Below are 144,179 nucleotides of genomic sequence, written 5' to 3'. Positions count from 1 at the left end.
GGGATATCTATATGGCCTCACATTGGCCGGTTTAGAATCTGGTAAGAGGGGTATCTGATGGTCATGGGCCCGGGGTGGAGGTAATTGGCTTGGTTCCTTGAACACATCACCAAACTGATCGAGTATCAATCGTAGTGCCTCGTGTTGGGCTTCCGTGAGTTGGTCACAGCCTTGATTGTTTAAAGTTGGAACTGTGGGCTGCATGCCTAAGTGCATAAATAAGGGCTATCCAGTATCCTTGGAGGCCCGTAACATGAAAGCTACAGTATCACCTTGGGGACTCGGAGGCTGCACCCCTTGTAGATGGCAAGTCTGACCATCCTGATAAAAGTCCATTGTCATTTTGGCCCAATCACAAAGTGCAGGCCCTAAGCCACGTAACCAATGAATTCCCAGAATAATATCAGCCCCTGAGAAATCCAATGGGTGGAGATCTACCACAAAATAGTGGCCTTGTATAAGGATCTTTTCCTTCTTGCACACACCATCACATAACAGCTGACTTCCATTAGCCACATAGATTGAAAAGAGTGGAGTGGGTTGTATAGTCATACCTAGTTGCCTTGCTAATCGGCAAGTGATGAAATTCGGGGTAGAGCCACTGTCAATCAAGATCATCACAGATCGGCCCACCAACCTTCCTTCTACTTGCATGGGACTGAAGAGGGTTGAGGCCCATGAGGGCGTGTAAGGAGATCTCGGCTCCAACAGGTTCAGGTTCATCCGAGATCAGTTCACAGTCTTCTACGTGTTCTGGAACGGTCCCTTCCGGTTCTTCCTTTGTCTGAAGGAGAAACACTCGTTGGACTCTGCACTTATGGCCCGGTCCAAACTTGTCATCACAATTGTAACAGAGGCCCTTCTCGCGTCGGGCCTGCATCTCAGCCCACGAGAGGCGTTTGAAGGGCACAGTGGGCCTGGGCAAAATGGGCTTCTGAGAATCCCCAACTTGTTTCATGGGTTGTTGTTCGGCCCGTTGGGGAACCCTCACATTCGGGTAGGATAGCTTCCTGGTTCTGCGCATACTAGCGATCTTCTCTTCTTGCAGACGAGCCATACCCACTACCGCCATGACTGTCGCTGATCGAAGAGCTCTCACTTCCAGGTGGATGTCTTCTTTGAGACCTCCCACAAAACACCCTACCAAGGCCTTCTCCGACCATCCATGTACCCTGGTCGCCATTCTTTCGAACTCGAGCTGGTAGTCTGCTACCGTCCCAGTCTGTTTTAGTCGAGTGAGGAGTTCATCATAATCCACGAATGTCGTCAGCCCAAAACGGATGCACAGAGCTTCCGTGAACTCCGCCCAAGTTACCTGAGGATGGGTTTGTCGATACCATTGGAGCCAGAGAATAGCGTCTCCTTCTAGGTGAATGGAGGCGATGGCGACGCGCTGGTGTGCAGGGGTTTCATGGTACTCGAAGAATCTCTCTGCTCTGAAAATCCAAGGAATGGGATCTCCACCGGAATAGTTGGGAAAATTGATTTTAGTGACCTTTCCGGCGGGGTAATTCCTAGTTCCTTGGCTACCGGAAGCAGAGGCGTCAGCCCCTGTTGGATGACTGATCTCATCGGACTGTTGTTGAGAGGCGAGGTTAGAGATGACCACCTTGAGATCCCTGAGTTCGTTCAGTACCTAGTGGAACCCAATCTCAAGTTGGTCGACTCTATCTTCCATGGTAGAGGATCTTGTCTGCAGCATAGCTGGTCTGTGACTTGGCTCTGATACCAACTTGGTGAGTTTCCGCTCACCTCGGAAGCCTCTTCGAGGGGGGCTTGACTTCCTGAAACAGAAGATGGAGAGAAAAGAGAGGGGAAGGAAGGAATAAAATGGACTCAGGGAGAAGAAAAATTAAGGAGAATCATTCATTGCTTTCATTATATGATGATGACCTTATATAACTGGCCTATAGGTGTAATATCAGACTTCTGGGTAATTAACTCTGGCAGATAACATGGATAGAATATCCTCTGGCGGCAGAGTAACCAACTCTGAGTATAACTAATTCTGGGGCTCTATCGCCTGTCTTCTTTGTCTCCTTGTGAATGGCTGATAGGTGGTGGCCTGCTCCACTCCCCTAGTGGGTTCTGGAAGGAGTGTTTGGGTCTCAACACTTTTGCTAACGGATACTTGCAGAATGTCAGGCTGCAAGTATATGGTTAAAAGCTTTGGGAAAATTCAAACACGAAGTTTCTATTATCAGGATACGAAGGTCGGTTACCAATTACCATTAAAATTACCTTCCCATGATATATTTGTAATATTATCATAATGTTCAGACGAGTCAATTTAGCACATAAGTAGGTTTATTGTCAAATTACAGGCGTGGCCCTCAATTATGATCAGATCTTATCAGGCCAGACCCAATGGTGCTGATTATAGACCCATTAGGATCTTGTTTGGAACTGGTTCTGCACATTTGCCTATTGGGTCGGGTCCGGGTTTAGCCAGACCAGACCTGGCCCATTGACAGCTCTAACTTATTCGGGTTGGCTGGCAGACTCACGGTAGGTAAGCCTTAAGTTGAAAAGCTCGTGTGAACTTGTTAAGATTTATCAGACTCAGGCTGCTAGCCAAGCCCATTAGCAATCAGCTAGTTTAAACCGCGATTGAGACCGAAGTCTGTCGTCTTTGGTTCATTCCCTATTCCCTAAGCCACTTGGTAAATTAATCACGGCAATTTTCTCTGATGCCGAAGGGTATGATACCGGAAGAATTTTGACCAATCAGAAATATTTAGGGAAAAAGTGGCACCCTCATAACAAGAAGTTGAGTACGGTTAAATCATCTTTCTACGGCAAAGGCCCACCGATTGCATAAGCCCCGGCAATTGCATTAAGGTCCAGGAACCCCTCAGTAGCTTGTTCGGATCTGCCACAACTAACACCAGAAGATGCATTAGTTGCAGCAAATGGGCACAGAAAAGACCATCTTGAGTGGATGGTTTTCAGATCCATGTAATGTGCATACAAGAGACCACCTGAAACTGAAAGTACTGATCCAAGCATGCAAGAGACCAAATAATTTTTCAATGCACGAAAATAGGACCATCTTTCGAACCAGAAGTAACAGAAAGCAACACAACTAGTAATGTAAATAACTAGTGTCTCCATTATACATCTGTAAAAAGGCTTATAGTGACAATTAATATATCCCATCAGAAATTGTTCTTTTTATAGAAGAAATCTGTAGTATAAGATGCCTCACTCTCACTTGATCTCTCCCTCTTTTTTTTTTTTTCTTTCATCGTCCCAAAGTTTACTTTTTTTTCACTCACCCCAAAGTCGTGAACAATCAAATTTAAGAAATGCTCACACAATTAAAATGCTGCCCACCCTGCTGCAGTGCTGCTCTTTGTTGGGCCAGATGATGTTGTGGATGGTAGGCTTTTCTGTGAACCCAAGAAATCAAATATATAAAAAGCATAAGACAAGCTCCTTAAACATTATCCCAACATGGTATTAAAGAGGATATAAGAACATTTTCCTCTGAAAAATACATCCAAGGCAAAAAAATGCTCAGGAAAAGAAGCACCAATTTTATTGATCAAATTAAAGTGCACTACCTGTCTCTCAATCTTCAAAGTACAATACTTTTGTCATTTTCTTACTTCAAAATAATGGCCACACATCATCTATTCAAACTGACAATTAAACATCACTATCTGAAACAAATTACAACCAATGACCAGAAAGAATATCCTACAAACCAAAGAATCAAAATCATCCATCCTCAGTGTAATCATGACTGATGCATTAAGGGGCATACTAGGCCACATGTAAAACTGGAAAGACTGAAGCACATTGATGTCTCTCAAAAGTGAATCCATTAGCAAATGACAAGTAATGTGTACTTTGAAATGAAGAGTTCTAGCACTTCCTCCAATATTAATTAATCTCAATACTAGAAATCACTGACAAGGCTGAAATGGATTTCAAAAATGACCAAAAAACAAGTTCAGCAACCATGCCCTTGGTGCAAACCAGGCGAAACCTAATGTGATCCTATAGCCATTTATGTCTTTAGTGCTGCCTGTGTGTGGGGTGGACCTTGAGACTGTGTTGTACTATGCTTTTTACAGCTTATTAGAATTACCTTAACTTTTTTCAAAAAAAAAAAAACTCTAATCAAGAAGTCCACAAAAAATATTGATAAAAAAAAAAGAAGTCCACAATTCTCCAAAATCACAATCTAGATCTGAGACTTTCATCGTTTGGTGAAACAAAATTGTGACTGCTTGCTGCCAGCAATATTAAGACTCTGTAACATGTCGAATTATATATGTATGTATGGTAATCTCCAAGTTCTCAAGCACAAGACATGAACTTTGTTATGAATGTAGATAAAATTAAATATAGCAGAAAAGTTAAAAAAAAATGTGTAACCTTTGAAGCTTTCATACATTAGTTTTAGCATCCAAGATGAGGACAAAAAGCTTAATTCCTAATTTGAATGTATTGGTAACATATTATGCTAGATCAGCAAGTGGCAAGAGAAACACAATCAAAACCCCCCAAAAAAGCCACATACTTTCTTACCACCACAGCAAGACTTTGGATGTATTTTTGTTCATAAATTCCATTCTCCCCTCTATTGGTAGATTGTAACACTTTTTGATGAACAACAAACTTTATTAATATAATGAAAGAATGGTTATTTACAAACTGCTAAAGCATCCCATAAACACCTAGACTGGCAACAGCCACCCAGACCCAAAGAAACAAAATTTTACATTATTCTAAATCAAGGGGGACCCAAAATAATTGTTCCCTGCTTATTCCTTGCTTTGCTAAAGTATCAACCAGGCCATTGTCTTATCTACACACCCAAGAAAAATTGATATTTATCTGCTTTGCCAGTCTATTTCCCTTGGGCTATGTTTGGGTTGGTAGAAAATAAGATAGAAATAAAAAGTTATGAGAAAGTTCTCACTGAACTTCACAAAATATCCTTAAAAACTTTCCCTCAACTTTCTATTTCTCTCTTATTTTCTATCAGACCAAACACAGCCTTGAGACTTGTCAGTATTGCCAGTGATGCGACACTTCAGTTATCAAACCAAGGAAATCATGTGATGATGCATGTAAATGTTCAGTACACATAAAATGCACAACCCAAACAAGAACAAAGATGGATAAGTAGAGGCATACCTCAACTTGAGAAAGATTTGACAAAGGATCAGTAGTGTGCCTTGCACTTTCCTTGGAACCCTGGAGACCAATACCCTGACCTCCAGAGGTCATCCGAGCTGTAGCAGGGTCATTCGGCGGGGGTGGAAGAGGGGATCTGATTTTTCCATACCCACTAGGAGGTGGAGCAAGGCCCAAAGTTTTAGCCTTCCCAGCACCTGAAGCAGCACCAGACAAACCAGCAGCTGAAAGCATGCCAGTTCCACTAGTTGGTTTGTTCTTCACATTTATTCGGATGGTCTCACCTTCCTAGGATCCAAACACAAAATCAGTTCTTCAAAAAGAAGCATATTAAGTCTAAAAAAATAAATGAACCATATTGAACAAAATCTTCCTTAACTGATAAGTAGCAAACACAAAAAATAAGTGGAAATTGAACTGTAGCTAACATTGAAATCTTAATTGTACAAGGAAAACATACCCCTTTTGACAATCCAAGTAGCACATAAAGGTTACATGTAAATAATTAACATCAACAGACATTTTACGCTTCAAAAGACAAAGAGCAATTTATTTCAGCACTAAGTAGTGGCAACAGACCACACCAACTAGTGGGATCAGCAGCATAACTTCATGATCATTCAGCCCTCCTCTTGTCCTTCAAGACTCTCTACTTGCAACAATTTATTCCTCACTTAGGCACCCATTTATCTTCATTTAAGATTGACAGACCATCTCGATCAAGCTTCCCTGGTCTTATCATAGTTGATGCAACTTCTAAGCAATGGAATCAGTTATGGAGTTTGCAGACCTTTGGATTCATCTAAAAAGGTTTAAGCTTGAAGCCACAGGCCATGTCTCCCTTAAAGGGTGAGAGACATCTCTTCCTTCATCCAACTTATGACCACATGCAAGTATTCAACCTCTAAGTTGCTACGGCCCATAGTTTTCAAGGCACCAAGGCAGAAGATTGGTGCCCAGGAAGCACCTAGATGCCTAGGCACCCACATAGGCTTTGAGTTTTGCAAGGGGAAAACCCTGAATCCTAAGTTGATTTCTTATTTTGCAATAGTAACCAACAATCATTTGTGCTGACAACTAGCAATAACACATCAAATAACTATAAATTTCATGTCAAAACATAGAAAATTATCATAGTCATTGAGAAGATAGGCATTAAATATATTAATTTCAATATAAAATTCACATAATTATTCAATTTATCGTGTTTATGTTGAGCATGTTGTAAAGTGCTAATGTTATCGCCTATGTGTGAACCTGATAGCAGAGCTATACCTTTTCTGAAATACTTGAGGCTATGCTTTTTTTTGTGAGAGAGAGAGAGAGAAAGAGAAGGTAAAGTATATAATGTTTTTTGATAATAAAATAAATTTTACTAAAATAAAAAGGAAGAAATACAAGGAAGGTGACCGGAAGTCACCTGAGAGAGAAAAAGAAGACAAAAGATCTCCGAACCCACCTACTTATCATCAAAGCCCAACCCAACAAAACAATAGATAGATACCAGGTACCATAACTCCCCAACCAACAAACAATGACACCAAAACAATAGCAACCCCACAATCCAACCTGACAACTACAAGACTCAAGGAAAACCAAACTACCCAAATAGAAACGAAGACAAAGCTAGAACAGGTATCTCCCATCTAGCATCATGCATCCCTCTAATTCTTCCTTTGGATTTTCCTGTACTTCATCACCTTCTTCTTTGGACCAATCCCAAATAACCCTCCTTTTAATCTAGCAAAGACATTTGACACCAAAACAGGTTGATGCCTTTTTTGACTTTCCAATCTTCTGATTGTGAGATTATCCCTCCTTATCTCCAACATATCCTTGGTCTCCCTGTTAATCCTTTCTAATTCCAACACTGAATTCTTCTCAAAAAGCTAATCTGCCTCCAGAGCTTCACCATCATCATTGTTTAACCTTGAAATATTTTCTTCAGGGACAATATCATTCTCCCTCCGAGGCATTGGGTATCTCTCTTCCAATTCTTCAAATTTCTTCCCAGCATAATCCTCTCCACCTAAGGTAAGTAATCCCAAAGCTTTGCTAACTTTAACTTCTACATGAGAAATACAAAAAAGCTCCCCAAAACATCACTATAGGTGACCCAGGCTTTTTTTTTTTTTTTGATCAATAACACTTTCATTAAATCATCAGTAGAAAATTTACAGGAGGAAGACAAACACACTTATCTTCCAAGAGCCACAAAGAGCCTCATGAAAGGAAAAAGAGAAGAAAAGAGAAAAGAAGACACTAAAGTTACAGCTTAGCCCAAAATAGTGAATCCCTTTCTGCCCCTTGTTTAGCTAAACTGTCAGCTAGGGAATTAGCCGATCTTTTAACCCAACATGTCTTAACTTCCATCTCCCGCACCAGCCACATGAATTTCCTCCTCTCATTGTTGTACTTCCATAAACCATTTTGATCTTTAGTCAGCCACCCTATCACCACCTCTGAATCCCCTTCAATTATGAGTTTCTTGATGTTCAACTCCTTAGCTTTCCGGACTCCTTCCATAACTACAAAGATCTCAGCTCTAAGGGAGTCACTCACTCCAATTGGGCCTAAGAACATGGCAGAGATGACCCCATTTTCGTCCCTAAAAACACCTCCAATCCCCGATTGCCCCGGATTTCCCCTACTGCATCCATCAAAGTTTAATTTCAAGAATCCACTAGGTGGGGGAGTCCACATTCATTACTGACTTGGTTTGTGTGCAATTTGCAATTTCACCCCACTTCCTCAACATGTCATCCACAGTGTAATCTGTGAATAGTTCCAAATATTTCAGCCACTGTACCACCCTAATATGTATGATAGCCCTCAGATCTGCTGCTCCTCTTTGGGTTTCTGAGAATATCCTGGAGTCTCTTTCTTCCCACAATGTCCAACATACTGCAGCCCTTAGTCCTCTCCACATTATCCTTCCCCTTTTTATCCGCCACCTGAAAAAGGTAGGGGAGAAAAGGCCCTGCAAGTCTGATGGGGGATTCCAACTGCATCCAAATAAGAAGGAAGCCCAATCCCAAATTAACCTCGCAAAGTGGCAAGACACCAGTAGGTGAAAACCAGTCTCCCCATCCGCTTTACATAGAACACACCACTGAGGTGACAAGCAACTATTGGGTATCTTCTTTTGGAGTAGATCACTAGTGTTGATTCTTTCCAGATAGGCTTCCCAACAAAAATTACCAACCCTAGGAGGTATTGCTCTGCACCAAACCTCACCAACAGGGAAAGGGGGAAAGGTAGGACTGGTGGACTGACTTAAGACTTTGAAGAACGAAGCACAAGAGAAGATGCCATTGGGGGTAGGTGTCCAAATTCTAGAATCCGCCCTAGTGGGGTCTAAGACAACGTTATCAAGAAGTGCAATAAGGCTCGAAATAATGTCGAGGTCTGAGTCCCTCAAATCCCTTCTTAGACCCAAGTTCCACCCAATCCCAAGAGTGGAAGAGGACGGGGTGATGAAAGACGAGATCGGCTCATTTTTCAAATCAGAAAGAGCATACAAAGAAGGAAATTGATCCTTTAAAGGGGTGCTCCCCACCTAGGTTTGTTCCCAAAATTTTATGGAGTTACCGGAATTCAAGTCATACCTGATATTAGGGGAGAAAATTGGTAGCAGGTCATGAATGGCTTTCCAAGGAGAATTGCTTGTGGTCCTAGCTCTGATTCCAGCGTCCCATCCATTGTGCTCCAGCCCATGTATACTTGCCACTATTCTAGCCCATAGCTTCTCCTTCTCCATAGGGAACCTCCACAACCACTTCCCCAATAGAGTCATATTCCTTCTCCTGATACTCCCAAGCCCCACGCCACCACAAGACTTACTCCCACATACTATCTCCCAGCTAACTCTGTGATCCCTCTTCTCCTCTCCTGGCTCCCACAGGAAATCTCTCATAAGCTTCTCTAATCTGTTAGCAACCTTCACTGAGATTTTAAACACCGATAGAAAAAAGATGGATAAGTTAGCAAGCGTGGCCTTAATTAGTGTAATTCTCCCACCGAGAGAGAGGTAGTTTTTTTTCCAAGATACCAGTCTTTTTTCAAATCTTTCCACCACCGGGTTCCAAAAGCTCTCTCTCATGAGATTATCACCTAATGGCAACCCTAAGTAGTTCAAAGGCCACCCCGAAACTTCACACCCCAACACTTCAGCACTCTCCCTGAGCTCTCCCTCCTCCAAGTTCACCCCCACTATACAACTTTTCCTAAGGTTAACCTTCAAGTTAGACATTTGCTCAAACAGTTGTATCACTAACTTCAAGTTCCTGATAAAGCTCACATTACCGCCTTCACAAAATAGAATCGTGTCATCAGCAAACTGTAAGTGAGTGAGGGGGGTTTCCACCCTCCCAACTCTCCAGCCTCTAATGAACCCCCTAGAATCTGCTCTGTGAATCAGTTTCCCCAAAACCTCCGCAATTAGAATGAACAAGAAAGGAGACAGGGGGTCTCCTTGTCTTATACCCCTACTGGCTGGAAAGAAATCTACCACTGCCCCATTCACTAGCACTGAATAATGTCAACTCCTGACACAACCCATGATCCACTTGCACCATCTAGCCCCAAACCCAAATTTAGTCAAAACTCTCCTCAAGAAATCCCAGTCCACCAAGTCATAAGCCGTTTCCAAGTCCAACTTACAAACCACTCCCTTCTTCTTATCCCTCTTAAAGTTCTCCACACTCTCATTAGCAATTAAAATCTGATCAGTAATTTGTCTTCCACTCACAAAGGCTCCTTGATAGTGTGCAATGATATCGGACAATACCTTCTTCATCCTCAAAGACAACACTTTTGCAATGATCTTATACAAGCTATTAACCAAGCTAATTGGCCTAAAATCCTTCGGATGGGATGCATCTTTCTTTTTTGGAATTAAGGCTATAAATGTAGAGTTCACACCCGGATTGACAATTCCTCTCCTGAAAAACTCCTCAAGCACCCGCAAGAGATCATCTTTCAAGATATCCCAATAGTCCTGACAAAAAGCCATTGTGAACTATTTTGGAATGCTAGAATACTGATGTATTTCATTCTATTGCCAATCGGCATATTTATACAGTAAGTTGCTGCAATAAATAGAAAGAAGAAAAAAATAGAAAGAAAAGAAAATAGAAAGTAGAAAAATAGAAAGAAAAGAAAATAGAAAGTACAAGAATAGAAAGAAAGAAATAGAAAGAAAAACTTTCTAAATCAATCCTTCCACAATCCTAGGAATATATACAATTCTATTTTTACACAACTACCAAATATAGATCTGCACTAGTAACCCCACGTTTTCCAACACTCCCCCTCAAGCTGGTGAATAGAGATCCTCCATTCCTAGCTTGGTTATAATTCTTCGAAAGTTTGTACTATTGAGCCCTTTAGTAAGTACATCGGCCAGTTGTCCTTTTGTAGACACATAGGGAGTGCAAATCAACTTGCTGTCCAGTTTCTCTTTTATAAAGTGTCGGTCAATTTCGATGTACTTCGTCCTATCATGTTGAACAGGATTGTGAGCAATATTGATGGTTGACTTGTTATCACAATATAGTTTCATAGGCTCTTCTCATGGAATCTTCAGGTCTTCTAAAATTATCTTCAACCAAAGTAATTCACACACTCCTTGTGCCATAGCCCTGAATTCTGCCTCTGCACTTGACCGAGCCACTACATTTTGCTTCTTACTCCTCCAAGTGACTAAGTTTCCTCCCAAGAAGGTACAGTAACCGGAAGTGGACCGTCTATCTACTGGAGATCCTGCATAATCGGCATCTGTATATGCTTCAAGAGCCAGTCCCCCATTTCTTCTGAATAAAATTCCTTTTCTTGGATTGGCTTTCAAATAGTGCAGAATTCGATGAGCAGCCTGCAGATGAACTTCTTTAGGATTATGCATAAACTGACTTATTACACTTACAGCGTATGCAATATCTGGTCGTGTATGTGCAAGATAAATGAGTTTTCCAACCAGTCTTTGGAACATCTCCTTGTCTACACTTGCATTCCCGTTGGCTTCTCCAAGTTTATGATTGGGATCTATAGGCGTGGAAGTTGGTTTACATGCCATATTTCCCGTTTCTCTCAAAAGATCAACAACATACTTTTGTTGAGAGATAAAGATGCCTTGTTTAGAATGTGCAACTTCAATTCCGAGAAAATACTTTAGTCTCCCCAAGTCTTTTATCTCAAATTCTCTGGAAAGGCAGTTTTTCAATGCTTCCTTCTCCTTTTTATCATTCTCAGTAACGATTATATCGTCCACATAGACTAATAATCTCAAAAGATCAACAACATACTTTTGTTGAGAGATAAAGATGCCTTGTTTAGAATGTGCAACTTCAATTCCGAGAAAATACTTTAGTCTCCCCAAGTCTTTTATCTCAAATTCTCTGGAAAGGCAGTTTTTCAATGCTTCCTTCTCCTTTTTATCATTCTCAGTAACGATTATATCGTCCACATAGACTAATAGTGCAATAACTCCCCCTGAGGCTATGTGTTTGATAAACAATGTGTGGTCACCTTGACTTTGCTTGTAACCTGTACTAAGCATCACCTTTGTAAACCTTCCAAACCATGCTCTCGGAGATTGTTTGAGGCCGTATAGTGCTTTCTTCAACCTACAAACTTTGTTCCCCTTAATGCCTTCTCCAAAACCCAGTGGAATGTCTATGTATATCTCCTCTTCTAGATCACCATGGAGAAATGCATTCTTTACATCAAACTGTTGCAAATCCCAATTATAGTTAGCAACCAAAGACAGCAACACCCTTACTGTATTCATTTTAGCTACTGGGGCAAAAGTTTCCTGATAATCTACCCCATAAGTCTGTGTATATCCCTTGGCTACTAGTTGTGCTTTGTACCTTTCTAACGACCCATCAGATTTGTACTTAATTGTGAACACCCATTTACAACCTGTAGTCTTCTTGTTTCTTGGTAGATCCACAACTTCCCATGTGTTGTTCTTTTCTAGTGCCTCCATTTCCACTCTCATGGCTTTTCTCCACTCCTTATTAGAAAGTGCCTTGGCTAGAGTATTAGGAATTGGAATGGTGTTAAGGCTGGCTAGAAAACTTTTATGGGATTTAGAGAATCTTCTCCTAGAGTAAACCTGCATATATCTCACATCATCATGCACATCATTGGTGGGGTTAACAGTGTCTGAATTTGGTTCAATGGTCGGGTTGTTTGACTCTTGTTGAGACTCGGGAATGTGGGGCTCAAAGGATTGTGACTCAGAGGGATGTGATTCTTGACGGTTGGATGACTGTGAGGAGGGTAATACATCTAAGGAGAGTAGATTCGAGGCCTTATCTTCCACTAATGAGGGCTCCCCCTGAAGATAAGGTTGAGTGAAAAAGGATTGTTCCTCCTCAAATGTGACATCGATGGAGGTGTAGAATTTTCTGGTGGCTGGATAATAACATTTACAACCTTTCTGAGTTGGGGAATATCCCAAGAAGACACACCTGATTGCACGTGGATCCAATTTTCCCTTATTATGGACATGAACAAAGGCAGTGCAGCCAAAAATTCTTGGTGTGAGATTATTTGAGGTTCAAATATCAGGGTAGAATTGAGAAAGGATTTGTATTGGGCTTCGGTTGTCAAGAACTTTAGATGGTAGTCTATTTATGGTGTATGCAGCAGTAAGGACAGCTTCCCCCCAATATTGTTTTGGCACCCGGTTTTGAAAGAGAAAGGCTCGGGTGGTTTGCAAAAGATGGCCATTTTTCCTCTCAGCAATCCCATTCTATTGGGGAGTGTTAACACGGGAGGATTCATGCACAATGCCTTCTTTCTGAAAAAATGGGGACAAATTTTGATTAAAATAATCTGTAGCATTATCAGATCGAAACCTTTTAATTCTCACACCAAACTGAGTTTGGACCATGTTATGAAAGTTGGGAAGAATGGTACCCACATCAGATTTAGACTTGAGAAGAAAGATCCATGTGACCCTAGTGCAATCGTCAATAAAGGTGACAAACCATCTAGAACTAGTAATGTTGGGAATTTGAGAAGGGCCCCATATATCCGAATGAATCAAATAAAAAGGAATTGAAGATCTTTTATTGCTGATTGGGAAAGAAATCCTTTTGTGTTTAGCAAGTTCACAAACATCACAATGAAAGGTTTCAACATCAATTCCTTTAAACAAGGAAGGAAGCATTGTTTTTAAAACAGGAAATGAAGGATGACCGAAACGGAAGTGATGACGCCAAATTAAATCTTTATTGGAGGTAGATAAGAATGACTCGTGTGTGACATGCATAATAGTGTGAGATGGTTTGCTGGTTGCTTCAAGGTAGTAGATTCCATCCCTTTCCTTAGCAAGTACAATCTTCTTCCCCGAAACCTAGTCCTGAAATACACAATAAGAAGGAAAGAACACAACATTGCAGTTCACCTCCTGGGTGAGTTTATGTATAGAGATAAGGCTAGTAGATAACTTAGGAACATGAAGCACATTTTTAAGCAATAGGGATGGAGTAATTTGAATATTCCCAATCCCTGCCACTGTGGTGAAAGAACCATCAGCAACAGAAATTTTTCTATTACTAGGATAAGGTGTATAGGTGAAAAAATGTAGTGAAGAGGGTGTCATGTGGTCAGTAGCTCCAGAATCAAGAATCCATGGAAAAACACTAGCCGAGGCATGTAATCCTAGAGATAAAGACTCACCTGAGAGAGCAAAAGAGGTAGAACCACTTCCTGGTTTCAAGGATTTCAGGAAGCTCCTTAGCCTTTCAATTTCTTCATCATTAAATGGTCCCCGACTTGAGTGTTCTTGCTGCGGGGTTGTGGAGACATTATGGGCCTGTTGAACTCCTTTTGAAACTCCTCGATTTCCCCATTCCTTGCTGGATGTGGGAGGTTTCCCATGAAGTTTCCAGCACCGATCTTTTGTGTGTCTGGGCTTCTTGCAATAGGTGCACCAGAGGTTATCGTTAGAGTCACGGGTAGTTGTGTCACGAGCCAAGTTGTGATTGTTCTCACCCTTTGAACCACTGTAACTTCCTCCCCTTGCCACCATGGCTGAGCCTTCGGGATCTTTAGGCTCAAGCATGATTCCACGGCGGCTTTCCTCAGCTCTGACAAGGGCTATGACTTCATTCAATGGAGGCACTTCTTCTTTGCCAAGAATTTGTATTCGGACCTGATCAAATAAAGCATTCAGTCCGACCAAAAAACCATACACCCTATCTCTTTCAATAAAATTCTTCAAGATCACAGCATCATCAGGGCACTTTGTCTCAAGAACCCGATAATGATCAAGCTCATGCCATAAATTTTGTAGCAGATTTGCATACTCTGTAACACTTCTGCTCCCTTGTTTGGCCGCCACTGTCTTCACTTTGACCTCATAGACACGAGCAGCGTCATGGGCTTTGGAATAGGTTTGTCGGACAGCATCCCAAATAGCCTTTGCAGAGGGAAGAAACATACAAGTATCACTGATCTCGGGTGTCATTGAACACCACAACCATGACATAATCATGGAGTCCTCTTCGTCCCAAGCATCAAAATTTGGCTCGCCCAACTTTGGCCCTGTTCCAAGAAGGTGACTAATTTTTCCTTTTCCCTTCAAATAGGTACGCACTAGTTGTGACCACTTCAAGTAGTTCTGGCCATTCAGTCTATATGTTGTCTGAATATTCTGCAAATCACCAGTGTGAGGATGAGAATTTGTTGCTCCTTCATCGGTTTGGACGGGAGCACTTGTTGCAGTCATGTCGGACATTGTTAATGGAGGAAAAATAAGGCCAGCAGGAAAGGAGAATAAAGGAGGGAAGAACTGGCCGGAATAAAGGAGAATAAAGGAACACTTCTGGTTACAGATCAACACTGAAGGCCAAAAGAGAAAAACACGAAAAACTGGCAATGAAGGCCGAAAAAAATCTCAAGGTTGACAAACCTAGAGCTCTGATACCATGTTTTGGAATGGTAGAATACTGATGTATTTCATTCTATTGCCAATCGGCATATTTATACAGTAAGTTGCTGCAATAAATAGAAAGAAGAAAAAAATAGAAAGAAAAGAAAATAGAAAGTACAAGAATAGAAAGAAAAACTTTCTAAATCAATCCTTCCACAATCCTAGGAATATATACAATTCTATTTTTACACAACTACCAAATATAGATCTACACTAGTAACCCCACGTTTTCCAACATGAACCCATCCGGCCCTGGAGCTTTTGTTCTATCCATAGAAAACACAGCCTCCTTGATCTCTTCTAGAGTAAAGCTTCTTTCCAACCTTCTCCTGTTCTCCACCCCTACATCTGGCCAGTCCAAACCTTCTACCCACACCCTTCTACTCACAGGCCTTCTTAGAATAGATTTGAAGTGCTCCACACGGGCCCTGGCAATCTCCTCTTGTTGTACTAACTCGACTCCATCTACTACCAATTTGGAGATAAAGTTCTTCCTTCTCCTGCCATCTGCTAGAGAATGGAAATACCTAGTGTTTCTGTCTCCCTCTTGCAGCCACTTACACCGAGATTTTTGCCTCCAACTAATTTCCTCCTTGTGCAGACAATCCTCTAGCTGTCTTCTCAAATCTCTCCTGAGATCATTGTCTTCATCTCCAAATTCTCCCCTTTCTTCTTTAGAGTCAAGGCTTTCAATCTTATCCATCAAATCTCCCTTTCTTTCTTCTATCTTCCCAAACTCCATCAAGTTCCACTCCTTGATTCTTGCTTTCAAGAATTGTAGTTTCTTATGAAATCTCATCCCCTCCCATTCCACCAGTGGGTTACAGTCATGCCACCACTCCCTCACTTTGTTAGTAAACCCTGGATGAAGTAACCACATATTTTCAAATCTAAAGAGGGTAGGACCTCCACACATTCTTTCCTCCTTACATAATACTATGGGCCAGTGATCTGAGGTCACCCTTGGGAGAGCTCCAGAAGCCAAGGTTCCCCAATGTTCTTCCCAATCCAAAGAGAACAGGAATCTATCCAGTTTAGAGCAAATGGGTCTAGATTGGAGATTTGACCATGTAAATGTCTTATGGGCTAGGGGAATCTCTTTAAGCTCAAAGGCATCCACAAAACTGTTAAACTTCCTCATGCTTCTTGTCACCCTCTGGTTAACCTTATTGGACTCCTCCAAGAATCTGATCACATTGAAATCCCCACCCATGCACCAAGGCCCATCCCACAACCCTCTAACATCAGCCAATTCCTCCCACAACTCCTCTCTCTCTCTATAGTCATTTGGTCCGTAAACATTTGTGAGCACCCATGTATAGTCATCCTCTTGCTGCTTAAACTTCAGAGACACCGAGTACTTTCCGATCAACTCCTCCAGACCTTCCACCACATCCTTCTTCCACATTGTTACAATCCCCCCGGAAGCACCCCACGAGGGAGCAGCCACCCAGCTAATTCCCCTAGCTTTCTATACACTCCTTGCCCATTTATCATTAAACTCCATTCTCTTAGACTCTTGTAGCAACACAATGTCTGGGTCACACCGTCTTATTACCTCTTTTATTGTCGCCCTCTTCCTTGCACTCCCAATTCCCCTCACATTCCAACTAAGAATCTTCATTCTGCTTCTTTTTAAACCCCTTGCCACCTACCACTACTTTCCCCTTTCCTTCTGTCTCCCTTTACCCCGAGCCTCTTGTCTCCTTCTATATCCCTCTTCAATCTCTCTACTTCACTCAATCTCCTCTTCTTTATTCTAATCTTCTCCTTCCTCTTCTGTAAGTTTTCTTTCAGCACATTCAAATCTTTCAACCTGCAACCTAGCATCCCTACAAATTCTGCTATCATGTCTTCTCTCACCGGGTCCACCAGCCCTGCCCTTCCTACAGAATCCCCTCCATCTCTATCCACCTGCCCTTTCTTCCTCTCCTTTGGTCCCACCTCTATACTTTCTTCTCCAACCACCCTCCCTTTCCTATTACCTCCCTCCAACCCTGCTCTCTCCCCGTAGTCCTCTCCACCTCTACCCTCATTCCTTTCCCTCCTCTCCACTAACCCCTCCCCTCTTCCTACCTCCCCTTCCCTTCTCCAGATCAGCTCTCCTTCCACTTCCTTAAGCACTCTTTCAATAATTTCCCATACTTTTTCACTCCTAAACCTTCCTTCCGGCACCTTCCCCCCTTCCTTCCTTCCGGTCTCTCCCTCCTCGGAGAGCCCGTCTGCTGGCTCGGCTACATATTCATGGGCTACAAGACATGGAACAAGAACGAAATCTGGAACCAAAGACACTGGAGACACATTAGTAGCACAAACCAAAATCACTTGGTTACTTGGGACTGATGGACAAGCTGGAAAAGGACTGCTCCCTGCCTCCCTCTCTTGTTCCAGAGGTTGTTAATATTTATCTCCCTGAGTTGGTCGGGAAGTACTTCTGTCCTTTGGTCACCCTGGTGATCTTTCCACTCTACCCCTGGTTCACCCCTTGATGGTGTGTTCCTGCTCTGCTTCCGGTTCTCCCGATCTGCCCCTTCTGATATTCCTTGCACACTCTGTGGTCTTGGGAATGAGTTGAACCGCTTACCATCGTCACCCTGAAATAAACTTGCAATATTCCACCCATCCATGTCACCTCCAGCGCAACTGCCTTCGTCGTTTCCACTGCCCACGCTAGTACCATCAACCGAACAGTCCTCTGAATCTTCCTCACCTTCACTGCACTGCGCCCAGCCTTCATCCTTCTCTTCAGATCTTCCCCTAATGTAACTTGGCTTCGGCTTCTCTGAGGTGCGTCGTAGGGGGTTAAACTCCTTCAGCCTTCGTCGGGAAACCCACTGCAGGTCGAGCTTCTTCTCTGTTTTCCGGCACTGCGCGCGTTCCCCCTATCTCGCGACTGGGGACGATGATAGACCATTAACATCGTCTATCTTAGTCGTGTCCCCAGTCACGTGAGTTATTAAAGGCTCACGCGCCTTCTTAAAACACTGGATCAGGCCCGCTGACCCAAATGGACCTTTAATCGCACCCAAAACGTTTCGAATGTGCTTTGGCTTTGGCCCATTCTTAAGCCACCGCGACCTCACGTGACTTTTAAAAGGGTCACACGCATCCGACCCCAGGCTCGGTTTGGTTTTATCCGGTCTCGATCTAGTTCTTCCTTGGACCGGCTCCTTTTCCTTGTTCAAACAGGTCAGGTTGGTGCCGGTTACAACCTGTGCAAAAGACCTGCCACCCTCCAGACTGTTCACTGCTCCCACACGCATAAAACCCACCCCCTGAATGCTACCCTTTTGTTTCTCCAGCCTTTGTTTTTCCATTTTTGTGAAAGTTCTTCTCTTGTTTGAATCAACCAATCCCTTCTTGCCACGCAGTATTTCTTCTTCAACCTTCTCATCTCCCTCCCTACGAGCCTCCTTCCAGAGCACCGATTCAAAGGATGAGGCCAACCACACTGAATAGCAAAGGCCTTCAACTAGCACCTCAATCTTTCGAGGAATCTCCTCAGGTTTTACACCATTCAATAAAATGGAGGCTGAACAAAGGTCTCCCCAAAAGGCACCTCCTAAAGATCCTCCACACATCAAAGCAATGGCTTCAGCAACTTCTTGCTTCCACAAGTTAAAGGGAAGGCCTAAGAGACGCACCAGCACTCCATCTTCAACAAAGAAATCTTTGGAGTTTGATCCCGGACACAATCTTGATACTGTGATGTTTCCAAGATCAGCTTGGATATTTAATGCCTCAACTTCTACTCTATTCTCAAGCAGATCCAGCACAGCCTTATCCTTCTCAAAGGGTGTTAAAATAAACGTACTCTTCAGCTTTAAACTTGCTGTTAACAGATCTGCAACTTTCCTCCAGTCTAGTATATGAGCTGAAGCTTTAACTATCAGCTTACTTTCCCAATCTCCTCTCTGTATGTTTACTCCCATTCTGTATTTGCCTGCCCCAGCTGTCACTACTAGAGTCTCTTGCTTATTATTTCTCACCAGACTAGTAGAAGTGCTTATCTTCCTTTTTACTGTTACTTCTCTTTTAGCACCCAAGCGTTGCAGCAGTTCACATAAGACCCCATGAACTGCCTTCCAGCCCTGACTCTTCCTTCCTTCTGGTAGGCAGACCATCTGCTTTCTTCCCTTGCCAAAAAATTCTGTCAAAGAGATAAAATAACCTTTAAGGTTTCTCTTACATTCTACAACAAACCTTCTTCCAGTTTCTGAGAGAAACTCTTTCCAACAATTTTGTTTGCCTTTGTTACTTGCACCTTCTACAAACTCCTTGAACCCTTCTATTACCCTCAACCCTTCTAACAGCACCATCCCTCTCTTTGTTCCCTGATCTTCAAGCTCAGCTGACCATTTAATCTCAGCTCCTCAAATAGCAGCTCCTTAGTTTCAATCTTCAAGGCTTTTCTCCAACGGCCTACCTCCACAAACTCTCCCATCTCCAACGGCCTACCTACCGCATTCCTGAGAATAGGTGACCCAGGCTTCCCCTTGACAACTATGCTATAACCCATGGAAAGAACCAGTCTCAGAGTCAGCCCTTAGAGTAAGGAATGCAATTTAGCCTGAACTGCTGTCCCATGCCAGTAGGGCCAGAGTATATTATCAAAAAAGCTCCTCCATGATTTCTGAAACAACTCCAATTCCCGATCTTCCCAAGCTATCTAAGTTTTTCCTTTTTTTCCCTTTTTTGATCAGCAACACTGAAATGATTTCATTAAAAATAGAGAGGCCCAAGTTATCTAAGCTGCTCCCATCAAAGTTTAGCTTTATGAACGTTAGAAGAAGGGAGACCAAGAGGAAAGAGAAATAACTCTTGAGAAGGAAGACAGGGCCACCATATTCCATCCTTAATTATGTTATCAATGGAGGAGACAAGAAGTTCTGTAACTCTTCCATAGTTTTGAGCCAATGTGCAATTCTCACATTCCAACGCTTCATATCCACCACTCATTGATGGATGTGTTAAATGTGCCCCCTGCAGCTCTGTGTGTGTAAGTAAAAATGTCCTTTTAAGCATCACTACCTGTGATAAGGTGTTTTGATCTTTTAGAAGGGATGATTTATTTACCATAAATATAATACCAATACATAATGCACACCTATATACATGACCATCCACCACACAATTTTGTCTTGCATTTGTCTGGAACATATTGACCAGCTTACTTAGAGAACATTTGGGTTGTGTTTGGATTATTGATGAAATGAAAAAGAGGGGCAGCAGAACAATGCCCCATATCTATCTGCTTTGTGCTCAGCTCTAAAAAATGGGCCTCAAGGAATATAGAAAGCAATAGATTTTATGCCACAAGTTCCATTATTCGGTGGATGATAGATTGACTAGGAGGTAGATATTCCATTCTCCACCAAATTGTGGAATTCATGCTCTTTTCCACTTCTGCCCCACAATCCAGAGTCACGGTCATAGTTTTGGGTATTATTTTCATAAATACCTTACATACAGTTACACCCAAAATTAAGTTCAAAAAATAAATTTTTTATTCAAAGAACACAGTTATTTCCTTGTTTTATTTCTGAAAAAGGAATCTTTGTCTATGCATTATGCCTGATTTAAGTCCTGGGTTTTGGTCTTCTTGTTTTTGAGGACATTGTATGATGCTTCTACTTCTTACCTCATTCTAATAAAATTGATTCTGTTTCCAACAAAAGAAATTCCTTTTTCAGAAATAAAACAAGGAAATAACTGTGTTCTTTGAAGTATAAAAAATTTCTTTTTTGAACTTAATTTTGGGTGTAACTGTATGTAAGGTATTTATGAAAATAATACCCAAAACTATGACCGTGACTCTGGATTGTGGGGCAGAAGTGGAAAAGAGCATGAATTCCACAATTTGGTGGAGAATGGAATATCTACCTCCTAGTCAATCTATCATCCATCGAATAATGGAACTTGTGGCATAAAATATATAGTAGAGAGAGAGAGAGAGGGGGGACCACTATACATCCTTTTTGACAAATCCACCTTAAAAACAGTCTGCAAGAGTATTTATCAAAAAAAAAAAAAAAAACAGTCTGCAAGAGCCCAGAATGTGCCAGATCATTCAGCTTGTCTCAAAGCCGCCAATATCTCCTTCCTAAACCTTTCCCTATCAGATGGCATTTGAAAAATCACCTTTCAAAGGAATGGTTGAAGGCCCAGGCAAGCAAGCACCCCTCAGACCTACAAGGAGAGCTTTAGCTTCAGCTTCACTGATGGAACCACCATATGCCCATACCACCTGCTCTTCCTAGTACATTATGCATCCACCAATCCATGGAATCCATTTGAACAAGATGCTCACTGCAGAAACCACAGATCTAACTTCATGGATATGGTGGTGCAGAAACCATGGTTCCAATTACCAGCTATGATTCTGTTAGTACTCCTGCACCTCAGCTGAATGAAGCATCTAGAGAATGCAAAATCCTTTTTCTGTGGAACACCAAATTTTCGGCTCTCTCCACTTCTCCCCCTCTTCAAAAATATGTATGTATGTATTAAAAGGAGGGAGAGGATCCCTCAAAAAGAGCTATACAAAAAGGTCTAATGCCACCTGGCGAGCATAACTACAAATCAAGAGCTAACTGTGTTATCAGAGCTTAAGTCCAGTGGCCAACAGATCCTGAATAAGCAAGGATAATCTTTTTATAACAGATAACCTAAGATAAGCTCTCCTGAATTTTTGAATGCACCACAAACTTGGTGCCTTCCTGGATTCCAAAATGAGCAGCCATCAAAATTTAATTTGATCACATGTCTAAGATGTAGAACCCACTGCTGTTGTATTTCAATTATGATATACTAGTATATATATTTCCATACTTCCAAAACATAAGCAAAGATAATCCATACACCAATTAGCATTTCCATTCTTCCAGAAAATATACTTTTTTTTTGCTGATGAAAGTATACACTTCAATTATGATGTAAAGTTTAGTTGATATACTAATATAATGGGCCTCCAACAGCATGAGGTTTAACAACTAAGGCTCAAGTCCTAAGTTTGATGCCTGCTTAAAAATCAAATGAATGTCGAATTAATTAAAAGTATAAAAATTAATTTTAAATACACTGATAGTCTGATCCAATCACTTTGAAACAAAAGCATGGCTAAGCAATGACGGGACACTGACTCCTAATGGTTGGATCCACTGATATTAAGCAAATTTACAAAGATCCTTGAGGGTCAAAATGTAAAGGAGATAAAAGGAAAACCAGTCATAGACTTGAAAAGCTTCCAGGAAATCTCAGAAAGGAGCTGCTTCTGATCCATATCACCAGGTCAGTTCACAAATTCCGGTGCAAATTCCAAATGTGGCCTCAATCTAAATCAGGAACTGCCAAAAAAAAACAGAGGAAATAAACATATCTGAAAGGAGAGAGGATTGGTTTTTGGAGTGAGGAAATCCCCAACCAGAACATGGAAGAATCAAGCAGATTCACAGTTTAGAATTGCTGGCCTTCATTTTAATACATATCTCAAGATTAAACTAAACCATTTTGCAACAAGGTTCATGGATCACCTATTGAAGGTGGGCCTTGGTGCATTGGTTGAGTTGCTCCTTGTGACCAGGATGACCAGGGTTCAAATCTTGAAAACAATCCCTCTGTGTATCTGCAGGGGTAAGGCAGAGTACAATGTCCCTCCCCAGACGCCAGACCCCACATTGGCGGGAGCCTCATGTACTGGGTTGCCCTTTTGTTCATGGATCAGCTATTTCATCCAATTCTCCGGCATAGGCCTTAGGCCTGTCAGTGATGCCCGAAACTCCACGGCCCAATCCAACATTCAATATGATTATCCCAGATTCAGATGATGTGTTTGCATATTTGGATCAGATTCAGATTTTGCAAATTGCATCCAATTAATAATCGGAATGGATTCGGATTTGACTCTATCCAATCCGATTAAAAGCTGGATCCAATTATGTTACAATATTTATTGATTTTAATATATAAAATTTATATAATTATATTTCAAATTATAAAAAATAAATTTTTATATATTATATTATATATGATTTATATATAATACATTCAGTATGTTATATTTACATTAATTTATTATATATAAAAGTTTAAAAGTAATTAACTTTTAATTTTTTGTATTTGAAAAAATTAAAGCAAAGTCAGATTAAATCCGAATCTGATCCAAGTCCGTTAGGATTCAAATTCGAATCCAAGGTCTTCAAATCTGACTGGATTCGGATGTAAGTTTTCAATAATTGGATCTGATTCAGATTTTGCTGAATCCGATCTGTTTACAGCCCTAATAGGCCTTGTATTATAATGAGAGAAATTTCAAGGACAAAATTTTATGGACTTTTTTTTTGCCAAGTTGAGGGCTTTTATATATTCTGTAAAAGGAACGCAGTTCAGAGATGAGAGAATTAGTAATGTACAAGTTGCATTTTTAATATTGAGTTTTGCAACTGTTTATTTACTTCATTTCACATTAATATTTTCCTTTTTCTGATAAAAGAAATGAACCAACCTCCCAAATATTAGAATAATTCAATATGTTATTGTTCCTTTGTGCCCCACATCATCTTACTTGGAGATTTAAAAAATGGATAAACCAAATTGTCCATGGTAGAGCAGTTTAAAAGATAAAGAACAAATCAAGATGTTGATTTAAGGGTGAATAGGCAAGTGAAGTTTCCAAGGGCCTATCATGGAGCACTAGAAAAACATTTGAGTTGCTTTAATGGGAAGATTGGGCCATAACTGGGTCTCAAACACATATCAACAGAATTCAACCAACTATAAAGGTATAAAACTCATTACCAGATGGTAATGGCAGAAATAGTTACTTTTATATCAACCATGGAAGGAAATAATATTGAAATCCATGATGACACAATACAAATCTGATCAAGGCATTGGTTAGATACCACACTACAGCCTCTGCACATCAAACTGATCATAACAATTTTAACAGCAAAATTTTTACAAGCTAGTTGGGACAAATTGATCTAAGATATACCTGGAATGAATTAACAATCAAAGAAAAAAATTAATTGCTTGGATGGCTGCACAAGAGAAACTTACTGCTCAGAATTTTTTTTCCTGATGAAAATATAGATAGCTGAATTCCTCTAAGCCATTCATGTGCAACTGCCCTGAAGAGCTCATCCATTCTTTAATTTCAGAGCTTCAGTTTATCTAAGTTCATTCAATAGCACATTGAGCTCTGGCTCCTAGAGCTAGGATGGTTTTTTTATCATTGGGTATAACTGAATTTTTCAGTAATCCTTTGTGAGGTTCCATTATGAATAGGAATATGTTTTTGGGATATCAAAGTTCCAAACAAAGTGGAAGCATCTTGATATGGAGATGTTGATTGCTAACTGAATATCAATCTCCTAGAACATAGGCACCTTTTTTGGGTGGTTATCTTTTTTCTTTTGTACTGTTGTTTTAAGCATCAATTAGACCCTCTACACCTATGGATCAAGTTGTATTACAGAGGCCTCTGCATTATTAGTAATCAAAAGACCATTTGATCACAAATCTTTAAAGGATACTACAAGCTACCCAATAGGAATTGTACTTCATGGTGCTCCCTGCAGCTCGTCTATCTCAGGGATTACCAATAGCATGTTCCACTGGGGCCTAATAGATCCGTCCATACTGCAATTCAGCAAGCAACGCCTGGGTGATATCTTTGGCAGTCTGACTTATAGGAGCTCAGGCAGAAAGATAATGCGGCACATGGCAACTTTATACCACTAGGCTTTCTACCAAGGGTAATGACGAATTTTGTGAATAAACGGTTCCCTTACTATGATGACTTAGTTCACATTCTAACAAGCTACTCTAAATATCCTTCTGCTACTTCACCCTTAGACAAATCGGCCAAATCAAATTCAAAAAAAAAAAAAATAGATAACTGACATGGCCCTTCACTAAAAAAACTACACATTAAAGAGAAAAGATTAAGACATATACAAGAGCCACCTTCCACTGACATACTTAATGGAGTTTAGCCTTAAGAAAAAATGAAACACCAATCTCTTGAGCCCCTCTACTGATACTTGGTAATTGGTTGTTTGTTCTAATTATAGAATCTAACTTTTACATGTAAAACAGAATATTCAGCTGAAAATGGATGATCAGCTGTTTATCATACCTTCAACCTGTGATTCACAGCAGGATGAATATCGATCTGACAGTCTTCGCTGGCCTCTCCTGACTCCTTCTCATTCTCCCTCTTTACATACTTCTCGTGATCCGATAGTGCAACATTGAAATCAAATGCTTCATTCCTCTCTGCAAATCCCAACCCAATGAAGGCATGCTTGCCCCTCCCATCCTCTATCTTCAGCACGAAGTAGCGTGACGAGTCGAGAACAGTTTCAACGGAATTCTCCCTCTGCCCGGGGAGGACAAAGCAAGCGGCGAAGAGCTCACCGGAGTTGGAATCCTCCAGCCGGATCTCACAACGTTCTTTACACGAAACAACACGAAGACGCCCCGACCAGATCTTATCAGATTGGAGCCACTCTCCACATTTGTAACCACCACTCGTGCTCCGAGGGGGGATTTTGTAGACGGACACTTCGCGAACAACTAAAAGAGTGTGCTCGAACGATTCCTCTTCCTCGAACGACATGGTTCCTAAGTAATTTAAGTGCAATGTGCAGCGAATTTGAACAGATATTCACGAAATAACGTCTCTTTCAAAAAAACATTTAGAGAATTGGGTATTGACGAAAATGAAGAAACAAGAAGATGGTTTAGATCAGACGGAGCTGCAGAGCAATTACTGATGATTCAGGGATACACAAAAGCCACCCTTGTGGAATTAGAAGAAAACTGGAAGAGATAAAAAGAGAGATTTTTAGGGTTTTCAATGGGAAATTGGGAAAGGGAGATCAGGTGGTTGAAGACTGAAGGGATTGGAAAATGTAAACTGCGGATTCTAATTGAATTTTACAGTGGCTTTCACATTATCTTGATGTAGAATTAGAATGTTTCGGTGGAAAGCTATTATTATTTATTGTTTTCATTGAGTTGCAGAGACGTAGGAATGAAGCGTGTTTTTGGAAGGTCAAATTTTTGGTTTTCGCTTTTGGCATTTGGGAGAGAGAGGGAAGCGGCAGAAGCTTGTTTACCATATTACCCTTCATCGCTACTGTAATTTTCATTTTCAAGTCCAGGTTTCCCTTTGTTTTTTCAGTTGCGAATTGCGACTAGGGATGATGCCAGCGGACCGGATTTTGAACGGATTGTCTCGACCCGATAAATTCCTATCCGGATAGATAAAGGAAAATGCCCCGACCCATATATGGTACGCCGTACGCCTATGCTCAGCTAAGACTGCAATAAATATTTTAATACTGCCATATCAATAGATTAGATAGTCGTCGGCTTTAACACAGCTACCTCAAACTGAAATTCGACCCAGGAGCCGGTTATGGATGACCCGACTGTAACCTCATATCATCGAGCCAGTGCGGGTTATTTCACAGAAGAATCTCTGGCTGTCCACATTTGACAGCACAGCAGTTCAGAGTTCAGATCCGGTTTCCAACGACCATTGCAACTGTACATCGATAATAGGCAGGGATCAACTATCAACAAAACGCTCCCAACAGGCCACTGCAGCCACACATGGGAACATCTCTCTTGTCATTCATAGAAGATGTTTCCGGTGTACATCTGCAATGGCTTGTTAGGACGTTATTGGCACTGTATGTTGATAGCTGGAGAACGTCTCACCATGGACAAAGGAGATATTTGAAGATCAGATGTGCTCTCACTGAAAAACACTTCCAACACCTTCTAGTGTCATATAATACTATACATCTCACTATAAGATTGGAATCCATTATAAAGACTTGTGATAAGTAGATTGGACTCCATCTCAGAATTCTGAAATCAACTGCAGACCTACAACAATTCAAAATTTTAAACAACTCTGCCTATAACACCAATGCCCAGTTGTGTATTGGCATTAATTCCGAGCTGACACTTATCCAACTGTACGGTGAAACTAAGATTTGTTGGGGTGGACTGTATAGTAAAAATAAAAACCCCTAAAGACTTTGACCCACCATGTTTGGAGTTTGGATTCCCTCACTAAATTGGTCTTTACACCCATCTCACATCACTTGTAGCAGTGCATCCCATGAATAAAAACATTCAAGTACCAAAATATTCCCAATGTGCTGCAAGGGCTATGAATGGTGGGTGTGATGACCAATTTTGCAAGGAAATCTAATTTTCTATTGGGAACATATGAAGTCCAGATCTGCTACCAATACTGTCCCAACAAATTATCACAGTGAGATGTTCTCATTATGTGGCTGCAGTGTTCTATTGGAACAGTGTTAGGAGTGTTTTATTAATAATAGATTTCCACTCATCTAAGATGTGGTGTTAGATGAATTAGGAACTTCTTCCAACCAAACACGCTCCTACCCTTACCAACTTGATCTAATAGATTGGGACCCACCATGTATGAAATGTGCAGTGTGAGATCATGTTAGTAGATTGTTAAAATATATTTTATTGGCAGGTGTTCCAGACTTGTGTTAGATTATATTGGAAGGTGTTGGAATCATTCTTTTGTTGGGAACCATCCCAAGTCCCAACTAGTTTTCATTGTACAACTACAATGGCCGTTGGAATCCTACATTGGAATCAAATCTGAATTCTAGCTCATAAGTCATGAGTCTTGAACATTGACGTGGTGGTGACTCATCATAGCTCATAACATAAGCCATAGCTCAGAGTTTACATGATGGGATATGTTTATAACAAAAAACCGTCCCAACTCATTTCCAACATGATCTGTATCCATATATCTCACCACGACACTAAAGACGTGTGATGTCTGTAATGTGTGGAAATGGATCACATTGAAATGTGTTTGAAACAACTTTTTTTTTTTTTGTTATTAAAAAATCTGGACTCATTAATTAACGTGTTGTCTGACCAAGCTGAGACAGTGGGAAGTGAAAACAAGAGAGTCCTGTGAACAGCATGGGCTATGGAATGTAAACAGCCAAATATTTTCGGTCGGCACATGGTGCGGTTTGCACCGGAAGCTACGTTGGCGGCCCCACGATAAAGGACATTGACCATTGGCTCTCCAAACTTTTTCTTGAATCCTTAGACATTAGCCGTCCAAAGGGAATATAGTAACAATATTGAATATCAAGCCAAGATTTATCCAAATCTAATATATACATATTAAAGGATTTCATGATTTAGACGTGTTTTTTTTTTTAATTTAAACACAGCATTTTTTGAGAAATTGTTTTAAAGTCCACAGTCTACTATTATCATTCAGACAAGTGGTTTTTCATTTTCTAAAAAAATAGATATATCACATGTGGCATTTTCTCAGAAGTTGTAGTTAAAATCCACAACCCACTATCACTATTTTCAATTTATTCCTAAAAAATGAAGAAAATGCAAAAGTGATTATCCATAATCACTTCTGCCTACATTTTATCAATCTCAGTTAATCATTAACCCTCTACTTATCATAACAAAAGAAAACTATCCATATTCTAATAATGATTGAAAACCTATTTATTGAAATAAATATTTCTTAAAATTTTAATAATTATTTAAAGTATTAATAAATATAAATTTAACATTATTGATTCCATAATGTAAATTTAACATTACTGATTCCCCGTACTTAGTACGGGGTCATTCACTAGTTGTAATGATTCTTAGAGACTTGTTGGACTTGGACACTTTAGGCGAGGACTTTGGAGAGATAACAAACTAGTTGCCATTTTTTTACTTGAACTAGTAGAAGAGCCTGTGTATATAGAGTTTATGAGCATTATGTATTATTTATATATACACGTTAATTTATGTATCTCATTTTCAATGAAGAGTATGTAGTAAACCTAAACAGAGTGGTGAGATGGCAATCAAAGTTCAAACTCCTAATTCAGTCTAGTCACATAATTTTATTTTTTAAGCCTTGTAATAGAACCACTGGCTTCTAACTCTAGATGAACTATTTACTCAAATAAGTCCAGAGAAGCTATGAAGAGTATTTTCCCATTATCCCTAATAATTTCAAAAATCCTGGAAGTTTTAAGATTAAGGGTTTTTTTTCAAAATAAATGACCAAGTTTGATCAATAGACAAATTGAGTTTTTATTAGGGGTGCAAGTCGGGTTTACTTGAGTTAACAGTTTACAATATTTCGAGTTTGGATTGCGTCCATTCAAATTTTGACAAAATCCCAACCCTAACCCGGAAAAGTTGCACCCCTAGTTTTTATTATGAAATTATCCTTTTTTAGACTCCCATGTACTCTACTTGATTTTCCTCTTTTCCAAGTAGAGGTGTAAATTGGGTCGTGTTGGGTCATGCTTTCCTCCCCTAGGATACTTTGGGGGTCAGCCCGGCACAGTCCATGGCCCAAGCTTGCACAGGCCCATGTCGTGCCACGGGCCAGGCTGGTCCGCAGGCCAAGTCTTGGGCTAGGTCGAGCAACGAATCGGGCCAAGCCAAGTTGTTTAAAAATTTTGAAAAAAAGTAATGAAAATTTTGACATAAATTAAAAAATAGAAAAAAATTAAAAAAAAAATCTTAAAACTTTATTTTATATGAATTTTGATGTATACAATTATTTATATATGCAATGATAAAATAATATAATATAATAAAATTGGAAACAAAATTTTATATATATTAATATATTATATAATTATTATATATAATATGATATGCATATTATATTATATAATATAATATATATAAATACATATTGGCCATGTTGGGTTGGGCCATGCTGACCCATGGACCTAAAACTTCAATCCCCATGGCCTGCATTTTGTTGTGTCGGGCTGTAGGCGGCACGACCCATTTTACAGCTCCCGCATTCAATTTTTTCCCTTGCGAGGAAGATTTTGAGGTGTTTAAAACTACAAGGATGAATTTGAAGAGGAAGAAGACAATATCCACACTACAGGGTAAATTGTGTTTCTCATTTATTCCTCTTCACACCCTCTCTGTATCCTTATCTCCTTTCTGAATTGTCTTTTTCTTAGACTCTCGCATACACTACTTGCTTTTTCTCTGTTCCAAGTCTTTCTTCTTTCATTCTTTGGTTGGTTGTCTTTCCACGAGCTTCATTACTGCCAGTTACAGTGATAGGTTTCTTCTCCTTGCCTTTAACAAAGTTGAAGCCGATGAACAACATGTAAGCCCCACTTTCCTCTTCTTCTTCTTTGTCGTCATCAATATCTTCTTATGCTCTATCTAGTGGTTCAATCTACTATAGTTCCATGCTCTGCTTTGATTTTTAAACAATTAATAAAATCTCTTATTCAAATCTTAATCTTAATGGCTTCTTCTTCATAGCTTGTTCATGCTTTGTTTAGTCTCTATTAAAACTAATTGTAATACGAATTCTAAATGGGCCTTATGGTTTGTAAGAATAAAATGGTTCTAGGGCTTATCCATCCTTAATTCTCTGATAATTCCATTGGTAAATTAAAATCCATCCCTCGCTGAAAGGATAGGCAACTGAAACTTTAAGAATGCTTGCTTTCTTATTCCATAAATTGGTTGAAACACCCATGATGACCCACTCAAGTAAAGCCATGCTCAAGTTGATAATGAAGATGGAGCTTTAATGCCTTGCCCAACACATCCAACTACCCCTTTCAAGTTTCATTAACAAATCAACTTGTCAAGAATTATAACCTTGAGACTCTAAGTGCCTCTTGTTCATTCTCTAGCATTTACTAAATTGTGTATCTATATCGTTCTTATATTTTTGCTTCATTTGTTACTTTGTGTATAGTTGGCATGTATATATGTAAGGGGGGTCTGGATGTAGTAGGCACGTTAGGTAAGCACAATGAGTGAGCACGTAATAGTTGTGTGACACATGTTGCAGTTAATGTGTCTTTCATCCAAATGTTTTTGTTCGGTTAGACAGAAATTAACCATTATTTTATTATCTTTATCAAGATAATTAAAAATAAAAACAATGAAAGGCACATTAATTGCGACATGTGTCACACAACTATTACGTGCTCACTCATTGTGTTTACCTAATGTGCCTACTACATCCGGACCCCCCTTACAAATATACATGCCAACTACTTCCAGACCCTTGTAAGGGAGCCTGATAGATTTCAAAAGCAATTAACTTGTCTCTTATGACTTCCTCACTGTGGTAGAATATTTGTAGAGTCTATTTATATGTGGCCTTTCTCATTATTTCATAGGTTGCTACTTGCTATAGAAATTTGAATTCTAATTCAATTCAGTTAATGGTTTTTTTGAATTTGATCACTCATATTAATTCTATATGACAATGTTTAAAATATGTATACTTATGTCTATCACTAAAGTTGGGTTGAATGGTGCCTATTATTAGAGTTACAAGTTAAACTCTCATTAATTTTTTACATATATAAAATCAAAAGCTAAAGAGGGTGGAGATTTCTAACTTCTATATCTCACATGATAGATGGGTATTCTAGCAATCAACCTAAAAAGAAAAATGTTAAGAAAATAACAAGCACCCAACTAAAACTCACATGATTGGATGGGATTAAAAGAAAAATAAGAGAATAATCTAATTTATTTTTTTCCCACATATGAACTCAAACTCTGCACATTGTAAGAAAAAATGTGAATTAATGTTGAAGAGCAAATTCAATTCAAACAAAATAAACCCATTTAGACATAAAGTATAACAAAATTTACAAGAAAACAATGAGACCTTTATATGTTTTTGCACATAATTAGTTTGGACAGGAAAAAAGGGTAAAAGATTTAAACCTCCCCTAATTTTTCACCTAAATACTAAAATATCTCATCATTTTTGGAATTAGACTTGGACATCCCCTCAATGATGACGTTAGAAGACAAAAGCCTCCAATATGTTAATTTTACATCCATGTTTGTTACCATGTGATATCATGTGAGGGTTAATTTTTTTTTAAAAAATTCAAATTATGCCCTTTTTTACAACATGTGGAGACAAACCTCCCCTCACCAAGAAAAGGTAACTATGAACAAATTTTGATCGTTGACGTCCAACCCACCACTACAACTGGTGTTTAAAGTTTTAACCAAGCAAAAAAACATATTGCTCATTGCATTGGGATGTCAAACCAAGTACTAACATGTATTATTTTTTGAAATTTTTAATATATTTATGTGGATTTATGTGAAAAATGATTTTTTATTTGTTTATTATTTTTGGAAAATGTCTTAGTCACGACCATGGATGAAATGTATTAAAAAAATTGGAGTGTTGGTAATTTAACACCACATGTTCAATGAAATGTGAATAAGAACCCAGTCAAACACATGCACAAGAGCACGATACATCCAGCCTGCACTCGTTGCCGAATGCCCACCCACGCTTGTGCACACCCAACCAAAGCCTTGACCATAGGCACACACACCCATCTATATGCCCGTGCACGCTCGCGCACACCCAGCCCGCACACAAATACACGCCAATCCACCCACCTAGCACACTAGTCGGGCACCCCTGCCCAGATGATGCATTCCCCCACCCTACACCTTAACACGCTAAACCTAAACTTAAATCCTAAAGCCTAGACCCTACACCAACAAGTGTTTGATGTGGTTATTGATTGGATTCAAGTTGTAATAAAAGCTTATGATGCATGCATTAAATGAATTTGAGTTGTAACAAGAATGTTTGATGTATGTCTTCAATGAATTTTATTTATAACATATGTGTTTCATGTTTGTCTTCAATCACATTTGATTGATGCTTGCCTCTAACGAATTTGGTTTTTAACTTTCACCAACCCATATTAATTAATGAAGTATTTTTAATCCAAAAACCATTGTTAGCTTAATTTAACATTAAAATATTGAAACCTGAATTGTGGCATAGTATTACATATAACTTTAATGATGAAGGGTGCTAGCCGGATGTCCAAATTAAAAAAATATATATATATACATGAATTTTTTAATGTACTACTGTAAGTCTGTAACGTGCTTATATGTTGTCATTCACAGGATTTGTTCCTAATGTGTTGTTGTAGCATCTTATGGGTGTGATGGGATCTCCATAAAGCAAAGACCCTACACATACTCTGCAAGCATGGGCATCCAACTACACAATGGGAATATCTCTCCATGAATTTAGTATACATGCGTGGCTATTCCCTATGTGCGGCTAAACTCTATGTTCTCGAAGTTTAACACGCATGAATTTAATATGTACACATGACTATTTAGTTTCCGTTATGCTAATTTTTGTCACTGGTGTGGGGCAACAACTTCAAGCTCAATTTGTTAAGTGCTTGAAGAATATACTATTGAAAATGAAAAAAAAAATTATTACTTTAAAGAATGTGTTTCTTTACAAGTTTCCTTTGACAAAATGGTGAAGGTTTTTTATGTTTGTCCTACCCTTTTTTTACTCAAAATTTCAAAAATGTCAACCATTTTACTCCAAATGTCCTTCACCATCTGCATACAAGTTTGCAATAGATGTGGAAGACTTTTGATGACTATTTCACCTTCTTCCATAGTTTGATATGTGTTCTAGAAGTTCCACTAATTGAACAATTAAATTAAGGTTCCAAAAATTCTCTAATAGTTTGTTTGTTGAAGTCTCTCCATCAATCAAAGACAGAATGAATGGGAAAAGGGCAGCAACAGTTATTATTTTAACAAGAAAATCAATAAATTGGCTTCAAAGCTAATTTCCATAAGGGAGTACCTAAATTAAAGATAACATATTAGGGTTGTAACATTGATTTTAATGTGCAAATAAACCAATACCATTAGAACATAAGGCACTAAAATTGGTTCTTTCCTCTTCCTAATGCAAGTATTGAACCAAGCACTGAAATTAGTCAATAATTTAGAATATGGAAAAGAATGATAGTTAGCACTAAATATATAAACTTGGTTAAAATCAAGAATGATAATTAACACTTTCAAAAGGAACCACTATAGCAAAAATATGTTATGGTTAAAACCTCATCCCTAAATATAAAGCTTATCCAATTGTCCACAAATATAAAGAAAAAAAAAAAACATCACATCCCCCAAATTGTCCCTTCTGAAATGCATACTAGGAAACAAAAGATCCTATTTTCTTTCATTGCTTAGTGAGCATACTCATTTGAACCATTTTCTGGCCACCAGCACCTTAACTAGGTTTATCTAGCAATGGTAAAATGTTTGGAGAATGTTTCCTATGGATGTGTTTTGGACTATCTAAATGCAAAGGGACAACAAGATTCTTAACTTGTGAAGAGCTATATAAATATATCAAATGTTGTATGGTGTAGGGTTTTAAGGTGTATGGAGGGGGTATGGGGTTGTGTGGTAGGGGTGTGGGCAAGGTTCAAAATTTCGCAATGCATTGGATCGTATTAGCCGATATGTATCGTTCTCGTACAAGTCCGATACACAAAATGTATAAAAATCATTTATAGCATTCATTTTCGTATGTATCAAACATATATGGGCTTGTATAGGATTGTTTCACATCTGTATTGGTCGATACGGGCCCAAAACAAGTCCAATACAATTAAGTCCCCTTCTCTCTCATTAATTTCATTAAACTATATTTAAGGTTGAATTGTCTCTCATTAATTCCGTATTTACTCCTATGTTTAAGTATAATTTCTCTCTCACACATTAATTAGTTAATTACTCATATAATTAATGCATAATTTTAAATTTCAATTTCAATTTTAGTGCCTAATCGGAATTCTCTCTCATTAATTTTGTTAATTAATATCCTCTCTTTCATTAAATTTGTTTTGCTACTATAAAACTACAAAGCTTAGCAATAATAAGATTCAAACCTAGCCATTAGTTTTTAATGACCAAAGGTTCACCACTAAGCCACACTCATTTGCTTGCTATAGGGTTATGCATTTTTATTTTCAAGTAAATTTTCTCTTTTTCTTAATGTATGCTTTTCAATAAATGTTAGAATTAATTATTAAAATTTATATATTAATAAATATTAAGATAAGTTATAATTAATTATTTTAAAATTAATGTATATTCATATACATTTTAGTTTTTTTTTTGTTTTTTCACATTTTAGTTATACCATCATTTGTCAATAGTTTCTAAGTGTGTCTCGGTATTTTGAAATTTATATAAACCATTAAATTATAGTTTTTTACTTTTAAATAACTTATTTACAATCATATAAAACTTTTAACTATTGTTATTAATATATTTGGCTGCGAGCAAGCACTGGTTGGGCGGGTAGGCTAGGCAGGGAACATGGGGAATGGCCAATGCATGCAGGGAAGCTTGCAGGTGGGCATGGGCTGGGAAGGGGAGCTTGCAGGGGAGTGGGGCTGGGTGTGTGAGCACAGGGGTGTAGAATGGCCCATTTGCACATTTAAGTGAACATGTAGGGGTCAACTTTGCAACGCCAACAATCTCAGCAAATTGGTCTACCTATCACCCCTTCATCTCAATAAAATATTAACTTTTCATTAATATGAATAAAATATAACAAAAAGGAAACAACGATATTTTTAATTTCAAGTATATTCAATAAAAAATGGTAAAACCTTGTTTATTGTTTTCAACTTAAGATTTTGGTAGCATCATCCGAAAACTGAATGGTCCCTCATTAACAAGCACAAAATCATGGAAACAATAAACAAAAGATAAAATACAAAAAAAAAGAAAGAAACTATCTATAACAATACAATACAGTAAACCATCTTTTAAGAGAAAAGCAAACCTATAATTTCAATGTCTAACTTGTAAATTCAACCATAAGAGATTGACTACAAGATGGTAATGCTTTTAAGAGAGAAGAAAATACACCCCTATAGGTGTGACCGAAACTTCATCAATGACAACAGGATGTAGTAGAGTGGTGATGAAGTTTTCACTATTCGATGTTGAAAATGATGATAATTATTCAAGTTAATTTCAAATTTAATATGGGGTATATTAGTCATTTTCTTTGTCATTGTTAGATATCACGATTTATCAATATGAGAGGGGAGGTCCAAGTCTAATTCAAAATATGAGGGGATGTATCAGTATTAGAAAACAAAACTCAAAACTAGAACCTAGACAATTATAAATTTATAACCAAGACATAAAACTTAAAACCAAAACCAGTATAGTCCACTTGGGTTAGTTTTATCAAGTATTTAAGTGAACCTGTCCCATTGACAGCTCTATGTTGGTTACCCATGAGTGATATCCTTTACTCAATCTCAACTAAGAATGCACCTTCAAATATGTCAATACAGACTAAAGGGTTAATACAAATATTGGATATATATTTACATGCTTCCCCAATAAGGATGCACCTTAGAGCGTAGAAACACAAAATACCTTTTGTATTTTAAAATCCTTCTAATTTGAACCATACAGGATCCTTAAATTGTTTCTTATTAGACTATCTATCCATATTTTTAAATATAATACCTTGTATTAGTTCTTTATACCTTTGCTTTGATGGGTAGAGCTTATCTTGTTACTACTTAGTACAAGTGGTGTGGAATATTTATTTTTATTATAGGGTCAATTCGAGAAACATTCCAAAAACCCTTGTTTTTCTTTGTTTTGAATTTAGGGATGACATTCCAAAAACCTCTATTTTCTTAGCATGGAGATAGAACTGGATGGAAGTGATGAGGGGTGATTTGGCCCGACCTGATAAACAGAGGACACGTGGATGTAGCCCACCAACTGAATGATGACTCAGCACCACGATCACCTCAACAAGTTTAGTTACTTTGGAATCCCAGCCACCTCGGAGGGCACCGAGCTCAGGACACCTCGGATGACTGAGGCTAATCAAGCGACATGTAGAAGATCCCTAGGAGCTTGCCAGCTATCTCCGAACCTTTCGGGATCATGCCGCGTAACCGTTAGGTTTAACTTCATCCCATCTGAATCGGAGGGAAACGGTAACCCCTATCAATTAGCGCGGTTCCCGCCTTCCCGAACAAAATGGACCCCTATGGCTCGTGTCGAAGACCCCGAGAACATTTCATGAGACTCATTGCAGCCCAAACTATATAAAGGCATCAATCCCCAAGACTCAGGTACGCACGATTATTTGCTCACTAGCATTCTAGCGCTCAAGCATTTAGCTCGCAACCATAATACAATACTAACTTAAGCATCGGAGCGACCTCGCCGGGTTAGTCACCCCGGGTTCTCTGATCCTCTGCCTTGAAGCTTGGTCCAGCTCACCGCGCGACTAAGATACAGGTCATCTTCCAGCTAGGAGCTTCCAGATCGCGCATAATCAGGAAGTATCATACATACTTACTAACCATGATACCTAGCCTCTTTAACTTGCCCTTTCAAAGTCAAAAGAAGGTAACAAGGGTACAAATATAGGAATCAGGTTAAAATCATGAAATAATTAATGTTCAATAAGAATATCCATTGGAGTAGTATTTGAGGTTCATATAGTGTGGTGGTGAATCTTACAAGAATGCCCATTAAGTCATCTAGGTGTGAATCTGCAAACTTACTTGTCATTATTCCATTCCTGGATTCCATTGATAGTGTTTAGGATTTTATGAATTATGCTCTTATGAAGGAGAGTTAGATTAAGCATTAGGTTTTGATGGAGAAATCTTTAGTAGGAAGTTGGCTGAAATTACATCCTTGATTAGGTATGAATTGTTTTAGTTGGGTTCTTAATTAGGTTTTTTAGTTGATCATTGAAAAGACTGTTCTAACTATCCAATTATATAATCAAGTAACAATACTATGACTGAAATAGAAGATAATTAATAGAACAAAATGCCTGAGTTCTCCTCTAAGAGTGAGAACTAAGACTCTGAGAATGAAAATTAAAACTTTATTCGAACAGAACTAAAACTAATAGACCAAAAACTAGAGATAACGAGAGAGAGAGAGGAAGATAATGAGAGAGAGAGAGAGAGAGAACCTGATCACTGGGGAGATATAAAGGAATCGTTGGTGGCGTTGGTGCCTAAATGAGTTCGTCGGTGCCTGAGTTAGTGAGTTCACCTCTAAGAGTGGGAACTGAGGCTCTGAGAGTGAGAACTAAAACAGACCAAAAACTAAAGATAATGAGAGAGAGAGAGAGAGAGAGAGAATTGTTGGTGGTGTCAGTGCCTGAGTTTGCTGATGCCTGAGTTAGTGAGTTTGCCTCTGAGAGTGGTAACTGAGGCTCTAAGAGTGAGAATGAGAAGTTAGATCGATGGGGAAACTGGGAAATGGTTAGTTGGATTAGGGATTTAGGGTTTAGAAAATTAGAAATTATAAAAGTTGGGTCGGATCGGGATTTTTTAACAAATCTCAAGCCCAACCCAAAAAATAATCAAGTAGAGCTTTTAGGCCCGAGGCCAAGCACTCAAGCCTATGGGCTATAAAAATCTTGGTCAAGCCCATCCGGGGGCCAAGCTAGGCCAGGTCGGGCCGGGCTGTCAGGCTACCTAGCCCAAGAACGGGTCTATATATATATATAGTCATCCTTAGTATAGATCCTATATTGTCTTTGTACTTTTTAAATCAATTTAATGTTTATATTCTAAGATTAAATCATTTTATTCTTTTTACTTATGTACAAAAATATCGGAAAAAAAAGGGTGACATGTTCAAGATAATACATCATCTACACCTTTAATATGTTATTATGTTGGAGAGTTGAAGGATAATAATAATAATTCTAAGTATGTATCAAGACGTAGTAAGGTGTATCAAGTTGTTAAGGGTATCAACTTTGTTGAATTTATTCAAAAATTACATTCAACATGTGATTTACTAATGAGGGGTCACTGAAAAAAAAAATCAAGTGGCAATATCCTCTTAACCAACATTCTCAATATCCATAAATGTAGATGATGGTCGAACATAAGAATCTATAATAAATATATATCCCCGATATTATAATGCGGTTATGGTATACATTTTGAATAAGTCATTTACAATGCCAACAACCACAACCCATAGTTATTCTAGTAATTCTTTTCATACTACTAAGCATTTTATTTATCACTTTATTGAACCATGTTATTTATTTGATTTGAATTAATATATATATGTTTTATTATTTTAATCATAATTGAAACAAAAATTCAATTAGGAGTTGGGAGCATGAATAGAAATACAAAGTAGGGCAGTATATATCTAATGTTGACAGATGGTCCAATATAAAATATATTCCTTCATAATTTCATAGGTTACAATTTAAAAAATAATTATTTATTCTATAATTTATTTTACTTTATTATTTTCTAGGTTACAATAACCAATAATAGAAGAACACTTCCATCATATCTTGAAATGTCAATCAGCAAGAGAAATGAAAGAACAATTTAACCCCATTTTAAGCCAAAATGAACTAAAATTTCAAAAAGACTTTAGTTTAAAACTAAGTAAACAAGAAGTATGTAAACATGATTTTAATTATAAAGAGGCAAAAAATGGACAACAAATAATGAAATTTTTAAGAAAAAAAAAACACATCATAAAGATAAACTCAAACAAGATTATTTATGAATATTATTTTTACCCTAACATACAATGCGTAAGAGCTAGTGAATTACATTGTGTATGATGGCAATATAACCATAAATGTTGATGATTCATTTGATTTCTCAATTGGAAAATCTTTTATTAGTCTATTAATATTGAATATTCTATTCAAAATTATGCAATCAAGACAAAGCATGAATTTAGTCCAATTTATACAAGCCCAGATATGATAACAGTGAAGTGTCCTATTACGAAGTATAATTGGCATTTACATGTTAGAAAATTGCATAATGTATTAACTTTAAAAGTGGAAAGATAAAGTAAAGTCCATACATATTATGTACATATACACAAAGGTGGTTATAATCACTATCAATCAATTTTAGATTGAACAACATCTAAATTAAAGCAAAAGATAAACATCGAAACATTCGACCAACTAAAATAATCATAGATATAGAAACAATGTTTGGTTTTATAATATCATATTCAAAAGCAATAAGGACTAAAACAAATGCAATGTATTTAATACATACAATGTTGTTAGGATTAATGCGAGAGTTGTATCGAAGGGTTAAAATATGTGTGATACATATTATACAAATGATGATTCAACATTATCATATTTCTTTTAGGATTTGAAACATTTATTCACACTTTTCTAAAAAATTTAAGGCCGATTCTATCAATTGATGGGACATATCTTCAGGATTCTATACCTAATGTTTTGTTAATAACTTTTGGAATTGATGGAAACAATGGTATTGTTTTACTTGCATTTCAAATAATTGAGATTGTGAACAAATATTGTTGAGTGATTTTATCTTACATTCGACATTTTATCCTACATTCGACATTTTATCCTACCTCACAATAATTACTGATCAACATCTTTGACATTTTAAAAGAGTCGCAAGGTATTTATTAATTCACATCAGAGTCGCAACACCTTTGAGTATCATCTAAATTTGTTTATCAACCATCCAAACATTGACAAAAATTAACAGTCCCAAATCCTTGCCACTTCCATTCAAGAAAGTTGGGGTCACATTTGAGTGGGTATTCAAGAAAGTTGGTGACCCCAACTTTCTTGAATGGAAGAGGCAAGGATTTGGGGCTATTAAGTTTTTTGTCAATGTTTGGATGGTTGATAAAGAAAATTAGATGACACTTAAAGTGCATTTGTGTCTTTTTCAAAGGCCACTTAATGGCTGATTAACAAATAGTTAACGACAGGTACTAGATTGTCACGTTTTGAAAGTTCTATTATTGAATTCTCGCATTTTAAAGTCTAGGGACCAAAATGGCAGTAGGCTCAAAGTACAAGGTGCTAATTAGGAATTTTTCCTATATTTAAAGATAAGTTATTAGGAAATTTATTTTGGGTGGCAACATGTGCATTTATTATGCAAAATGTGATAAAATTTTGAAAAAATTAAATAAATGCAAATGTTTTTGAATCTATAATGAAGCTTGAAAAGAACATTAATCTAAAGTTTATTTTGATTAAAACAATTACAATATAGACATGACAAATGTGTTTAAAAGTCTATTAAAGCGAAAGGGTTGCTTTCCCCTTTCGCGAAACAAAATCTTACTATAAATGTATTATTGTATGTGTGTGTGAATGATTCATTGTTCTTCCTCAAAAATCACATGTGGCACCATTCAATGATCATCCTCTTCGAAATTTTCTTCTTCCCCAACACTCCAAACTAGTGAATGCAAAATGAAGGGATCTTTATATTAGTGTTAATTAATTATTGTTAATTATCGTTAAAAATCATTTAGTTAAAGTTATATATATATGTATTAGTGTTAATTAATTACTGTGAAAAATCATTTAGTTACAATTTTATAAATATATATTTTTCAAAAATAATGTATTTATTAAAAAAATAATTACAGTTAATTGTCATATGATGCACTATAAATTATTGTAATTTAATTAATAAATACATAATTTTAATGTATTCAGAGTAATTTATTAAAATATGGTAATTAAAAAAAATAATTACTGTAATTATCAAAATACTGTTAATTACATTTTAAAATACTATAATTATTATTACTACTAATTACAATTTAAAAATAATTATTGTTAATTTCTATTAATTAATACTATTTTTTAATAAATATTGTTAATTATTGAAAAATATAGTTAATTAAAATATTATATTTATTGAGAATATTGTTAATTAATAAGATACTATATTTATTAAAAATACTGTAATTTTTAAAATACTATTTATTATTATTATTATTGTTGTTATTGTTATTATTGTTATTATTATTATTATTATTATTATTATTATTATTATTATTATTATTATTATTATTATTGTTATTGTTATTGTTATTGTTATTGTTATTGTTATTGTTATTGTTATTGTTATTGTTATTGTTATTGTTATTGTTATTGTTATTATAAATCCATCCGTGTGATACACGGGTTGAACATATAAGATCCCAATGGATCTTTGGAAACGGGTCACATGTGACCCGATATTATCATCTTCTTTAATCGCAAGTTAAAACGGGTCGTGCACCGACCCAACTTAATTTTTATGTTTTATCCACTTTTGTTTCTCTTTTTTTTCTCGATTTTAGGCCTCTAATGAGTCGGGTTGGATGTCAAATCCATTATTGAGTCGATTTCATAACAAAAAAACCATATATTTTCTAGAAATTGAACTTGGTTTATTGTTGTTGTAAGTTTAATGCCTGAACTGGCTTGAACCAAGCAAAAAGCATTTGAACGTCTCCAACAAAGAGAGCCAAATCGCCAACAAAGAGAAACTCTAATTCTGTAGCCAATGAAGAAAAACTCTAAATCTGAAACGAACTCTGCAAAAAAAAAAAAGTTTGTTTGAAATTCAACTTTGAACAAAAAGAAAAGGCATTTGAAACCATCTCACATTTAGAACAATCTATGTCTATACAACTATCTTAGCTCGAAACATATCCTGTATTGTCAAAGAGAGAAAAAAAGAGGGAGAGAGTTTGGAGTAAAGATTGGAAGAAAGTAAGAAAGAGGAATCTCTGTCTGTGCAACTATCTTAGCTTGAAACATCTCGTAAGAGTAACAAAAGAGAGAAAAAGTTTGGAGTAAAGATCGAAAGAAAAAGGAAAAGTTGTTTAAAGTTCTGATAATGCTTGCGGGAGATGGATCGGAAGCCCAAACATCTTCTACAAAATGTTCCCCACAAATTAATGTCTCCTGCATTAATCACAATTTCCTTTTTCTTTAGGAAAGGATTGAGAGTGGGAGCTTCCCACTTCTCACGACTCTGCATGGCGGTGGACTCGACTCTGCATGTTAGCGGGCTTTGTGGTTGAACTACCACTAATCAGAATTTGACACATGTCTAGTGAATTTTGTTCTTAAACTACCACTAATCACAATTTGATATGTGTCGATTTTGTCTAAAAATTTGGAAGGACAAGTGTCCGAATGGAGGTGGGCCACATGTCAGACTAAATGAAATATTGACTAAAGAATAATAATAGTAATAATAATAATAATAATAATAATAATTAACACTAAATATATAATTATATTTAGATTAATATGAATTTCTATAAATGTAAAATGATTAAATCATAATTAATGATTAAAATTATAAAAATACTTATTAAATATCATTAATTAATTAAAATTCTGAAGTAATAATTATCATTATTATAAGGAATTAATTATAATAAAAAATAATTATTTGTAATAATAATTAATTATAATTATTGATAATAATATAATTAAAATAATTAATATAATAGTAGTAATTATAATTACTAATAATAATAATATAAATAATTATTTCATCTAAATGTCTGAATTATAATTTGTGATAATAATTATAATATAAATAATTAACATTAAATATTTATTTGAAAAATATTCAAATTGAGTAAATACAAATGTAAAAAGGTTATTTACGAAATATTGTGTACCTTTATGAAGATCAATATTAATTATAATTAACTAATTATCCTTCTGAAATAATACTTAGCAATATTACCAGTACTAATAATTTATATCAGCAATTAAGTATTAGCAATATTTATTATAAGAAATTATTATCAGTAATTAATTCAGTGAGTAATTATTATTAGTAATTAATAGACAAAACTAATTAATTAGAAAGCATTAATTAGTAGTAGTTTAATAATTAATAGTAATTAATTATGTCGAATTAATAACAACCCTAATTAAAAAAATAGACTTGCTTTTAAATGAATTAAACTGGGCAATTAATTAGAAAGCATTAATTACTATTAGTTTAGTAATTAACTATGTCAAATCAGTAACAACCCTAATTAAAGAAACTGATTTGACTTTAAATGAATTAAATCGGGTAATTAATTAGAAAGCATAAATTAGTATTAATTTAGTAATTAACAGTAATTAATTATGTTGAACTAATAACAACCCTAATTAAGGAAATTGGTTTGGTTTTAAATGAATTAAAATGGGTAATTAATTAGAAAAAATTAATTAATATTAGTTTAGTAATTAAGAGTAATTAATTATGTCAAATTAATAACAACCCTAATTAAAGAAACCAATTTGAATTTAAATGATTTAAAATAGGTTTGCATCTCAATTAATGAACCAATCTGAACCATCTTTTAAAACAGTCAAATTATAAGGAATTAATGAGCCGACCCGATTACGCAGAAACCTTCGCCTTTTTTACTTGAAAATAAAATTGCTCGCTTGTTAGAGTGGCGAACACAAAAGACACTACAGATTACATCTACAGTCCAAATATTGGTGGTTTACAACCCATTTGGACATAAAAACATGTAAAAAATAAAAACAAAAAACAAAATATATAATAAAAGGAAGAAGAAAAAATAAAAGAAATATTATTTTTCAGTAATATGAAAATATTACTTTTAGCGGACATTATAGTAGAGCTAAAAAAATTAAACATCATGATTTTTATTAATGTTGGAGGAGAAAGCACTACGTTGCCGACAGTTTCTAAACAACATGAATATTTAAATAACAATGAACACCAAAACTAAAAATGCATAGCATAAGTCTTGAACATAAATTAAATAGAGAAAACCTTAATCGTCAACTAGCTTCTCGAACATTAATAAAATACAAAACATGTTAATAAATTAACTAACCTAATACAATTAGTGTCTCTAAGATTGCAAGCTTGTATGAGTTACAGACATAGTTCGGTAGAAGCTTCTCTGAAATTGATGACTACTATTAATGTGAAGAAATATTCAAACTTCAGTTATATGACATCTAAATGGGGAAGAAACATGGATTATTGAGAGATGATGCATTAACCGAATGAGGGTTAATTGAACTTCTGTGAGTAGATTTCTTTGAGTTGTAGAGCTATGTGCAGATTAATTTACATATTGATTGGTATTTCTTTAATATTTTCTGAAATTCTATCATTAATTCTTACTTTCATTTTTTTTAAGAAAAGATTGAGAGTAAGAGCTTCCCACTTCACACCACATTGAATTGTGAAGGCTCAACTATGCATGTCAATGGGTTCTATTATTGGAAAACAACTAATCAGAAGAAAATACTTGTCTAATTTGTTTAAGAGTTTGAAAGTACAGGTGTCTGAATGGAGGAGAACCATGCATCTAAATATATATATATATATATATATATATATATATATATATATACAAATAAAATTAATAAATGAATGTTAAAAAACCAATATGATAAACAAAAAAATATATATGCAATTATATATTTTCAGTCAATAAATATAAACAATTCAAGAACTAGAGAAGCACACAACGTGCGACCTTTACCATGATGCAATTTTTGTAAAGATTCTCTATATGCCATAATTACACATGTAGGTCAAAGTTATAGAATCACTAGTTCTTGAACTTTATCTCTCAAATATTTTAGAGGCTAGGTTTTGAAAAACTGTGTTAAAATGGATGAATTATTAAGCAATGAATTTATTTCTAACTATGTTGAGTTCTATCATAAAAACTATTAGATAGAAAACAAACAGGTGGGTCTTCTATAGGGAGCAAATCAAATGCATAAAGAAATAGATAATATGCATCATTTATGTACTATTATCTTTTATATTTTTCTTCACTTGTTAAAATCATGTACATGCGCATATACACTACTCTAAGAGCACGCTATGCACATGCACACGTAAGTATTAACCGTATGTGTCATATATAATATGTGGATTTAACTTTTATTATTTGCACAAAACTTAATGCAAGTATCTGCATTATATATAATAGCAAATTTGCACATTCTTTGCACGTGAAAAATTTTAAATGGCAATGATGGTAATAATGTGTTTTTAATTTTCTAGCACACTTATTTTTATTTAATATGATAAATATATAATATTAAAAATATGCTCAAGTGGTTCTATAAATTTTTATATTTCCATAATTTGTTATGTTCTTTCTTAATTTATATTATTTAATTATGACATCAAGGAATGACGCATTTGACCAAAAAAAGTTGAAATATTGACCCACCATCAAGCAAGTAACAATTCAATTTTGAAATAAAACAATTCTTCTTTGCCACACTTATTTTTCTTTCATGTGATTAATATAAAATATTAAATATGTGCTTAATTATTTTCTACCAAATTTATGTATTTTTATATCTTTATGTTTTTATTTTTACAAGTAAATGTGTATGTGCATTGTACATGTCATTTTAGAAAATAATAATAATTTAAATAGTAATAATAATAAACTTGTCTAGTTTCGTTATTTATTTTATATTTCAATTTAATTTTAAAATTTTATTATTTAATTATTACTCATATTTTTTGTATGATATGATGAATGTATAATATAAGGTATGCCTTGTATTTTTTCAATAATCTTTTTTCTTTTTTTCTATAGCTTTTAGTATTTCTATCTATTTTTTAATTTTTTATTATTTAATTATTAGATTATAGATTAACCTAAACTATTGAATTCTTAAACTATTGAACAAATAGAAAACAACTTTCTTTTGACATTATTTTAATTTTTTTTATTCCATTCCCACTATTAATAAAAATAATTTTTATTTATCTCACTTATTTTCTTACATATGATGGCTATGTAATATTAAAGACGTACCAAATTTAAATTAAAATTTTCTATTTCTTATATTTTTCTATTTTTAAATTTTATTTTACAATTATAATAATATTGGTTGATCTATTTGGTTTTTAAATTTGAGAAATTTGTATATTAGTACCATGTACTTTGGGCTTAGTCTTACTTTGTTCCCCAAACTTTAAATCGTGTTAATCTTGTACCTAAACTTTCAAAACGTGTCAATTTCGCTCTTATCATTAACCAACCATTAAGTGACATGTGAAAAGATACAAATACTCTTTGGTTGTTATTTTATTTGTGTCAAAAAATATTATTTTAATGATGAGTTTTGTATTAATGTATGTACTTGATTTTTTGTGGATTCACATATTACTTAATGCAATTGTACATTGACCACTTTATTCAGTCTCAATGTAAAAGATGATAAACAATATTTTTAAAGGGTAATTTTAATATTTGAACTTATTACATGATATAGATAAATGAAGGACTACTAACAATAGGTAGTAAATTGACACATTTTGGAAGTTTATGTACTGGATTTGCACGTTTTAAAGTTCAAGAACCAAAGTGAGACTAGGCTAAAAATATAGGTACTAATATATAATTTTCCCTTTAAATATTGTATTTTTTACATCAATAATAAAAATAATTCTTATTAATCACCCTTACCTTTTTCCAATATGAACTAATATATAATATTAGAGATGTGTCTAAAATTTTCTATTTTATTTACTTTTTATAAATTTTACCCAAATAGTTGAACCATTAACCCACCACTTAAGGAGGAAAAATATTTCATTTATAGATTAATTTTGAATTTTTAATCCATTTTCATCATTAATAAAATTATCTTTTATTTATCATACATATGTTTGCTTAATATGAAAATATATAATATTAGAGATGTGCCTAAAAATTTTTAATATCTTATTTATCTTTTGAAAATTTTAGTATTTAATCATGGCATCATAGATTCACCTATTTAGCATAAATGATAGAATTATTTACCTGCCATTTAGAAAAATCAATTTAGTTCTTAGTTGAATTTAAAAATATAAGTTTCATACTACTAATATCAGTGTTCGTGGATTTAATTAATAAATTTTAATGATGATAGACAAAAATTCTTTAAATAGAATAATCAATGAGAGAAAATGGGAATTACTACTTTAATGTGAGACTTAATGAGGAAATGAAATGCATTAAAAATAATATCCAAATTACAATTTTAACCCTCACAATAGAGAGTGACCAAATTAAAAAAGATGGGTATTATAATCAAAAAAATCTAGAAACCACAGGAAGTTATTCACATTTTTATAATAGTATAGATTATTTAACAATGATATCATGGATTGACCAATTCTAATCCATAGATGGTTAAATTGCTTTCCCACCACTAGGATAAAAGAATAGTTTCATTTTTTTATTGGTTTTAAAAAACATGGGTTTATATTGTTAAAAGTATTAACTATAGATTTAATTGATAAAATTTATTGTTAAGAAAAATAGCTTAAATATAGGATTCAAGAATGAGAGAGAGTGAGAATTAATACCTGAAATATAAGACTTAATGAGAAAGAAAAGAGTGAGGTAAAAAATAATAGTTTCAAATTGTTTTTTTCTTGCCCTAAAAAAGTTACAATTAGATATACCAAATTCAAAAATATGGGTATTTTAGTTAAAAAAAGTTTCATATTTTTATTAATACTTTTAATAGTAGTATAATATAATATAACTTAATATAAACATCATATATATACATATAGAGCAATTTTATGATAAATATGTCTTATAATTAATGTATATATGGAAATGAGAGTTACATGGCTCATTTTGTATCAAATAGTACACATCAAACCTAATCAAGGTATTTAATATGACACAAGATCTATTATGAATACAAATATGTGAATTAAACTATGTAATTAATCAATAGTGAACATTCAAATGTTTATGTCACAAACTTGTATTTGCAACATATTTGGATTCATATAAGTTTTACAATCCTGACAAAATAAAAAGAGAGTAAGCTTTATAATTTCTTAGTAATAAACTGTTTTATTTAAAAAAAAGGAGTTCCAACATTCTTAGATTAAATAAAATGATTATCTTGAACACCCAAGAAATCAAAATTAAAAAACACATTTAACTTTGACCAACTTAGGTTTTGATATCTTTTTCTTATGCATGAGATCTTTTTACTTTATATGTTAATGCCCAGTTATCCCATGGAATATGTATATTTTTTAGAGGTTTTAGTCCCTTAAGTTTAGAGTTACTAGTCAAGTGATGAATTTAAAATGTTTTTCATTTTTACTTTAGGATGAGACCAAATATTTTAAAACTTGTACTTATGTGTTTGAGGAGATGACAACTTATTAACTTTTATGACATTCCTCCAACTCATTTTGAACCTATTTCATTAACAAAAGAAAAGAAGAAAAATGAGCAATGGTGGTTTGTGAAGATACACTAGTGGTAATGTAATTGTATAATCAATGGTAGAAATAAAAGTATTGGTTACATAATCAGTGGGAAAAGAAATAATAGTGGTGGTAGAAAAAAAGCTAAAGGAGGAAGGAGGAAAGAGAAAGAGGGGAGTTTTGCTTTTTTTAAATTACTTAAATATCCCTTGATATGTAACAAATACTTAATATTCCCTATGGAAATTACTTAAATGTATCTTTTTGAGTGACCCCACTTAACATAAATAGGCCCTCCGTTAGTGAAATGTTTTAGGCCATTTGCATGTGGTTTCATGTGACAATTAAATTCTTTTGCAATCTCAAATTTGTTATTTGATGGCAAAAGTGTCTTTATTGTTTGTTAAGTTTTCAAAGCATGCTCATAATTGTTTTTTCGATGAGCTCCTTACTATTTCAATGTGTTAAATTTTCAAAACATGCCCTTGCCCTAATCCTCGATCAATTTGAAACCAAATATGCCCTTAATTAGGTCATGGCTACATTCATGAAGAAAGAAGACATGGAATTCCCTACAATCAAACAACAACCCCCTACACCATTGGATTACATACCTAACATCATTGGCTTCCCAAGACATCTAAGATCATAGAGTAAAGAGAAATAGCCAGAGACTTCAAGCACATCAAAGGAATAAGCAATTATTCCAGTAATTAGGGTAAAAAAAATCAAACCAATCTCTAGCAAATCAAAGGTTTATGAACATAACAGTAGGGGGTATGTCATCATTTTCTCTCGGGTGCATCCCAAGTATGCCTGTCTTTTGCAAGTCCACTTAATTTCCTTCTTGTGTGCTCCCATCATCTCTCATCATCATTTGTTTACATTTTAACATAGCTCTTGTGTTTATTTAGACACTCTATCCTCAATATTTGTTTCTTTTATAAAAAGACCAAAATTGTTAGATTTTTTTGGAATGTTGGTAAAGTAGAGGCCAATTTTATTGGTAAAGTGTGGGGTGTCTAACACCTTTTTACACCATAACTTGGCAACAAATTATCAAGAAAAAATCCATTTTTCTTGCAAAATCCTACATTTTCCTAGATTCATTGTCTAAAAGTTTAGGAGGCAACTCTATCATTTTCTCTTAGGCTCTAAGCTTAGGTCAAATAGCTACAAGTACATACAAGCATTTACATTTAAATTGAATGGGAATGACTTATATTGGATTAGGTGAAGGTAAATCTAGAGTTTAATTAGGAAATTGACCTGTTGGTCGGGCCATTTGGATCATCACCTAAGCCTTTATATGGTTCGATCATACCCTAGAAATTGGATTCGGTAGAAGACTGCCTAAAACTAGCTGACTAGCCGATTTAATTAGGAAACCAATGAACTAGTCCTAGTTTCCTAAAACTGCCTAGGTTTCAAATGTGTGGAATTTTCAAAATGAAAATGGCAAAATTTGAATCCATGACATTTTTTTCCATGTATACTATCTTGTTATCATTAATCCACTTCATTTTTTATGTTCACTTTATGTATCTTTATTGTACATATTGCATTAATACACATGTATTTAAAAAAAAAAAGTAAGTTAGGAGGTTTCATCCCTAGTTAATTGCTTTAAAAATCAAAGAACTAGCTATCTATCCACTACATTCAAATATAGCATTATTTCTATAATATATTATTTATAGTACTTGTGTGACTCATGTTATATATATATGTGTGTGTGTGTGTGTGTGTATGTGTATGTATATATATGTATGTATGTATATGCCAAGCCATTACTATTTAACTTCCGATTTGACCATGATTAAACCTTTGACCCATGAACATTTCCCCTTTCTAGTTCTCTAAACATTGGGTAAATTCATAATCAACCAAACTATAAACAAGGATATTCGAATAGCTTTTAATTAGATAGAATTCAAAATTTAAATTTCAATAGATGAATACCATTTACAAGCTTGATAACTTGGAACCATTTATTATTTTTTATAGTTTATTATTTTTTTATATGTTTCATTTAAAGGAACAAAGCAATTACCCAGATGGTCGGACACTAAAACCATTTGATTCCTGTAACCTAATTCTAATTTCTTGTTTATTAATACACCCTTTTCAGACATGCTTGCGTTAAGTTGGGCTGAGTTGGGTTGGACCGTGGACACAAATGCGGGTGCACATACGCACCACATCCTATCCTTTTTTTGTTTGACTGTTTATTGTAACCAATTTAAATGTTTGAACTCAAATTTAATTTTAATCTTAAATGTTTTCTTTCTCTTCTATTTGTGTTTCTTTGAACTGGTGCTTTGTTTTGGAGAGACACCTCTCTTTGTCTGTTTGGGTGATTGAAAGCACTCTATAAATAGAGTGTTGGTCAACCTAGTGACATAGAACACACACAACACAGTCTCTTCTCTATTCGTTTTCTTTGATCATTATCTTTGGTGATTCGCGAAGGTCTGGTAAGTAAGTGCATGCCTACTAGAAGCCTATATGTTGTTTTATCTTGGTGACCGATTTGCATTCACACAGCTACACCATAGGGGGTAAATATGGTTTTACGGAGAGTGACAGAGTGGCACAACTCATCCCTCCTACTGGCTATAATTCTTAGTTTCTCAACAACAGTTCTGAAACATTGTCGCAATTTGGTTTTGGAAAGTGAAAGTGATAAGTTCCATTCTGCCTTTTGATTTTTATTTTTTCAACACAAACTACTAAAGCACTCTATAATTGAATCAACGGTTGGATGCTCATCTTTTGTTTGGAGGTAAAAAGTTGAGAAATGTTGCCACTTGATTAATTGGAGGACCATATGCTATGCAAAATTCATCGATGGGTCGGACTTTATAGACCTCCATTGTATGAACTAGGCCTTGCTAGAAAAGGTGATGTGGAGGCTCCTTTAACAAGAAAACTCTCATTAGGTGATTATCATGAAGACTGTTCATTCCATGGATCATTCTTTTTGGAGGTGTGCTTGATATTAGGGAACTTATAGGGGCGAGGGAGCATTTGTTGGCGTATGGAGTATAGAGATTTGAATGCCCAGTTCCTTTAGGAGGTCAGTAATGGGTGGAGTACTCATATTTGGTCTAATGCTTATGCCTTTGCTCTTGGGAGGCTACATTCACTCTTGTAACCATTGAGTTATAGTTTATGCAAGGTGGCAGATCTTATAATACCATGCCCACCCCTTTGAAATTCTCGATCCTCCATATTCTTTTCTTCCCCCCACAGAAATGGAAATAATTGATGCAATTCCAGTTTGATGGACAGGGAAGATAGAGTCATTTGGAGGCCCTCTTAAAATGGTGATTTTACTATTGAATCAACATACAATCTTGAATAATTGAAGTTAGAGGAAGACATATGCCCTTCTAGCAATAATGTATCATAGCTGATCAAACTCAAGCAAACAAGGTCTATGAAGGTCAATTTGGTGGATTAAACTGTCCTTCAAATATTCATCATTTCTTAAGGTGAGCCTCTAAAGGGGTGCTTTCATGTAATCTTAGCTTATTTGGAAAGGGTTGCATGCCTTGTTCTTTCTACCCTTAGTGTGAGTCTATATATGGAGGAGGATCTCATGTATATCTTTGCTCATTGCCATTTGATTAGAGAAGTTTGGATTATTTTTCCTTTGGAATTTTAATAATCTAAAGTCAATGTTCCCTCCTTAATTTGTAGATTAATGTGAAGATTGGTTAAACAGGCCTTCATTGTTCAAGGATCACCCCTAGAAGCACTTCACTCTTTTTGCTATCTTTTGTTAGTAGCTATGGAAGGCCCATAATGAGGAACTCTTCTATGGCACCAGGGCTCTTCTTGTCCATATCACAATGAGAAGCATGTCGTGCTGCTCTAGGAGCTTTTCCTTGACACCCCCCTTTATCATCACCTACTTACAACCCTCCTAGTCTCGGTTAGTCTCCTCAACCTAGTGAGTGGGTAAAGGTAAATTTGGATTCTAGCTTCACCACCCCTCTGGATGTTATAGCATGGCTTGCATAATTAGAAATCAAGATAAGGAGCTCATGTTAGCGAAGGGTTTATCTATTCATTGCAATTCAACTGAGGGTCCGTTTGGTTTACAATCAGAACCGGGATAGGAATGGTCTATTCCCATAGCCTGTTTGGTTTAGACAAGAATAGGAATGGGAATTGGAATTAACAGGAACGAAACTTCATTCCTAAAGGATCGAGGGGCAGGGAATGATCACTCCCTCAAATGGGAGAATGCCATTTCAGTAGGGATGGGAATGGGATTCTGATTTCGCCTAACCAAATAGTTTTTATCGGAATAGCTCATTTCGATTCCAATTCCATACCCCTATTCCTACGAACCAAACAGGACCTGAATTAGTGGAAGCATTGGTTTCGTGTCTGGGAGCGGTCAAAGGTAGTTAGCTCCAAGTAGTAGTAATGCTCAAGTCCAACTCTAAATTGAGCATTTAGGAACTTTCTAGCCTAGTTTCTCCAACTTTTAATCTCCTTTATGATACTTGGCTCCTCTATTCCATTTTTTAGCCAAATTCAAGTTCACCCCTTGGGAGAACATAGTGGCTCATGCCTTGGTTCATGCAGTTTGTACTTATAGGACTGGTATAGTCTGTATAATGGGCCCACACCCTTGGATTGCTCCTGTTCTTATGCTACACTGTGTGAATGTATATACTGCTTAAGTTCTCAATGAAATTTAGACTTATCTCTTAGTAGAAGTTCCAACCATAGGTGCACTACATGGATGTACGTAGAACAACGTTTAGAACGAATGAGCACCCAACTATAAGGATGCAACTTGAGTGCACTTGGCTTAGGCTTTTTCTCTGAATTTGAATGGACCCATCACAAAGGTTTGGACGTGAATAAGGGTCCATTTGGTTCCTTGGAATATGTGCTCATAATTGAAATTGGTCAACCATTTTGTTTACTCAGAAAAGTAGAAAAACTTTTGGCAAAGAAAACCCAAATCCTAATATTAATAAAATATTAGTAAAATAATAAAATATTCATAAATTAATAATAAAAATCAAATACACTAATAATTAAATAATAATAATATAAAAATAAATATCTATTGTATAGCAAAAGGCCTTTAAGGTGAGAGGCCTTCTCCTTTTTTGCAAATGGTATCCACACGATGGCATCCATTCGCATGCTCCAGGAGGGGTGTTTTGATCATTTCATCCAAGGGTGTTCTAGTCTTTTTGGCTGGAGATTAGTTTTCATGCCTCTACTTTTGGCGGACATGACTTGTTGTTTAACTACAATCTTTTTTTTTATTATTATTTTTTCTACCAATTCACCTCATTTTAATAATCTACTAAGGCCATGTTTAGGAGTGCTTAAAAATAAGTGTTTATTTGGGCATAGACCACACCATTAAGCACTTATTAGTGTTTGTGATAAGAACCCACTAAACGACCTGCTCTAAGAATTCTTGAATCAAGTTGTAGTTGATCAGATTAGAACCTTAAGGAAACTAAGTCCTTAAAGAATCCAATCTTGATGACGCCACAAAGGTTGATCACTCCCTTGATAAGTCAAGATATTGTATTCTACCAAGAACACAAGAAGGCAGAGCAAAGCTTGCTCAAAATACCTCAATATTATTGATCATATGTGTATCTCGTTTTACATAGTTGTAGCATTTATATAGGCATGTAAATATCATTATCCTATAAAGAAACACCTAAATACTGGGGATTCCTTTTAATTTAGGAAAACAAATCTGCCTTGATATATGAATCCTTCTAAAAAACTACAACTAATGACAAGTAAACGTAAAAAAGTCAAAGTAAAACAAAACAAGCTCATCAATACATCTTAGCACGTGGATTGGGCCTTTCCTTATCATGTCCATGCGCCTTGGTCTTATGTCATGGATTCCAAGCTTTGTTCTTCAAGATCTAAGCCTTGCACATCGTCTTGCACATTAGGGTTGTTCAAAAGAATGCCCAACCCGACCAACCCGGACCGACCCAACCCGAGTCGGCTGGGTTTTCATTCGTATTGGTCGGTTTCGGGTTGGGCACATACAAAAATCGATATCTCGGATCGGTTTCGGTTTTCACATAAGAAAATCGAAACCGACCCGAACCGAACTAGTCTTTCTTCTACTAGTTTGGTAGTTCCTACTTCCTAGTTTGAATAGTTTCCTAATTCCTACTAGTCTTCTAGACTTCTACTAGAAAATAGAAGGCCCATTAGGCAATTACAATTAGAATTCAATTAATTAGGTGTCATTTTTTAGTTTTTTACCTAAATTAGGCAATTACAATTAGAATTCAATTAATTACGTGTCCTTTTTTAGTTTTTTACCTAGATTAGGCAATTACAATTAGAATTCCTACTAGAACTAGAAGGTCCATTAGGCAATTACAATTAGAATTCCTAGTTTCCTACTAGTCTTCTAATTCCACTTTTGTCTTCTCTTAAAATCTTCTATTCTCTAACTTAACTTGGTTGGTCCGCTCCCCTCAACTCAAGTCCTCAACTAATTCAGAGTTTATTCGGCTTTGTACAAGAGCAAAACCGAAACCGACCCAAACCGACCCAACCCGACTCAAACCGACTAGGTCGATTTGGCCTATCAGTAGGTCGGTTTCGGTTCCCACCACTGGTAACCCGACTAGGTCGGGTTGGTTGGGAAAATCCCATGAAACCGACCCAACCCGACCCGTGAACATCACTATTGCACATAAAGATAAGTGATTATCCTTGGTGAAGTTTTGGGAACTGCTCGAACAGTCTTAGAATCTTCTAGAACAGCCTCTTTGTCATGCACTTCCATGATTAAGCCTTGTAAGGCCTCTTTCATCATCTTTGTCCTTGCCCTAGTCATTGGACCACCGATTCCTTGCAAAGGATCTTGAGAATATTAGCTTAAGCCATTTGGCCAGCACCTCGATCTCCATTATTCCCCTCCTTCCTCGAAAGTATTCGTCCTCGAATCATGACGGAACTGGGTATGAAATCTATTTGATGCTCAATACCTCTTAAGGGAGGTAATCCATGGAGAATCTCCTTGAGAAATAGGTCCTCAAACTCCTGAAATAAAGACACAACAATAGTAGGCAAAGAGGGGTTAAGGTCATTAGTAGAAAAGTAAACATCCTTATACATAAGTACAAGTAGTTGCTACCTTGCAATCATGACACTCTTAACCTCATTTTTTTCAGCAAATACACTCATTCCCTTGCTTTTCTCTCCTTTTTGTACACTTTTCCCTCCAATTTTCCTCTCGGCCTTACTCTTTCCACTTGCACCTTTCCTCTCAGTCTCACTTGCTCTCTTTGCTTTTGCTTGTTCACTTTCTTTCTTTTTATTTTCCTCTTGCTCACGCTTTTGTTCTTCTCTCATTTTGCACTCTCTTGTTATCCTAATCTGATCTTCATAAGCTTGCAAAGGTTTGAGAGGGGTTAGTACAATAATTCGGTTATTCATTACAAAAGAATATCGATTTTTATACCCATCATGTGTAAAATTCCTATCAAACTGCCATGATCGGCCAAGCAATATATGACCAACATGCTTTGGTGCCACATCACATAGAACCTCATCCTCATTGCTAATTGAAAAGGAAACCAGAACTTGATTGGTTACCCTCGCTTCTCCACATTCATTCAGCCATTGCAATTTGTACGGTTTAGGATGCTTTATGGTATGCAAATTCAGCTTATCTACCAACAACGTACTAGCAACATTAGTACAACTTCCACTATCAATAATCATAGTATATACCTTATCCTTCACATGACATATTGTGTGAAAAATATGCTCATGTTGCTCCTCATCACCATCATCCTTAGGCTATATACTTAGGGCTCTCCTTGTAACCAGCAAATCACCATGAACAGGTTCTGCGACTTCAACATCAGAACAATCCTCCAATGGCGGCATCTCATCCTCACTTGAGCTAGCACTTTCTATTTTCCCATTCTCCAACACAATCATAACTCTTTTGTTTGGGCATTGAGAAGCAATATGCCCGAATCCTTGGCACCTAAAACACTTAACATCACGTGACTTAGAAGAAGTTTTAGTTTCGGTTTTACCTTTATGAGCAGCAACCAAATCCTTTTGCTTTGCTTCCTCTTTTGTTTTTGAGGCAGCTTTGTTGTCCTTCCAATTAGATTTCCATGAAGAACTAGATCTGAACCCTTTTGATTTGATTTGCTTCTCCACTTTAATGGCTTTATTGAACAGCTCATCTATCTCCACATAGTGTTATAACTCAACCACATCAGCAATCTCCTTGTTCAAGCCGCCAATAAATCTAGCCATTGTTGCTTCTCGGTCCTCCTCTATGTTTGCTCTAATCATGGCTATCTCCATCTCTTTGTAATAGTCCTCTACACTCATGGAACCTTGAACCAACCCTTGCAACTTTCTATGCAAATCTCTATAGTAATGGCTAGGTATAAATCTCTTGCGCATTACCAATTTCATCTCTTCCAACGCCTATTGATCACCAATTGATCCCACCATATGCTTGCATAATTTATGAACTCCATGGCTGCTAGTTTTACTTTCTTATCCTCGGAGTAATCATGGCAATCAAATACGTGCTCAACCTTTCTTTCCCACTCCAAGTATAGTTCAGGCTCATTATTTCCTTGAAATGTCGAAATCTTCACCTTTATGCTGCCCAAATTGCTATCTCTCTTAGAAACAACCTTCTTGCCTCGTCTAGAACTTGATTCCTACAAATCCGAATCATCTTCCTCTTCTTCCTCAAACACACGTCTTGTAGTGGACTTAGAAATAGATGGGGATTGCAAATCATCCAGCCTCGCATTCAACTTTCTAAATTGTTCATTAACAACCCTTATGAATAATTTCATGTTAATCTCTAGTGGTTCTCCTTCAATTATCATGTTTATAACCTGCAAAAACTTGCTGGAAATAAAAGAAATTTGTTCTTCACCTTTCTTTGCCTTTTCTTTTGTTCCTCACACACTCCCTCACATGTCTGCACTCAAATCATATTGCTGTCACTTTTTGACTTTTTTCGATGATGATCTCACCTCTCTTTGCCCCTTTTCCCCTTTATGTTCTTAACAGAATCAAGATCAACAAATCTCAAGGAGCAATCGGTTAGATGGTGTTAAATCTCAAAATCAGAACTTTAAAAACTTAGTTGAGGCAAACAGTAGAAATAAGGAAGGAAAATAAAAACCAATTATAGGAGCCAAAAAATAAGAAAATTCCAAAATGAAGCAAAAGGCATGCAAAAGAAATCACTAGAATTCACAAAACAGCCTTGCATAATTGAACCCAAATAGAATAAATATGGAGCACGGAATTAAATTAATGTAGACACAAGAATCCTTATTTGATAAGGATTAGTACTAATTAATATAGTAAGACATTGTTTAAGGAAAATAAATCTCAGCTCAAAAAGGATTATACAACTGGCTCTTGAAGTAGTCAACTAGTAAAACCCAAAAAAAGGAAATATGATCTTGTAATTCAAGAAATCCCATTTATGCTGGGAAAATGATTAAAAAATCATATCTACAATCTAACTCCTCATTTTTTTTTGAATTGGATATTCTTTTCTCTCTTTTTTGTTTCTCTTTTTTCCTTCTTTCCTTCTTTTTTTTTTTTTTTGCCAAACTAAACACACAAAACAGAATTGATTCTATTCAAAAAAAAAAAACACAAAGAAGCCAAATGGAAGAATTCAAAGAAACTATGCAAGGACAACACAAGAAATGTGCAAAGATCAAAGAAAAACACAAAACAAGGATAAACAAAGGATAAGTAACATGTTTCTAGAACCAAGACTCTAATACCAAATGATAAGAACCCACTAGACGACCTGCTCTAGGAACTTTTGAATCAATTTGTTATGCACACCCAAAAGGTAGAAAACAAGTTGTAGTTGATCAGATTATAACCTTAAGGAAACTAAGTCCTTAAAGAATCCAATCTTGAAGATGCCACAAAGGTTGATCACTCCCATGATAAGTCAAGATATTGTATTCTACCAAGAACACAAGAAGGCAAAGATAAGCTTGCTCAAAATAGGCATGTAAACATGTAAGCTTGCTCAAAAGGTTGATCACTCCATATTTATATGTGTATCTCGTTTTACATAGTTGTAGCCTTTATATAGGCATGTAAGCATCATTATCCTATAAGGAAACACTTAACTACTGAGGATTCCTTTTAATTTAGGAAAACAAATCTGCCTTGATATAGGAATCATTCTAAATGACTACAATTAATGACAACTAAACATAGAAAAGTCAAAGTAAAACAAAACAAGACAAAAACAAGCCCATCAAGATAAAAACAAGCCCGACAATACATCTTAGCATGCGGATTGGGCCTTTCCTTATCATGTCCATGCGCCTTGGTCTTATGTCATGGATTCCAAGTTTTGTTCTTCAAGGTCTAAGCCTTGCACATAAAGATAAGTGATTGTCCTTGGTGAAGTCTTGGGAACTGCTCGAACAGTCTTAGAATCTCCTAGAATAGCCTCTTTGTCATGCACTTCCATAATTAAGCATTGTAAAACCTCTTTAATCCTCTTTGTCCTTGCCCTAGTCATTGGACCACTGATTCCTTGCAAAGGATCTTGAGAATATTTGGGAATATTAGATTGAGCCATTTGGCCAGTACCTCGATCTCCATTAGTTTGGGAAACAAACATGAAATAAGTACTAATTTTAAAAATAAGGCCTTATTTTTTAAGCCCAAATTTCCATCTTTTTTTAAATGCTTATACCATAAGCACTTATTCAATTTTTGTCTCTCATAATTGTCCCCAATGAATTTTTAGAATACCAATTATAACCCTTTTACAAAAACAATTTTACACACACTTTTATAAAAGTAATTTTATGAAAATTACTTTTACGAAAACATTTATATGAAAGTACTTTTATGAAAACACTTTTACGAAAGCACTTTTGTAAAAGTACTTTTTTGAAAGTGCTTTTATGAAGTACTTTTACGAAAGTACTTTTATAAAAGCACTTTTATAAAAGTATTTTATGAAGTGCTTCTATCAAAGTACTTTCATAAAAGCACTTTTATAAAAGCACTTCTATCAAAGTACTTTTATTCATTCACTTTGGATTGGATGTTTTGAAATTTTGAAAAAAAAAATGAAAGACAAAAAAGTTACAATTGATTATTTAAGTGCTTATTGGAGAAAAAGTTAGGTGCCAAATGCAAATAAGTGCTTATTCGAATAAACACTTATTTTTAAGTACTTATTTAATAAACACTTATTTTTAACATAAAACTCCCAAACATGACCTAAATCAAGGCAACTCATCTTGTTACTCTCTCGGTCTCTCTCTCTCTCAAATTAGTCTCTCTCCTCTTTATTACAACAACACCACTAACATTTGAACGCTACATTTAAAAGCCAAGAATAGCCAAAATTTTTTACCTTTATTAAGTCAGCTTTTTACGCTCTCTCTCAAATCACTCTCTCATCTTTATTACAACAATAATACTAACATTAAGCATATTAATTTAGTATAATTTAATTAGATAAGTTTATTTAATTTAACCTAATCGATCAAACATGGCAAATTAACAAAATTATTAATTTAATCACATACTTAAATTACATTAATTACTCAAAAATTCAAATGGTAATTTCACAATTAAAGTATACCTGTTCACATGCTAGGTTTAGCCTCTTTATTAATAGAAAATGTCCAAAAGCCTAAACCCAACCCTTATATGAAGTCTGAAGCCAGTTTGAACATAAAAAATCTAACCTATGGTGTAATTTAATAAGCTATATTAATTTAATAATAATATAATAATAAACCAATAAATCAATTTCTATTTCCTAAACTATAAATCAATATTTAATGTTAATAAATCTTTAAAGTATACTTCTTCACAGGCTGGGTTTAGCCTCTTTATTAATAGAAAATGTCCAATAAACCCAAGCCCAAGCCCAACCCTTATATGAAGTCCAAAACCCGGTCAAAACATGAAAAATCTTACCTAGGTGTAATTTAATAAAATAATATTATATTAATTTAATAACAATATAATAAACAAATAAACTATTTCCTATTTCCTAAACTATAAATCAATATTTAATAATAATTTAATAAATATATTATATATTTTTACTATATATGTAATGTTATTGAGCTGAGCTCAATTGAGTTAATTTGAGAAAGCCTGAAATTTTGTTTAAGCCCAATCAAGAGTGGGCCTGGTTGTGCCAACCCATTGGCCTATCCGACCAATGAACAAGTCTACATAAAAGTAATTAATAAAGTCTTTTAAAAAAATGTTCAATTTGAGGAGTGTGCAAATACAAATATGTACAATATAAATACAAGGTTTAGAAATTCATATATAAAATTTTGCACTAGGCATATTTGTATTTATGCTCTTTCTAAATGGGGAGCCTAAGTGAAATTAATTAACTTAACATATGATATGCACGGGAAGATATTTTACCAAGTGTATTGTTGGAGGAAGGGAGAAGGAGAAGGCGTTGGGAGGGATGGGAGGGGAAGTAAGAATTTAATGGGATTTAGAAGTTTTTCAAGGAAAATGTTCCCTAGTCTTGTAAAAAGCTGTAATAGGATACAGCCATGGTGGCTCGATAGGTCCATAAAATAATTAGGTAATATGTTTATCAACATGGTTTTGCTCTCCAAAAACATTAGATTATATAGGTATCATTTTTGGCATCAATTTAATTTTTAATTTTCATTAGAATTTTTATACGATGTGAGCTTCAAAATTTACAAGATAAAACAAACTTTTTCTTTCATTTGTTGTTTTGTTATGAAGATCAGTCAAATGAATGTTTGGAAATTCTAAAAAATAGTTGAGAGAGAGATATATATTAGAAAAACCATATTACTCTTGCCTTTCCCTTTTCATTTGCCCTTGGTCCCCCTCGCTAATAGTAGTAGTAGTAATAATAATAATAATAATAATAATTATTATTATTATTATTAAATAAATAAATAAGTATTCATATAATATAATTAAAGTAATGATAAAATATTAATTATTATATAATATTAAATTAGTATAAAAATATTAAAATAATACATTATTAATAAACTAGTAATAAAATATTGGTAAAGTAATAATAGAATAATAATATATTAATAAATTATTCATAAATTATTAATAAATACCAAGATATTAATTATTAAATACTAATTAAATAATAATAACAAAATACTAGCTAATAAAACAATACTAATAAACTATTAATAAACTTGTAATAAAATATTCATAATGAAATGCTAATAAAATAATAATTGTATTTTCATAAAATATTAATAATTTAATAATAAAATACTAAGATATTAATTATTAAATAATAAATTACTAATAAATAATTATATATATAACAAAATAATAAAACAATAATAATAAAATATTAAATAAATTAATACATAATTAGAACTTTTTAATTGATTTTGATTCTAACTCCAAATTAAGCAAACAACAAATATTGGAATGCAACTCCCATTCTTGTCTAAACCAAACAGGCGTTGGGAATAGACGGCTCATATTCTAATCCTGATCGCAACTCAAACCCTAAAATGCCACCTTGGGCCAACCCGAATTGCACCCCTAAAATGCTACTTGGTAGTCTCAACGAAGAATGCTCCATTCACGTTAATTGTAACCATAAGTTGGTTCATATTTCATACTTTTTTCAATATATTTTATTCATGATATACACTATCAGTCATTTTGGTTCATTTTGTTAATACTATATAATATTTTGATGATTTTTAGTATGATTTATCAATACTATTTGTTGGTGCTCGACCTCACTCGCTTCGGTTTCTTGTTAGAGACCGAATCTGTGAGACAGTGAAAATTAGAGTACTCAGGGCTTTGAATTCGGGCTGGATACTCCAATACTTAAGTTAATTGAGTTGAGAGGATGTAAAAACATAGAGAAAGAGAGAGAGAATACATGATTTCACATGCACCTTATTAAGGTGTGGAGGTCCCTTTATATAGGCATCGGGGCCCAAGATATCTAGGAACGATAAGCTTTATCAGCCCATTTTCGGGGCATGTCATACTGGCGTTGCAATACCCTCATCCAATTCCTTTAGAAGCAGATGGAACCGGGCTCATCATTGCTAGGTGGACAACATGTTGCCGTGTATTTCGGAACCGATAGGTGAGGTGAATGGGTGAGGTTGGACAAGTCACATAGGTTGGTACCCTAGAGGTTGACTAGTCATGCAGGTCATCAATTGCTTGGGTTGGGGGAGACAAGTCGATTGCTGGAGTCACCGACTCATGCCTTCGAGGTAACGTACTTTGGTTTATTGTCAAGCAATTTGCAGGTCTCCCATTGGTTGATGTTCGATTTGTAGAGGGTGGCTTAAGTCAATCTAATCAAACAAGGTCCGGCCACATATGATGCCAAAGTGTCATAAAGCGGTTTGAACTTGCCATGTGATGCAATGTAATTGGAGGGCCAAATTATCCCTCATCATTATTCAATATCCACCTACAACCGAAATCTGAAATAAATATTTTTTTGGAAAAATCTATCATACTGAAAATAGATGATATATGAAGAGCTTCGACTAATGTTTTTGAATCGTCGTTGACCCAGACGATTGGACCGTTTGGCCCAAAAACCGTCCAAGCAACCTGTTCCGTTTCACCCCTGACTCGTTCTTGGGTAAAAAACTATTGACTTCGTCAGAAAACCGATGACCCAAGTGGTCGAACCGTCGACTCATTTGACCCGTATAACAGTTTCCAGCTTAAGAAATTGCAGAGAGGGGAGAAACTGAGAGTCTGAGACACGAACTCAGATATGATATCTGATACAAAGAGAGAAAGAGAAAGAGAAAGAGAAAGAGAGAGAGAGAGAGAGAGAGAGAGAAGAAGAATAAGAAGAAGAATAAGAAGAAGAAGAAGAAGAAGAAGAAGAAGAAGAAGAAGTTGTAGAGAAATCGCTGAGATTTGAGAAAAAATGAAAAATCGATCTCATATTTGAGATATGAGAATTCATATCTTAGATCTCAGATCTGTCATCTGCGTCGTTACCGCCATCGCCGGTGAGCATCAAATCATTCTCCTCCTCTTCCTTCTTCTTCCCTCTTTCCCTCTTTCTTTTCTTCCTTTCCTTTGTCTCCTTTTCCTTTTTTTCCTTTCTACTTCCTTTCTTTCTTTTCTTCTTTTATTCTTTCTCAGCCGACAACAATTTCTTCTTCTCCAATTCTCCTTTCTCATATATAAGTATATTACTATTTGCGTTAATGCAAATCGTCTGAACCGTTCAACCTGGACGGTCAAACTGTTGACCTAGAAACTGGTAGCTAGAACGATTCCGTTTCTGGGTCGGTTTTTAAAACCTTGGCTTTGACGAATCAAAGCACCCTGTGACCCGCAAGTTTTTTTCAATATCACAATCGAAACTTCTTTTTTTTTTTTTTAACAACGAAATCCGATATAAATCGGATGGTTAAGTAAATTCTAATCTGAATAAGATGCATAAAGTAAATTCTAATCTGAGGCCCCGTTTGGTTCACAGGAATAGGGGTCTGGAATCGAAATTGGAATGGGTTATTACGATTCCAACTGTTTGGTTGGGCAGAATTAGAATCCCATTTCTATTCCTGCTCGAATGATATTCCCCCATTTGAGGGAATGGCCATTCCCTTCCCTCTCATGGGAATAAAATCCCATTCCTGCTGATTTTAATTCTCATTCCCATTCCTATATGAACCAAACAGATTATAGGAATGAACAATTCCGATTCCCATTCCGGAGGATTTCGATTCCGATTCGGACTGCGAACCAAACGGACCCTGCATATAAAAACGAATAGAAAACGGTTCCGGGAAAACACGTAAAGTGAGAGGGTAAAAAAGGAAAAAAATATAGACCTGTGGGGTGTATTATTAAGAGGGAAACGAGGAAAGGGTTTAAACTCGTGACTTCGTGTAGGGTTTTTGGTTTAGGGCTGAAGAACGGGAAGAAGCAGGTATACGATCTAAAACTATGCTCTTCTTCTTTCTAAGCGCAAACTTCTTCCTCTTCCTGTTTTTATATTAGAATAACTTGAAACCTTGTCTTCGTCCGCCCCCTTTTGGTTGTTCCTAGATTTGTTAAACTTAGTTTCGAATCTCAACAGGTAGACGATCTGCGACCATGTATCTCCAGTTCTACATAAACGAAAATGGAGATAAAGTTTACACAACCAAGGTACATATCATTTAATACTGTTCTTTATAGTGCTACTTACTCGTTAGAGTATTGGACTAACCAATCAGGCTGCATATTGAATCTATGAATGTCTATGGTTCTTTTATGCTTAAGATTAAATGGGTATTCTGAAACTTTTTCTAAATTAACGTTTTTAGTTTTTTTTCCTATTTTTTGGTAGTTTTGTTAAATTAATACACTCCTCAAGCCAATTTAAACCTGGTAAACTACAATTTAGAATGTGCTTTGTCAAGTTGGAAAAATTAAATTGCATTACCAGAGTTTTTAGTACTGACTACTGAGAGAATTTTTACTAAGGCTCAGTTTGGAAGGAGTACAAATACAAATATATATAGTGCAAAACCTGGTATTTTGTATCTATTTGTACTGTACATATTTGTATTTATACTCTTTCCAAATTGAGCCTGGTGTTTGAGATTGTTGATGTTTACTGTTTTAGTTGGTTACAGTATGTTTTGTGTTTGGGCCTTGGGTTGATTTTGAATTATTTGTGTAGTTGTTTTGGTTAAGGTGAATTATATGTAGCAACTGTTTAAGAGGTTGCGTTTGGGTCTGTTATGTTCTGGGTATAAGCCAACATTATGGTTTGTTTATATGTGGTGGCAGCTAGTGGTTGTGTATATAAACTTGATACTATAATAGGTGTATATGGTGTGATATATCCTACATAATTTTTGTATTTATAATTAGCTACACAACCGCCTGGGAATCCTGCTAGTTATATGCACCGGCACTACTGGGTTTTGTCAGTTCCCTATAAAGTGTTTGTGAAGTCCTGTTATGAAGATAGAGGTACATGTTCTGTTAAATAGAAATTAACCTGTTTGATGTCTTGCTTAGACCTGGAAAGTGGCAAGTATTTAGTTTAACTAAAAGAAGGTCCCTCAAGGAGGATAAGATTTCTCCTAATGTTATTGTCACATTATTCAAGACTGTTGAAGTTGGCATTATGATTTCTGTCAACTAGACTAAGAGATGTGTGCTTGTCAGAAGTTGCCACCTCCTTCCATTAGGAAATCTGCAACATAGTGAAACATTTGTTTTGATTAGACAAGATAGAATTTTAATGCAACTATTTATATCTTCCAAAACTTAGGCACATATTTACCCCCTCCGAAGTAAAATAGAAAAATAAAAAAAATCTCTTCATTGTCTAACTGGCATCTGTTAAAGTGTTATGTTCTCTTATCTGTATCAATAAGTGTGAAGTAAGACTCTATTCTTATTTCCTAAATAACCCGGGTTGAGTTTTTTTACTGTCTTGGTGGTTAAGATTTTTTTTTTTTTTGTTAAGGGTGATGTGTAAAGTGTACTATGAGAAAGGGGTAGAAAGGAGATACACAATGAACTAGTAATGTCTAAAAGAAATTAACTAGTAATGTCCAAGTGAAGAGAAATCCTCTGAAGACTATGCTTTTTTTGAGATACCTAGTGATGCTGCTGGAACTTGGAAGAGTGACCTTGATAGTTCCACTTCCACCACCACAATTGTGATAAAGAGTTCACAGACAAAACCTTGAAGGGCTCATAGTTAAACTTAGTTATAGAGAAAAAGAAGAGAAACAAAAAAAGAAAAAGAAAAAATGTAATGTATCACTACCCTCCATTACCATATCACCAATTCACCATCTGCCAAAAAGATTAATGACAGTATTGGTTTCTCACTCTTCCTTCTAAGTTCTAATTGTAAATTATCTTATGGCAATTCTCCGTATTGATCTTCAATTGCTGTTCTGATCACAGAAAGAATCACCACTTGGACTGGCCACACAATCTGCTCATCCAGGTAATATCTCTGGATATCTTTGTTAGGGATTTGTGCATACAATGTTCTTTTGATTTTGGACCAAAATGTATCTGTATGTTCATGCCTCAGTGGTTGTAATTCTGAAATTGATATTGTAACTTATTTTGGCCAATGCCTTCCCACTAAACATGCCTCAGTGCATGTTGATCCACTGATATTTTGGCCAATGCCATTATACAAAAGTTAGAAAATTCCTGGGCTTTTCTGCTTTTGTTATTGTAAGGCGTATCCTTGTAAATCCACTGATATTGCAAGCATCCTCATTGCTTTATAATAATACTGAGATCTATAGTATGGTCTTCTGCTTTATGTTACCACATTGTTGTCAAGGTTTAATTAGTCAAATATGATATGATTGCCCTCTTTCATCCATCAACAAGTTATCCTTTTCTGGTGTTTTCATTTTTTGCTCTCTCTCTCTCTCTCTCTCTCTTTCTCTGTCTCTCTGCTTGTGTGCACGCGTATGTGTGTGTTAAAGTAAAATAAAGCAAGATCAAACATGGCAGGGCTTCATACTTGCTATTTATTCAAAAAAAAATATACTGGGAATGATGAAATAAGCATACAATATACATATGAGGTAATGAAGGATGTGTTCCAGAAAATGGCTTGTTCTATTCCTGTCAAATGTGCTGCTAACAGTGGAGTGGGTTTGAATTTGAAGAAAATTTGTGAAAATTTCTTCAAAGGTAACCTTTGTGGTTAATGAGAGGTTTGGAACACCCACTCCTTTGATTTAGAGTGAATTCTGTTGGGATGAGACTACCAAAAACCCTGAGTGGAAAAGATTATATTCCTCATGGCATGTTCTATTCCTGTCAGATGTGCTGCAACAGGGTGGTTTGATACTTTGATTTGAAGAAAAAAACAAAGGATTCTATGAAGGTAACTTTTTATGGTTATCTGAGGGTTGGGAACATTTACTGCTTCACTTAGTTCTTTGATTTAGGGTGAATTCTTTTGTGATGAGACTACTAAAAGGCCTGAGGATAAGAGATGCTCCTCTGGTAACTGTTGTTTAGCCACCATGGATTTGACATTGAGATCTTTTCAACTTCTCAATCATTTAATGGTATCTCCTGACTTCCCTAAGTTTTTAGTTGCCATTTTTTAGGGCATGTTCTTTTTATCTTTGGGAAAATCCTGGGTGGAGTTGTTCAGTGGCAAAGTGGTTCCTGTTGACCAAGTTTATTGTGTCCACTTTTTGGTAAGTTGTGGGCCCTGCCGTAAAGTACTTTTCCCTGGGTGGGCAAAGTAATTTTCCTACCTGGTGGGAAAATTGACAAAACGTAATGGGATAAATTTGCCCATTCTAATCATGACTTTTTATGGGTAAAAGGGTCATTGTATAACTCATCTGGGAGTGTTAACTTACCCAAGTATGGCTGGATAGAAAATGAACAGGGCCTTGTAGTCATCAACCTTTTTTCCCTTGTCCTTTCTTTTTCCACTGCAAAAATCAGGAAGAAGGATGCCATTCCATGATATGCAAGAGCATGAATGTGTCAATTATAAAAAAAAGAGCGTGAATGTGTCATTAGATGGCTAATTAGTTTTAAGAACTATAAGCTAGTGCAATCCTTGGTAAATACATAAAATCACCAAGTGGATAAGGATAACTGAATTATCTATTTTAAGAAGTGTTCTGAAGCAAGTCAGCAACCATGAAACATACATTGGGTTTGAGAAGTTCAAAATTGGCAATACCATCTTGTTCCTTTTATACAGTCCTTCATTAATTCTTTATCAATTTGAAATGAATGATCAAATATGTCTTTACAGTTTCCTTTCTATTTACCATTTGCTTCCTAACTTTCTAACTGCAGCTCGCTTCTCCCCTGATGACAAGTACTCAAGGCAAAGAGTTCTTCTGAAGAAGCGCTTTGGATTGTTGCCAACACAAAAGCCACCTCTGAAGTATTAATAAATTTTATGCTTCCAACTGGTTTACAATCTCTCTTGGTAGTTCGTGTGGTTTTGGAACTTTCTTTTCTATATGGCTGAAATTTAAGTTTTTGGTCTTTTGACAACCTTCCAGCTTGAAAAAACTCTCTTTTAGCGTAAAATGAATGGTAAATGAAGTATTTAATGAGTAATGACTGAAATTAACTGCATCTATGAGATAACTTGTTGTTGACTTTCAAGAAGTGCCATCTGGAGGAGTTTGAGGATACTACATTTTTTTCAGTGCAACATATCTTTGATAGCTCTGTGAGTCTGGTGTATATAAATTGATTTGGTAGCTATAATGGCTTTATGGAGAGTTCCTACCAGCTGACAACTCGTTACGTACTTCAGGTTACAAGTTGGGCGTTATCTGGGAGGGCCTAAAATTAAGTTGAGCTGCTCAATATCAGCTGAGTGTTGGCCAAAGAAATAGATGTGATTACAAAAAAAGGTTGCGTAAGAGGAACCAATCTGTGATTCTCACCAAAAATTACCTTTCATTTCTTTCTATTCCTCAAAACTCGTTAAGGCTGAAAGCCATTGGCCAACGGTAGAGTAGCATTCACAAACAGCTGTTTAAAAGTTATGTGCCCGTTTGGGAAGGGTGAGCATAGCAGCTTCCAGCTCTCTGAGGCGGGGCTACACAGAGCCTATAAGCCATGTTTTGGTGAAAAATCGAGAGAGCCCAAACGGGCAATCAGTCGGTCATTTGAAAGGTTGTCTGCTTCAGCCTTTAGCCTCTTTGAATGGCTTATCTAAAGGTTTGCTATTGATGCAAGTAACGTCCCAATTTATCAGTCTCAGCCATAGAGAATATGAATGCTGTATGTGGATTAGTGAAAAAAAATTCTGATAATGCATTGTTGGGATACTTTACCCATATTAAAAAATGATACTCTACCCATACCAGGTCAGCGTAGTGGTGTTCACGGGTTTGGTTGGGTCGGCTTTAAGGATTTTGTTCAACCGATCCGACCTGGTCGGGTTGTTTATTCAGCAGACCAAAACCAAATATGAAGGCAAACCGACACAAACATGAAGACAAGGTTCTAAATATCGATATAGGTTGATATGTTGGTAGGGCATATCGGCCTATATCGGTGAAAAAAAATAAAGAGTAAATTACAAAGACCCCCCCTATACTTTGTTTTGCGACAAAGACCCCTTTTGTACTATGATTGTGAGACAAAGACCCCTTTCCGTTAGTTTTTCGTCCAAAAAGGCTGTTACAATTTTTTTTAATCCCCATACTACCCTTGAAGATAGGAATTGAAAATACTACAGTATTGGGATTGAACCCATTTAATCCCGACCACATCCAAACGGTGATTGGCTGCTGGTACAAGTAGGCAAATACTACAGCCAAACGGCGATTCGATACTGAGCCGACTTCACCGCCAGGATTGTACTAGCAGGCAAATATTACGGTGTCATGAGAAGAGAGGTGGAAAGTTGAAAATACTAAGTTATTAACGGCGATTGCTTACTTCAGACTTCAGAGTTGAGAGTTTAGACATCGACGCCATAGGATTGTACCAGTTGGTACTTGAAGGCCGTTCCAACGGGAATCCCTGTGTTTCGACTGCCAAAGGTGATATAAGTCGGACAGTTGACGTAGAAATGATAGCCTCTGGAGATCCAAAAGTACCCACCTTCCACTCGAGCTTTCCATTAATCTTGATTTTGATCAAGATGGCCCCGGAATTATGCTCTTGAGAAAACGAGGCAGTGAGGTAAGGAGCAATCGACACAAACATGCTGTAGATGAACGAAGGCCAGACGTTGACGTCTTTGTGACCCTGGTAGGTGGGCGGAAATCTAGTTGGGAGGGTGATCTACTGATTAATGTACGCGTACACATCAAGCCTGTCGTAGTAGATCCCGATCTTGTCGTTGGGATTCCTCGACGAGACTATGACCTGGAAGTTTGAGGTGAGGAGTTCCCATCGGAGATGTTAAACTGGCACACCGTAGCGTCTTGCGGTGTGAACTGGTGCTTGGAGGGTTGGAGGATCGCCCATACAAGGAAGATGGTGAATAGAATTACAATGACGAATACGAAAATCACGATGAATACTCATCGGGAATATAGCTTCTTCCACTTGTGATGGTGGTGGTGACCACAGTCCTGCTTCAACGACATCTTCGCTCATCGGTTTCTATCTCAGATTGCAGGAAAATTGCCCTAAGTCAATCGGAGGCAGTGAGCTAGTTACAGAAATCCGTATCTCGCGCTGTCAGATTTATAGAGGGAACAAAAGAAAGAGACATTTGTTTCACAAAAATCCGTAGTATTTTCAACTCTCCGCCTCTCTCCTCATGACGTCGTAGTATTTGCATGTTGGTACAATCCTAACGGTGAAGCAACCATACCAACTCTCTACCCCTCTCCCCATACTATAGCCAAACAACCTTGAAGTTGGGAATTGAAATTCAGCTCAGGGATAAGATCCCTGAAATCCAGGCAATGGAGCAGATCCTAGATACAGTCCCTCTCGCCCCTGTGATAACGTTGTCGTGCAGGCTAAGCTTTCTAAGAGCTTGAAGTTGGGTGATCTTCTCGGTGATATGGTAGACATCTGTTGTTGGGCTATCAAGCATTGCAATTTCCCATGATTGTGGCATTGTCGGCGACGACTATAGAGACGGGATTGAAGACGGAGAAGAGAAGAAAGGGAAGATGAGAAATGGGTTTCTTCCGTCCTTTCATTTCGGAGAGTTGGGAGAGAGAAAGAATGAGAGAGGACGGTGAGGGAGGGGAAAAGAAGAGAAGAAAGGGAAAACAATAGGTTAAATAGGTTTTAAGAGAAAAACGGCAAAAAAAAAAGAAAAAGCTTAGTGGGGTATTTTGGTAATTTAACGCATTTTGCCATCTGACTTAACGGTCAAGGGTGGTCTTTGTCTCATGGTCATAGTACAAGGGGTCTTTGTCGCAAAACAAAGTACAGGGGGTCTTTGTTACAGACCCCATAGTACAGGGGGGCCTTTGTAATTTATAAAACACAAAAAAAGGGGTCGGTTTAAGTCCCGGCTACACCCCTTGTAGGGGCGTATCGGGAAGGCCCCATTATGGTACGTACCGGGCCAATATGTAACAATATTTTGAAACTTGCATGAAGGGTCAGTGTGGGTTGCTTTGTTGTTTTAGTCAATCAGTTTGGGGAATCTATCTAAGAGATTTCAGATCTGCCAAGCGATTCAAACCCAAAAAAGAGGCTTAGTGCGTGCAACTATGCATGACAAAAAAAAATTCCTAAATTTGGCAAGTTTAAGACTTAGGGATCTTTCTTTCTAATCTTGCCAATCCTAAAAAGGCAATAGATAAAAGTGTGTGCCTTATTTCAATTAGACTTTGAAATTGACTCGAACTATGACATAAAAATTAGCTTTTCCTATATCCCATGTTTCCTTTTCTATGTAAGTTTTTCAATTTGAAAAACAAAGTAAAAAAAGATGGGTGAAGAAATATTAGAAAAAATAAATAGCAATCCCAAGACCCAAGACAAGCAATTCCCCATTTAACTATTGTTACTTAAAGCAATTAGCTAAGATAGGAAAAGACTAAGGACTAAGGAGCAATAGCAAAGGATAAAAAGTTGGAAACACTTTACATTACATGTTTGGTTTGATTAGTTTCAGTTTTTACACTTAAAAACCAAAACGACTTGATCTATCGATTTATTTACTTTCAAGAACCGAAGCCAATTGGTAATTTTGAAAAATTGACCAAATTGGGTTGGGTCGAGCTGGTTTGGTCGGTTTGACTCACATTATGAACACCCCTACTTCAACACATTTAAGCCATATGTAGAACATCTTGTTGGCTTAAACTCCTAAAAGAAGGATGAATAGGTGAATAAACCAGTGGAAGGTGGCTAACTTGGCATTTGTTGCTTGTTTGTAGCAAGGAAAGCGAATTAGAATTTGATAGCTGGTATTTTATTGGTTCTTTGGTTGTAGTAAATGATTAAAATATCAATATGATACACCCGGATGTAGTACACCAGTTTATATATCTTTTGAAACTTCTAAAGCTTTGGGATGATAGATCCTATCCTTATAATCTTTATAAAATAAAACAAGAAAAAAGTGGGAGTATCACTCATATTTATAAGTTCCAATACCCACTTGTGAGTATTGGGCATATCAATATTTTAATTCTTGCTTGTGGTTATTACTCATCCATTTTTCAGATTTGGTAACAAAGTGAGATACTTCAGTGGCTTAATGCGCACTTAACAATTTCTAATATTACACCCATCCTAAGACAAAAATTGTTGGTAAGAGACAATGTTAACATTGGAGCCCAAATCTCTTGAAAGCAAAACTTGTGCACACATCTTGGGAGCATGGCATCTAGTAGCGCATTGGGAATATCTCTTGTACCTGTATGTTGAATTCATGGGGAGATATTCCCAATGTACAACTAAATATCATGTTCTTAAGATGTATACACGACTTTTGCTTTCAAGAGATCCAGTTTCATAACATTGGACCGGGTAGTTTTCCAACCTTGAAATATGTACATATAAATTTAGGCTCCATAAAATACTTAGAGAAGTTACTTCTCTTTTATCTGTACCCTCTTACTCATGAATGGAATGCCTTTGTAACTAGGTCTTCATCAATCTTGGATCTATAAAGCTTGAATATATTGGTGGAAGAGGACACAAGCTTGGAGCTTTAAGATAGGTTTGGATGGATTCGAATCTTTGTTTTAAAAGGCTTAAGCCTTGAGGTGGGACACACACATTTTGCCTCGAGATTTAAGCCTCACATTTGTTGTGAGACTTAAGTCTGAAGTATTAATGATTACTTAGTGATTTTATTCTTTTTATTTGGATCCTAATTATTGAAATGCTTCTTCCCTATATTTTGAATTATAAAATGTATGTGTGTGTGTGTGAAAAATCAATTGGGCAAATCAAGTTCTATTAGTTTCTCCTCTTAGTGTTTTAGGAGAGTTAAGTGCATAAATGACCATTCATGTTCTTAGTTTCTCTTAGATAAATCAAATAAGATTTTTTTTTAATTATTTTAAATCCAACATCCCAAGTTTGTTATTGTTCTCATTTTTTCCCTAATTGATCTTTTTTCTTTTTATTAATTTTTCTTTGCATAGATCAAACCAACTAAGCTATTTCCTTTCTTCTAAACTATTGGATGACCATAAATCCAATATCAATTATATGGATGATTCTTCATTTGTTTCCCTTCTTCTAAATTGGTCATTTGAATAACTATAAAACTTTGTATTTTGAAAAATTGAAATGTAAAGTTTTATAATTGTTAGTTGATTAGTTATTGTTTTATTTAGTGCTTAAATGTTGAAACTTATTGCTTACAAACATCTATTTTATGGATATTTGTACTATCTATCATTCTAATTTGGTATATTGTATGTTATTTTATCAATTTATAAACTTCAATTATTTTTTTCTTAAGATTTGAAGCTTATTCTTTGCAATGCCTTAAGCTTATGTCTCACCTTTTTTGGGCCATTATGCCTTAACTACACCTTTAGCATTTTAAAACCTTAGTTCTAATTGACACATCTAGTCATTTATTGCCATAACACTTGGGGAGAAGGTGTTTAGAGTCTTGAAACTTGCTTGGAATTTGGAATTGTGGTGTTCAAAGGTACGGTGTTCTACCCTAAATCATGACATCAAAGATTGAGAAAGTGAGAAATTTTGATATTAAAAACATGATGCATGGTAATTTATTATAATTTTAAACAAACATATGTCATTAGGAACCACATATAACAGATGAAGTATAAACTCTCCCTTCCCCAAAATGTGTTGGGATCTTCAATCCTCAAGATGCTATAGCTACACATTTGGAATATTTTTCATAGTTGCATTTTGTCATTGATGGGGACATGTTATAGAATAATGTAGCATCTTGTGGGTAGTATAGGTAATGCATTGTGGATAGTAGATTTGAACCCCCTAAAATACATTACCTTTTAGGTAAAAGACTTAAAACCTCTCTCGATATTTCTCATAAACACTGACGCTTTTCAAATTGGACTAAGACCTCCATTGTTGAGTGATGTCATTAGACAAAGACTTCCCCTCCATTAGCAATCCGTTAAGAAACGCTTGCATGTGACAATAAATGTTGTTTAGTTTTTTAAACCTAAATTTTCCCATTTATGGTCTTCTAGCCATGACTCAAAAAAGATCTGAAATCCTATAAATAGAAAATAAAAATGCACAAGAAAGAGATCTAATAGAGAACTAGAAACATATTATAGAAACTAACAAACAACAGAAAGCTTGTGGGACTTGAATCCATTAGTGGAGAGGATGACAAGGTCGAGGCGGAAGAAGGGAGAGGTAGAGGAAGTGTTTAGGTGAGTAAGTTAGTGACATGGTGGATTTAGGAATGTAGATAAAGAAAGAAAGGGATTGGAGTTGAGAGTTCAGATGGATGAATGAAGATGGGCTGCTAGTTTTGTCATGATGAGACATCCATCCTTCTTGTCCTTTGCATATTTCAATATCTAATTAACACTAATATTGTAATTTTAGTTCAATTTCCTGCCAAAATAGAGTTTCAAATCTAACTTGATTTATAAAGAAGCTTAATTTTTTATTTTACAATCTTACAAGCTCTAACTTTTGTTTCCATTTTATAGATTTTTAAAACTTTAAGCAATGCCAAATTTCAATATTGAGGGGGTTCTTGAACTTAAAGGAAATCCCAAACAATGGTTGAATCTTGAAGATGAAACAACTCTAATTTTTGTTTCCATTTTATAGATTTTTGAAACTTTAAGCAATGCCAATTTTCAATATTGGGGGGTCTTTAACTTAAAGGAAATCTCGAACAATGGCTGAATCTTGAAGATGAAAATTGTCTTTGTATTTTACCCTTCCATCAACATTTTACAGATTTTCACAACACTAGTACATGATTTTGATAGGGTGTAAGACCCTTACTCTTCTGCAATCTTGATCCTTTTGCCACCATCAAATTGCCATTGGATTCTACTATGTTGAAAATTTAAAGAATTAGTTGGGTTGAAATAGTCATTTTGATGATTTTGTTAGACATAACTTTATTAGTCCAATTTGAAAAGAGAGGGAAGGCTACAATATTTATAAACAAACCTTGGTGGAGATTTAAGTCTTTTACCATTATCATTTTACCATTTTTCAACAATATATTCATTCACATATAACCCAATGCAAAACTTGGTATAGTTTTTTGAGCTTTACTTTACTCCTATTGTAGGAGGGGTAAGGCTCGGTTAGGGAGTGGTCTCTTTGAAAGACAGAGAAGGGCTCGTGGATCGGGAAAATGAGCTTTCTGGGGACTAAGGATGTGAGAGCGTGGGGTTAGGGCGAGAGTGCTCGAGAGTGCTGGATGTCAAGAACACTAAGGATCCAGAAGTCTTCTAATGCGATGACCTTTATTTATGAGGTGAGCCTGAGATCCTAAAAGGTAGGAGATAAGAATGTTTGCATCGTATTGGGAAAAGAAATATTGGATCCGCTGTCAATTATTAAGCACGCTAATGGGGTTTCGCCATGTGTCTCATGAGGATCTTCCCGAGGATTGGCTTTCCTTCTCCTCAAGATTCCTCATTACTCACGTGTGCTACTACCTTTTGCGCGATTAAACTTAATTGACGTGGCGGTAATGACGTCACTGCTTGGTGGGCGCTGCTTTGTGGACTCCACATAGCGCTTCATCACGTCTTTTGCTATCGTAGGTTTCACTTGCCTTTAGGCGCACGTGGGTCTTGCCATGGGTTCTACTAGGTTTCTCTTGATCTAGGTTACGAGTGGCTTTATAAGTCATTGGTTTATCGCAAACCTTGGTGGGCGTGGGTCTATCGCACACTCAAGTAGGATTAAGGCCCTTGGATGGGTTCGATCATGGTTTCCCTTGGTTCAGGCATTGAGTAGGCCTGGTAGACCATGAGTTATCGTGGTTTTGTAATATGCATTGTGAGTTCATCACAGGGTTGATGGTGTGTTTCAAGTTCATCGCAACATGGAGATTGACTGTGGTTGTTCGCACACACATTTGCGGAGTTAATCTTGGTATTTGATGTTCTCTGAGGGCCTGAGCGGGCACTATGTACCTACACCTACCGTGGTCGGTGTAAGGTGACGGTGATAGTGGTCTCGGTTCTAAAGTTGAGAAGAAGAGAACTTTTCTAAGACGACTAGGCTCATATCCTTAGGCTGATTCAATAAAGACACATGTAGATCATAGCATGGGGACCAACTACTAGCTTATGTTGGCTATCATTATCACTCTTTTACGATCCTAACACGTGTCGTCTGTGGGTGGCTTCTATAGAACATGCATGCTATGTGGGGATTGCGCACTTTTCTAGTTGTGGATTTGCATGGACATATTTTTGTAGGGATCACAGTTATTTGCTAGGCGTTGTGGTAGCTAGTCGCTGTTAGTAATTAAGATATCATTGTAATGTTGCAGTGAGTAACCATGGTTCTCCTAAAGGCAAAGACATACCTATGTGTTCATGGTTCATGACCTTTAGTGTATTGATATGCAATACCATCATCGTACTTTAGTCCCTTGCTCTATAAAGGGTTTACCTATCACTGAGATAAAATTGGGTTTGGTATTTTTACTCTAATAGGGATATTAGCCTCCAAAATTCTAAGGAATTTTGAAACAAAATTACTCCCCCTCCCTTGAAATTCTAAGGATTTTTCAAACAAAAATAGCCCCCAAAATTTTGAGGACAAAGAAAACACCTTCAAGGATGCTATCCCCAAGGAGACACTTCTAAGGAACCCCCTGGGCTAATACTTGAGGATTAGGTCCCAACTCCCAAGGATTGGGTCTTAAGGATAGTACTAGATTAGGCCCTGAGGATTATACTGCAAATTATGGCAGAAATTTTGAAACGATGTGATTATGATTGGGATGCGAATTGTCGATTGAAAACTTAAATGTGCAAGATATTGATATATTATTGACATGTGTATTAAAATGTCACTTTAGTTATTGTTTTCCAACGAGATTTTCAACTGGTATTGATTGATTTATGTGTACCTAATGACTGACCTATTTTGATGTTGTTCCTCTACTTTCTTGATGTTGGTATTCTTTTGTGCTCTTCATCTTTCTTCTAACGATTGATTTACTCCTTGTACTATTTGTTAATAAAAATGGTTTCTTGTTAGATTGTCTTTGTGAAGGTTATCCCTATCACCCTTGCTCAAAAGATTGCTATGGGAGTCTTGCAATGATGCCAAAGTTGTCAATCCCTTGAAAGATGATATAGTTTTGGTGTCAAAGGACTTGGAAATTGAAAACCACTCCTGTAACTTTATTGCTCATAAGAAGGTAATCTACTCAATGAGTTTTTTGCACACAAACAATTCGTAGAATTCCATTTAAAGACTTACAAGGCATAGTGTGAGGCCTTCTAGTCATGGCACTTATTCATGTCACAACATCTTTTGTATGCTATTTACTTGAGCGTGCTTGGGTTATGGAGGCTGGTAAACTGTATTTCTTATTTTGTTAGCAATTGAATAATAGATTTTGTGAATGTTCTGTGCCTGTAGTGGTCTATGTCTTCTCATTCTTTTAGTACTACTTGGAGCAAGTTCTCAATTACTTTAGAGGATGTAATAGCCCTTTTGGACCTACCATGTTAAATAAGTGGTAGGATTAATGACATTACCAATGAGGACTTTGAGAAAGGGTAGAGGGGAGAGATCTTTAAGCAACTTATGGCTAAGCATAATGAGATGTAGCATGACCTTACTTCGAATCAGGGGGGAAAGTGTACTGTGAAGGCATGGTCTAATTATTGGTAAAATAAGGCCAAACATAGTGTTGATGAAGCTAATGGCTTTATCATTGCCACTTTTATTTGTTGCATTTTGTCGCAGTTCTTGTTTCCTAGGGTTCCCAAGGATGACATGTAGAAGGAGAATTTTTTATTAGCCTTAGTTATGGTTACAAGGGAAAGGTATCCCTTAGCCCCCATGTTTTTGGCTTATCTTTTCAATGACTGGGATGTGATATCCTTTTCTTTTACTGATAAGATAGTAGTTAGTTCATTTGTAAATATTGTTTTCTTGTTCATGTTTCAATGTTATAATCTTCCTAGGGTTAGAGTGACCCCTACAAAGTTAAATCTTTTATGATAAATGTTTGTGTTAAGAGTGGAAAGAACGAACATAGAATGTGGAATTGCCATAGTAAGCGGTGGACTTGCTGTAACATTAATTTTTCTAATGAAATGTTGTTGAATCTTATTGATGACTATGGGGAGCTTGTTTGTTAGATATACATGATCATGGTAGAGAATAACTATTGCAATTATTTTGGGGTGGGTGTGTTTGGGTATGAGCTTGTTTCCCTATGAATAGAGACAATGAAAATTTTGAAATGTCATGCTACTATCCATCTTTATTGCGGTACATCCAATGGGGGAATATCCAATTTAGGTTGGATTAGATGGCTCCCCTGTTGTGGAAATCTTATGGTGAACGTGAACCAATGATCATGGTCTGGAGCAAAATTGAATGTTTTTAGTGTTTGGACAAGTTCCTATCGGTAACTTGTAGTCTTGTTTTGCAACTTTTTACTAGTTTTCAAAGTTTTTAGGTACAATAGATATTTCATGAGGTTAATTCATTAAGCAGTAGGAAAAAAACCCTACCACTCATTTGTTGTCTGAAGGTGTCTCCATCTAAAGGAGGAGATACTAGGATTGAGGTAGCAAAAAAGGAAGAGACACTTATGGTTGAAGTAAAGGAAGATAGGGATTCTGAGCCACTAATAAGATGGGTGTCACGAATGAGGGTGCATGGAATCAACATCTAATCAAGAGCTTCCAAAGATACCTTAACCATAAAGAATACTGAAGCAAGAAAAGGGAAGGGTGTTGACATAGACACTTGTGTTCCAAAAGTAAAGGAAAAGTCTTTGAAACGTCCCATGGATGTGGCCGTTAGTTCCTTGAGTAAATGTTTGAGGGATGGGTAAGGAAAGGATTATACTCTGAAGTTGAAACGAAGATTAATGAAGAGAAGGATTAGGGTTTTCAAAATAATAATGAAGAGAAGCGGAATAATGAATATAAGGGTTGGGCTTTTTAGAACTTAGGAAGCCTGCTTCAAAGAATGAGGCTTTATTTATAGGCTAAAGGGAAAATTCATACATGCATGGAATAAAGAATTCTTGAACTTTCTTAAGGCAGTTAAGGTCAGGTCTCTAAGTTGATTCAATAGGGACACATGTTAGACCATAGAATGGAAACCAACTACTTACATGGGCTATCGTTATCATCCTTGTATGATCCTACCATGTTGCTTATGAGTGGCCTTTGTAGAGAACACATGTTGTAGGGAGATCATGCATTTTTATATCTATAGATTTCCATGAACATCTTTTTGTAGGGATCGCAATTGTCTACTAGGCATCCTGGCAGCTAGTTACGGTTAGTAATCATACTATCATTGTAATGCTGCCATTATTGTAGTTTCCTAAAGGTAGAGATATACCTATTGTGTCTATGGTTCATGACATTCGTCCACATTACTATGATGATATGTGAGTCCATCCTCTTATAGTCAAATGAATGCATCCAACCACCTGTTGATTTTTAAAAAAAGAAGTATTATTCTAAACAAGGACTTAAGTTTTGCAACGTATCAACTTGTATTAGCCGATACATATTGTATTTGTGACCCACCGATATTCTACTTTTGGATCGTTTCGGGGTTTAACCTATTTCAAGGGGTAGGTAGGCCTTAAACCGACCCCCTTGAACAAGTTTGAAAAAGAAAAGACTAAAAAATATGAAGCACCCAACGATACAGATTGATACATAAACCTCAACCAACATATTAACCAATGTCGATATTTAAAACCTTAACTAAATCCTAAAGCTTAACCATCATCATCATCCAATCCTTATCCCAATTATATGGGGTCAATTAAATTTATCTTGTTTTTCCAGTCTGTTTTGTTTAATAAACTCTAAAGGCTAAACCTTAACCCTAAACCTTGAACCTCTAAACCCCTAAACCTAAAATTCTAAATAATTCCTAATCCTAAACTCTAAAATTAAGTGCTTTATTGGATGCATTCCTTTGGATAAATAGGATCTGAAGTTCTTTTGATTGTTTGAACTTTCTAACTTAAGGGCATGTTCATTTCCTCTTAACTCTTATCTCTTAAGAGGAATCTTTTAACTTTAAGAGAAAAATGATTGTTCATTTCCTCTTATCTCTTATCTCTTGAAGTGCATTATACAACTTTTTGTTTTCTAATTATACCCTCAAAAAGACAAACAAAAACTCTAATATATGGGGTCAAAATAGATATTTGATAATTTTCAGAATTCAAAATTCAGACTTCAGAACAACATTCTTTGCATTCAGAGTTCAGAGGAAAGAAAAATTCACCAATACCAATATACCTCTTAATGTAATTATTGCACTTTCAGATGTTAGACTTCAGAGCAAATGAACAGGCCCTAAATCTATCAAACTATATATATTTTATGCACATTAACATTGTGATGATTTGTAGGATGTTTTATAATTATTGTTTTCTTAGAAAATGACACACCTTGGAATTTGGTAAAGTAATGCTGGATTATGTGCAAATTTTATATTGTTATTATGGTGCTTGTTAGGTGCCATATAGGAAAAAAAAGTAAAAACATTGTTTTCATTGCAAGAAATGTCAAACTGACATTTTCTCCAAAGTTGCTCTAAAAGAATTTGAGGCATTCAATGTTTCTTGAAACAACTTAAAAGACACTCAACCAAACAAGAAAAATTGAGAGATAACATAATGCCCACAAGGTACTAACATGGCAAAAAATGCCTAGATGGAACTCACATGGAAAAAGGCATCGGAGAAACGACTTTAGTACAAAACACCTTCTTGATGTTTTACATGGATAGAATAACACCATGGTTCCAAACATTGCATGGGTGCTTTATGCACATTCTCAGTAGAGTTCAAGTAGAGGTATATTCTGAATTGTTGTTGAAAGTTGAGGTTAATGTCAAGATGGTCGGGATGACAACGAATAGGGTACCCATGAAAATTACCCTTTTCATTCTGAAACCTGCCTAAGTACCTTTATCCCAAACTTGTTTATTTTTTCTCAATTTTCTAGATCAGTCCTATCATAAATCCATCATCCTATAAATGAAATGTGATGTCCCTCCTAAGGAAAAATGGTGTGGTAGGATTGTGGTGAGGACACACTAGCGTAAGAGCACATGCTATGTACGTGTTCAAGTAATGTGATATGGTATTTGGATTTAACTTTTATGATCTACATGAAATCCAATGAGAGTATCTTATACAATATAGATATATTATTTCTTATAAAACATTTAAGATATATTTAATTAGGGTTTGACTGTGATACCAAGAGAACTTATAACCAACTAACTGGTTGTAAGGTGGTGGTGATGACGGTCTAGGCTCTAGAATTAAAAAGAAGGAGAGTAGTGCAAAAAGGGATTAGGTTTTAGAACTCAACAAGGCTAAGAAAAGGAATGAATGAATGGAACTATTCCCTTCTTCAAAGAAGGGGACTCTATTTATAGATGGGAGAGGGTGTTTATACATGTATGGAATAAAGGATTCCATAACTTTTCTACTATATGAGCTCAAATCCCTAAGCCGATCCAATGGGAACACATCGGTTGTCAATAATGTTGCCCTTTCATGATCTTACCATGTGTTGCTTGTGGGAAGCTTTTGTAGAACAACATACTGTATGACAACCTTACTTTCCATCCACAGGTTTGCACGGCCTCTTCCATGGGGATCACAACTGTCTGCCAACCACAATAGTGACCAATCATGGTTAGTGACCCGACCATCATTGTAATGTCATGATAGGTAACAACAATTCTTCTAAAGGTGGAAGTGTATATATATGTCCGTAGTTCAGAATATTCTTCTACATTACTTTGTCAACATGCAATTCCATCATCTTAAAATGGTATCATAAAAGCAGTTGCATCATGGACTTTCCTATACGCAAAGTTTATAATCAAGTAATGAAATTGGATATTTTTATTAAATATAGTCAGGTACTATAAAGACAAAACCCAAAGTCATCCTGAACCTTTAGGGTTTTAATCTAAAATCCCAAACCTGTCTCAAACCATATAGGGTTTTGGATAAATAGGTCCTATTTAGAGGTGGAAATGAACCGAGCTTTGAGCCCAATATATGAGCTCATTTTCTAATCGAGTTGAGCTTGAGCCTAATATAGCTCGACTCATAAGGCTCTTGAGCCTAATTGAGCCTCTATATATAAAATAAGAATATTATACATATAAAAAATAATATATACATACATATATATATACACATAATATTTTTAGTTTTTATATATATAATAATAGCTAGTTTTTATAATTCTTAAATTTTTATATATAAAATAAAAAATAATTTTTTATATTTATAATTTTCTAATTTTATAGGAAACTTGATTCATAGTTCACACTTCACAATCAAGTTCAAATTGAGTGAAACTCGAGCTAATGAGCTATTGGGTCAAGCTAAACTCGAGCTCCACCCTCTAGCTTGAACCAAGCTCCAGCTCGAGCCTCATAGCATTATGGTGAACTGAACTCAAATAACCAAATATTCGACTTGACTCACCTCGAATCCACCCCTAGTCCTATTATAAGTTGGAATAGGTCGGGTACCCACAAAATTACATCACTAGTATGGGCCAAACCAATGACTGAGTTATGAACTCTTTAAACCTAGGGGTCTAAATGGATCAAATTCGAAGTGGATCATCCAATATTCAAATTCGATTTCGATTAGACTTTAGAGGTATGATGATTCGAATTCAATTTGAAATTCGACGGATATTTAAAAATAAAATTTGAATTTGAATTCGATTAAAAAATCGAATATTCGGTTTTATTTGAATTCGATTGATAGAATGCATTCTGAACTCGAAAACAAAAAAAATAAAATAAAAACAAAAATTACGGAGTAGAGTGAGTAATCGAAAACGTTATTGCTCTATGCAAAGATTTGTTAAAAAATTACCTGTAAAAAAGGCAACATGTTAAAAAACTAAAGCAAAGCCCAAAAAACAATCCCGTAGATTTTTGAAACTATTATACAAATACCAAATCTTTAAACATCATAGTTCATAAAACCCTCTACCCTCTTCTTCCGACCATGTATCGTTTTTGGGAAACCTTTGCTCTGAACTGAAAATCTAATGATTTTAGAGTCATGGGCTCATAGTTGCACTTATCTCCTTTCGCCTACCAAAAAAATCCAGATGAAATGTAGATTTGCATTGTAAAATAAAGAAAAAAAAACCCAAAGCTTACATACCAGATCATCAGCATATTTCTATCTTCATGGTTGAGATATAAGATATGGAACTTAGCTGGAACTTGGTTGGAACTACAACAGAAGAAGATGAAGATTTCGAAAATAGGGGTAGGGAGAGAAGTGGCAACTCACTAAGCTCTGAGTTGAAAAAGAAGCTTTTTTTATGAAAAAAGTAAAAGAAAAGTAATCATTACTTCTAATATATTTTTCATTGCTTTATTTTATAATCTAATAATATTAAAAAATGTTCTTATAAAATATCATCATTACTTTCTTTTATGTCATTGTCATATATCATCATGTTTTTAATATATATATATATATATATATATATATATATATATAAGGTATAAATAAGGTATTAGATTCGATTCGACCATTTATTATAATCGAATTATTATAATAAATTTTTTCAATTCAATAATTTAAATGGTATAAATAAGGTATTCAAATTCGACCATTTATTATAATCGAATTATTCGAATTTGATTCGATTGAGTCAAATGTTGAATTCGAAATCGCACTTTCGAATACCATTGACCCCCTTATTTGAACTGACTAGGAACTGTGCTAGTGGGGATGGCAATTTCCCCCGTAAAATTGGGGCCCCGCCCCGCCCTGAACGGGAAGGGTTTTACTCGACCCTAAACAAGGACGAGGCTGGGACGGGGAAAATTATTTTCCCCGAACCGAGTACGGGGCGGGGACGAGTTTTGTATATAATTCCCTAAACCCACCCTGAACCTGAAGGTAAATTAGTAAAATATCTCTAGGTTTAATATTGATATTTAAAATATCTCTGACCTTTCCCTGAATTTTTAAAATCCTAAGATCCCATAATTTTATTTTTGAATTACCCTAAAGTATTATAATTCAATTCTAAAAGTGGGGAAAATTCGGGGATTCCCCCGTCACCGATAAGAAATGGATGCCCCGCCCCGAACCCGCCCCGTTTCCATTACTATGTGCTAGCATGTCGGGTCAAGCATTCCCGCCCATATTCTCAACCGCGGCCCGCGGAATATACCCGACATTGAAGGGAGCTATGGAGATTTTTGTACTTTTGCATATTTTTGCTGGATGGGCCATTTTTGTAATTTGACGATGAAGACTCAAGTCTAAACTCTGAAGTCTCCGCTCCTCTATTGCCAAGCAACGGTAGAGACTAGAGAGTAGAGAACACATCTCCGCGGTCATCCGAGGCGGTGATCATTCAAATCTCGTTCTACCTTGTCTTTGATTTTGCAGGAATGGCCAGAAATCTTGCATTTCTGGTTCTTCTTCTTCTTCCATTGTCTATATCTGAAGCTACGACTTTTCGGCCGATCGCCGATAGCCACCGATCTGCCGCACTAGAGCTGTTTTCATCAGTCGATGGATCTTATGGAAGGTCTCTTTTAAGCCCTAACTAAACCCTAATTCTCATATTTCAATGCTCTCGCTTGTATGTATAACACATATTCATTTTACTTCTCTCTATTATTCAAACTTCGGAGGGAATTAAGCGGCATTTTGATCTCTCTCTCTCTCTCTCTATCGTCAAGTTTTCTACGCGTTTGCTTATCTTTTCCTTGGGAATATCAAATTGTCCTTGAATGTATTGATGTATAAGAATTTCTTAGTATTTTCTACTAAATTTGAGTACAATTGTCGCATCATAACAACTCATTCATCTCATGTCATTTTCTGGAGCTTAAGTTAACGAATATTAGCGACAAGATTTACTATGTGACTGATTTGATTTAATTGGATTTTCAGCTTAGAAGAAACGTATCAAGCGCTAAGAACATTTCAGATTCTTGGCATAGAAGAGAATGTTGATCTAAGTAAATCCACGTGTGCCCTCATTGATGAAAAGCTTAGATCTTCATCTTCGAGTACAAAAGATTTGTTTTACGCTCTAAGGGTTAATAGCATATTGAAATGTGATGTCAATGCTGAAGTTTTTGAGGTATCCTTCTAAACTCTTTGTCTCAACGTGTTGGATATTAAAAGTGACTTGTTTTTTTGTTGATATGTTAATGAGGATTTTTTTTTTTTTGAAATGAATTCTTTTCTCCTGTTTTGAAGGACATTGCTTCAAAGCTTCAAGTTGTTGTTAAGGATGCAAGTTCTTTGCTTGATTTCTACCATTCAATTCGGAGCTTGGTACTTATCAAGGTATTTTTAACTCTGGAGTAATGTAATTCACGTGCCTTGCTTTTGCCCTTCAAACATGAATGTGGTCATGCATAATTCTATTTATTAGCTGTATTCTTCTATGGCCAAGTTTTCATTTTCAGGTTCTTAGGAAAACTTCGATTCTATGATCAGATGCACATTAATATCCTTTTTGTTACTAACATGTTAAGAGAAGGGTGTAATTATTTCAAGCTTGACACTGCTTATAACAATCTTTAGCATAAGGCCATGGGACTTTTGGATAAATTTTACTTTCTTCTGTAAATTGCCATGCAGGGTGAGAATTCTAAAAGCAATGTTCATCTGGCTGATGCAGATGGGATTTTTCATTCCATTAAGGTCATTATAAGCAATTTTCTCTTATTAACCATCTAACTTCCTCTCCTTCCATTTACAACAGTAGAATTAATGCTACCAACAAATAAAATTAATGTTGATATATTGTTGATAGGCTCTCAGCCAGAGCGACGGAAGGTGGCGCTATAGTTCTAGTTCTAACGGTGCTGAACCTAGCACTTATGCTGCTGGTAATGATCTTATTCCTTGAGGATTTTAGCGAACATTGTGACATTCTAATTTAAAATGTTAGGAGAAGGCTAAGTAAGCTTTTGTGCATATTATGTTTATAACAGGGTTAGCACTTGAAACAATTGCTGGAGTTGTTTCGTTGGCATCCTCTGAGTTTGATCAATCTATGGTAAGGTGACCTTCTATGCTACCTCTGACTGTCAAAATCTTTTCAAGTTCAACATCTGGTGGCTGACTCATTTAAGGATAATAAATTACCATTCATGTGCATTGGTATCAAGTTTTAGAATGTCAGTTACACCGACTTTTAGGTAGAGGTAGATTCAGGAGGGGTTGATGCCATCGGTATCGTGGTGGACATTGTGGCATTATAAGATTATATTAGAATGTGAGATGCTGGTAACATGCATAGGTGCAGAAATAGAGGTTAGAACATTTACTGAGGGGTGAAGGGTTGAGGCAAGAGATTGATTATTTACCTTAGATGGGGAAGGTAATATCCATATAACACATTAATTCAACTTGTTGACTTGGCAACTTCAATACTTGGGAAATATTTTAGTTTCCTTTGGTCTTTTGGGTGAATATGATGCTAAGCATATAATTTCATCTCTTCCATCCCCTTAAGGTTATGCTGGCTCCCATTTTCTGTAACTGACATGTCATTTAATTGACAGATAGGTAAAGTGAAGAATGATATTGCCAAGATTTTTGACAATATAGAGAGTTATGGTATGTATCTTCTTCTCCCCTCATTTTAATTATATTTTCACGATATCTTGAACATTTTGCATATGACTGCTTGATGCATATCCATAAACCCAAGCACTTGGGCCCTCTGAACTGAGTATACAGTCTGACTTTTGAAGAAGGGGTAATTGTTGACAACTATGAAAATATTCTTTTAGGTTTTTTATTTTTTCTTTCTGTGACTTATTTTTTATTGATAAGTTACAAGAAAAGAAATATACAAAACCCATTAACTCTACCAAAGAAAAGAAAAGGAAATTAGAAAAATTGAGGGATGAAGAAAGTCGTTAAAGGGCTCCAATGTGTAGACTTACAAAATTACCAAGGGAAGTCCAAGACCAAATTTGGGGTTCCCCTACACATCAAATGGAAGTACAATTCACATATTAGGGCCCAAATATTGTTCATTCTCTCCACATGACCGTCTGCTAGGCTATCTACAAATGAGTTGGTCCGCCTTGGTACCCTTATGAATGAGGGGTCAAATCTAGCACTTGGAGCTCATGCCTTTCTTAATTGATATTCTCCAAAGCCCAATGGTTTTCTCCCCCGTCTGATCTATCACAACATGGGCGTCACCTTCAATAATGTGGTTTAGATAGCCCAATGTCTTCACTGAATCCCTAGTACATATCATTTTTCTTCACACCACCTCTAGCATATTTTTTTTTGATAAATGAATCATCTCTAGCATAATTATCTGCAACTAAAATTGATGTGCTTCATATGTTGCATTAATTTGGTAGCCTGCAGTATCTTGACCCTTAAGTATCGGAGCTTTTCCTTTTTATGTATTTATACACAGCATATATTTAGTAGAATCCTTTGGCTATCTGTAGGTGATGGGGCATTCTATTTTGATGAGAAACTTGAGAACCAGGGCCCTCTTTCAACTACTTCATCAGTAGTGCGTGGAATAACAACATTTGCAGATATTGTGTCTGGGAAGCTAAATGTGAGTCTGAGTATTACTTGATGTCTATATTATTTCATGTAACCACTGTTTTCCTGACGCTTATAGACCTTGAAGATCTGTCTTTGATCTTTGCAGCTTCCAGGAGATAAAATTGTTGGTTTAGGAAAATTCTTCCTTGGCATTGGGATTCCTGGCACAGCCAGGGACTTATTTGACCAGCTAGATTCTTTAGCTTGCTTGGAGAACAATAGGCAAGTAGCATTCCTCTGAAACTGTTAAAATCAATGTTTTTAACCCAAGACTAATTGGATGGTTTAACTATTCAAATTGACTCCTGGAATTTAGACTTCTTTTGCTGGATTCTAGGTTCTTGGTCCAGTTGAGCAAACAAAATCATCCTAAGGTGCCATTCTGTTGGTCTGAAGTCCAAGTCTGAAAAGCAGAAAAAATCTGAAAGAAAGTATTTCGAAAATTTGTGTTTTTCTGTTTTGTTATCTGAAAGCAGAGGATGTTGTTCTAAAATCTGAGTGCTGAATTCTGAAAATGGTTAATTTACCATTTTTGCCCCACATTTGAATCTGAGAATGAATTTTTATGTTATGATAATTAACATTATTAATAATAAAATATAATTAAATAATAGAGAAATAATAAAATGTTCATAAAATATTAGTAAGAGTATTTTGAGTAATGAAATATTAATAGAATAATAATAAAATAACAATAAACTTGTAATAAAATAATAAATATAATTATAAATTAATAATATTAATAAAATAATGAAAAGGCAATAATAAATTATAATAGTAAATATTAATAAAATAAAATTATTAGTTTTTTTGAGGAAAAAACGTAATAATAACATAATTAGTAAAATGTAATAATAAAATAATAGTTAAATTATTCAAAACAGTAAAAATAAAATGATAACAACAATAAAATAGTATAATAATAATAAATATTAATATTTTATTTGATTACCAAAAAAATAAATAGTAATATTTTAATATATTTTGTTGTTTTATTATTATTTTAATATTATTTTTGAATTTTCTATAGATATTTTATTAATGATTTATATTATTGTTATTATTTTATTACTTTATTTATAAAATATTAATATAGTAAGAGTGTGCTACTAATAATGAAGCATGAATAAAATACGTGGAGAGCATTTTATGGTTAAAAAATAAGAATGTAATCAGATCTGATATCTGATTGGTCCTGGCTAGGGTTGTGGAGAGCATTTCAGACTTCAAAACGTGCCAAAAGACCAAAAGAACAACCCCTAGGAAAAGGTTGGTCTTGGCTAGGGTCGTGGAGAGCATTTCAGACTTCAAAACATGCCAAAAGACCCCAAAGTATCAAACTTCAATACAAATACATTGTGATTAGCCCCTATGGAAAATAGGACCGATAAAGAACTCTTTATTAGTTCCATATCTGTCTAAACTGTCTGCCACTTAATTAGCTGATCTCCTGATCCATGTGAATGAGATATTCACCCTGGACATAAGATCCTGATCAATGTAAGTGAGATATTGTTATGGACGTCTTCCTCGGGAAGACGTACCATCGCCGCCGGCAGCAACAGACACCTGACCCACTACCAGCAGCAACAGGCACCTGACCCACCGCCAGCAGCAGTAGTAATTCAGTGATGCTCATCCTACCCAGTTCGGCAACAACAACCTTATCTAGATTAGATTAGCTCATCTTGCTTGTTCTTATCTCTTATCTTGTTAGTAGCTTATCAGATTAGGATTAACTTATATCTTATCTCTTATCTTATCTTGTTAGTAGCTTATCAGATTAGGATTAGCTTATCTTATCCTTAGCAAGATAGAACTGGAAGTCTCCCTATTCAGCAAGGAGACCCTTTGATTTAGGACTCTTGTAATCTCCTATTTAAGGAGACCCCATTATTGAATGAGATATTAAATATTCAATTGAAGAAGTGAGTTAGGAGAGTTGGTGATCTCTTGAACAAATCACCAGAGGCGCCAAGATAGGTTCATCAAGAGCAGGAAGGAACAAGGGAAAACAGGAGGTTTTCCCCGTGGACTGACCCGTGACGAGATCCTATTCCTGGGCCCTCAACAACTTGGTATCAGAGCAAGGCGTCATGGGTGATCTGGAGCAGCTACCATCCAAGGTCCACGACCTCGAGCACCAACTCGTGGAGACCAGCTCCGAAGTCCGTGAGATCAAAGACGAAGTAAGGGAGCTGCGACGCCTGATGGAGCTATTCCTTTCTAGTAGGGAAGGGAACTCTGAAGGAGGGACAGCCGCCAATGGCCACCAACCAGATCTGCCGGAGTCTTCCGGCGAACAGCAGTCCGTTAGCCAAAGAACCACAGTCGTCCCCAAGTACAGTAGGCTGGAATTCCCGTCGTACAACGGCAACGGAGACCCCTTAGGCTGGTTGTATCGTTGCGAGCAATTTTTCTGGAACCAACGGACAGATGACCGCGATAAGGTAAGTCTAGCCGCCTTTCACTTAACAGAGGAAGCACAACTTTGGTTTTATCGGTTAGAGCAAGAAGAACCCGGGCTCAGTTGGCCCCAGTTTAAGCCCTATTGCCTTCTTAGGTTCGGACCCCCATTGACCAGCAACCCACTGGGTGAGCTGATTAACCTTAAACAGACCGGCACAGTGGCTGAATATCAACGATAGTTCCAAACCCTCCTCGCGAGGGCATCCTCCGTGCGACCCGACCAGCAAGTGGATATGTTCACGACAGGGTTATCAGAACCCTTGCGGGTGGATGTTGAGATGCAGAATCCCCCAAATTTGGTCACAACCATGAACTTAGCCCGCGCGTTCAAGCGCAAACTGCAGCTCAGCCGCGGAATTTTTAATGTGGGTCGGCCACCAAATTCATGGGTACCCCCAAGATCAGCAGCAACGACCCCCTCTTCTACTACCAGCCGAGAATTGAAATCTCCCACCACCGCCGCCCCTAGACCAGTGACAAGTATAGGTAGTAACATGGCCGCTCCACCCATTAAGCGTCCGACCAGGGCAGAAATGGCAGAACGCCGAGCAAGAGGCCAATGTTTCAACTGTGATGACCTCTACTCGGCAGGACATAGATGCAAGAGGCTTTTTTGCTCCCTCATCGATGAACAAGAGGAGGAAGAAGAACCAGTCATATTCGAGCCAGAGATCTCTCTCCATGCGATCACCGACATTAAAACCTCCCAGACCATGCAGTTACAGGCACAGATAGCAGGTCAACCGATGCGCATTTCCGTCGATTCAGGGAGTACACACAACTTCATAAGTGAACATGGAGCTTCGACCACGACTACAGGTAGCCGTTGCAAATGGTGAAAGAGTTCACAGTCCAGGAATTTGTAAGGACGTGCCGGTACAGGTCACTTCTGAACTGTTTCTTGCTGATTTATTTGTACTCTCATTGGATGGGTTCGATATTGTTCTCGGGGTCAAGTGGTTAATTAACCTAGGCCCGATTTTGTGGGACTTCAGCGCACTCACCATGACCTTCCACCTAAATGGAAAGCAAGTTTCATGGCACGGTTGTAGGGTTAAAGATAGGACACCACAGGTCCATGCACTTTAGACAGAACCGACAGCCATGAAAAAACTTCTCGCTGAGTTTTCAGATCTGTTCCAGGAACCCAAGGGCTTCCCCCCTCCCCGAGCTTGCGACCATCGTATTCCTTTGGTTGCGGGTTCAGCACCAGTCGTTGTCCGGCCTTATCGCTACCCTCACTTACAGAAGGACGAGATAGAGAAGCAATGTACAGAGATGCCGAACCAAGGAATCATACGCAAAAGTCATCCCCCTTCTCTTTGCCGGTTCTGTTGGTGGCGAAGCAGGATGGAACGTGGAGGTTCTGTGTTGACTATAAAGAACTCAATGACCGGAGGATCAAAGATAAGTTCCCTATTCCCGTTGTGGACGAACTACTGGACGAGTTGCATGGTGTCCAGTATTTCTCTAAGTTGGACCTCAGATGTGGATATTTCCAAGTTCGCATGGCCCCCGGTGACGTGAAGAAGACTGCTTTTCGCACCCACCATGGCCACTTCGAATTTTTAGTCACGCCGTTCGGACTCTCCAACGCCCCATCTACATTTCAGTCACTAATGAACGAGGTATTCCAGCCCCATCTGCGCAAATTTGTTTTAGTTTTCTTTGATGATATCCTCGTTTACAGCAAATCATGGGTAGAGCATGTCCACCATCTGAGGACCGTTTTCGAGCTCCTACGCCAACACAAATTATTCCTGAAACGGTCCAAGTGCTCCTTCGGGGAGCAACAGGTTCTTTATCTCGGCCACGTCATCCATGGGCAGGGTGTGACAGTTGATAGTTCCAAGATTCAGGCTATAAAAGAGTGGCCCAAACCTCAATCAGCCAAGGCCTTACGCGGGTTCCTCGGTTTAACGGGTTACTACCGCAAATTTGTACAGAACTATGGAGTGTTGGCAGCCTCGTTAACCAACCTGTTGAAGAAAAATTCCTTCCGGTGGGACGACGCAGCAGATGAAGCTTTTCTGGCACTGAGAAATGCCCTGTCTTCCACCCCTGTCTTGCAATTACCTAATTTCGCCCTCGAATTTACAGTCGAGTGCGATGCTTCCGGAGTGGGAATCGGGGCCGTACTACAGCAGCAAGGGCACCCGATTGCTTTCTTCAGCCGCAGACTGGCCGACTGGCACCTGAAGCTTCTAGCCTATGAGCGCGAACTAATCGGCCTAGCCCGAGCCGTCCAGCACTGGAGGCCATATTTGTGGGGGCGGTCGTTCGTCGTCAAAACTGATCATTACAGCCTCAAATACCTGTTAGAGCAGCGTCTCACCACTTCCCCTCAGCAGCATTGGGTTAGCAAACTGCTCGGGTTTGACTTCCGGGTGGAATATATGGTGGGATCCTCAAATCGCGCAGCTGATGCTTTGTCTAGGCGAGATGAAGATGCGATGGTTCTGTGTAGCATTTCTCAACCTCGGATCTCTCTGTTTGATGACATTAAGAAGGCAGCACCACATTCCCCGGAATGGTCGCTCTTGCTACAGAAGATCCAGTCCGGCACCGCCGACCCCAATTGGTCACTTCAAGACGGGTTGGTACTGTATAAGGGACGAGTCCATCTTCCACCAGATTGCCCGTTGATTCCCACCATCATCACCAGCATCCATAACTCCACCCACGAGGGCATTAAAAAAACACTACACCGCGTCCGGACTGATTTCCATTGGCGAGGTATGAAGACTTCTATTCGAGATTTTGTCCAGAATTGCTCCACATGCCAACAACACAAATGGGAAAACCTACACCCGGCAGGCCTCCTTCAGCCCCTTTCCATTTCGACACAGATCTGGGCCGACATCTCCATGGACTTCATTGAGGGCCTACCCAAGGTAGGTGGCAAATCAGTTCTCTTCTTGGTGGTCGACCGCTTCTCTAAATACGCCCACTTCATTCCTCTATCACACCCGTACAGTGCCACTTCAGTTGCCCTCACCTTCTTTACACATGTCTTTCGCTTACATGGGTTACCAGAATCCATCGTCAGCGATAGAGACCCGATTTTCACTAGTGCTTTCTGGAAAGAGTTATTCCGGCTACACGGCACCACCCTGGCTTACTCATCAGCTTACCGGCCACAAACCGACGGTCAGACGGAAGTGGTTAACCGCACAATCGAGATGTATCTCCGCTGTTAAGTAGGCGATCAACCACGACGGTGGGTGGATTGGCTCCCTTGGGCAGAGTACTGCTACAACACAACCTATCATTCTTCCCTCGGCATGACTCCCTTTCGCGTCGTTTATGGCAGGGATCCTCCCCGCTTGCTGTCCTACGAGCCCGGTTCTACTCGTTTGGAAGCAATTGATCACTCCTTACAAGAACGTGACGCCCTCCTAGCCGACGTCCGCCTTCGCTTACAGCAGGCCCAGCTCCGCATGAAACTTCACTATGACAAACACCACCGGGAACTGTCATTCGATCCAGGACAATTTGTTTGGTTGAAACTCCAGCCCTACCGGCAACGCTCCTTGCGCCACAAGGCTGCCCCGAAGCTGGCCCCTAAGTTCTATGGGCCCTACAAGGTTCTACGACGGATTGGCAGTGTGGCCTACCAGTTGGAATTGCCTGAGACCAGCCGGATTCATGATGTCTTCCACATCTCCTTGCTGAAGCCATTTACAGGTGTTCCCCCCGGACCAAGTTCCCTCCCTGCCACCCTTGAAAGATGGCAAGCTGGTCCCCCAACCTAAAGCTATCACCCGCTCTCGTTTCAATCGTGGAATCCTTGAAGTCTTGGTGGAATGGTGTAATTTACCATCAATAGAAGCCACATGGATCCCATTGGCAGAGTTCCAAGCCACATATCCAGAGTTCGAGCTTGAGGACAAGCTCGTAGTCTAGGAGGGGAGTAATGTTATGGACGCCTTCCTCGGGAAGACGTACCATCGCCGCCGGCAGCAATAGGCACCTGACCCACCGCCAGCAACAGCAGTGATTCAGTGATGCTCATCCTATCCAGTTCGGCAACAACAACCTTATGTAGATTAGATTAGCTCATCTTGCTTGTTCTTATCTCTTATCTTATCTTGTTAGTAGATTATCAGATTAGGATTAGCTTATATCTTATCTCTTATCTTATCTTGTTAGTAGTATATCAGATTAGGATTAGCTTATCTTATCCTTAGCAAGATAGAACTGAAAGTCTCCCTATTCAGCAAGGAGACTCCCTTTGATTAGGACTCTTGTAATCTCCTATTTAAGGAGACCCCATTATTGAATGAGATATCAAATATTCAGTTGAAGAAGTGAGTTAGGAGAGTTGGTGATCTCTTGAACAAATCACCAGAGGCGCCAAGATAGGTTCATCAAGAGCAAGAAGGAACAAGGGAAAACAGGAGGTTTTCCCCGTGGACCGACCCGTGACGAGATCCTATCCCGGGCCCTCAACAGATATTCATCTTAGAAGAATAAGCTGTTTATCCTGGTGGCAGGCAACCTCATCTTCTCTTATGTACTGCTGCAGTTACCGTAGGCTATCAGGTGGTAGTCTCATCTAGCCAATTGCTACTAGGGAGTCCCCTTCCACTTCATGTCCCTCAAAGCCGAAAAAGAGCTCTTGAACCTTTTCTTTTTGTTTTTGATCAATAACAGTAACTTTCCATTAATAATAAACAGAATTAAATACAAGGAGGGGGAGATAAACTTTCTTAACTCCCCAGGTTGGGCAGGAGCCCCCATAAAAGCAATAAAAAGAAATTACAACTTTGCCCAAAATAAAGAATCCCAAGCCACCCCTTGCTTAGCTAACCCATCTGCAAGAGAGTTAGCAGATTTCTTCGCCCAGCTGTACTTCACTTCCATATCCTTTGTTAGCCACTTGTAGTTTTTCTTTTCATTGCTGAAGTTCCACAACCTCGCCTTATCCTCTTGTAGCCATCCTACTACCACCTGCGAATCACCTTCAACCACAAGTTTCCTTATATTCAACTCCTTTGCCTTTCGTATTCCCTCAAGAATTGCAAAAATCTCAGCCCTGAGGGAGTCACCTACCCCTATAGGGCCTGAAAACATAGTTGAAATAACCCCTTTCTCATCCCTGAAGACTCCCCCAATACCAGATTGTCTTGGGTTCCCTCTACTGCTGCCATCAAAGTTCAGTTTTACAAAACCATTAGGGGGAGGGGTCCAAGAAGGACTAGTCCCTATTCTAATCTGAGCAGCATTAGCAATCTCCTTCCATTTTCTCATCAAGTCATCCAGAGTAAAGTCAGTAAAAAGATCTGAAGTCTTTAACTACTGTGCTGCCCTTAAGTGAATACCTCTATTACAGTTTCAATACTCCTCTCCTTATTTGAGAAAATCCTTGAATTCCTTTCTTCCCACAATGTCCAGCAAACAACAGCCCTTATGCACCTCCACATGGCCCTTCCTCTTCTCAAATGCCACCTAAAAAAGGATGAAGAAAATAGAGTTTGCACAGACAGGGGGGGTTCCATCTCCTCCCCAAAAGAGAGAAAATCTATTCCCATATTGTTTTTGGCAAAAAGGCAAGCAACTAAAAGGTGATAACCAGTCTCTCCATCAGCTTTGTAGAGAATGCACCAGTGCGGGGATAAGCAGATCTTGGGTCTTTTTCTTTGAAGCACATCACCGGTGTTGAATCTTTCCAGGAAGGCTTCCCAACAAAAACTCCCAACCTTTGGGGGAATAGGCTTACACCAAACCTCTTTTATAGGGAAGGAAGAGCCAATGGAACCGGAAGGCTGAGTTAAGCTTTGGAAAAAGGAGGCATAAGAAAAGCAGCCCGAAGAGGAAGGAATCCAAATTCTGGCATCCTTCTTAGAAGGGTAAGAAAACATTTTCAAGGATACCCAATAAGGTTATGGTGCTGTCCATATTTGTATCCCTTGGAGCCCTTCTCAAACCTAAATTCCACCCAAACCCAGAACTGGAGGTAGAAGGGACAATGAAGGAGGAAATAGGCATATTTTTTAGATCAGAGAGAACATACAAAGAGGGGAATTGGTCCTTGAGAGGGATATTCCCCACCCAAGTTTGTTCCCAAAACTTTATAAGGTTGCCTGAATTTAGATCATACTTGATTAGAGGGGAGAAAACTGGAAGCAAGTCACGAATGGCTTTCCATGGTGAAGCACTCGTAGTTCTTGCCAGAATTCCAGGATCCCAGCCATTGTCCTCAAGCCCATGAATGCTAGCCACTATCCTAGCCCATAGCTTCTCCTTCTCTAAAGGGAACCTCCATAACCACTTCCCCAGCAAAGTCGTATTCCTTAACCTAATATCCCCTATCCCAAGACCTCCTAACTTATTGCTTCTAGTCACCACCTCCCAACTCACTATATGATCCCTTCTCTCCTCTCCTAGTTCCCAAAGAAAGTCTCTCATCAACTTTTTTGGCCTATTGGACACCTTTGTTGAAGCCTTGAACACAGACAAGAAATAAACGGGCAAATTGGCTAGGGTAGCCCTAATAAGGGTGATCCTACCCCCAAGAGACAAATGATTCTTCTTCCAAGAGGCAAGTCTTTTCTCAAATCTTTCCACTACCAGATTCCAAAAGTTGCCTTTCTTAGGATTATCTCTTAGGGGTAAGCTTGGGTAATTTAGGGGCCACCTTGAGACAGAGCAGCCTAGCAATTCTGCACACTCCCTAGCCTCCCTCTCCTCCAAGTTCACACCCACCATGCAACTCTTCTCAAAATTCACCTTAAGGTTGGACATCCGTTCAAAGAGTTCTATCACCAGTTTCAAATTTCTAATCCATCTTGATTCCCCTCCCTCACAAAATAGGATTGTGTCATCTACAAATTGTAGATGAGTAAGTGGAACCCCTTCCCTTCCTAGTCTCCACCCTCTTATCAAGTCTCTCGAGTCAGCTTTTTGTATCAATCTTCCTAAAACATCTGCCACCAGGGTAAACAAGAAGGGGGAGAGAGGATCTCCTTGTCTTATTCCCCTTAAAGCTGGAAAGAAGTCCACCACTATCCCATTTACTAACACAGAGTAGTGGCAGTTCCTGACACATCCCATGACCCACTTGCACCATCTTTCCCAGAACCCGAAATTTACCATCACTTCCTTAAGAAAAGCCCAATCAACCAAGTCATAGGCCTTTTCTAAGTCCAACTTACAAACCGCTCCCTTCTTCCTACCTTTCTTAAAATTCTCCACACTTTCATTTGCAATGAGAATCTGATCGGTTATTTGCCTCCCCTTCACAAAGGATCCTTGGTTTGGTGCAATAGTGGTAGGCAATACTATCTTTAGTCTTAGAGACAACACCTTTGCAATTATCTTATGCAAACTATTAACCAAGCTGATAGGTCTGAAATCTTTTGGGTGTAAGGCATCATTCTTCTTTGGAACCAGACTCCAGAGCAATGAAAGTGGAGTTCAACCCAAGATTAATCACTCCCCTCCTATAAAACTCATCAAACACTAGCATTAAATCCTTTCCCAATATTTTCTAGCAATCCTGATAGAAGGCCATTGTGAATCTATCTGGGCCCGAAGCTTTTGTTCCCTCCATGAAGAAAACAACTTCCTTTATCTCCTCCACTTCAAACCTCCTTTCCAACTTCTCTGTTCTCAACCCCAATACTTGGCCAATCCAAACCTTCCAGCCAAACCCTCTCACCTAAAGGTCTCCTAAAGATGGACTTAAAGTGATCTATAAATGCCCCTGCTATCTCCTCCGGGTGGGTGAGGACTGAGCCCTCAGCTTCCAACCTAGAAATAGAATTCTTCCTCCTCCTCCCATTTGCTACCGCATGAAAATAACTTGTATTTCTGTCTCCCTCCTTCAACCATTTACAACGAGATTTTTGTCTCCAACTAATCTCCTCCTTGAGCACACAATCCTCTAGCTGCCTCCTCAATCTCCCTCATTGTACCTTGTCTTCTTCTCCAAAATCTCCTATTTCTTCTTTCAAATCTAGGGCCTCTATTTGATCCATCAATGTACTCTTTCTTTCCTCAATTCTACCAAACCCCAATAGATTCCATTCTTTGATCTTTGCTTTCAAGAATTGGAGCTTTTTGTGAAACCTATACCTTCCCATTCCACTGAAGGGTGACACTGTTCCCACAATTCTCTAGCCCTCTTTGTGAATCTCGGGTGATATAGCCACATATTTTCAAATCTGAATGGGGTAGGCCCATCTCTTCCCCTTTCCTCCTTGTAGATCACAATGGGCCAATGATCGGAAGTAAGCCTTGGGAGTGCTCTAGAGGATAAATTGCCCCAATGTATTTCCCAGTCTTTGGAGAAAAGAAACCTATCGAATTTGGAACAAAGTGGGTTCGACTGAAGATTAGACCAAGTGAAAGTCTTATGGAATAAGGAATCTCCTTGAGTTCAAAGGCATCCACAAATAGGTTGAAATTCCTCAGACTTGTAGTAACACTTTGATTGGGATTGTTAGTCTCCTCTATAAATCTAACCACATCGAAGTCCCTTCCCACACACCATGGTCCATCCCACAAGCCCCTAACATCACTCAATTCCTCCCATAACTCCATCCTTTCCCTATTAATTCCTCCATCTCCATCAACACATCCTCCTTCCACAGTGTCATAATCCCTCCAGAGGATCCCCTGGATGGAGCAGCCACCCAGCTAATCCCCCTTTGTCCTCCATACACTTCTTGCCCATCTGCTATCAAAATCCATTTTCTTGGATTCCTGAATAAGCACTACATCCGGATTGAATTTCCTAATCACTTCTTTAATTGTAGCTCTCTTGCACTCCCCAATCCCCTTACATTCCAGCTAAGAATCCTCATGAAACCTCTTTTTTTTTGCTCCCTTCCTTCACCCTCTCCCCCCTATTTTAACCCTTTCCTTCTCTCACCCTTGACACTAAATTGCCTATCTCCTACATCCCTTTTCAGTCTCTCAACCTCACTTAGCTTTCTTTTCTTGGTCTTACTCCCCTCCTTTTTCTTTTGCAAGAATGCTTTTAGGTCATTCGGGTCCTTAAGTTTACATCCCAATTTACCCACAAATTCTGCAACAGAATCCTCTCTGTTGGTCATTCGGGTCCTTTAGTTTACCTCCCTCCTACTCTCCCCTTCATTCCTCACTCCCAACACATTATCTTTTTCCTTTTCTAACCCAGGAATCACACTCCTCTGCAATTCATTTTTTTCCACTTCTCCCATTATCCTTTCAATAATTTCCCAAACCAGCTTATTCCTATTCACTTCCCCCCATTAACCTTTCCTATCCTTCATCCCCTTCTCCATGGGTGTACTTCCTGCTAGAGTGGCTTTGCAAACACTGGCTGTCAGATTGGGGCCGAGACAGGAATTTGGAACAAAAGACATTGAGCATTCATCAGTAACAAAAAATGACCACTTGGTTACCTGGGTTTGGGCGAGAAGGTGGAGACTGGAGAGGAGTGAGGACTGATGTTAGCAATTTCCTTTCCCTGTTCAGAGAACTGATCCTTATCCATTTCCTTGGGGTGGTGAGAAGCCAATCCTGTCACACGGCCAGCACTGTGATCACTCTCTATACCCTGCTGCTGCTCCCTGTCCAGCAACTTCCTGCTCTGTCTCAAGTTGTCCCGATTCATTCCCCTTATAGTACATTGCACATCTTGGTACAACAGAGAGGGGTTACTCCTTTTTGCCCCCCCCCCCCCCCCCCCCTATCTGCCTGGCCTTGCTCTGTCTTATTTTCCTCCCCTTTTCTGACATTCCATTTGACCATCTTGTCTTGTTGCCCTCCTTCCTCTTGCAGCTGAAACCACCTTCCTAGATTGTTGTTTTCCATAGGATCTTCATCACACACCGGGATAGCTTGGCAACTCTATTGCTTTAGCTGAAAAAGATCCTTGGTTTTTCACATTTCAACTTATCATGGCATTATTACAATTATCTCCATTATTGAAACTGTGCTTTGTTTGATTATTGGAATGGGTCATTTAAAACTATCTTCCAAAGGTCACTTTATGCTTGCATATTATATGCTTCAATGAGTTAACTTTGACTTTCTATATACCTCTGTAGTCTCTTACACCAACCGCTTAATGTTCAGAGTAATTCTTAGTTTTTTAACTATGAACTTCTTGAATATAATCTAAATAAAAACTTAAGCCATTGAAACACTATCAAACAAATGGTTATTAATTTCTATATTCTCTACTTGACTAAAAATTGATCGAGAAATTTCCTTTATGGTACAGTGCTGCTATTCCACTGATTTTATCACTTCCAGCTACTGTTCTTTCATTGACTCAGAAGGACCAGATGAAGGTGTGCACTTTTGCCCTTAAGTGTTTGTTTATGAGGTTTTCATTTCCATTACAACTTCTTGTACAATATTGTTATTGAGACTTTATGAAGAAAATTTCATTATATTTGTTTGGTTACCTTGATATTTTGATTTAATGTTGAAAAGATTTACAAGACTGCAATTATTCTAGCTATGTTTTATGGAACAGAATGTTTAGGAACCCAAAAAAAAAAATAACATACAGAGTGACCATGGTTGAGATGAAGATACCTATTAGAGTCTTATATTAGTCATATACTAGTCTTATATTAGTGGCAGGGAATCATCAGTCATTAGTCATATACTAGTCTGATCGGAGTTCTGCTTGGTTTCTCCTTATTTTCTCTTTGATTTAAGCAAGAACTAAGTCACAATGTCAAAATGGCTGAGTGGCCAGACTCTGCATGTTGAAAGCTTTTAAATTTTAATAAAGGGAAAACCAACAAAGACATGGATTGAGGCAGGGCTTCTATGGACTGGATATTTGTCCAACATTACGGATGGACCAGGTCCACTCCAGTCCGATAAATATTTTGGACTGGACTGGTACAATTCAACGTCTTATTGGACTGTCCAACCTGTTCAAATTGGTTTTAATTCAGATTGCGTCCAACCCAAACCTGGTCCATTGACACCTCTACTCTTATCTTCTGTCAATGGATCCAATATTGGTTCAACCCAACTCAGTCCAATATAAATCCATTACAGATGGGCCGGGTCCAATCCAATCTAATAAATACTTTAGACCATTAAGTCTGGATGGTCCAATTCAATGTCTTATTGGACCGTCCAACCTGTTCAAATTGGTTTTGATTTGGATGGGGTCCAACCCAAACCCGGTCCATTGACACCCTTAGATTGAGGTAGTGAGCAAGAATTCTTAACTATTTCAGTGTAATTTCACTAGATTGAATTGGATGGTGACAGACAATTAGATTAGTTGTGCCAGAAAGGCAGTAAGAACTCATTGGGACAAGGCTCGGTGATAATGTTGAATCATTTTATATCATTTTGTATCTTTGGGCTGAAAGCTTTGTTTTAGAGGATACCTTTCCTGTCTTTCTTCAGTCTTATATCAATGATATCTTCTTTTTTTTTCATTTTAAAAACAGTCATTTCTTCATCTTTAAACTCCTTTCACCTATATCCAAAAAGAAAAAGAAAGAAAAGGGTTTTCACTGATGTATCCTCTTTTTTAATCTCTTTATTAATAAAAGTTTCTGTTATTTATCCCCAAAAGATGAACTGACCAGAATGAAGAACTGAACCATTTGATTACAATGTTTCACATTTTATATGTTGATTTCTAAGCATGGTATTCTAGTTATGTAGATTTTTGAGACCTTTTTCTTGTTATCTTGAATTTATCAAAAAAATTGTTATCTTGATTCTCTCTCTCTCTCTCTCTCTTTTCTTTTCACATGTAAAGAGAAACAAAAGAATTAAGTATCAGTGTTTGCTTTGACTTGATTGAGATAAATTCTTCTACTTCAGTTTCATCTTAACATGTTTTTGGTTTATCTATTTTGTACTTGTCAGGTTAAGGTCAATACTGTGCTGGGGTCCACATCGCCTCCTCTAACAGTAAAACTTGTGCAATTGGGTTCAAGAGATACCTCTCTTGTTGAGAACCAGGTGCAACATTACCTATCTTTTCTGTGTTTTCTGTTAGTGCATGCAGTTTGCAATGCTTGTCCTAGCTACATATGCATTATTGTTGATTCTTGAATTATATGATACCCCATTAACTTTCATCTGTGATGGTGTTTATGGCTTCTGTTCAATGCAGGAACTCAAGTTTGACCCTGAAAGCTCAGTCTATTCCTTTGTCTTGCCAAAGACTGTTGATGTGGGAAAATACATATGCATTTTTGAGGTAACTTTTCATTGTCATTTGGGAGCTGATCTTTGCTTGGCCTTGATCCTTGGAACTATATATACATCGTAAATGTTGCAGGTTGTGCTTCATGATCCTGAGCATGATAAAATTTATGCCACTGGAGGCCAGTCTCAAGCACCAATATTTGTTACAGGATTAATTAGAATTGACAATGCAGAAATTGCTGTCCTGGATGGTGATCTTGGAAGCATAGAGACCAAGCAAAAGTAAGGCTTTTGTTTTGTAAACTAAAATTTATCCTAGAACTGCATACGTAGATGCTTTATGCCTTAAAAGGTCTTGCATTTTCATTGTTCTCATAGGAAACATGTTACATTATTAAGTAGAGACTGTATAAATTATTAGATTGACATCAAGATTTTTATAGTGCTTAGAAGTCTAGTTACTGTTATATGTTTCTAAATGATGTGATTTTTGTGATTGCTTGGTACTGCCTTAACTGGGGAAGATGATACAAAGTGACAGGCATGTATCTTTGAAGTTATGAATCTGTTGGATTTCGTCTGCTTGGATGCAGGCTTCATGTCTAGAGGACTGCTCAGATTGTATGATGAAACTTTTGTCCATGTTGTCTGGGCAAAGCATGCTTTCATCAACTAAGCTGGAAAAATGATTGAAGCTTAAAAAATATTCCAATGTACTGAGCATGGCTCCCTATAGATTTACCTATCAAAATCTTCTTTTCCAGATAGATTTTGGAGTGCAAATTGGTGTGTGTTCTTAGATATTAAGTGTGTGGTTTTAATTTCCTAATTGGTTGATGCATACATGGAAGCAAGGAAATAATCTATGGAGAAAGAAATCAGTTTTTTCTCAATTTGTCATTCAATGGAAATTTCATAATTTTTGGGTTACTTGAATTTTGTCACTTTTAATTTGTTAGGAACTGGGTTAAATGTCAATTTTCTAAAAAAAACACCTTTCTTAGTAAAAACAAAAAATTACTATTTTTGGTAATTTGCAGACTTTCTATTTATATTTACTCCTATAATTAGTATTTATGGTCAAATCATAATTTACTATTTTTAGTGATTTTGGTTTCTTTACGATAAGCTAGTTTTAGTAGGATTAGAAAGTGTTATTAGAGTTATTTTAGGAGTTTGAGTCCTTTTTTTTTGATAATTGAAATAATTTTATTAATCAGCAATAGACAATAGTACAAAGTCCCCAAGGAAAGGCACGAGTTGCAACCTCTCTAGGCTAGTTAAGTACAGATTTCCAAATTAATAACAACTTACATAGAATTAACAGACCTACTAACCCATTTTACCTCAACTCTCATATTGCTGGTTAACCATTTTACTTTTTTGATGAGATCTTTGTAGCCCCAAATGGTGGTATCCAAGTTTAGGAGCCACCTTGTTACCACCTGAGAGTCCCCTTCAACTAGGAGATGCTCCACCCCAAGCTGGTTGGCGATCTGAATTCCTTGTACTGCAGCAAGGATTTCTGCCCTTGTGGAATCCCCCACTCCCACCGGTCCTGAGAATAGGGAAATTATGTTGCTGTCCTTATTTCTCAGGATACCCCCTATACCTGAAGGCCCGAGGTTGCCTTGGCTGCTTCCATCAAAGTTCAGCTTGATGACACCTTCCAAATGCGGAATCCATTTTGATAGAATTCTATCCTTCTTTGTTGCAGTGTTAGCTATTACTAGCCAATTCCTCCACAAGTCATCAAAGGAGAAGTCATCAAAGATATCCACAGTTTTCAGCCAATGGATTGCTCTTGTTAGGATACAATCCTTCATTTCATCTAACCCTCTTTCCTCCTCTAAGAAAATTCTTGCATTCCTTTCCTCCCAAAGAGTCCACAGAGTGGCTGCCCTGACACATTTCCACATGATCTTACCTCTTCTAGTGTGCCAAACAAAGACAGATGGGTTGAATAACAAGCTTAAATCAGAAGGCATAGACCACCTACCTCCAAATAAACAAAGGCTCCACCTCCATATAGCTGTAGCAAAGGAACATGAGATCAATAAATGGACACAGTCCTCATTCTCGGTCTTACACAAGGAACACCAATTTGGGGAAAGACAAAGCAAGGGTCTCTTTTTCTGTAAGTTTTCCAAAGTATTGATTTTCCCATAGAAGACTTCCCAGCAGAATACAACAATTTTTGGGGGAATAGGTCGTGCCCAGACTTCTTTGACAGGGAATCCTTGGGAAATGGGAGAAAAGAAGAGCAAGTAAAAGTACCTTTTGGAAGAGGAGTCCAAACCCTTTGATCAAAAGAAGTGGGGTCCAAGCAAACGGATTCTAGTAAATGAATTAGCTCAATAACACAATTCGACTCACCATCCCTTAACCCTCAACGAAACCCAAAGTCCCAGTTTAAAGATAAGCGGTTAACGGGTTCGGGAGAAAAGTTGTAATTGGCTCATGTTTGTGAAGGGAAATGGAATAGAGTGAGGGGAAACAATCTTTGAGGGGTTGAGTACCCACCCAAATATCCTCCTAGAACAGAATAGCATTACCAGAACAAGCATCATACCTGATGAATCTGAGGAAGCGAGGAAGAATACCATGTATAGCCTTCCAAGGTGTAGTAAGGGTAGCTCGGCGGGATATCCCGGAATCCCAACCATTTCTTGCACAACCATGAATGCTTGCCACCACCTCATGCCATAATCTCTCTCTTTCTCGGGGCCATCTCCATAGCCACTTCCCTAGAAGGGCTACATTCTTCAGCACTATGTTCCCTATCCCTAAACCCCCTTCTTCCTTTGGTTTGTTAACTATCTCCCATTTGATCAAGTGATCCTTTTTCACCTCTCCTGGTTCCCATAGAAAGTCCCTCTTTCTCTTCTCCGGTTTCTTAGCCTCCCTTGGAGGAATCCTGAACACTGAAAGGAAGTAAGTTGGAAGGTTGGCAAGTGTAGCCTTAATTAAAGTCATCTACCCCCTATTGAAATGTAATTCTTTTTCCAAGCCGCCAAGCGCTTATCAAATTTCTCCACAATAGGGGCCCAGAAACTACTTTCTTTAGGGTTGGCTCCTAAGGGTAGCCCTAAGTATTGCAACCTAAGCATTTTGCAATGGATTCAATCTCCCTATTCTCCAAGTTTACTCCAGCCACACAACTTTTATCAAAATTTACCTTCAAGTTGGAGACCCTCTCAAAAGTACTTATTAAAATCTTAAGGTTCTCCACTTTGCTCAACTCATTCCCTTCACAGAAAATAACAATATCATCAGCAAACTGAAGGTGAGTTACTGGAATGCCTCTGCTCCCTATTCTCCATCCCTTTATTTGGCCCTCCTCATTTGCTTTGGAGATCATCCTACTAAAGACATCAGCAACAAGTGTAAAGAGGAAATGGGAGAGTGGATCCCCTTGTCTTAAGCCTCTATTGGCTGGAAAAAAGTCCTTAACCACCCCATTCACCAACACTGAATAACGACAAGAGTTTAAGCATTCTCTTATCCAATTACACCATTTATCCCCAAATCCACGTCTTCTCAACATCTCCAGCAGGAAATTTCAATCCACTAAGTCATAGGCTTTCTCCAAGTTCAGTTTGCAAACAAATCCTTTCTTGCCCGATCTCCTTATCTCTTCCACACTCTCGTTTGCAATAAGGATCTGATCTGTAATTTGTCTATCCTGTATAAAGGCTTCTTGTGCTTGGTTAACGAGAGAGGGGAGAACTACTTTGATCCTCCTAGAGAGCACTTTTGCCAAAATCTTATAGATGCTTGTAACCAGGCTAATTGGTCGAAAATCTTTGGGGTGTCTGGCATCATTCTTTTTGGGAATTAAGGCTATAAAGGTGGCATTGATTCCAGGACTCACAAAATTTTTATCCTCAAATTCTCTAAATACTCCAATTAAGTCTTCTTTGACTATGTCCCAACAGTCCTGATAAAATGCCATTGTAAATCCATCAGGACCCGGTCCCTTAGCCCTATCCATAGAAAAAACAGCTTGTTTAATTTCTTCTTCCTCAATCATTCTTTCCAGCCATCCCTTATCTGTTTGGTTCAAAGTTGGCCAATTCTCCTCCCCTACTATTAACCGATTCTCTAAGGGTCTTTGAAAGATGGATTTGAAGTGATCCACAATCCTACTGGCAATCTCCTCTTGAGAGGTTATCTCCACACCATCAACCTCAAGCTTTAGTATCAAATTTTTCCTCCTTCTCCCATTAGCCAAAGCATGAAAAAATTTGGTATTCCCATCCCCTTCCTTGATCCACTTATGTCTGGATTTTTGTCTCCAAGAGATCTCCTCCCTTAACAAAGTTTCCTTTTTCAGTTTCCTCCTCATTTCTCTGTCTTGCTCATCCATCATCCCTTGGGATTCTTTTGCATCTAACTCCTCAATCTGAACCAATAATCTAGTTTTATCTCCTCCACTCTTCCAAATTGAACCTTATTCCATTCTTTTATTTTGCCTCTCAACCTTTTTAATTTTTTGTGGAATCTAACCCCATCCCATTTCACTTCTCTCATCTCTTCACTCCACCATTCCTTAACCTTAGGCAAGAAGTCCGGGTGTGTCAGCCACATATTTTCAAACCTAAATGGTCTAGGTTCATTACCAAGAGGTTCTTGTCCTACTTCTATAGGGTAGTGATCAGAGGTTATCCTAGGTAGGGCCTTAGCCACCAAACCTCTCTAGTGGCTCTCCCAACCCTCATTAAATAGGAATCTGTCAAGCTTTGAGCATGTTGGGTTTTCTTGGAAGTTGGACCAAGTGTAGGTAGCCTGTAGTAAAGGAAGCTCCCGTAACTCACAGGAATTTATGAAGTCATTGAACTTCCTCATACTAGTTGTAATGGCCTAGGATTATTTGACTCATTTGTGAATCTTATTGCATTAAAATCACCCCCCCAAACACCAAGGACCTTCCCACAAACCTTGAATTCCATGAAGCTCCTCCCATAACTCACTCCTCTCTCTGTGATTATTTGGACCATACACATTTTTTAGCACCCAAGTAAATCCATCTTCCACCAATCTGAATTTTAGGGATACAGTGAAGTTTCCTATTAGCTCCTCTACTGGTTCTTCGAAGTCCTCCCTCCACGAAGTTACTATTCCCCCCGAGGCTCCCCACGACGAAGCTAAGCACTATCTTACCCCTCTTATTTTCCAGATCTCCCTAACCCACCTTCTATCCAGTTCAGCTAATTTTGTCTCCTGCAACATCACAACATCAGGTCTTTCTCTCCTAAGTAGCTCCTTAATCGATCTCCTTTTTCTGGCACTACCCAAACCCCTTACGTTCCAGCTTATTATCTTCATTACCTCTCAAGAATTTAGCCCTCCAATATAGTGTTCCTTCATTTAGAACCCTTCTTTCTTTCCCCTCTACCACTGAACTCGATATCCCCTTCAATGTCCATTATTAGTCTCTCTACTTCAGACTTTTTCTTCTTTTTCCTACCCTTGTTTCCCATTGACTTCCAATTCTGCCCTTTATTTCCTAATTTTTGCCCCAATCTATTGGTTCCTGCCTCTGATTCAGGGTTTTTTGGAGCCACCTCTATCATTTCCTCCTTCTGTTTATATTCCTCTAGCAGGGCACAAATCTGCTCCCAAATCCATTCTAACTCCTCTTGTTTCCTTTCTAACAACCCAACTCCCTTCTTTGGTCGGACTCCATCATTATCAATCGCCACTTCCCTGCTACCAGTTGGTTGGTTTGGTCGGGATTCCAAGACATTTGTTACAGGCAGAGAACCCAAGTTAGTATCTAAAACCAAATGGACAGGCTTACCTGGAATTAGCATAGATGGTTGCATGTGGACCGGCTGTTGGGTATCAATTCTTGGAGTCAGGACTAGGCCCTTCCCCTTTTCCGGACTCAGCAGTGGAAGCAGACTAGGTACAACCAATACTTCCTCACCCTCTACAGTCAAAGAAACTTCACTTCTCTTTCCCTCTGCGTGACTCCTTAGGTAAGGCTCCAAGTTTGATTCCTGTCTCTCTGGCCTGATGTCCTGACTAGGCTGCACAAATGGGATGGACTTGTTTATTGGTCGGGATGCACTCTGCCTTACCTCTTTCAGTGTTCCCAACTCCACCTGTCTTTTGTATAGCATACCCAATTTGGGAAAGATCTGTTCTCCGCTGCTAAGGCTCACTCTTCTTTGCGTTTTGATATTACCAGAATCTTGTGAATCCGTCTACTCCTCTAGGAATAACAATTCAGTGTTTAGGCTACCCTCTTCCAGTATATCTCTTGGCTTTTGGAGGTCGATACTTCCCAAGCTAATGGTTTCTTCAAAATCTGAATCGGAATCAGAAAGTTCTTCATCATCTATCAATCTTTCCGAACCAGAGTCGAAAACCTCATTGCTCTTCACACTCCTGGGGTTACGGTGATCCTGTTCCTTATGCGGCATCTTCTTTGAGGGTCTCCACTGTAACGAGCTGGAGACCTTCGCTGAACTGTTCGAACGAGAGAAAGAGCTTGAGGAAGACAATGGTAGACGGATTTTACTGTCTACCTGAGGAGCCAACCTTGTCACGTGCTCCTTTAAGTTGTCACGCGTCCCCCTCACTCTTGGGTCTTTTAAGCATAGCCCACTTAACTTTTCGGGCCTACTGGGCCCAAAATTACAATTTAGAGATGGGCCTGCTGGTTGGACTCCCGTGCATATTCCTGAGGCTACCAAATACCTCTGCCCTTCCTTCATTTGAATCATTCAAAATATTTTGTTTGGCGCCACAAGCAGCTACCTGAGCAAAGGTTCTATTGATTGTCAAACCTTTACCTTGTGTCACACGTCTCCTAATAGTCTCCTGACCCAAATCTTTTGGACTGCCTAAAGGTAGAGTTTCCATTTCAGTGAAACTTCCTTGTCTCTTTTTTCCAACCAACTTCAAGCTGCCACGTAACTCCATTTCCTCCACCTTTTCGTCTTCCTCCTGCCTTGCCTCCCTCCAAAGGTTAGCTTCAATGGAGGACACTAACCAAACTGGTAAGAACAGTTCATCCACAATTACAGTCACCTTCCTCGGTATATCTTCTGGTTTTACTCCACCCAGTAGAATGGCTGCACTTCGCAGATCTCCCCAGAAGACACCATCAAGGCGAGCTCCACACAGCAAAGCAATTGAGTTTGCAGTTTCTTGATTCCAGAGATGGAATGGCAGCCCAACCACTCGGACAGTAACATTATCTTCCATTAAGAACACTTTCGAGTTTGAAGAAAAAGACCATTTATAGACTGAAAAGGTCCCCAGAACATCTTGGATACAACATGCTCTAACATTTACCTGGTTTTCGAGAGGGTCCAATACTGCCTTAGCAGAATCAACTGGAGTTAAGATGAAGGTGCTTCTTAGCTCCAGTTTGAGCTTCAGTAGTTCTGCAACTTTCCACCAATCTGTCACCAATCCTCCAGCTTCAAGCACTAGTGTTCTTTCCCATTTTCCTGTTGTTCCATCTGCTATTCAGGAAGGATCCCTCCTACTGTTTGCCATGGTTAAAAATTTATTTTCTGGTACCTCTTCCTTATACATGATCTGTCTTCTAGTTTCTGGTCTTAGTTCCCTTTCATCAATTTCCGATAGTTCTTTTTTTTCCAGTTCCCTTCTATTTAGGAATTTTGTTAGTATTCTAGCTATCTTTATCCATCCTTTCCATTCTTCCCTCGAGGGAAGAAAACCATCTGCTTCCTTCCTTTAGAAAAATATTCAGTGAGAGATATGAATGCACCCTTTGCATTCCCCTTGTTCTCCATCACATACCTCCTACCTGACTCTGAGGACTTTTCTTTCCATTTTGTCTGTTTCCCTTTAGTTGCTGCATCAAAGACATATTCCTTCACCCAGACAATCATGTCTGAGCCTTCCACAAGAACCGTAGCCCTCTTCTGTTCTCTTATTTTCAGTCCCATTCTTCCTTTGATCCGTATTTCTTCAAAGAGAAAATCTTTGGCCTCTACCCTCAAAGCTGACCTCCATTTTGCTTTCTCCACAAAGCCTCCTTCCACTAAGCCTCTATCCATTGCTAGCCTTACTGATAACAAGGTCCTACCTTGTGAAAATACTCCATGAACTTTTTTCTACTTCGTGAAAATACTCCATGAAAAACTTTTTTCTACCTCGTGAAAATCTTTGGCCTCTACTCCATGAACTATTTTCATGAAAATACTCCTTATTTGAAAATACTCCCTATTGGGTTGCCTTAGTTTTGAGGCAGATAGAGTTTGTTTAGGATCAGTTTGCTAGTTGAATTGAAACCATAGTTACTAGATGGAGATCCGAGACTTAACATGTTTAATCTATAAATAAAGTCCATTGAATTTTAGAATGGAACTAATGGAACGATAAACTTCTTTTGAAGCTACCTGCAGGCAAGAGTGTTTCCTCCTCTCTTTTTTCTCTTAAAAGTGCAATCTTTCTTTTTTTTCTTACTTATCAAAAAAAAATCTTTCTTTTCTTTCTTTTCTATTCAGATCTGAATCTCTTCCTTTCATAATCCAGATCCTTTTTATCTTTCCTGTCCTGCATTAATTCTATTGGATCTGTTTGTGGTTCACCAGGAGTATTATGCTTTGATTTGTTGTGTAAGGACACTTCTGGTGCTATCCTATTCCTTGAGGCTTGGTCTCCCCCAATTGGGGGGGGGGGGGGTGAAACTTAATTTTGATGGTAACAGTTTGGGTAATCTGGGACCCTCCGGGAGTTTTAAGGGCTTATTGAACAAGGTGATTGTAAGAGCAGAATTCATAGCTGTTATTGTTGGGGTGCAAAAAGCTAAGGAAATGGGAATCACAAGGGTGATTGTGGAAGGGGATTCAAAAATAGTCATTGGTTGGTTGAAAAAAGGAGAAGGGGTATTATGGCAATTCAGAAGTGAGTTCAAGTGGTTCAAGTTGTTATCAAGACAAGTGCAAATTCATGTAAGATGGATTAGAAGGTCCGATAATGGGTTAGCAGATGGATTAGCTAAGCAAGGAGTTCATAGATATCATTTGTTTTGGGCTCAATGTTAACAGGGTGGTGGGATCTTATTGTTGTAAAGGGTTTTCTTTCTAACAATCTCTTGTTGTAACCTCTTTTTCTTTTAGTTTTAATAATATTCTGTGTTGCTGATAAAAAAATTGCATGCTATTTTAGAATGTTTGTCTTTGGCAAGATGAACATGCCAGCATCTCCATCTTATATGATGACTGAAATGGTCTTGACTCTTGAAACATGCTTTACACTAACATACATGAAATAAGCCAGACACCTATATACTTTTTTTCTTTTATTCAGGCTAGATTTATCTGGAAAAACTGCAGTCTCACTGTCAGCAAACCATCTCCAGAAGTTGCAACTATCCTTTCAAATGGCCAGTCCTCTTGGCAATGTCTTTAATCCAAACCAGGTATATGCTCAATTTTCTAACTGCACCCTTAAGATTTTCCCACCCATACTGTTTTTGATTTAGAACTTTATTTTCTTGCAGGTCTTCCTCAAGTTGATACATGAGACCAAAATTGAGCACATCTTTGTGGTGGGAAACACTGGAAAACAATTTCAGATAACTCTAGTTAAGTTACTTAATTAGTCTTAAATTCTTTATGACTAGTTATGGACTACAACTTTTTCCATTTGTTTGAAAGGAAAGCATGTATATTCATGGTAACATTTCTATTTGAAATTAAACATCAAGGTAGTAATATCTGCTTAGAGGCTTTTTTTTTACGTTTTGAAAAAGGTAAGCTGGTAAAGTATATTGTATTAAAGTTAAAAGTATAAATGGTCCTGTACAGACATATAAAATTTATAAAATGTTCATTGACTGGCAGCTGTTGCCTCGACTCTTAAAAATTTCAAGTCAGAGATTGGTTTTCTTAGTTTTTGACATTCCACTGATTCTGATGCTAAACTTTAAACTTTTATTTATGTGCATAATGGGACCATGTAAGACACACCAAAAGAAGAACACTGACATGGAGCTAACAAGTCCACAATGTGTAAAAGAGGGTGGTACATCTTTAGGCATTGTGGACTTAAAACTTCAAACTTAAAACTAAATGAAATGCCTAAAGATGTACCACCCTCTTTTACACATTGTGGACTTCTTAGCTCCATGTCAGTGTTCTTTTGGTGTCTTACATGGTCCCATTATGTCTATAACACATTTAAGAAGATTGATGCACCCTTGGCTTTGCTTGCTCTATATTAATTTTAAACACTGTCAAATCCAACAAAAACAAGCCAAAAAGAGCCTTAGAGCAAGGGGACCCACTAAGTGCTAATCATAGATGAAATGGCTAAACATATCCAAGAGGAGTTCCCATGGTGCTTGATGTTTGCTGATGACATAGTATTAATTGATGAAACTAGCAAGGGGGTTAAATATAAAATTGGATTTATGGACAACTTTATAAGAAACAAGAGGATTTTAAAATAAGTAGGACTAAAATACTCATAAAAAAAAAGTAGGACTAAAAGTAATGTAAATTTAACAGTAATAGGAGTGCAAACCAGGATACACTTTGGATTGGAGACCAAGAGATAACTCCATGTGACCTCTTCTGCAACCTTGTTTCAATAATCATAACGAAGGAGAGATTGAGGAGGATGTCACCCATAGAATTAGAGCAGGATGGGCAAAACGGAGAGGTGTATGTGGAGTCCTATGTGATATGCAAATACCACTTAGGCTAAAAGAAATTTTCTATAAAATAGTTGTAAGGCTAGCTATGTTGTATGGAGAAGAGTGTTGGGCAGTTAAGAAATAGCATGTCCAAAAAAATGAGCAGCAGAAATGCAAATGCTTAGATGGATGAGTGGTAAAACTAGGATGGACAGGGTTAGAAATGAAGTCTTACAAAGGAACCTAGGAGTAGCTCCAATAGATGATAAAATGAGAGGAAGTAGATTGAGATTGTTTAGTCGCTTGCATAAAAGCCATTTACAGCACCTACTAGAAAAGGTTCTCTTACAAGTTGAAGGGGCTAGAAGTGCCAGGGGCAGACCAAAAAGGACTTGGTGGAAGTAATAAGAAATGATTGAAGCACCCATAATTTAACAATAAATATGACACTGAACAGAATGGAATTGTGAAATAGGAATCATGTAGCTGACTCCATATAGATGGGACAAGGCTTAGATGATGAGGAGCATAGTTGTCAAAGGCGACGCCTAGGCGACAAGGCGCCCTTGGAGGCTCGCCTCGCCCAGTTGCCTAGCAGTTTTGTGCACCGGGTTATAAAATACTTTTAGATTTTTAATTTTTTGACATTATAATTATAAAATAGACATTGTTAAACTGGAATATTCATTTTATGTGTTTTTATACTAATTTCTTTTTATTATTTTCTTATTTTGTTAGGGTTTAATCAATGCAAACATTGCTTACTGTTGTATTGAACCCATGGTTCACCTCTCCCTATTTTTTTTTTATTTCTTTGGTTTTCAATTTCATTTTTAAATATATATTATTTAAAAAAATGGGTCCCCGAAAACACCTGTAAACAGGTATCAGGACCCCAAAGATACAATATAATACACCCGATACGGGGCATATCGTATCAAAGTTTTGATCATTGATTGATCCCTCAAACATTTCAAAACCTGAACCTATAAGCAAGGGAAGAACTTAAAATTTTGTCTAATCAACACATTTTCTTCTTCCACGTCTTCTCATTCTTCTTCTTCCACCTTTTCTTTTCTTCTTTCCTATAACAAAAGTAGGGGTTCAGCCCCTATATTTTTTGAATATTCTTTACTTTGTTCTTTTTCTTCTCATAAAATGTTGATTTTCTAGACTTAAACATGAAATTTGTACTTTTCTTATGAAAATTATGAATAATTATTAAGGAAAGATGGTTATGGAACCTAGGGAACTACCCTAGGATCTAGGGTTTTACTTAAAAAAATCCATCGCCTAGGCGACTAGGTTCCCCCCTGTCGCCTAGCCTCGCCTTGGCGCCTTGAAAACTATGATGAGGAGGAAGAGCTAGGGGACCCACTATCTCCCTTTCTCTTTACTCTTATGGCAGACGTCCTTATCTGTATGATCACCAAGGCTGACAGGTTGAGATAGATTCATGGTTGTAGAGTTGTGAGAGATCAAGTTTTCATCACTAACCTCCAATTCACAGATGATCTAATCATATTTTGCGAGGCGGGGAAGAGAAAGGATGTGGATGATCACCCTGCCTAAGTTTCCTCCTTCCTAGAAAGGAACCATGAAAGACCCATTGACTAGGATAGAGAAATGAGATATATGATGTGCATGCCCAAAACCATTGCAAAAGGCATGTTTCATAAGCTTTCTCCAAGTCAAGAAAGCAAATCAAACCACAACAGGTCTTCCTTTTAAATAAATTCTCAACATATCCATTGGCCATCAGTATCTGATCCAAGATCTGTCACTATTTGATGAAACCTTGAAATGAAATGACCATAAGATCAATGAGCTCCCTAAAACTGTGTCCTTGTTTGATCAATCTGAAACTGTGTCCTTACAGATTCTGAGATTTTCTCCATACCAGTAAACAAAACAGTGAAAGAATAAAAATTGTCATTTGTCAAAATAGAGAAAAAATAGTAGAATGGGCATTAGTCATTGAATTCCCATTAATGCATAATCATATGCATCTGGTGGTTGCTTTGAGAAGCTAGCAGTACTGAAGATTAATCATAAAAGCTAAAGAAAATTTAATTGCCTTCTAACTACCAGCATAAAACAGTTCTGCATTGCTTTGATAAATTTCATTTGAATCTCATGATGCGAACTTGGTTTTTGTTTTTTTTTTTTTTTTTTTTTTTCTTATGTTGGGTTTAAACATCCCTGATAGCTCATGGTTGTGTGTGTAAAATTCAGAGTGAGTTATTCATGTGGCTATAAAATTTCAGATTTTTTAATATTTTACTTTACATTGTAGGACTTTCTCGGTCTGGTTGAGAAGTTCTACTGTCTTTCAGGAAGATATGACATTCAAATTACAATTGGTGATATTGTCATGGTACTGGGCATTCTCTATCTTTGTTATGTTTTAGCCACGTATATATATTGATTGGTAGCAATAATATATTTATTTGTCTTGATTATTGCAGGAGAACTCATTCTTAGGGGCTTTGGGCCATGTTGAGTTAGATCTACCTGAGGCACCTGAAAAGGCAACACGCCCTCCTCCACAACCTGCTGATCCGTACATGAGATATGGGCCCAAACAGGAGATAACCCACATCTTCAGGGCACCTGAGAAGCGTCCACCAAAGGAACTCTCTCTTGCTTTCTTGGGTTTGACCCTTCTACCACTTGTTGGATTCTTAGCAGGGGTACGTACATATTTTGTTACTAGTAATTAAGCACGTGTGTTGCATGTATGATATTTTTCATATTAATTAATTGAATTAGATATATCATGTTTAAGATATAAATTGAAAATTAATAAAAGTAATAATATGACTAAAAACAAACTTAAATACTTGTACTAAATGTGCATGTGCAGAAATTTTAAATAATAATAATAATAATAATAATATTATTATTATTATTATTAATTAGTAATAATAAATTTTGTGTTCCATTTCTATCTTAAATAAAAATAATTTTTATTTAATATGATGATTATATAACATTAGAAATGCTCTGAAATGTCTGACAAAACTATGTACATTTTTATTTTTGTATTCAATCTTTTTTTAAATATTTATTATTCAATTATGAAATCATGAATTTCTTTGAAAAATTGGATCATTGACCCATCATTTAGATAAGAAAATAGCTTTTCTTTCGGATTAGTTTTAAATTATATATTTCATCTACATTATATAAATAATTTTTATTTATAACACTTAATTCTTGTTTGACATAATTAATATATAATTTTTATATATTCTTTTGGGGAAATTCTATGATGCGGGAAAGATATGGTATTGGAAGAGTTTCGATCAATCAAAACCCATCCATGAATTTTCATAAATAACACTTGATTGGTTACCACGTTTAGAATTCTAGTTGATTGGTCTGAAGTTTTTGGGATGTCATATTTTTCCCATATCATAGTTGAACCCATTCTTTTGATTACTTGTACTTTTTTATTACTTTTTAAATATTTATTATTTAACTATCATATCATCAATTAATCTATTTGACCTAAACCACTAACCAACGACCCAAAAAAAAGTTTGATTTCTAGGTTGACATTAACTTTTGTATTACATTTCCATTATAATATTTATTTTTGTTCAATATAATAAATGTATAATATTATAGATGTACCCAATATTTTATTTTTTATAAATATATAACATTATAACTTATGTACAAAATTTATTTTTGTGATTCTTTATATTTTCTTTTTTTAAAATTTTATTATTTGACTATGACATCATTTCATTTCTAGGTTGGTTTTAATTTTGGCATTCCATTTTCATCATTTGTAATGAATATACAATATTAGTAGCATGACCAATTCTTTTTTTTGTATTATATATTTTATTTTTATTATTTAATTATAACATTATTTATTAATGCATTTGACCTCAAATGGTTGAATTGCTTACCCATCGAGAGGGAAGAAAATGTTTTTGTTTTCAAAATATTTATTTTATATTATTAAAATTAATGTTGTGGATTTAATTAGTAGAATTTAATAATGAGAAAAATATATCTTAAATATAGGATTTAGTAAGAGAATATGCCTTAGATATGCGATTTAATGAGACGTAATAGGAAAATAGTTTTACTTTCAATTGGTTTTAAATTTTACATTCTATTTCCATCATTAATAAAAAAACATTTCTTATTTATCATCAATGTTTTCAACCTGTTGTTGGATTGGTCGATTGAACCGTTCGAACCGTCACTCAGTCTTGATCCTAGGTTTGGTTAAGTTGAAACTCCCCCTTTCAGTTAAAAATTGTTTAACTCGGGCGGTTCAACCATTGCCTTGTTCTACTCGGTAACCAGGTTGCAGGTTGTGCACTTAATTATGTGCAAACTTTTGGAAGCCATAACTTCGCACTCCAATATCTTATTGGTTTTTTTTTTTCATTTTGAGTAACTTTTCAAGATCTTACGTCCCAAGGGCCTTAGACGCCTTGCCTTGCTATTTTTGCGAAAAACCCCTTTTTTGGCCCTAAATTGCAATTTTAATATTTTTTGTAAATAAAAAATTAAAATCTGAATTGAAAAACAAATAAATGTTGCATAATACATATATTATATGTAATATATATAAAACATAATTATACTATTTATTGATAAAATATGTATTTTTACACACACACACATATAGTGTTGACGTAGAGCGGTTTGACTCGTTTGACCTTGATAGCCGAGCCGGTGACCTATGATCCAAAGGCCAAAGTGGGTTGACCTCTGGGTTGGTTTTTAAAACACTATTTATCATACTTATTATTGTTTAGTATGTCAAATATATGATGTTAAAAACATTCTCATTTTTTTTAATTTCTATATTTTTTGCATTTTATATATTTTTGAATTTTATTATTTAATTGTGGCAACATGGATTGGCCAATTTGACCCAAATGGTTTAAAATATAAGTTTTACCACCTAGATGAAAACATTATTTTTTTCTAGGTAGATTAAAAAGCTAAATATATGATTCAATGAAGGTGAATGCAAATTAATACCTTAAATGTTGGATTTAATGAGAATTGAATGCGTTGAAAATCTTAAAATAACCTCTTTTCAACTCATTTAATATCAATAACCAACTACCCTATTTGCCCTCATTTTTTGTGAATAAATTTAAATATAGAGGGGTAAGTTTTGTCCTAAGAAAATTCCATAAATATTTATGTGGCTATTTGTACTTTTTTAAAATCTGAATTTAAAAACGTAAATAAATGTTACATAATACATATATTATATGTAATATATCTAAAACATAATTATAATATTTTTTGATAAAATATGTATTTTTACACACAAACACACACACACACACATAGTGTTGACGTAAAGTGGTTTGATTCGTTTGACCTTGATAGCCGAATCGATGACCTATGATCCGAAGGCAAAAGCGGGTCGACCTTTGGGTTATTCTTTAAAACATTGTTTATCACTTATTATTGTTTAATATGTCAAATATATGATGTTAAAAATGTTCTCATTTTTTTAATTTCTATATTTTTTGCATTTTATATATTTTTGAATTTTATTATTTAATTGTGACAAGGTGGATTGGCCCATTTGATCCAAATGGAAAGTATAAGTTTTACCACCATCTAGATTAAAACACTATTTTTTTCCAGGTAGATATTAAAAGTATAAGTTTTTATGTTATTGAAATTATTAATTTATTATGTATGGATTTAATTATAAAATTTAATGATGAGAAAAAGACCAAAAAAGCCTTAAATATATGATTCAATGAAGGTAAATGCAAATTAATACCTTAAATGTTGGATTTAATGAGAGAGAATTGAATGCATTGAAAATCTTAAAATAACCTCTTTTCAACTCATTTACTATCAATAACCAACTACCCTATTTTCCCTCATATTTTATCAATAAATTTAAATATAGAGGGGGTAAGTTTTGTCCTCAGTAAAATCCATAAATATTCTTGAGGCTATTTGTATTTTTTAAAGTAGTATAGATTTGGAGGGTGCATTTATCCCACCAAGGCACTTTTGGGCACATGAGTAGTACCTTTAAATTCATGCAGAACATTGAGATCTCAAACATTAGTTTTCATTCTATATTTCATCACCTGAATCTGAGTTGCATGAGAATCTGTTGAGCATTTTGATTTTGTATGTGTGGGTGTGTTTTCCATTGGATCAGAAGTGGGGCATTATTCCACAAGTGGAATTGGTTTGTCAAGTTCAAATGCTGACCTTGGAGGAGGTTGTTTATGAGTTTTAATTCATGAGAAGCTAATATAACTAACCTGTTACTAATTTATCACCAATTAATTGCTTAATTGTGTAGATAAAATACCATACATCATACTACCTATTCTTCCTATGTTTGGTTCATTGGTTGATATCTTTTGTTGTGTTTGACAGCTCTTACACCTTGGAGCGAACCTAAAGAATTTTCCTAGCTCAGCAGTATCAGCTACATTCGCCACCCTTTTCCATGTTGGCATTGCAGCAGTTTTGCTCCTTTATGTGCTTTTCTGGTTGAAGGTTCTCTCATTCAAGCCCTAATCCTAGTAGATAAACTTCATTTTCACTACCTAATCTTATATTCCTTTCTTGTATCTGCTGCTATATTTATTTTATCTTATTTCTTCCTATGTACAGTTGGATCTGTTCACAACTTTGAAGGTATTTGGATTTTTGGGGGGCTTCCTGCTATTTGTGGGCCACAGAACGCTCTCTCACATTGCCTCCAAGTCAGACAAATTGAAATCTGCCTGAGTGGACAGTTCAATTTTGTAGGCCCCTCGATAATATTTATGTAGAAAAATGTCAGTGCAACCCATTTTGGTCTATTGAAAATGTAACAATTAGGTCACATGTTCTAACAGGGTTAAAAACTCTTACTCAAGAAGACCAAGGTTCAAAGTTTCAGTATCAGTCTTGAAAAGACAATTTTAACAATTTTTTTTTCGGTGGATACAGTCGATGTGTTAGGGAATCCGACATAAATCTTGCAGACACATCAGATTTTTGGTACAAATCTTACAAACACATCAATAACACTAATTTTGCCGCTCTATTGGCCATGAATAAACACAAAAGAATATTTTTAAACAGTCTGTATGAAATTATACATTGTGATAAACATAACTTGAATGAACAATTGTAATATGCATTTATATGCAAAATGCATGTGAACCCATCACAATTTATGTTTATGTTGGTAATTTGAACAACTGTTAGAAATTAATCTGGATGATGCTTCATCTAAAATTATAAATATGAATGTTAAACATATCACAAATTAGTAGAAAGAGTTCAGATTTCTTCACAGAATGGTTCTTACCATGGTTTTCAAAACTGGATCGGACTGGAAAAACTGGGAACCGGTCAGGTGATCGGTTCGGTTTTCCCCCAAAACCGTTGATTTTGGTCAGCGAACCGCTGAACCAGTTAGTTAACTGTTTGAACGGTTTTGATCTTTTAAATTTTTTTGTCAGAACGGGCCAAGCATTAAGTTCGAATGGTTGGACCATTTGACCCGATAACCGGATCCCTGACGGGTTCAGCCTCCAGGTCAGTTTTAAAAACCATGATTCTTACACCCACCTCACAGTAAGTTGCAGCTGTACATAAGGAACATCTCTTGTACTTGTATGGTTTCATTTATGGGGAGATGTTCTTGACGCATGGCCGCAAATGCTCTGAGGTGGGTGTGGGGACCTTTCTGTGGGGAAATTGTTCGAAATTGATAATTTATACAGGAGTGATTTATTATGCAAGATGCTTATTTCATACAATTTTTTTTGACAAATAACTGAAAATATTAAAAGAAGCTCCAACTACTCAAAACAGAACAGCAGAGCCCAAAAACATAATACGAAGGAGTATAGTCACCACTAAAAAACAACACCCCTACACAGAATTTACAAATTACAGCTCAGATCGGGGCAGCTCCAAACTAAAGACTCTTTCCCCACCCTGCTCTTGCTAAGGAGTCTGCCAACACATTTGAAGACTAGGAGCCCAATTGAATGAGGCATTCAACGAAGTTTCAATTAAGGTTTAAAATTTCGATACAGTCCGATATGCCCCTACTGGCATATCGGGAAGTTCCCAATACAATACATATCAATTGATATGGTCTAATACGTATTGAAATTTTGAACATTGGCTCCAATTATTATTGCCCCCCTTAGCAGCGAATTCAGATCTCTTACCCACAGCTATACATTGAGAACATCTCTCCATGAATGGTAACATGTAAATATGGGAGATGTTCTCAATATACAGCTGTAGTAAGGCGTGAGTAGGGTTCTTGTGGGTAGGGGTGTCAATCGACTTGTTTTGGACTCGATTCAATCCGACCCAATCCTTATTAAATTGGATTTCGATGGTCCATTATAATTATTGGATTAGATCAATCCAAAATAAATCGGTCCATATTCTTATAGGTCTGAATTGGATCTAAACCAAATTTCCAATAATCCGGTCAAGAGATCAAACCCTTGTCCACTTTGAAATCGAGCAAAATTGAAACCAGCATAAAATTACTTTTATGAAAGTGTTTTTACGAAAACACTTGTTTTCATAAAAGTAATTTTATGAAAGCACTTTTACAAAAGTACTCTTATGAAAGCACTTTTACAGAAACAGTTTTATAAAAGCACTTTTACGAAAGTACTTTTATAAAAGTACTTTTACACTAGCACTTTTATGAAATCACTTTTACGAAAGAACGTTTACAGTACTTTTACGAAAGCACTTTTACAGAAGTACTTTTATAAAAGCACTTTTATGAAAGAATGTTTATGAAAACATTTTTATAAAAGCACTTTTATAAAAGTACTTTTATCAAAACACTTTTACAAAAAGTGCTTTTTCAATGCCAAAAGGGTATATTTTTGTAATTTTCAGATTTTCTTCATTTTAATATATTTTTGTAATTTTTATATGTTCTGTTTTTCATATATTTTTTGATATTTCATTCGGTTCGAATTAGATCCAATCCAGTCCATTTACATTTTAATGGATTGGATTGGATTTAGTTTGTATTGGATTTGGACTGAATTAGGTCCAATCCATTTGTAAGTGGACTCACATTGGACTGGATCGGGAAGCGAGCGCCATGACCAAGCTTCTTTTCAAAACTGTGATTGGTTTCGATGCCATGACAAAGCCCAACATGCTATCAACCAAATCACTCAGTGAGTGCTTTCCTAGGTGATTTGGTTTCAATGAGTTCACATAAGTTGCTCTTCTCCTTCACCGAGACCTGCTTGGAAAATAATTGTGAGGTTTAAATAAAAATCCAGCTAAGAGTTAAATAATGAAAAGAAAAGAGAAGCTAAGATTGAAAATAGAGAATGTAGAAAGATATTACACAGAAATGCATTCAAATCTTGAGCGAATAACACTTGAATCGTCAGATAGAGGATCGCTGGAGAACACTTGAGTGAGTGAATAATGGAGCCTCCCGTTACTGCAGTAAGAGGGAAAGAGCAAGATAGAATTGTCGATAGGATCACCAGAGAGAAGGGAGTGCCGCTGGAGAAAGGGGATTGCCATTAGAGAGAGAACCCTAAATGGCTGTTCGTCCTTGGAGCCTTAGTCGACTATTTGAAATTTTGGAAGTTTTGAACAGAAAAGACTGGAGTCTAGACCTTTGGACTCGTTGGTTTTGTCCAACTTCAGTCCACTATTTATATGGACCATTTATGTTTGAACTGGTCCGAGCCCATATAATCCAAAAGACCATCCAATCTGTCCAAAATACATTTAGTTTGGATGGGGTCCAATCCAAATCCGCTCCATTGACACCCCTACTTGCAAAATTTCACCAAGCTTATGCCTTACCAATCTGGCATTTAAATCAAGCAGCAAGATACAAAAAGTTGGCACAACATGAGTAACTCTTAAATTCTCTACTCTTAAATATGGGGTGGGCTGACTAAACTATAATTTCAGGAGATGAATGCATGTATCAAACAACCCTATGTTGTTTTTCATTTGTTATTGGATTCAAATTCAAATTCAAATTAATTCAGACACATTGATACTGTTTGTAGGCCTTCTTGCTTACTGGAATCATCTAAATGGTAACTCTGGCATTCATATGGCTTATCATATTTTTTTTTTGATAAATATCATATGGCTTATCATATGGACAATCCAAATTGATAAACACGTGCCAAGATGCAAATGACAGGGTTCACTTGATACATTGTACTCTACCCACAAAAACATGCCTCAAATGTGGAAAATAGAATAGAAACCAAAAAGAGTTTTAGTCATACTGATGATAGAGGTGAACAAGTTGTGGGGAAGTTGTCTCTGAGATGAGTAATTTCAGAAGAGGTGATGGAGACAGCTTGTGACGAGAAAATAATTAGCGACTGCAGCCTCTTTATCGATACCTTGGTCTTGTCCAGCTTTGCATCCGGTCCCCTGTAGTCCTGACTCTGTAGCAATGACAACACAATCACCAACCAATTTACATTACAAAATTGCAATTGTCAAAATCAAATGATTCAACCACACTTCAAAAAGAAGCAAATCCAAGTGATCCTTAATTTCATCACTGAGCACCTAGAATCAGAAATTGAAGAGACAAAATCCTTGCAAGGAAGAAAAAGTATTTGTTCCTCGAAACCCAAAATTTTACCCACCAAAGCTGTGATTTCTTTTAGCAATGTGATCTATGAACAAGAATTGAATGCGATCTATGCATCTTCATTTTTCTTAATATAAAAGATTTTATTAAAAATAAAGAAAAATGAGATTCTCCTTCCTTGCCATCCCCCTCCTCTTAAGGAGGTAATATGATTTCATGGAAGAGTAAAAAGCAACCAATTGTAGCCAGGTCAAGTGCAGAAGAAGAATATAGAGTTATGACAGATGGTGTTTCAAAGCTTCCCTACGTTCAGTCCTTATTAGGAGACTAGGAGAGCTTAGTTGATGTAGAGGAACCTATGATGTTGTATTGTGATAATCAAACAGCAATTAACATTGCCCATAACTCAGTTCAGCATGATAGAACAAAACATATAGAAGTGGACTGGCATTTCATAAATTAAAGGGTGACATCTGGAGAAGTTTGTCTGTCATATGTTTCATCTAACCTACAACTTGCTGATGTACTCACCAAGGGATTTGCAAAAAATAAGCCTGGGCATGATTTACACAAGTTGGGAATGTGTGACATTTACTCCCAACTTGAGGGGGAGTGTTGAGATTCAGCAATCTTTTTGTTTCTTTTTATTTAGTATCATTAGTCGGTGTTATTGGGCCCAAGGCTCATTAGTTTATGTTTATTTTTTAAGACTGTTTTTATGTATTAGCATCAACAGCCCTATTAAGTGCATTTTAATTATTGTAATCTCTTTTATTTCATAAGTTAATGAGTGGGGCGTGTAAAGAAACTGGGCCGAATGGGTCCTAGTATCTTCTCTTGTAATATTTTTTCTATTTTCCTGTTAGCTAATGGGCCTCTCTTAATGGGCCTGTTATTTCTTTTTTGTTTGATCTCTTTATGTTACTGCCTAGCTGGCCGCCCACTTAAGGGCATACTTATAATTACTTTAACATTAATTCTTAATAAAAAGGATTAGAGAAGAAAGGGAAGAATAATTTGAACCTTTCTTCTTCTTCCTCCTCTTTTTGCCATCTTCTTCTCTTGTACCGCTGCTCGTACTTTTCTTCTTCCTTTTTCTCTCTAATTTTCAAATTTACACCTAATTTTTGAGGACTGATTTACATCTTGGTATCAGAGCAGGCCTCTTTCTTCCTTTTTTTCTTCTTCCTCTTTTCCCATACACCCTTAGATTAAGAGAGTGTATGGAGAAATGGGTTATCTATAGCTCAGAGGATCTCTGGCCTAGTTGGTAGAGGGTTTGGAGAGTTTAAATCTGGATGGATATTGTCAAGAAGTGGTGTTGTTCTGTTGCTGCCCAAAACCCTAGCCGACTAGAGATTTTCAAAGGTACAGGTAAAGGTGAAGCTTTGGGTGTGGCGCTCTGTGCTTGGGAGGTGTCTTTTGACTCCTAAAGGAGGGTGGTTCAGATTTGGAAGAGATTGGGAAGCTCTGGTAGGAGCGACTGCATCTTCTCTCTTCCTCCCCAACAGTTGGACGGAGTAAAACCCTAGTTTTCAACCATCTGGGTTCTGGTTTGACTTCAAGTAAATTTATATAGACCAAATTTCTGGTTCTTTGATTTTCGTTTGATTAAAGAAGCCATAAGGAAGTGAGTTCAAGCAAGTGCCGGTTTCCGGCCTTAGCTCGGTAGATTCCATTTTGACTGGTGTGACCACAATCAAGCTAGATGGGACAAATTATCTTGCTTGGGCACAGTCTATAAGAATTTATGTTTGTAGTAGAGGAAAGCTCGGGTATCTCACAGGTAGTAAAGTGAAACCCGAAAAGACGGACCCTGAATTTGAGAAATGGATGCAGGAGAACTATACTGTCATTGGATGGTTGGTCAACTCTATGCAACCTCATATAAGTTAGCATTATCACTGGATATCTTCGACTAAAGAGATATGGGACAGTGTTACTGAGACCTATTCACAGAAGTTGAATGTAGCCAGAGTCTACAAGTTGAAAAGTGACGTGAAGAACCTAAGACAGGGGGAGAAGAGTGTAGCAATCTACTACTCTATACTGAAATCCCTATGGCAAGAAATTGATGTTATGGAGACAGTTGTATGGGAGAGTAAGAATGATGCTAAAATGTATAGGAAGTTGGTGGAGAGAAATAGGGTGTTTGAATTTCTCACTGGGCTCAACCCTGAGTTTGACATCATTAGGCAAAATATCCTGGCCAACGATGAGGTTACTCTTTCCCAGGCATACGCTATGATAAGCTGTGAGGAGAATAGGCGGCAGGTTCAGTTGCAGAGTCCACCTACAGAATACTTTGCACATGCAGGAATAAAGCCAAAGGATCATACTGAGAAAAAGGAACAGATATGTGAATATTGCAAGAAACCAAGGCATACAAAGGACACTTGTTGGAAGCTTCATCCTGAGCTTTTTCCTAATAGGTTTAAGAATAACAACAACTCCAACAAGGGCAGTCAGGTAGGAAAGCCTAAGACAGCTAATGTTGCTACAGTACCTGAAGGAGGAAATAAGGAGAGTGAAGAAAAATCAACCATTGAGCAGTTGGCAGCAATGAAGGCGGATTTTGAAAAGTATGGGAGGCTGCTAAATTATTTGGAAGCTACTGTTTCTTCATCTCACTCTTCCAGCAACACATCATCTTCATCTGCATTTGCTCACTCAGGTATTCGTGCTTCTGCAAATCATGCTTCAGTTTCAGGTAATCATAAAATCCCTTGGATTATTGATTCCGGTGCATCAGACCAAATGACCAGCCTGTCTAATCTCTTCTGCTCATACCACCTTCTCTTTGGCAAAGAGAAAATATCCCTTGCTGATGGGTCTCTTGCTCCCATCTCTGGTAAAGGGGATATAAAGACCTCTAACACCCTTTATTTATCCTCTGTCCTTCATGTCCCTAAACTTAATACAAACATTTTAGCTGTTAGCAGCTTAACTAAACCCATGAATTGTAGCATAACCTTTTTTCCCACTCATTGTGTTTTTCAGGATCTACAATCTCAGAGGATGATTGGGAGTGGCCATGAGGCGAACGAAATATACTTGTTGGACACACCGGATAGAGCTTTTGGACCACCTCATGGAGTTGCCTTAGAGTCAGTCTTATCAGAGTCTATTGACAAAGTCTTGTTATGTTACTTTCGGTTTGGTCATTTGTCTTTTTTTGCTCTGAGTCATTTGTTTCCAGATATGTTAAGGGAGTGTCTTTATCGAGTCTTCATTGTGAGTCGTGTGAACTGGAAAAGCATTGTAGACATTCTTATTCAGTAAGCAATAAAAGATCTCTTTCTCCTTTTCATATTGTTGACTTTGACGTGTGGGGGCCATATCATTTGCCAACTATGGGGGGTTATAGGTAATTTATCCTTTTTATTGATTACTCTCGTTACACTTGGATTTATCTCATGAAATCCAGGGATGAAGTACCAGCTATTGTGCAAAAATTTCATGAAATCATCCTCAACCAGTTTAACACTCGAATCAAAATATTCCGTTCTGATAATGCTAAGGAGTATTTTGAGAAAACCCTCTCCGCCTATCTTGAAACTTTTGGGGTTATTCATCAAAGTTCTTGTTCCTACACTCCACAACAAAACGGAGTGGCGGAGAGGAAGAACAAACATGTGGTTGAAGTTGTCAGATCCCTCCTGTTTGCATCCCATGTTCCTATAAAATTTTTGGGAGATGTTGTTCTTACTGCTACCTTTTTTATCAATTGTATGCCCTCCCGGGTTCTTAACTTCAAAACCCCCTTTATCCTTCTCTTCCCGGATGAGGATATTTTTTCTCTTCCTCTCTGTGTTTTTGGGTACACTTGCTATGTGCATGTTCACAGCCATCAAAGGCACAAATTTGAACCTAAGGCTCGTAAATGTGTTTTTCTGGGATATGCTTCCACACAGAAGGGATATTGCTGTTTTGATCTAATTAGTGGCACCCACTTTGTATCTCGGGATGTCACATTTGCTGAGTTGACTCCTTTCTTTACTATTTCTCCTGAGGGGGAGAAATTTGAAGAGCCCTTTGCTATGTCTCCAACTGTCTCTTCCCATTCCTCTTGAGTCCTCTCATGAGGTGTCCACTTCTCCCACTGGACCTACCTCCAATATTCCTGTTCCTCCTCCTCCTCCTCCACCTCATTCTCCTATAATTCCTCCTCATCCTGTCCTCCAAAGGTGATATCAAAGGCACAGATTCAGACATGGGCAAGTTGTTTCCACTCCTACAGAAGAGCCTCTTGCTCCTCCCATCATTATTGAGGTAACAGGTCAGCTTTCTTCTGACCCATCTACATCTTTCACAAACCTTGACCTTCCTATTGCTCTCCGCAAGGGCAAGCGGAAGTGTACAGCCCATTGTATCTCCAAACACCTGTCTTACAGCCTTCTCTCTCCTTGCTACTACTCTTTTCTTGCTTCTGTTTCTTCCCATGTGATACCCAGGTCCGTACCGGAAGCTTTATCTAAACCTGAATGGAGGGATGCTATGATGGCTGAACTGGATGCTTTGCATAAGAACCATACCTGGGATATTGTTGACTTGCCTGAAGAGAAGGAACCAGTGGGTTGTAAATGGGCGTTTACCATTAAATATCACTCTGATGGATCTATTGAGAGGCTTAAGGCTAGGCTGGTTGCTAAAGGCTACACTCAGATGTATGGTATTGACTATCTTGAGACATTTGCTCTTGTAGCTAAGATGACCTCAGTCCGGGTTTTGTTATCTCTAGCCGCTACTTTTGATTGGCCCCTACACCAGTTTGATGTTAAAAATGCCTTCTTGAATGGAGATCTACATGAAGAGGTCTATATGTCTTTGCCTCTAGGGGTGTATGGGAAGGAAATGCAAGGTAAAGTGTGTAAACTACAGAAATCTATTTATGGTCTCAAACAGTTTCCTCGGGCCTGGTTTGAGAGGTTCAGAGCTGCTCTTGTCTCCTTTGGTTACACGCAAACTCAATCTGATCATACCCTGTTCTTGAAGAAAAATGGCTCTCTGATGACCTTCTTGATAGTTTATGTTGATGATATTGTGGTCACGAATAATGACATTCAAGAGGTCAGTAAACTAAAAAGATTTCTTAACTCTGAATTTGAGATCAAAGATTTGGGAGATCTTTGGTATTTTTTGGGCATTGAAGTTGCTAGATTTAAGAATGGTATCTTCATTTCTCAGCGTAAAGATGTCCTTGACCTCCTTGCTTAGACTGGTAAACTTGGAGCTAAACCAATCTCCACTGCTATTGATCCCAATCATAAGCTTTCTGCTACAGATGGTGACTTTTTATCTGATAAGGGGGTGTTTCAGAGACTGCTTGGGAAGTTGTTATATCTTTGCATGACTCGGCCAGACATTTCCTATGCAGTAAGTGTTATTAGTCAATTTACGCATTCTCCCAGAGATACTCATTTAGCTGCTGCAGAAAGGGTTCTGTGTTACTTGAAAGGTACTCCAGGGAAAGGTATTCTATTTGCCAAACATGGACACATGAAGCTGGAAGCTTTCACTGATGTTGATTGGGCATGATGTATTGATGATAGGAGATCCACCTCAGGTTATTGTGCTCTGGTCGCTGGGAACATTGTGTCATGGAGGAGTAAGAAACAATCTGTAGTTGCTAGATCCTCAGCTGAAGCAAAATACAGGGCAATGGCACATGATGTGTCAGAATTACTATGGCTACGATCCCTTTTAGAATAATTGGGGGTTGACTACGAGAAGCCAATGATGCTCTACTGTGACAACCAAGCAGCTATCAATATTGCACATAATCCTGTTCAACATGACAGAACTAAGCACATTGAGGTTGATAGACATTTTATAAGGGAAAGAGTTTCCTCAGGAGAAGTTTGTTTGCCATTCATCACATCAGACGCACAATTGGTTGATATATTGACCAAGGGAGTTCGGAGAGGGAAAATGACACACTATATAAGCAAGCTGGGCATGATTGACATCTATGCTCAGCTTGAGGGGGAGTGTAAAGAGACTGGGCCGAATGGGTCCTAGTATCTTCTCTTGTAATATCTTTTCTTTTTCTTGTTAGCTAATGGGCCTCTCTTAATGGGCCTGTTATTTCTTTTTTGTTTGATCTCTTTATGTTGGTGCCTAGCTGGCCGCCCACTTAAGGGTTTACTTGTAATTACCTTAACGTTAATTCTTAATAAAAAGGATTAGAGAAGAAAGGGAAGAATAATTTGAACCTTTCTTCTTCTTCCTCCTCTTTTCGCTATCTTCTTCTCTTGTACTGCTGCTCTTACTTTTCTTCTTCCTTTTTCTCTCTAATTTTCAAATTTACACCTAATTTTTTTAGGACTGATTTACATCTTGCATTCTCCTAGAGATACTCATTTAGCTGCTATAAAAAGAATTCTGTGTTACTTAAAAGGTACTCCAGGGAAAGGTATTCTATTTGCCAAACATGGACACATGAAGCTGGAAGCATACACTAATGTTGATTGGGCAGGATGTATTGATGATAGGAGATCCACCTCAGGTTATTGTGCTTTGGTGGCAAGGAATATTGTTTCATGAAGGAGTAAGAAACAGTTTGTAGTTGTCAGATCCTCTGTTGGAGCCGAATATAAGGCTATGGCACATGGTGTATCAGAATTACTGTGGCTACGATCCCTTTTAGAAGAATTGGGAGTTGACTATGAGAAGCCAATGATGCTCTACTATGACAGCCAAGCAGCTATCAATATTGCACATAATCCTGTTCAACATGATAGAACTAAGCACATTGAGGTTGATAGACATTTTATACGGGAAAGAGTTTTCTTGGGAGAAGTTTGTTTATCATTCATCACCTCTGAAGAGCAGTTGGCTGATATTTTGACCAAGGGAGTTCTGAGAGGGAAGCTAACACACTATATAAGCAAGCTGGGCATGATTGACATCTATGCTCAGCTTAAGGGGGAGTGTAAAGAGATTGGGCTAAATGGGCCCTAGTATCTTTTCTTGTAGTATGTTTTATTCATTTGTTAGCCAATGGGCCTATCTTAATGGGCCTGTTATTTCTTTTGCTAGTTCTCTTTATGTTATTGCCTAGTTGGCCGCCCACTTAAGGGTATACTTGTAATTATGTTCAGATTGAAGTTTAGTAAAAGGATTAGAGAAGGGAGGGAAGAGATATTCGAACTCTTCTTCTTCTTCCTCCTCTTTTCTCCATCTTCCTTCTCTTGTACTGCTGTTCTCTTCTTTTCTTCCTTTTTCTCTCTAATTTTTCCCAAGTTTACATCAGATTTAGAGGACTGATTTACATATAGAATGACCTAAGTGAGATTAATGCCTTAAAGAGGAACCTACACTAGGAGTTTAAGATTAAGGACCTTGGGGAGTTGAGGTATTTTCTAGGCATTAAGTGGCAAGATCCAAATATGGGATCTTCATTTCCCAGAGAAAGTATATATTGGACCTACTACAGGAGACAAGAAAACTTGGGGTTAAACCAGTTGATACACCAATTGACCAAAACCATAGAATTAATGCTTCAAATGGTAAGCTAATAAAGGATGTTGGGAGGTATCAGAGATTGGTGGGCTAACTATTATACTTGTGCATGACACGACTAGATATCTCCTATGCATTTAGTGCGATGAATTAGTACATGCATGCCCCACAAGCTCAACACTAGGAAGCCATTGACAGGATACTTTGCCTATTTGAAAGGACATCCAAGCAGAGGGACATTGTTTATTGATCATGGACACTTGAAGTTGGAAGCTTACACAGATGTGAGGGTGTCTAGATGATAGGAGATCTACATCAAGAGTTTGCACTCTTGTTGGAGGTAATCTGATTTCATGGAAAAGTAAAAAGCAACCAATTGTAGCCAGGTCAAGTGCAGAAACATAATATAGAGCTATGGCACATGGTGCTTTAGAGCTTTTCAAGGTTTGGTCTTTACTAGGAGAGCTTGGAGTTGATGCAGATGAACCTATGATGTTATACTGTGATAATCAAGCATCAATTAACATTGCCCATAACCCGGTTCAGCATAATAGAACAAAGCATATAGAAGTGGGCTACCATTTCATAAGATAAAGGGTGATATCTAGAGAAGTTTGTCTACCATATGTTTCATCTAACCTACAACTTATTGATGTACCCACCAAGAGAGTTGCAAAAAATAATCTTGAACAAGATTTACACAAGTTGGGAATGTGTGACATACTCCCAACTTGAAGGGGAGTGTTGAGATTCAGCAGTCTTTTTATTTCCTTTTATTAGTATCATTAACTAGTGTTGGGAAAGTGGTTGTGGAGATTTCCATTGGAGCGGGAGAAGCTTTGGGCTAGAATAGTGGCAAGCATACATGGGCTAGAGCAAAATGGATGGGATGTTGGAATCAGAACTAGGTCCACAAGCACTTCTCCTTGGAAAGCCATTCATGATCTGCTACCAGTTTTCACCCCTTTTATCAGGTATGATTTGAATTCAGGTAACTCCATAAAGTTTTGGGAACAAACTTGGGTGGGGATTGCTTCCCTAAAAGACCAGTTTCCTTCATTGTATGCTCTATCTGATTTTAAAAATGAGCCAGTATGTTCTTTCATCACCCCTTCCTCTTCCATTTCCGGGTCGGGGTGGAACCTGGGTCTGAGAAGGGCGGTGAGGGACTCAGACCTTGAGAGTATTTCGAGTCTCCTTGAACTTCTTGATAATGTCTTCTTAGACCCCACTAAGGCGGACTCTAGAATTTGGACCCCTACCCCCACTGGCTCTTTTTCTTGTGCTTCCTTCTTTAAAGTCTTAAGCCAATCCACCAGTCCTATTACCCCCCCCCCCTTTCCCTGTTAATGAGGTTTGGTGCAGACCAATTCCTCCCAGGGTTGGTAGTTTTTGTTGGGAAGCCTTTTTGGAAAGAATAAACACGGGTGATTTGCTCCAAAAGAAGAGACCCAATACTTGCTTGTCACCTCATTGGTGTGTTCTTTGCAAAGCGGAGGGGGAGACTAGTTTCCACTTACTAGTGTCTTGCCAATTTGCAAAGTTTATTTGGGAGTGGGCCTTTTCTCTTTTTGGGTATAGCTGGGACCCTCCATCAGACATGCAGTGTCTTTTCTCCCCTTCTTTTTTCAGGTGGCGTATGAAAAGGGGAAGGACTATGTGGAGGGGATTGAGGGCTGCAGTATGCTAGCCATTATGGAAAGAAAAAAATTCCAGGATCTTCTCAGAAGTGAAGAGAGGGGCTGAAGAACTGAGGGCTATAATCCATATTAGGGTTGTCCAATGGCTGAAATCCTTAGAGCTATTTACAGATTACACAGGGGATGACATGTTGAGGAAGTGGGGTGAGATTGCAAACACAGGCCAGATCAGTAATGAGTGTGCCCTGGACTCCACCACCTGCTGGATTCATAAAATTAAACTTTGATGGGAGTAGTAGGGGGAATCCCGGACAGTCAGGGATTGGGGGTGTCTTTAGGGATGAGAATGGGGTCATTTCCGCCTTGTTCTCAGGCCCAATTGGAGTGGGTGACTCTCTTAGAGCTGAGATCTCTGCGGTTATGGAAGGAATCCAGAAAGCTAAGGAGATGAATATCAAAAAGCTTATAATTGAAGGGGACTCAGAGGTGGTGATAGGGTGGCTGAATAAAGATAACAGTGGCTTATGGAATTACAGCAATGAGAGGAGAATATTTAAGTGGCTGGTGCGGGAGATGGAAGTGAAGATGAATTGGGTTAAAAGATCAGCTAATTCTTTAGCTGATGGATTGGCTAAACAAGGGGTAGAAAGGGATTCAATGTTTTGGGCTAAATTGTAACTTTATTGTTTCTTCCTTTCCTTTTCTTTTCTTTTGAAGGCTTAAGTTGTATTTGGAAGATAAGAGTGTTTGTCTTCCTCTTTGTAATTATTTTAATGATGAGTTAATGAATTTGTTATTGATAAAAAAAAAAAGTATCATTAGTTAGTGTTGTGTTACTGGGCCCAAGGCCCATTAGTTTATGTTTACTTTTTAAGACTGCTTGTATGTTATTAGCAGCAACAGCCCTATTAAGGGCATATTAGTCATTGTAATCTCTTTTGTTTCATAAGTATATAAGTTATTGAGTGGGGCGGCCAGATCATTATTGGCTTCTCCCATCTCTTCTTCTCTTTCTCCTCTTCTTCTCTTAAAGAAACTATTTTCTTTCTTTCTTTTATCTCTGTTATCAAATCAGATTACAGTTCTGAACTTTCTACTTTGGGCAGTCACCTGATCAACATGGAGCAAGTAAATCAACATAACTGATTATACATGTGTCAAACTGAACATTTAAAACCCTAAACTCACATTTCAAGTAGGAAGAAAACAAATCAGTTCACAATTAAACATAGCTGAGTGAAAGTGGACTACACCTCTTCTGTTGATTGCTGGCCCACCAAACAATGCCCTAACTTGCAGAAAAAAACAAATTAGTTGACATTCCCAAAGAAGAAGAAGAACAGAAGAAGAAGAAAGAGGAGAGGAAAAAGATTACCTGTTGTGATTTCCTCTCTGCTGTGATAGACGTTGAACACAATGAAAATGGGGAGAAGAAGATGAGCTTTAGACTCAAGTTTGAAATCATGTGTAACTTTAGCACATGAATTTGATAGCCAAAGCACCAAATTTTCAAAGATGATGGACCTTCAAAGGACCAAAAGCTTCGTTTGAAGCTTCCTAAAATTCGGTCTTTCAATCTTCCTGATACCAAACAAGAAAGGCTCATTTTCCATCTTTCAATCTTCCCATAGACCAAATGACCATCTGAGTAGACTTACCAAACAGTGTCTTAGCCTTTGGAGCTTCTAACCTCCCAAAAGGAACAGGAATGAAAAACCATAGACTGCAAGAGTTTATGGAATAATGACAGTCATGTATATAGGTGGAAAGGAAAAAGAATCGAGGGGTCCAATTGATGCAGCTCAGCACCTGTAAACATCATTTTTACCCAGTATCCATCACTTTCTGTCAAGTTTATATGACTAGTTGACTACTACCCCTGGATGTACCTCATTCTGCTCAAGCCAACTAGACAACAACTTAGAGTCTCAGATCAAACAGAATTCCACACCAAAATGCAAGAGTGTAGAAGAGTCATTCAATCTTCATCTTGCAAAACAGGATCAATTCTTGCAACATAACCATCTTCTTTCATTAGTGCAGTCAAATCCTTCAAAACTTCATCAATTTCACCTGCATTAGGATGAAATTTGTCCCCTGCAACAAATAAGTTGGTCTTTTTTCTCACTACAATCCAGCTACATCCAGGCAGCTTCTTCACTCCTCTTTCTTTCATTGCCTTCCTTATTGTATTCACCCCATTCCAGTCCCCAGCTGCAGCATATATATTAGAAAGCAGCACATAAGGTGAGGAATTTTGAGGTTCCAGTTCAATGAGTCTTTCAGCTGCTCGTTGACCTCGTACATTGTCCCCATGTATTCTGCATGCAGCAAGAAATGTAGCCCAAATTACAGCATCAGGTTGAAATGGTAATCCGTCAATAAACTCTTCTGCTTCTTTGAGATGGCCACCACGGCCAAGGAGATCGACCATACAGGCATAGTGATCAACTCTCGGTTGAATTTCATAATAGTTGACCATAATATCAAAGAACCTACAACCTTCAGATACCAGCCCCGCATGACTACATGCAGTAAGAATACCAATAAATGTGATATCATCAGGCTTTACAAGTGCATGTTTCATTCGGTCAAAAATTTGAAGTGCATCCTCTGCATATCCATTCTTTGCAAATCCAACAATCATTGAGTTCCAAGAAATAACATCTTGCCTATTGTCCATTTCTTCAAAAATTTGCATAGAACTTCTCATATCCCCACATTTGGCATACATGTCTACAAGGGCGCTACTTGTGGACTCGTCTGAGTTGAAGCCACTTCGAATAATGAGACAATGGACCTCTCTGCCATCTTTCAATGCAGCTGAGCAAGCACAAGCTCTGAGCACACTAGCAAAAGTGGCTTGGTCCGGTGGAACATTGCCACTATGCATTTCCTTGAACAACCACAAAGCCTCCTCACTGTAATCATTCTGAGCATGTCCTGAAATAATAGCAGTCCATAGTACTGAGTTCTTATCAGGAAACTCCAAGAACAGCTTATTTGCATCTTCAATGGATAGGAAATTCAGGTACATGCCCAATAGTGGCACCCCCAAAAAGATATCACCTTGTAAAAGGCCAGATTTTATTGTATAACAGTGTATCTGTCTTCCCATATTCAATCTGGAAGTTCCACCACATGCAGGTAGAATGCTTGCAAAGGTAATTTTGGTTGGTTTCAGTCCTGCCATTTGCATGTCTTGAAACAGATGCACTGCTTCATCCATCTGGTTGTTTTGGATGTACCCAGCAATTAGAGCATTCCTAGAGACCTCACTTTGCTCAGGCATCTGAGAGAGTATCCTAGTTGAAGCCTCAATGGCCCCACATTTTGCATACATGTCAATCAGGGAACTCCCAGCATAGAGCTTAAAGTCAAGACCAGACTTGACTGAGAAACAATGCACTTGCTGTCCTTGTTCAAGAGCTTGAAGCCTTGCACAAGTACTTAGTATACTGGACAAAGCATATTCATCTGGCACGAATCCATTTAAGATCATCCTTTGGAACATGATCAAAGCCTCTTCCTCATCTTCTTCATGACCATAACCAACAATGATAGCGTTCCAAGAAACATTATCTCGATCTTGAATGATCTCAAATTGTTGCCTTGCATCCTTGAGATCCCCAGATTTAGCATACATGTCAACAAGAGCATTTCCCACAAAAACACTTAAATCCAAGTTGATCTTGATTACAGAAGAATGTAGTTGCCTACCCATATCTAAACTCTCCAAGCAGGCACATGCTTTGAGAACACTAGTGTAGGTAAATTCATCAGGTTGGATGCCACAATCCTTCATATCAGAGACCAAATCCAAGACATGATAGGACTGCCCATTGTGTGCATAACCTTTAAGTATTGCATTCCACAATACAATATTTCTCTCGGTAACTGTAGCAAATACATTGCTTGCATCTTCCATGTTCTGACTTTCAACATACATATTGATCAGAGAACTTCCAACATAAACATTAGAATCTAGTCCCAGCCTGATTGCCTCGGAATGAACTTGCTGACCCTGAGTAAGAGCCCCTAGGCTTGCAATGGCACTTAAAACACTACCTAAAGTGGATCTTGTGGGTTTAACCCCAGATGCCCGCATATCTTCGAAAAAATTAATGGCTTCCACATTGTAACCACTCTGGGCATGCTTCGAGATCATGATGTTCCATGCTACAACATTGGGGTTTGGCATTTGGGCAAATAAACAGCGCGCATCACTGTGCCTACCTAAACTAAAACATGCAGTTAACACAGTTCCAAATGTTACCTGGTCCGGTTCACGACCTAATTGTTGCATTTCCTTGAACAGTTTCAGTGCTTCATCCGGCAAACCAAACCGAGCATAACCAGCAATCATGGCTGTCCAAGAAATAGTATCAGGATCTGAAGCCCTATCAAATATTTTCCAAGCATCAATGATACAATCACATTTAGCATACATGCTGATCAAAGAACCCTCACACGAAGAAATTGACTCGAATCCCATCTTAATAACATCGCAGTGAACCTGTTTTCCAAAACCAACAGCCCTCAATCTACCGCAAGCTGACAAAACTATAGAAAAAGTGAACTCATTTGGTTGCGTCCTGCAATTCCTCATTGACCCAAAAGCCCAGATAACATCTTCGAGCAACCCGCACCCTGAATACAGAGATAGCATTGAGTTCCAAGCTGACCCATCTCTCTCATCAAGTCTACAAAAAGTCTTACGCGCAAGGTCCAAATCTCCACATTTAGAATACAAATCAACAAGGAAGTTTCCCAGTTTCCCCTTCAATCCAAACCCGATTTTCAGAACCTGGGCATGTATAGTTTTACTTTTTCTCAACGACTGAGCTTGTAAATGAGGCGTTTCTCCGTGAGATTGAACTAGTTTGCATTCTTGCAAGCAGGCTTTCAGGAGATCGTTGTATATATGATGCTCTGGAGTTAACTCAACCTGAATCTTTCGGTTTATCTCTTTTGTTGCTTTCGGGAGAGTTGACAATTTAAATGTGAGAGAAGAGATTGAGTTCAGTTTACGGAGGTTGCTGAGAGGCGTTCTAGGATACATTGACTTACAGTCGATTCAACATGAATCGTTCCGCGCTTTTGGAGAAAAGGAGAAGAGGGAGCATCGAATTAAGACCGATGAAGTGTAACCAGCAGTAACGCTACCAAGACCTCTTTTGCTCGCAACTGTAAATGGGTCGGTTTTACCCGATCAAACCGATTATATAGGTTCTGGTTTGATGATTTTGTCTTGTGTCCCTATTAAGGGCCCCTTGAACCTCAAACCTTTTTAATTAAAAACATTTTTGAAAAAAATACTTAAAATAAACAAAAATAAATAAATATATTTCAATAATATCTACGTTCTTTTATATAGAGATATGATCCAGATCAGCTGCCCTTTCCTTTTCCCATTCCCCTTTATCTCATTTCTCGTTGACTCTCCTTTCTCTCTGACCCTTTCCAACCCTTATATATAACCACGTGGCAGTCCTCTATTCTTCAATAGAGTCTCACTCAAGTTCTCTTTTTCTAATGTTCTCACCGCTTAGCCAACCCCCATCCTAAATTTCTCCTAAACTATATCTCCCACCTAAAATTCTTCCTAAAACATCTCTTAATCCGTATTACATGCTCGATAAATCATCTAAACCTAAAATTGTGGTTAAATTAATTTGTGAAATATTTTTAATATTTTCAATAATTACTGATATTACTCAATATTATTCAATAAATATCAACACTTAAATTATAATTTCTTTTGTAATCTTGGTAAATTAGAAAATTTCATTACTAACAATTACTTGCTATAAATTCCTAATCCATTTGCTTGTTAGGCACCTAATTTCCCTCATGACCTCTTAGTGAATATAAATTCCTAATCCATTTTCTTGAATCCATCCTATTACCAACTAGGAGTCCGCCTCCATTTCAACCTATTACAAGCCTAATTGTTTAGCCAATCTCAAACATTGAACAAGGATCAAAACTTAGCTCTTAGCAAGTCTCCTAACCCTATTTGCCCCAAAACTCTTCCTTCTCCATCTCTTAAACTCCCTCTACACCTAATGGCCCCAAATTACCAAATGAACTTCCATGAAGGTTCAGCTTAATCTTTTATGTACTATGGAGAACTTCCCTAATAACATTGTCAACTAAGAATTCCTTAAAGAAGTCAATTGTTTCTACCTAGTTTGCTACCTTAATAGTAATATAGTCAATTAACTTTTCCTTAGATTTTTTCATAGATTGAAATTTAGTGGTTGTGATTAGCTTATAGAGAAAGTTAAATTAAAATTCAAGTTTATAATATGATCAACTTGTTTCTGAGTTAATGCATTTTTTTTCATATTATTTTTGTAGTGAGAATGGCCCGAATAGGCCTTAGTGTTTATTTCTTTCAAGTAGTATTTAAAAGTTATGTTTCTTAGTTATGGGCCTTCTTTTATTTTCTTTAATTATTTCTTTAGTGTTGGCCGCTCCATTAAGGGCATCCAAGTAATTGTACTCAAACTTAGAATTAATAATAAAAGTGATGAAAGGGAGTTAGAGAGAGGTTTGAATTCTTCTTTTTCTCTCTTCCCTTCTTTTCTTCTTCCACAACCTATTGTTGAAACTTCTTTCTTCTTCTTTCTCTTTTTCTCTTTTCTTCTTTTCTTGCATTATCTAAATTACTGTAGGTGTAATTTTCAACTTGGTATCAAAGTGGGTTCTCACTTTCGACTTTTTTCTCCTTTCTTTGCCCATACATAGTGTGTATGGAGAACTGATCGGTTAATTAATCAGCTACTTATGTAGCCTAGTTAGGAAGGTTTTTGGAGAGTTTTGTGGAGGTTTTTCATTCTTAATTGAAGCTCAAGGCAGGTTCTTGGAGATTTTTCCCGAAAACCCTAGATAACTAGAGAAACCTTGTTACAGGTTGTAGAGACACTTTGAATCAGATGCTTGGGGATCAGAGGTAAGCCTTTTGATTTCTATTAAGAGCAGTTTTTGGTTGGATTGAATTCTGGAACATCTAAAATGGGCAGTTGAAGTTTCTCTCTTTCTCACCATTCCACATGACCATTCCACAGGACCTTATGAAACCCTAATTTTGAGAGGTTGAAAGGTTGTGCTTTGCTTAGAATAGTAAATCTAGCCTAGTAAATCCCTAATTTGATTATTGTTTACATTTGTTTACTCAATGGAGCAAACTGGAGGAGAGAGCAAATATTCCACAGATTCTAGGTTTGGACATGGGGGGTCAATGGAGAATCTTTTTAGGGTTGTGACTACTATAAAGCTAGATGGGACCAATTATTTAGCTTGGTCTCAATCTATTAAGATACATGAGTGTAGTAGAGGAAAATGAGGTTATATTATCAGGAGCAAGAAGAAACCAGAGGAGGAGGATCCTACCTATGAAAGGTGGATGCAGGAAAACTACACAGTAGTGGGTTGGCTAGCGAATTCTATGCAATCACACATTAGTCAACATTACTTGTGGATGGAAACTGCAAAAGAAGTGTGGGATAGTGTCATAGGGACCTATTCCCAAAAGCTTAATGTTGTTCGGGCCTACAAATTGAAGCATGATATGAATAATCTTAGATAGGGGGAGAAGCCCTTGGTAGTCTACTTCTCTATGCTAAAATCTCTTTGGCGAGAGATTGATTTGATAGAGACTGTTGTTTGGGTTTGCACAAAGGATGCAGAAACATATAGGAGGTTGGTCGGGTCTTCGAATTCCTCACCGGACTCAACTCGAAGTATCATACTGTGAGGTAGAATGTTTTAGCAAAGGATGGGGTAACTTTGTCTCATGCATATGCTATGGTGAGCAATGAGAAGAGCAAAAGACAAGTTTAGTTTGTCGAGCCGCAGGTATATCACTATGCTAATGTTGGGATGAAGCCAAAGGTTAGCATTGGGAAGAAAGATGCTATCTGTGAATACTACAAGAAGCCTAAACACACTAAAGACACATGTTGAAAAATGCATCCAGAGCTCATTCCTGCCAGATTCAAGAAAGAAAATGGTGGGAAAAGGGTTGAAACTGGAAAAAGTGGAAATACAAATGTAGCTACCTCTTCACAAGGTGAACAAGGACAGGGTGGAGAGAAGTCAATGGGAGAATAGCTTGCAACCGCTAGGGCTGAATATAAGAAGTATGGCTGAATCATCAGTCACTTGGAGTCCATTGCTACATTTTCTTTAGAGACTGTTCATTCCTCTGTATATACTCACTCAGGTATTCATGCCACTGTACATCATGCTTCTATCTCAGGTACTCATAAAACCCCTTGGATAATTGATTCTGGTGCTTCTGACCATATGGCCAATGTTTCACATCTATTCACCTCTTACCAACTTCTTTCTGGCCAAAACAAGATATCCCTTGTTGATGGCTCCCTAGCCCCTATCATAGGAAAGGAAAACATTAAGACCTCTAATGCCCTGATCTTATCATTCGTTCTTCATGTACCTAAACTTAATACTAATTTGCTTTTAATTAGTAATTTGACTAAATCCCTGAATTGTAGTGTGACCTTTTTTTTCTTCATATTGTGTTTTTCAGGACATAGAATCTCAGAAGGTGATTGGGAATGGCCATGAGGTGAATGGGATTTATCTGTTAGACATGCCTGAGCAGAGCCTAGTACAACCTAAGAAAACTGCATTTGTTTCAGAGCCCACTAGTTGTATTATGTTTTGTCATAGTCGTTTGGGTCATGTGTTCTTTTCTTCATTGAGTTAGTTGTTTCCAGAGTTATTTAAAAGAATCAGTCCATCAAGTCTTCATTGTGAGTCTTGTGAGTTCTCAAAGCATTGTAAGAGCATTTATCCTTCATTGTCAGTCTTGTGGGGACCTTACCATTTACCATGTATAGATGGGTATAAATATTTCATCCTGTTTATTGATGATTGTTCACAATATACTTGGATTTACCTTATGCATTATCGGGTTGAAATGCTTAAATTCGTGCAACAATTCCATGAACACATACTCACTCAGTTTAATACTCGCATTAAAATATTCTGGCTAGACAATGCTAAGGAATATTTTGATAAGGACCTTACCTCCTATATTGAGAAGTTTGGAGTTATTCATCAGAATTATTGTACCCGCACTCCACAACAAAATGGAATAGCATAAAGGAAAAACAGACACATTGTGGAAGTTGCAAAGAGCATTCTTTTTGCTACCCATGTTCCTGTGAAGTTTTGGGGTGATGCAGTTTTAACAGCTACCTACCTTATTAATCATGCCTTCTCGAGTCATGGGATTAAAATCTTTTTTGGAGTCCTCTTTCCTGATGTTGAGATTTTCCCTATTCCTTTGAGGGTCTTTGGTTGCACTTGTTATGTTCACATTCCTAATTCCAAAAGACACAAGTTTGACCCCAAGGCTCAGAAGTGTATCTTCCTTGGCTATGCCTCTACACAGAAAGGGTACTGTTGTTTTGATCCCATTAGTGGCTCCCGGTTTGTTTCCATGGATGTCACATTTGCAGAGTTTGTTCCTTTTTATAGCCATCCTTCTGAGGGGAAGAGATCTCTCGAGTTGTTTTCTTCATCCCTTCCTTTGCCAACTCCAGTTGAGTCTTATGTCACATTTGTAAAGTGTAATGTTCCTAATGTATGATTGGGTGAATGTTACCAATACTTTAAGCAATTCACTCTCACATTCTTCATCACTACTTGGTTTGTAAAGTGCAATGTTCTGATGTAAAGTGAATGTTCCTTGATGCTAATGCATACCAGACACAACAACAAATGTGATTCTGTTTAGGGAAAAAGGAGTTCGGGTGATTTGAACCCACATCACCACTCATTAAATCTTAAACGTGCAATTAACCACTAAGCCATCTTTCATCTTATGTTTATAAGTGAAATAAATTAATTTATATTAACTTCAGCATCTACGCTTCACATAGAACTTAAACAAATAAATCATATTTATATCCAACAACTCCGATTACAAATTAAAAATATTAGTATTAAAAATCATTATTTTATAAACTAATGGATTAAATAATTTATCAAATTCACATTTATATCAAAAAATGATTTTTAATGTCAAGAAATTCTTATCTACAAAAATATTAATAATAGTATATTTATGTTAATACTTAAATTTTATAAATTTACATGTGTTATGTATCATAAAGTTTTTATAAATTATTAATTAATATTTTAATTTTAATTAAATAAAAACATATTTATTATTTACAAAAATAAGAATACTATTTACAAAACATTTGAGAATATAATATAAATTGAATCCATCAAATCCACTAGGAATGGCAACGGGGTGGGGATCATATTCCCTATCCCTAACCCCGATTATGAAATTACCCCCCGCCCCCGATCCCTGTCGGGGGTAAAATTTGTCCTCCATATTTTTTTAGAAAATACTATTTATTTGAAAAATAATTTTACTAAAAAATAAATAAA

General features: G+C 37.1%; 4 protein-coding genes and 1 pseudogene across 4 annotated transcripts; 2 read left to right on the top strand and 3 right to left on the bottom strand.

Moving 5' to 3' along the window:
• Positions 1 to 3,089: 3,089 nt before the first annotated feature.
• LOC104600896 (uncharacterized protein At1g03900-like) lies at positions 3,090 to 26,195 on the bottom strand. The gene is made up of 3 exons (XM_010264049.2): positions 25,239 to 26,195; positions 5,152 to 5,439; positions 3,090 to 3,392 (listed from the first exon to the last, which is right to left on the bottom strand). Exons 1-3 carry the CDS (start codon positions 25,719 to 25,721, stop codon positions 3,321 to 3,323), a joined length of 843 nt encoding a protein of 280 aa, XP_010262351.1. The 5' UTR covers positions 25,722 to 26,195; the 3' UTR covers positions 3,090 to 3,320.
• A 38,785-nt stretch (positions 26,196 to 64,980) lies between these two features.
• NOP10 (nucleolar RNA-binding Nop10p family protein) lies at positions 64,981 to 69,231 on the top strand. Its single transcript, XM_010264048.3, has 4 exons — positions 64,981 to 65,068; positions 65,219 to 65,289; positions 67,054 to 67,096; positions 68,944 to 69,231. Exons 2-4 carry the CDS (start codon positions 65,236 to 65,238, stop codon positions 69,039 to 69,041), a joined length of 195 nt encoding a protein of 64 aa, XP_010262350.1. The 5' UTR covers positions 64,981 to 65,068; positions 65,219 to 65,235; the 3' UTR covers positions 69,042 to 69,231.
• A 1,342-nt stretch (positions 69,232 to 70,573) lies between these two features.
• Positions 70,574 to 71,207, bottom strand: LOC148801218 (NDR1/HIN1-like protein 1 pseudogene; annotated as a pseudogene).
• Positions 71,208 to 85,500: 14,293 nt separating this feature from the next.
• LOC104600894 (dolichyl-diphosphooligosaccharide--protein glycosyltransferase subunit 2-like) lies at positions 85,501 to 120,986 on the top strand. Its single transcript, XM_010264047.3, has 19 exons — positions 85,501 to 85,808; positions 86,177 to 86,369; positions 86,489 to 86,578; positions 86,876 to 86,938; positions 87,051 to 87,126; positions 87,232 to 87,296; positions 87,805 to 87,859; positions 88,717 to 88,832; positions 88,929 to 89,044; positions 101,508 to 101,577; positions 103,136 to 103,231; positions 103,386 to 103,472; positions 103,554 to 103,702; positions 112,718 to 112,829; positions 112,911 to 112,994; positions 116,344 to 116,424; positions 116,516 to 116,740; positions 120,447 to 120,569; positions 120,687 to 120,986. The coding sequence occupies exons 1-19, from the start codon at positions 85,669 to 85,671 to the stop codon at positions 120,801 to 120,803; spliced, it is 2,058 nt and encodes a 685-aa protein (XP_010262349.1). The 5' UTR covers positions 85,501 to 85,668; the 3' UTR covers positions 120,804 to 120,986.
• Positions 120,987 to 124,348: 3,362 nt separating this feature from the next.
• LOC104600893 (Pentatricopeptide repeat (PPR) superfamily protein) lies at positions 124,349 to 138,917 on the bottom strand. Its single transcript, XM_088902100.1, has 3 exons — positions 135,118 to 138,917; positions 134,996 to 135,030; positions 124,349 to 124,486 (listed from the first exon to the last, which is right to left on the bottom strand). The coding sequence occupies exon 1, from the start codon at positions 138,802 to 138,804 to the stop codon at positions 135,721 to 135,723; it is 3,084 nt and encodes a 1,027-aa protein (XP_088758226.1). The 5' UTR covers positions 138,805 to 138,917; the 3' UTR covers positions 124,349 to 124,486; positions 134,996 to 135,030; positions 135,118 to 135,720.
• Positions 138,918 to 144,179: the final 5,262 nt, after the last annotated feature.

The sequence above is a fragment of the Nelumbo nucifera genome, chromosome 3, assembly GCF_055504915.1.
Source record: "Nelumbo nucifera cultivar China Antique chromosome 3, China Antique-T2T, whole genome shotgun sequence".
In the NCBI taxonomy this organism is placed as follows: domain Eukaryota; kingdom Viridiplantae; phylum Streptophyta; class Magnoliopsida; order Proteales; family Nelumbonaceae; genus Nelumbo; species Nelumbo nucifera.
The sequence above is the reverse complement of the archived record's forward strand: the minus strand, read 5'-3'. Positions and strand labels throughout refer to the sequence as shown.

Excerpts from the sequence above, each read along its gene's own strand:
- LOC104600896 (XM_010264049.2), bottom strand. The coding sequence starts at position 25,721 with ATGTCGTTCGAGGAAGAGGAATCGTTCGAGCACACTCTTTTAGTTGTT. Across the intron at positions 5,440-25,238 it reads CTGTGAATCACAGGTTGAAG|GAAGGTGAGACCATCCGAAT; the intron begins GTATGATAAACA and ends TTTGGATCCTAG. Across the intron at positions 3,393-5,151 it reads CAAATCTTTCTCAAGTTGAG|AAAAGCCTACCATCCACAAC; the intron begins GTATGCCTCTAC and ends TTGGGTTCACAG.
- NOP10 (XM_010264048.3), top strand. The coding sequence starts at position 65,236 with ATGTATCTCCAGTTCTACATAAACGAAAATGGAGATAAAGTTTACACA. Across the intron at positions 65,290-67,053 it reads ATAAAGTTTACACAACCAAG|AAAGAATCACCACTTGGACT; the intron begins GTACATATCATT and ends TTCTGATCACAG. Across the intron at positions 67,097-68,943 it reads CACACAATCTGCTCATCCAG|CTCGCTTCTCCCCTGATGAC; the intron begins GTAATATCTCTG and ends TTCTAACTGCAG.
- LOC104600894 (XM_010264047.3), top strand. The coding sequence starts at position 85,669 with ATGGCCAGAAATCTTGCATTTCTGGTTCTTCTTCTTCTTCCATTGTCT. Across the intron at positions 86,579-86,875 it reads GGAGCTTGGTACTTATCAAG|GGTGAGAATTCTAAAAGCAA; the intron begins GTATTTTTAACT and ends ATTGCCATGCAG. Across the intron at positions 87,127-87,231 it reads ACCTAGCACTTATGCTGCTG|GGTTAGCACTTGAAACAATT; the intron begins GTAATGATCTTA and ends TGTTTATAACAG.
- LOC104600893 (XM_088902100.1), bottom strand. The coding sequence starts at position 138,804 with ATGTATCCTAGAACGCCTCTCAGCAACCTCCGTAAACTGAACTCAATC.